General features: G+C 57.0%; 6 protein-coding genes and 1 long non-coding RNA gene across 20 annotated transcripts in view; 4 read left to right on the plus strand and 3 right to left on the minus strand.

Moving 5' to 3' along the window:
• Nucleotides 1–1,990: 1,990 nt before the first annotated feature.
• Nucleotides 1,991–13,310, plus strand: ZNF512B (zinc finger protein 512B). Of its 4 annotated transcripts, XM_039237034.1 has the most exons (18): nucleotides 1,991–2,066; nucleotides 3,965–4,090; nucleotides 4,406–4,548; nucleotides 4,912–5,040; nucleotides 5,160–5,854; nucleotides 5,937–6,163; nucleotides 6,279–6,350; nucleotides 6,448–6,594; nucleotides 6,759–6,883; nucleotides 6,956–7,048; nucleotides 7,244–7,342; nucleotides 7,461–7,631; nucleotides 7,862–8,056; nucleotides 8,305–8,406; nucleotides 8,725–8,787; nucleotides 9,370–9,468; nucleotides 9,810–10,077; nucleotides 10,469–13,310. In XM_039237034.1, the coding sequence occupies exons 2-17, from the start codon at nucleotides 3,967–3,969 to the stop codon at nucleotides 10,059–10,061; spliced, it is 2,736 nt and encodes a 911-aa protein (XP_039092965.1). In that variant the 5' UTR covers nucleotides 1,991–2,066; nucleotides 3,965–3,966; the 3' UTR covers nucleotides 10,062–10,077; nucleotides 10,469–13,310. The 4 variants fall into 4 exon arrangements, with proteins under 4 accessions (XP_039092965.1, XP_039092963.1, XP_039092966.1 ...); XM_039237032.1 differs by having other exon boundaries at nucleotides 9,810–13,310; XM_039237035.1 differs by having other exon boundaries at nucleotides 6,759–6,871; nucleotides 9,810–13,310.
• A 209-nt stretch (nucleotides 13,311–13,519) lies between these two features.
• On the plus strand, nucleotides 13,520–27,124 carry UCKL1 (uridine-cytidine kinase 1 like 1). Of its 7 annotated transcripts, none has more exons than XR_005529242.1 (15): nucleotides 13,520–13,666; nucleotides 20,587–20,777; nucleotides 20,995–21,101; nucleotides 21,217–21,387; nucleotides 21,473–21,544; nucleotides 22,618–22,807; nucleotides 22,896–22,957; nucleotides 24,934–24,953; nucleotides 25,792–25,890; nucleotides 25,961–26,054; nucleotides 26,160–26,222; nucleotides 26,316–26,438; nucleotides 26,543–26,650; nucleotides 26,770–26,874; nucleotides 26,959–27,051. XR_005529242.1 is itself a non-coding variant. In XM_039236971.1 (15 exons), exons 1-15 carry the CDS (start codon nucleotides 13,554–13,556, stop codon nucleotides 27,036–27,038), a joined length of 1,647 nt encoding a protein of 548 aa, XP_039092902.1. In that variant the 5' UTR covers nucleotides 13,520–13,553; the 3' UTR covers nucleotides 27,039–27,124. The 7 variants fall into 7 exon arrangements, 6 of the variants coding, with proteins under 6 accessions (XP_039092902.1, XP_039092901.1, XP_039092904.1 ...); XM_039236971.1 differs by lacking the exon at nucleotides 24,934–24,953 and adding an exon at nucleotides 23,710–23,726 and having other exon boundaries at nucleotides 26,718–26,874; nucleotides 26,959–27,124; XM_039236970.1 differs by having other exon boundaries at nucleotides 26,718–26,874; nucleotides 26,959–27,124.
• A 2,835-nt stretch (nucleotides 27,125–29,959) lies between these two features.
• LOC120234983 lies at nucleotides 29,960–31,012 on the plus strand. Its single transcript, XR_005529260.1, has 3 exons — nucleotides 29,960–30,047; nucleotides 30,337–30,549; nucleotides 30,830–31,012. It is a non-coding gene; the product is annotated as an uncharacterized LOC120234983 (long non-coding RNA).
• Nucleotides 31,013–32,694: 1,682 nt separating this feature from the next.
• On the minus strand, nucleotides 32,695–64,522 carry DNAJC5 (DnaJ heat shock protein family (Hsp40) member C5). 2 transcript variants are annotated; one of them, XR_005529245.1, is made up of 6 exons: nucleotides 64,262–64,522; nucleotides 39,280–39,397; nucleotides 38,299–38,512; nucleotides 37,482–37,653; nucleotides 37,325–37,398; nucleotides 36,927–37,018 (listed from the first exon to the last, which is right to left on the minus strand). XR_005529245.1 is itself a non-coding variant. In XM_039236993.1 (5 exons), the coding sequence occupies exons 2-5, from the start codon at nucleotides 39,384–39,386 to the stop codon at nucleotides 36,915–36,917; spliced, it is 597 nt and encodes a 198-aa protein (XP_039092924.1). In that variant the 5' UTR covers nucleotides 39,387–39,397; nucleotides 64,262–64,514; the 3' UTR covers nucleotides 32,695–36,914. The 2 variants fall into 2 exon arrangements, 1 of the variants encoding a protein (XP_039092924.1); XM_039236993.1 differs by lacking the exon at nucleotides 37,325–37,398 and having other exon boundaries at nucleotides 32,695–37,018; nucleotides 64,262–64,514.
• A 4,794-nt stretch (nucleotides 64,523–69,316) lies between these two features.
• TPD52L2 (TPD52 like 2) lies at nucleotides 69,317–88,489 on the minus strand. 4 transcript variants are annotated; one of them, XM_039236965.1, is made up of 9 exons: nucleotides 88,341–88,489; nucleotides 84,276–84,421; nucleotides 80,758–80,906; nucleotides 79,710–79,769; nucleotides 74,987–75,088; nucleotides 72,039–72,065; nucleotides 71,145–71,186; nucleotides 70,017–70,065; nucleotides 69,317–69,509 (listed from the first exon to the last, which is right to left on the minus strand). In XM_039236965.1, the coding sequence occupies exons 1-9, from the start codon at nucleotides 88,357–88,359 to the stop codon at nucleotides 69,414–69,416; spliced, it is 690 nt and encodes a 229-aa protein (XP_039092896.1). In that variant the 5' UTR covers nucleotides 88,360–88,489; the 3' UTR covers nucleotides 69,317–69,413. The 4 variants fall into 4 exon arrangements, with proteins under 4 accessions (XP_039092896.1, XP_039092898.1, XP_039092899.1 ...); XM_039236967.1 differs by lacking the exon at nucleotides 79,710–79,769; XM_039236968.1 differs by lacking the exons at nucleotides 71,145–71,186; nucleotides 72,039–72,065.
• Nucleotides 88,490–90,453: 1,964 nt separating this feature from the next.
• On the minus strand, nucleotides 90,454–91,860 carry ABHD16B (abhydrolase domain containing 16B). The gene has a single exon (XM_039237073.1). It carries the CDS (start codon nucleotides 91,858–91,860, stop codon nucleotides 90,454–90,456), a length of 1,407 nt encoding a protein of 468 aa, XP_039093004.1.
• Nucleotides 91,861–114,528: 22,668 nt separating this feature from the next.
• ZBTB46 (zinc finger and BTB domain containing 46) overlaps nucleotides 114,529–136,914 on the plus strand; it is a 62,771-nt gene continuing 40,385 nt past the window's right edge. Inside the window, exon 1 of the mRNA XM_039237067.1 lies at nucleotides 114,529–114,571. The gene's annotated coding sequence lies outside the window, so the exon portion shown is untranslated. The remainder of the gene's footprint in view (nucleotides 114,572–136,914) is intronic.

Consider the following 136,914-nt stretch of genomic DNA (forward strand, 5'->3'; position numbering starts at 1 on the left):
AAGCTTAACACAACAGAAACTGATTTTGTCACAGGAACGCAGGCCACCTGTCTGAAAGCCCGCAGAGCACAGGGTCAAACCCTTCCTCACCTCCCCCAGCTTCTTGTGGCTGTCCCAGGGATTCCTGGGTTCGCGGCACATCACTCCATCTCAGCCCCTGGGGTCACATCGCCTTCTGTGTCATATCTTTCTCTTACAAGGAAACCTGTCACTGGATTTAAGGCCCGCCTGGATAATCCCAGATGATCTTCTCATCTCAAGACCCTTAACTTCAGAAGACCTGCAAAGACCTTTTTTCCAAACAAGGTTCCATCCCGTGGGTTCCAGGGATTTGACAGGCAATCTGTGGAGGGGCCCCATTAAGCCCCTTGTACAGGGTAATGCCCTGACACAGGGAACACATAGGTCACAACAACACCCTGACACATGTACCCACACAGCAACCAGCCACATGGCAACACAGAGGCATAAACTGCTTATAGGAGTCCGGAGACACAGAGACACAGTGATGCTCGTTTCCAGATCCACGGTACACCGTGACGCATAGCAACCCCCTAACATACAGAGACACAGAGGGCACAGCACACACAACGCCCTGCCGTCCAGACATGCCGTAGTCTGAAGACACATCTGCTAAGATACAGATTTCCCTCCACACACACACACCTTGCAACTAGTCACCTGAATACTAACACACAGACAGGCATCCTTTTCCCCTAGTACAGGGCACATACACATACCTGAATGTCAGATGTCTACACAGGACACTGCCTGGCATATGTGGTTATGAAGGCACACACCTGTCAACAGACACTGACACGCTCCATTCGCGGACATGCAGACTTACACGGGGAAGGATGACAAACCTGGCTGCATCTCATACACTGACCCCTCCCCTAAATCCTGGATGTCCTGTCCCCAGGGTGGGCACGGTCAACAAGGGAAGGACACTTCCTCTCCCTCCGGGGGTCACATGGCCTTTCCCTGGCTCTGATTTCCAAGGGAAGTTCTTACCCAGTGAACCCTCCACAGAGGGCCCTCACCCCTCTCTCCAGGAGCACTTTGTGCCAGCCATTCAAGAAGCAGTTCTCAAGAGTCCCTATGAGAAGAGGCAGACTCCAATCTGACGATGTCTTTTGTGCTCTGCCCCAAACCTGCTGCAGGGTAGACAGGAAGGTGGACTGGGGATAGGCGTGGGGGGGGGGGAAGGCTTCAGGGACAGAGGTGCACCTTGTAACTATGTTTCCTAACTAGCACCTCTTCCCTTGCCTCATTCATCCCCAAACCCTGGTAGGGATAGTGCCCCATTACCCCCAGACCTGATACCGGTGCCCCCTGGGTTCTGGGCCACAGCAGAGCAAGGCACTGGCCCTAGCCATTGGTCTAGAAACAGACAGAGCCTGAAACAGACAGAGCCTGGTCCAATGGTCAGTAACCTCAAGAGAGTCCATGGCCTCAAACTGTCCCAGCACTGTTAGTAGCCAGGCAATCTCCTGACTGTGGCCACAGGCAGAGGTGGTCACAGGGCTGGTGGGAAAAGATCCAGATCCTGCTTTGCAGGCCCCAATCTCCCAGAGGCCAGGAGTTCAGGCTCCCAGAGGACGGTGGTCTTCATTGCTGCACCTTCCTAGGGCCAACACCTAGAGGCATCTGGTGGCTTCAATCCGCGTACACTGGGCTTGCGGCAGTTCCCAGCGCCCCTATAGTGCCTCAGTTTACCCCACTGCCTGAAAAACGCCTCTTGCCCTACGGGTGGCATAGCTGGCCACTTTGCACTGGAGCCCCAGCGGATGGAGGCGACGGATCCGAGAGCCAGCAGAGGGGGCCGGGCCGATGGGCCCCCTCCCCCCAACCCGTTCCTCCCCGTCGCGGATCGGCTGCAGGAATACCGCGAGAGTTCGCCCCCTCCCCCCCACAGTAAAACTGTCAAAGGTGGGAGGGGCGGGAGCGCGCATGTGCGCAGCGCGGCGCGCAGCCTGCGCCGCCCGGACCCCGCGCCCCGCGCCCCGCGCCCCGGCCCCGGCCCCGGCCCCCCGCCTCGGCCGCCGTCCCGCAGGGCGCCGCAGGTAAGCACCCGGGCGCGCCCTGGGCCGGACCCTGGGGCAGCCCGCGCTCGGCCGCGTCCCCGACCCTGACCCCGCACGCAGGTCGTGGGGGGGGCGGGCCCGGAGCCCCCGCCCGCCGCCCCCCGGCGCGCCCAGACACCCCCCCCCCGCCGCCCCGCGCCGCGCCCCGCGCCCCGCGCCGGCGCCGCGCTCCTGTCTCCTCCTTCTCCAGAAAAAGTCGCCATTTTGGTTCACTGCCTTCGCCCCCCCTCCCCCCCTGCGCCGGCGATCGGCCCTTTCGGGGCCGGGCCGGGGCCCCGTACCCCGGCTGCAGGTGACAGGTGGGTGGCGAGGCCAGTCTCCAGGTGTGCGCTCCCTGGCCGGGTTCATCCGCGCGCCCGGCCTGGGCCGAGGGCTCCCCGCCAGCGTTGCTTGTGGGGCCCCTTCCCCCTGCGAGGGTCCCACCTTTGCCACCCTGCTGGGTCCTCCGACAGGGTGGAATCTCTTTTCCTCGTGTCGTTCTAGTCACAGGTCCTGGATGGAAGGAGGGTGTCTGCCCCCTAGGCCAGCCCTGGCCCTAGGCCCCCCAGCTCTAAATTTTCCACTCAAGCTGGAGAGATTGCAAAGGGGGTTCTTGGTAGGCACCCCCGCCCCAGGCTGTTGGAGTCATCATGGGGTTGGGGTGACTGATGCTGGCATGTCTCCTTTGGAAGTTTTGGTGTGAGGACTTCAGAGAAGTTTGTTTAGGCCCATGTAGACCCAGACCTCCCCCCAAGCTCAGGATACAGGCACCCCCTTGGTAATGGGCGGTGACTGTCCTTATCTCTGACCTCAGTCCCTGGACCCCTTCTAGGTGCTGATCCCCTCCCCATCCCCTGTGATGTAAGTTCCTTAAGAATTGCCAGAGGAGGGGCTGCCTGCCCATACAACTGCCCCCTACCCCCTTCCTGTGGCCTTGGGTGTCCCTGTGAGAGGACCCAGTAGGGCTGAGCTCAGAGTCCCTTCCCAGAGCTCTGAGGGTCTGGAGTCCCCCAGCAGAACAGGCCCAGGGAAGTCCAGCCTCAGCAGCCGGGTAATCCCTGTGGCCGAGATGGCTGGCAGTTTCTGGGGTGGTACTGATGGGCCTATAGGTGGGGGACAGAGAGGCTTTTGAGGGTGGAGGTGGGGAGGAGGTTAGCCAGGTAGAGGGTGGCTGACGGATTCCTGCTGGAGACAAGGCTGAGAAGAGGGTCAGGTAGGGTGGTTCAGCTGGCATGGGGACTAGAACTAAGTGCTGATGGGATCCTCAGTCCCTGATCTGCCCCCGCCACCCCTTCCCCCTGGAATTTACTCAGCTGAGGAGTAGGCTAGGGGCCCTCAGTGCCCGCCTTGGCCATCTTCCATCTGTGTCCTGGAGAGAAGGATCCAGGGGTGCATGTCCCGGTAGGGCGGCACTGCCTTCAGCCTGGGTGGGGCTGTGGAGTACGGTGTCCCAAGGTGCTGGGCCAGCACAGCTTGTGAGCTAACAGCCATATTGGTGTCATCACTGACTCCCGGGAAGGGTGTTGTTGCTTTCTTTCTCCCTGAACACTACACCTCTCCAGAGGCTGCCCCCAGCCCAGTACCAGGTATGATTCTGGGCACATTTTAGGACTGTGTCTGGAAGTCTATGAGAGCTGATGAGGGTCTCAGGACAGAGTTAGGTGCTTACAAGATGATCGTGTCTCCTGGATAATCTGGGGAGACCTCAGCTGGGCAGCCCCTCTCCTAAACCAGAAGCCTTCATCACCTACTTTCCCATGCGGCCACATACACAGGTGGGCAGGCTTTCCTCCCCTGAGCCGGAGAAAGCCCTGTCTGGGGGCAGGGTTCAAGGGCAGCCCATTTCAAGTCCTAAGTCGGGCCTGGTGGGCCTGACACATCTGTCTGTTGCTCTGCAGAAATGACTGATCCCTTCTGTGTTGGAGGAGGCCGCCGGCTCCCAGGGTCCACCAAGAGTGGACCTGGGAAGGATGGAGGCCGGAACGAAGTCCGACTTCCTGTTCTGCATGACCCACCAAAACTGGGTAAGAGGGATCAGGCCGGGGTCAACTCCCGGAGACCACAGGCAGTTGCTACTGGTTGTGGGACTCCTCCTCTGCTCCCAGCTCCCAGGTGGTCTAGCTCCTGGGTGCCCAACTGGGCCACCTGGGCTCTTAAGAGCCTTCCCAGGGTGGGGCAGCCTGGGCCTCTGGATTCTTGTCGTAGTGACCAGAGTCTCCCAGTCTCCATGCTTCACTGTGGGGGAGGTGGGGCTTACTTCAGGTCTGACCAGCGCCCTGGATGGCAGGCAAGGCTGTGGGAAATGCAGCTTCCAAGCCTTCGCATATTGTGTGTTGCAGGGATGCCGGTGGTCCGGGGTGGGCAGACAGTGCCCAGCCAGGGCCCACTCTGCTTTGATCCAGGAAGTCCAGCCAGTGACAGGACAGAAGGGAAGAAAAAGGGGCGTCCGAAAGCCGAGAACCAGGCCCTCCGAGACATTCCTGTGAGCTCTCTGAAGGCTGGGGTGGGACTCATGCTGGGGTCTGCTTGCCAAGGCCACTACCCTGCCTTTGCTCGCTTCTCACACATCCAGCCCCAAGCCCTCAGCCTGCATCAGAGGTCGCTCCGTGCTTTCTGGCTTCACGGTGTGGCCTGGGACCTAGGGGACCACGTTTGTGGGGCTCTAGAACAGGTCAGGTACACCATCCCTGCTTGGGGTGGCCTGAATCTTGCTGTAGGCCTGAGGTTGAAGGACTGCCGCAGCCTGTCTGCCTTGTAGGCCTGGGGAGGGTACTGAGTCTGGGGCTTGGGTTGGCAGAGACCTGGCTGGCTGAGGGGTCAGCGGCCTCGCCTTTTCCATGCCCAGCTCTCCCTGATGAACCAGTGGAAAGATGAATTCAAGGCGCACTCAAGGGTGAAGTGTCCAAATTCAGGGTGCTGGCTGGAGTTCCCCAGCATCTACGGGCTCAAGTACCACTACCAGCGGTGCCAAGGGGTAAGGGGCTATGGGGCAGGGAAAAGGAGGCCTGGGGCCCGCCCTGCCCCACCTGTCTGTTCAGGGTGTGTCTGAGCCGAGGCCTCTGCTGCCATCCCATGCCTGCCCTCTCCACCCAGGGTGCCATCTCAGAAAGGCTGACCTTTCCCTGCCCCTTCTGTGAGGCTGCATTCACCTCCAAGACCCAGCTGGAGAAGCACCGGATTTGGAACCACATGGACCGACCCCTGCCTGCCCCCAAGCCTGGCTCAGTCAGCCGGCCCGTCACCATCAGCCGACCTGTTGGGGTCAGCAAGCCCATTGGAGTGAGCAAACCTGTCACTATTGGCAAACCTGTGGGTGTCAGCAAACCTATTGGCATCAGCAAGCCAGTGACAGTCAACAGGCCTGTACCAGTCACCAAGCCAGTGACAGTCAGCAGACCTGTTCCGGTCACCAAGGCTGTCACGGTCAGCAGGCCTGTGCCGGTCACCAAACCCATACCAGTCACCAAGTCTGTGCCGGTCACCAAACCTGTGCCAGTCACCAAGGCAGTGAGTCTCAACAAGCCAGTGTCAGTCACCAAATCCGTGCCAGTGACCAAACCAGTGACCATCAACAAACCGGTGCCGATGACAAAACTTGTGACGGTTACGAAACCCGTGCCAGTCACTAAGCCGGTGACGGTCAGCAGGCCCATTGTGGTCAGTAAGCCAGTGACGGTCAGCAGGCCCATTGCCATCAGCAGACACACACCACCTTGCAAAATGGTGCTGCTGACCAAGTCTGAGAACAAAACTCCTCGTGCCACAGGGAGGAGCAGTGGTAAGAAAAGGTACGGGGGCTCCTTCCGGGTTCGAGGTGGTAACAGGGTCAAAAGTGGGCCCTCCTGCCCCTCACCTGTCTGCTTCCTGCAGGGCTGCGGACAGCCTGGATGCATGTCCCATCCTGCCAAAGCAGGCGAGGCCGGAGAACAGGGAGTATGGGCCGTCCACCACGGGCCACACCTCGGCCTTCCAGCTGAGCACAGACCCCGGCAGCAGCCCCCTTTCTCTGGGAAGCAGGCCCTTGGGGAGCAAGGAGGCACCGAGGGCCACCGGCCCTGTGTCCCCCCCTGAGGAGGGAGCGGAGCGCACAAAGCACAGTAAGACGAGAGCGGGGGGCCAGTGGCTGGGGTGGGAGGAGGGGTCTGCTGGCCCAGGCCTCCCGATGGTTATTTGACCAGAACCTTGGGCCCTGTTTTCTCTCCCCCGAGTCAGGAAGGAAACAGAAAACACCCAAGAAGTTTACAGGGGAGCAGCCGTCCATCTCAGGGACCTTCGGACTCAAAGGTGAGGCCCTAGCCAGTATGGCATCTGGGGGTGGACATGTGCACAAGTGTGCTTGCCCCCTTGGCTCACACCTGCCCTGTGCTGTATGTACACACAGGCCTCACCAAGGCAGAGGACAAATCCCGCGTGCACCGTGCCAAGAAGCAGGAGGGGCCAGGCCCCGAGGACGTGCGGAAGAAGGTGCTGGCTCCTGCTAGCACGGTCAGCAAGGAAGTGCCGGCCCCCACGGCCCACCCAGCTCCAGGTGGGGGGGCTGCCATGAGGCAGGGCCCAGGACGGATCTCAGCTCAGGGGCAGATCCTGGACCACAGGGACTGGGGGCTGAGCGTGGACCGTGAGTCCTGTGCTTGGCGTCCAGGGTGTCCGGGAGCCCCCACCAGCCCCTGAGGCCCTGGCCCTGCCCTACAGGTGGCCCTGAGGAGCAGTGGCAGCGGGCCATCCATGAACGGGGCGAGGCTGTCTGCCCCACCTGCAGTGTGGTCACCCGAAAGACCCTCGTGGGGCTTAAGAAGCACATGGAGGTGTGTCAGAAGGTAAGGCTGCCCCGGGGTCCCAGGCGGGGAAGTGCCCAGAGTCAGCTTCTCACGACAGGGGCATGTCTGCAGCTGCAGGATGCTCTCAAGTGCCAGCACTGCCGGAAACAGTTCAAATCCAAGGCCGGCCTCAACTACCACACCATGGCTGAGCATAGCGCCAAGGTACGCTCTGACCCACCCACCAGCCGCCCCCACCCCGCCCTGCCTGCCCCGCCCTGCCCACCGGCCTCTCATCACCACGTGGCAGCAGAACTTAGTGGTTCCCATGCCTGACCTTGCACATCTGTGGCCCTGACCCCTGGGCAGGGGCAGGGGCCCTGTGGTGGTGGGGATATTAAGGCTGGGCCTGCCCCCCAGCCCTCTGACGCTGAGGCCTCGGAGGGGAGTGAGCAGGAGGAACGGGAGCGGCTGCGCAAGGTGCTGAAGCAGATGGGGCGGCTGCGGTGCCCCCAGGAGGTCAGTGAGACGGCAGCGTCCTGGGCACACAGTATGGGACGGGGCACGTGGCATGGGGCTAGATGCCTGGTGTGGGACAACAGCCCCTTGCTGGCCACTTACCCGACTCCGACCCCAGGGCTGCGGGGCCGCCTTCTCCAGCCTCATGGGCTACCAGTACCACCAGCGGCGCTGTGGGAAGCCTCCCTGTGAGGTGGACAGCCCCTCGTTTCCTTGCACCCACTGTGGAAAGACCTACCGCTCCAAGGCTGGACACGATTACCACATGCGCTCGGAGCACGCAGCCCCGGTGAGCAGCCTGCGGACTGGGTCCTGTCGCCCCTGGGGGCCAAGCATGCGTGTCACGTGCCACCTGCTGCGTGTGCTCCTCCTCCCCTCTCTCGGGGCCACGAGCGTGGGGCCTAGCGAGCCTGGGACCCCGGGGTGTCCGAATTCACTGCCTGCAGCACATGCCTCTTAACCCCTGCACCTCTGTGCCGTGTGGGTCCTGTTGCTCACCCTGGCCTCCGTGTTCTGCAGCCACCTGAGGAGGCTGAAGAGAAGCCCCCTGAAAAGGAGGACCTCTTGGGTGTCGAGCGGACCCCGAGTGGCCGCATCCGCCGCACATCAGCCCAGGTTGCCGTGTTCCACCTGCAAGAGATTGCAGAGGACGAACTGGCTCGAGATTGGACCAAGCGGCGGGTGAAGGATGACTTGGTACCGGAGACTGCCCGGGTGAGCTGCTGCTGCCTGACCCCCAGCTCCTGTCTGTGAGCAGGATATGACCTAGCTTGTGATCCCCTGCAGTGCCCCCCCCCCCCCACAGTTTGGGCCATTTGTTGGCCTTCCGGGTTCATATCTCCCATCTGTGGAAGGCACAGTTAGGTCCTTAGAGCAGGTGGAGTCAGCTCTGGTCTGGCACTCGGGAGCCCCCCGTTGTATGGGCCCCCTGGGCTCACCCTGGTTCTCACCTGGTTTTACAGCTCAATTACACTCGGCCAGGCCTCCCCACACTTAACCCCCAGTTGCTGGAGGCGTGGAAGAACGAAGTCAAGGAGAAAGGCCATGTCAACTGCCCCAATGACGTGAGTTGGAACAGGCTGGCATGTGGGTGTGGGGACACCGGGGCTCAGGGATAAAGAGCCCAGGTGTAACCCTGGGTCGGAGGCCTCCAAGGGACCAGCCTACCTGTGATCCCTCGGCCCCTGCGGGGTCCTTAGATGGAACCCAATAATCTCAGCTTTAGAGGTCTAGCTTGCCCATCTCTCAAGACTCCTGGGGTCAAGCCGCCCCCCCCCCCTTACCCCAGAGAGGCTCCATAATCCCTTGGTTAGTGGTACGTGTTTATCTGTGTGGGGACATCTGCTGGGAGGCCCTCCCCCACCGTTGTCTCCTGTCCCCAGTGCTGTGAAGCCATCTACTCCAGTGTGTCTGGCCTTAAGGCCCATCTCGCCAGCTGCAGCAAGGTCAGTCCTCAGGTCCTCTCCCATGGTGGGGTGGGTGCTCTGCACTCCCAGCTAATCCCTAGGGGCTCCTGCATGTTGAGTGTGTGACCCCACCCCAGTCATGCAGGACAGCCTTTTCCGTGAGCTCAGGGACTGGCCAGTGCCCGATGGCCAACCCAGTCCAGGACACTTCCACAGTCTCCAACCCTATCCATGAGTCAGTCAGCCCAAGTTGTTCTGCCCACAGGGCCTCCTCGTCTGTGTGGGTATAAGAGGGCACAGTAGACCTGGGCTTGGGGTGAGGAGCCTTAGGCAAAGGCTGCAGCCCTTCCCCAAAGCATCTTCTTCTTCCTGTCCTCTCCTTATGTCTTATGTCCCCTGTAGCGGGGTCAGCTCAGAGGTCCTGCCACAGAGAAGCCTTGCTGGGTCTCTGAAGCTCATTCATTGAGCACCCATCCGGATGAGCTGTGGCTGCTCCTACCCTATAGCCACGCAGCCGCAGGAAGAGGGCCGGGGTCCCCTGATTGGATCTGGTGCTTCTGGTCTCCCAAGGGTCTGGGTGGGGTCCAGTATCTGAGGGCTGGCCTGCCTTATGCCTTGCAGGGAGACCACCTGGTGGGGAAGTATTGCTGTCTGCTGTGTCCGAAGGAGTTTAGCTCTGAGAGTGGCGTCAAGTATCACATCCTCAAGACCCATGCAGAGGTGGGATGGGCCGAGACACCTGCTGAGCCTGCAGCAGATGGGCTGGCCCCAGGCAGGGGATTGGGCGGGAGTGGTAGGGTAATAACTTGTCTGGCCTTTGAGCAAGCAGCCAAGGTTGAAAAATCTGGTGGTTTCCAAAAAAAAAAAAAAAAAAGAAAAGAAATCTGGGGGGTTGTATTTTTTTTTTCAAAGTGGGTCCTGGCTCCCTAGAAGACGAGAGAAGCTTGGGTACCACACCCCCGGCACCCTGAGCAGGAGGCACCTTAGTGCAGCGGCCTGCCTGGCCCCAGTGCATAGCACTGTCCTCTCAGGGTCTGCATTGTGGTTTTTTTTCTTTCCAGAACTGGTTCCGTACTTCAGCCGACCCACTTCCCAAACAAAGGAGCCAGGACTCACTGGCACCCAAGAAGGAGGAGAAGAAGAGTCTGGCAGGTGGGAAGAAGCGAGGCCGAAAACCCAAGGAGCGGACCCCGGAGGAGCCCGCACCGAAGATGCCCCCACGTCGGGACGACTGGCCCCCAGGAGGCAGAGACAAAGGGGCCCGGGGCTCCACTGGCCGGAAAGTGGGAGCCAGCAAGGCTCCCGAGAAGTGAGCATAGTGGCTGGCAGGTGGGTGGGGCCTGGTCCCCACACTGGACACCAAGCCCACTCTGTTCAGGGTGGGGGTAGCTAGCTCCAGCACCCCCTGCCCTCCAGTTCTCCATCCCCCCCTGCCTATTCATCTGTCCAGCGGAGGCAGCCAGTCCCTCTCTCCTTCATGATGGTGGCCCTTCCCCTGTGCAGGCTGCACAGGACGCACCTGGGCTGGTTCTCTGGGGGGAGGGCCCATGGCAGCAACAGAAGTGCAATAGCTTGGAGAGACATTTATGGACCTGTCGGAGTCTGGGACCCTGGATGGGCAGGAGGAGGGTCTGTGGCTTAGGCCTCAGTGCCACGGGGCAGCGCAAGGCAGGCGGATGGCCTTCACCATGCGAGCTCCATGCCCCATCTGCTTTCTCAGGCCCAAGGCTTTGGGGTCCCCGGTGACCCATGGTTCTGGGCTGATGAGGGCACCTGAGCAGCCTCACCTTTCTACCCAACACTGGACCCCAGCACCCCCAGCTACCTCCCAGGACAGACCCCGAGTCTGACTGCTGCCACGCTGACCGGACAGCCAGCCCTGCCATGGCCTCCCTCGTCCTTCCACATCTGGCTCCTCTGCTTCTGTTCTCTACCTCTCCAGGCCCACCCTCCCCTGCCTGTGTGACACCCCCCCCCCTTGCTACACACTTGGGCCCCCTGCCCCACTGGCCCCTGTCTGTCACAGTGGGTGGAGGTGGCCCTGTTAACAGAGGGGTCTCCTGCCATCCCATCTTCACGGGTGCTCCCTGCCTGGGGCAAGGGGAGGGTTCTGCTCTCACCTGCAGGGCTGCAGGGGCGGAAGGGGGCCACATGGAGCATAGCTTTGCCTCCAATCTCCAGCTTTGCTAATACCACTCCTCTAGGTTGGGGCAGCCCAGTGGGTTAGGGATGGGCCAGTCTGGGCTCTAGGGTCAATCTGGGGCTCACGGGCATGTGGGGCACGGAACTGGGGCCCAGCTCTGGGGAGTAATCCCTGTGGGAACCAGCCTTCTGTGTGCTGGTCTGGGTTGGCCTGTGGCTAAGCTCCCATGGGAGTCTCCTTTCCCCATTTTTTACCTGCCCTTTTGTTTCTGGTTGAGTGGTCTTTTGATATGAGAGCTGAAGGCCAGGAGGGAGCTTGGCCAAGGTCATGTGTTGGTGGCGGCTCAGCACTGGCCCCCTTTGGGGCCCAGAGGATGGCTAGGTCTGCAGGTTGACCAGGCTTCAGGCTGGAGTCCAGGGCACCCAGAGGAGGTGGCCAGACTGCCTCTGGCCTCTTCCCTGGGCCCCACTTTCCAACTTCGGGAGTGTAGGGAGGAGGAGGGTACTCAGAGCCACTGGGTTTGGACAGAGGTTATTTCCCACTGGGGGGTAGGGGTGGGCTGAGGGCTCGGCCTTGCCGATCCTGGATGATGTGAATTTTGATATTTGCCCGTGTGCGTGTGTCCTGGGTGTAGTGGATGCCAGTCTTGTTGCTGTGACAAGTAACAACCTTTTTTTTAATTCTGTTTTTTATACAAAAACAACAATCTGACATTTTGGTGCTAAGGGTTTCCTGGTGCCGACGGTGGATCTAGGGGCTGAGGGGGTGTCTCTCCCCTGCTCAGGGAGGCAGTGCTGACTGGGCACCTCTGCCCCTCAGCTCCCGTCCTCATTTAGTCCCAGGAGAGGAGGGGCCCCAAGCCTGGCTCGACTCTCGTAGCCCTGAGGTAGGGAGACAGGTTCCAGGGAGGCTTTGGGGCTGGTCATGCTGCCCGTCTCCAGTTTCCTTCCTTTGGCTCGAAGGCTCTTGAGGGGTGGAGGGGGTTAGAGACCTGGACTACCCCCACTCACACACCTTGATTTGATCAAAGACTGGAGTCATGGACAGATGGATGTGATCCAGTGTCAAAAGTCAAGGGAGGGCGGCACGGGCAGAAAGATTTGTCTGTGTTCCTGGGGGTCACTATGGTAATACAGCTGGTGGAGGCAGAGGTGGGGTCAGGCAGCCACTGCGGGGGGCAGCTTTGGGTAGGGAGGGGATGCAGGTGCTGGCAGGAGCCCCAGGTGCATTTGTCCTTGTCACCAATGGCTGGAGGAGGTTGGACCTCAACACCTCTGCTGGGGACGGCCACCCGCCCCAGCCTCTCAGGTACTTGGCCCTTGGGGAGTGGGGGGCTGGGTTTTTGCTGGGGGGTGAATTTCCAGGTCACCCCCTGAAGTCCACAGATGGTCCCTGGTTTGGGAACCCCACCTAGATGTGTGGGAAGACGTGGGGTCCTGGATAACTTGATGTTTAGCACTTTAACCCCCTTCTTTGTCTTTAAAGTGGGTGTGGGGGGCTGCTGCCAAAAGTGACTGTTGGGCCGGACCCCTCTCTCCCTTCTTCCCTTCCTGCTTCCCGTGTTCTGGTGAATGGCAGTGGTGAGCGGGTGGGCAGAGCCCTCCTCCAGAGGGGGCAGAGCCCTGGGTGGCTCAGCGGGATCTGCCCACCTCCCACCCTGGTGGGAATTCAGCCAGGTTACCGCCTGGCCTTGATTGACACCTTCAGTGAGAGGGACTGGAGTGGCAGACCCCCAGGGCATGGTGGGCATGAACCCTGCCCAAGACCCAAGCCCAGGGCACAATGCCAGGTCCCTCTCTGAAGATCTACCTCTGGCCCAGCCCACCCACCTGTGCCCTGAGAACAGGAAAGGGCCGACTCAAGGGGCTGATACTTCACACAAAAATAGGATCCACTTTGTGCAAAAGCAGACGAGGGTGTATCCTGGTGTGAGGTGATCAGTGGCCCTTCCAATGGTAGCCCCCCTCCTGGCCCTCTGGTTCAAAAGGGAGAGAATGGGTGCACCGAGACCCACGGAGGGCAGGGCTGCCCCTGTGTCCGGTTCGACGGGCCCCAGGTGGCTTGCCCTGGAGGCCTGGGGTTCGTGGAGGGCCGGCCAGTACCTCTGGCCTGGCAGCCACACAACCTGTGCTTTGGGTTTCTTGGTTTGGGTTTTTTAATGCCAGTTCTCCGTACATAAGTGCATTTCGGAAGAGAGGTTCCAGCTATCACTTGTAACCGTATATATACATATATATTCTATCTACAAAGTGTTTATTTGCAAGAAGTTTTGACGGTGAGCTCGGGCCCTGCCCGCCTTGTGACCATCTGTCCCCAGTCCTCGTCCCCGGCCCCCGGCCCCAGGTGGCGCGGGGGTGGGCCATCAACTGTATGTATTAAATATGACTGTATCAAATAAATGTTTATTGATTTTTTTCCAGGGGCTTTGTGCTGCTGAATTTGTGGTAAAGCTCGGGGTGGGATCTTTCCCCGCAGATGACGCCCATCCGCCCACTCTTAGGGGATGAGGCTGGACTACGAGTCCCGGCACGCAAAGCTGCACGGCCTTGTGGGACTTGTAGTCCGCGCGGCGCTCCAGAGAGTGTGAGGCGCGAAGCCCCGAACTACGATTCCCGGCGGCCGGTGCGGCCAGCCGCGGCCCGCGGAGACGCCTCAGAGTTCCATGGCGGCGCCCCCAGCCTCTGCTGACGCGCCCCGCTTGCCTCCGCCGCCCGCCGCGGCGGGAGACGGGCCCGACCGGCCGGCGGAGAGGAGCGAGACCTCGTGCGAGGACCGGTAGGCGCAGAGCGCGGGCTGGGGGCCGCGCACGCCCCCTCGCGTCCGCCGCGTGAGCCGGCGTCTTACGGCCCGAGGTGCTGTGGGGCGCCGGCCCGCGGGCAGGGGCGACCCCGACGGGCTGGGTCTGGACACGCGGGGGGCCCCCGGACGCGGTGAGAGGTTCCCGGGGCGTGGCGGGGCCGGCGGCGCTGAGCCTGGAGGTGAGACATCCGCTCCCGGATGGCCGGCGGCACCAGGCTCGTGGGCAGGGCCTGCTGGGCGCCCAGTCCGAGGTTCTGCGGATAAAGCGGAATCTGCACCTGGCTAGCATGGACTTTGGTGTCTGTCCCGAGGGGACGGGGAGGGGCCCTGGGCTGGAGCGTCTGAGGTGGTCAGTGTGTTCTGGAATCCGCCGGGACTCAGCCCCTGCCGCACCTGAGAGGCCAGGCTTCCTGCGTCTGGGGTGGGGTGGTGCCTGGTGCCTTCGGACTGCACCACCTGTTGTGCCGCACCGCGAGGCTCTGGAGAAGCTTTGCAGGAGTTGAAGTTGGAGGCGTAGAGCGGGGGCAGGGTCATTTTGTCACCCTGACTGGGGAGACGGAAGAGGCCAGGAGGAAATGGGCTCCTACTGAGCGCTTCTGGGGCCAGGCACACCAGGGGCCGGTGGCTGAGCCGCGATCAGGAACAGGCCCCTGCACTTCTGGGTCTAAAGTGTGCCAAAGGAAGTCTCTATGAGGGCCACAGGTTGTGGGGGTCCAAGGAAACCGTGGTTCCAGCCCAGGCATCTCATCCCGGGATTGGGTGAACTCTCCAAGGCAGAAATTCCTCCAGAATGGTCTGGGTGCCAGGCAACCTCTCCTTGGTAGCAAGGGGAGTGGGCAAGGGCTGCCCTGCCATTACAGTTCCTCAGGAGCTGCCAGGTCGCAAGAGGGTACCCAGTCCCTGAGGAGCATCGTGTGTGCTTCCGGGCTCACGCCTTCCCAGCAAAAAGTGGCTAGATGCCTGGCGCAGGGGGACAGTCTTAGAGGATCTGAGTCTGTGACACCTGTTGGTTCCAAAGAATCCTTGAGGTAGCCCAAGGTCAGAGATGATAAAGCTAGGGAAGCTTTTCTTTCTTTCTTTCTTTTTTTTTTTTTAAACGTTTTTTTAAATGTTTTATTTATTTCTAGGAGAGAGAGAGAGAGAGAGACAGCGTGAGCAGGGGAGGGTCAGAGAGAGAGGGAGTCACAGACTGAAACAGGCTCCAGGCTCCGAGCTGGCAGCCAGCACAGAGCCCGACGCGGGGCTCGAACCCACGAACCGCGAGATCATGACCCAAGCGAAAGTCGGACGCCCAACTGACCAAGCCACCCAGGCGCCCCTAGGGAAGCTTTTCTTGAGAAAAGCGCTCCCTGGGGACACAGATTGGTGGGAGCTGCAGTCTGGGCCCCACCCTGTGTGCAGAATCAAGTCGTGGGCATGGGGTCCCCCCCAGGTCACCCAGAAAAGCAGAGGTCATAGGAGGAGAACCAGGACCTGGGAGCAGTAAGTGGAGACTCCGGCTCGCTTTCTCCAGAGATCCCATGGGGTCTACCCTGGCACTGCCTCTGGGCTTCACAGTTATCCCCTGATGCTGGTGTCCTGAGGGCTGTTTCTCTGTGCTGCCCCCACAGTCCCTGCACACCTCCTGAGGACCCCATAGCTGGGTCTGGTTGGCATTTAGGTGGATGTGCCAGTGCCCCTGAGCTAAGGGTCTCACTGGCCATCCTTCCAGCTTCTTCCACATCATCGTGGACACATTGGTGTGGTTTGTCCACCTTGCTATTGTTTTTTGTCTGCTTGCTCCTCTAGAAGGTTAGCACTGTGAGGACAGAGACCTCTGACTCCCTGAGCACTGGACATGCTGATGGGTAAAAGAGAATTGTGGTGACAACAGTGAACCCCTGAGGCGTCTCCTGGTGCGGTCCTGGTGGAGATGGGTTTGCAGCTGTGGGAATGGAGGGAGGTTGGCTGGCCCCGCCCAGAGCAGCAGGAACAAGGGGCTTCTGCAGGGAGGTTTCCAGGGTAGTGGGGTAAGGGGTGTGCAAGTCTCTGGAGCCTCCCCCTGCCCCCCACCCCCCGATTTTACCTGCCCTGAGAAAACTACCCTGACACCTCTGTCTCTGAGAAAGTCTGGGATCCACTGGGGTCAGGCCCCAGAGGATCAGCTCCTCCGTCCTCCATCTGGCCTCATTTGACTTATCCAGCGAACTTCCTAACCCTGGACAGGGTGTTAGGTACGAGTGAAGGCCCTGGTGCTGCATGCCCTAACTCTGCAGCCCTGTCCAGGACACCTCCAGCCTCCTAAGTGTGGGCCAGCACTTGCCCATTTGTCCAGGCCAGGGAGCGGGAGGGAGAAGCTCTTGTGCGCAAAGATGGACAGTTCAGTCCTGCCTCCAAGTGCCTCTGGACAGGGAGGCAGACACCCCCTTGTTACCTGGGCAGCCAGGAGAGGCTGCTCCTGAGGCAGCTCCCAGGAGTGGTCCCTCTTCACTGTGTGAACCCCATGTGGAATATTCTCTTCCCTGAGCCTCCATGTTAGAAGCCAAGTCAGGAGAAAAACTGAAAAGGAAGCTGGGGGCCTAGGGATGGAGACCCCTTCACACACTGCAGTAAAGATCTTTTGGCTGACCCACCCTTGCTGAGGCTGGGGCTGAACCCCTTCTTCCTGCTGCTGCCAGGCTCAGGAATGACCATGTCCTCAGCAAACATGCAGCACTGGGTGGCCTTGGGGGATGTCCTGGAGCCTCCCCTGGAGGGGGTGGGGCAGATGGGTAAAGTTTCAGGCTTGTTTATGCCTCTAGAAGGCACCTTGGGGCCAAGGGTGTGACGCTCAGTTCAGCATTGACATTCAGCAAGGCTTGGCCAGGAGAGACCTCAGATTTCCCTGTTCTGGGGGCGGGGGGAGAGGAGGAGAGGATTGGCTTTACAGTCCCAAGCAGGCCTGGGATCTGAAGTTTTTTCCATGGTGTTCTAGGAGGGGTGCACCGTGGTCCTCAGCAAGCACTGGGCCAGCAGTGTACCAGCCAGTGCACAGGAGGGGCAGTTCATACCCAGGGCCGGCCTGAGGTCTGCCAGGGCCACAGGACACTGTTCTTTTCAGCAGGGTCAATGCTATTAATATCAGGAGAGTGCACAGCCCCCAGCCGGGTGATCCTCTTAATGCCCGTAGCCTCAGCCTCTAAGGCCGGCAGTGAGTACTGTTCCTTCCACACGGGGGGCTCTCCGGACGCCACCCCAGCTCCTCATCTGCGGTGCTGCCATCCCACACATGGAGGGACGGTTCAGGTGTCTCCTGAGCTGTCCTAGGGGGCTACTGTGGGTCTAAATGGCACTGTGGAGATACTCCTGCACCCACCTGGGATCACCCTGCTGTCTGCTGTCCCCTGTGTCCCAGCCATGAGCAGCCCCCCAGCTTACCCTGACATCAGGATCTCGGGGTGCTGGGCCCTTGGAGCAGAAGGCAGGTGAGTGGCGGGCCTGTTGTCCCCTGCGGCTGTAGTGAGTAGTGCCTTTGCTGTGTCTTGGCCGCTCGTAGCCCCGTGCAGTGTGTGTCTGATCGACGTCGGGAAACAGGCTGGGTAGGTGCTCTTAAGGGGCCAGGCAGGGCTCGCCACCAGCAGGGTCTGGTTTTGCTTGGGGCTGTCTGTTACAGGTGAGTCTTTGTCCATTGTGGCTCATAATCCTTTGGTTTGAACTTACCTTTTGTCGCTGTAGTCAGAAGCACCCCGACCATCTGCTGACTGAGAAATGAGATCTTTTGTGCAATGTTCCCATTTCCAAGGTCGTGTCGCTGAGAAAATGGGTGAGACTTGCTCGGAGGTCACAGCGAGGCTTTGTCCCTGGTTCCCAGAGAGAGACGGGGCTCCGGAGAAGGCAGTGCAGCTGGGCTTGGCTGCAGACCCAGCCTGATGCTGTTCAGGGCCAACACACGCCCTAGATGGGGCGGGTTTCTGGCAAAGCTCTCTCTGCCCTACTTTCGACTCTTTCCGGCGCATGGGCACTCTTCCCTGGGATGGTGTCTGCCCAGGCTGTTGGCAGCATGAGCGTCAGAAGTTGTCAGTGGTGGTGGCCGTCATTACCTCAGTAGTACAAGGAACACTCACAAATAGAGACTCTGAGTTTTCTGGTGAAGAGGCCAGGCCACTGTGCTGGGGTGAGGAGCAGGGGACGGGAGGGATGCCAGCCCCAGGCCCGCGCTGCCCCGTGGCGGTCCTGCATGGCCCTGCTCAGCACCAGCGCACAAGAGCCTGTGGTGAGGTGGTGAGGCTCTCCTCCTCTGCAAGTCAGGTTTTCCACATTAGAGTTTTCTCGAAGAAGGCCCAGGGGGAGGGGCGGGGTTAGACTTTGTTTTCTGCCCACCATCACCTCCAGGGCCACCACAGGGCTGGCTCCACTCTCCCGTTTGGGCCGTCTGTCATTTCCAGAGTATGTGGGCCGGTCTGCTTGGGAGGGCAACGCGTTGGTGAGCCCCAGGGGCTTTGTGCTCAGTGCTGTTAGACGAACACGTCCGGGGTCAGCTCAGCCAGTGCCGCCCTCTGTCCGGGCCCTGGAGGTACTACTGCTTGCTGCGTGCTCCCCCATCGCCCACCGTGTCCACCTCTTGCTTGACTGGATGGGCGTGTGGGCAACACTGCTGGGACAGCTCCGTGCTGGACAGAGGCCCCCACATGCTTGCTGTCGGGGGGCAGTAGGGCGGCCCTCCCTGCAGATGGCTGTCTCCAGAGCCACAGAGGTGACGCTGAGCACACAGACCAGCTAATCACCTCCAGTGCTGGCTCCGTGTGCTGTCCGTCCCCGAGGTTGCTGCCACGTGTCTCCTGTCACGTGATGGGTGCTTTCTTGGTGCTGAAGCTGCTCTGTCCACACACCAGCAGGCTCCTGAGCACCACCGGTCATGCCTTTGACTTCAGCTAATTCCTTCCTTCCTACCCGCACACACGTGCACCCTGCCCTCCCAGCTCTTGGTCACAGCAGGAGCTCTAGGACCACGCAGGACGCCCAGGCTGTTCCAGAGGCAGGAAGGCACTGTCATGGGCCTGGGTGAGTTGGCCCCGCCCTCCCTGGGGCATCTGCCCTGTGGCTCAGTTCCCGGCCCCTCGCGTCCCTGCACCGCTGGTTACAGCGGTGGCAGCAGACTCCAGAGACTGTAGCTTTCTCTGTGCGCCCCATTTCGTTCACACGCACTTAAGTGAAAGTGTGTGCAGGTGAGCACTCTGCACTCGTTTTTTTTTGTTTTGTTTTTTTATTTTTTTTTTAATGTTTTTTTTTTATTTATTTCTAGGAGAGAGAGAGAGACAGCATGAGCAGGGGAGGGTCAGAGAGAGGGGGAGTCACAGACTGAAACAGGCTCCAGGCTCTGAGCTGGCAGTCAGCACAGAGCCCGACGCGGGGCTCGAACCCACGAACCGTGAGATCATGACCCAAGCGAAAGTTGGACGCTTAACCGACTAAGCCACCCAGGCGCCCCTTTTTTGTTTTGTTTTTAACGTTTTATTTCCGAGAGAAAGAGAGACAGCATGAGCAGGGGAGGGCCAGAGAGAGGGGGAGACACAGAATCTGAATCAGGCTCCAGACTCTGAGCTAGCTGTCAGCACAGAGCCCGACGCGGGGCTCGAACCCATGAGCTGTGAGATCATGACCTGAACTAGAGTCAGTCACTTAACCGACTGAGCCCCCAGGCGCCCCTCAACTTGCCCTTTTTAAGTGAGTTCACGTCTCATTGCGCTTGGCTCTCTCACTAGCCATACTTCCAGGACGTCTTCCCTGTCTGTTGTTCCCAGGCGCTGCTGCTAGTACTGTGAGCGGCACTCATCCCCGGGGTCCCGGACCAGGGGTGGACAGGCAGTGCTGCAGGCAGCGTCCCGCGGGGCCTGACTTGCCCCTTGCGTCCACTTGATTCCCTGCGCTGTCTTCCCACCCTCTGGGGGCTCTGCCTGGACAGTCAGTAGCCGTGCTGGGCCACCACCTGCCTTGAAGCCTCCAGTCTGCAAGGTGATGCTTTGGCCAGGCCTGTCTCTCTCTTATGCGGTGGCCAGAAATGCTTTCTCCCTAGGCTTGTCCTGGCCTCGCAGCCATCTTTACACTAGGCTTTTGTGTCCAAGTTTTTGAGTCTCAGCACAGCATCAAGCAGACATTACCTCCCAGCTGGGCCAATCAGCCAAATTGAGTCTCCCCGGAGCTGCCGCTGTTGGGATTTGAGGCCTTGGGCCAGCAGTCACACCGTGCCTCTTCTGAAATGATGGAGAAGTCAGCCTGTCACTTCGGCACTAGGGGTACAGCATGGGCAGGACAGAGCACAGATGCTGTCCATGCCTTCCCTGGCTTGAGTTTTCCAGCTTGTAGCCCTTGGGGGCCTCTGCTTTCCACCTGGAGTTTGCAGCGTGCTGGAGGGCAAGAAGCAAGGGCTTGCCCATTGGCTTCCCAGCCCAGGGTCTTCCTCCACACTCACCCACTCTGCCGCCCTGCCCAGCTTTCCCGTCAGCAGCCTCTGTCTCCGGAGCACCCTGTGTGGCCTGCAGAGTAGCAGGGGTCAGATCTTATAAAACAAGAGGGCTGCCCAGAGAGTGTCCTGGGAGGGAACATACTCCTTGATGGGGTCTTGACTGACGTTGGTCATCTCCTGAAAGGATGGGGCCCTGCGCAGCCAGCTGGTTGCCCAGCCTACAAAGAAAGAGAAGCCAGGCCTGAGATGGCAGTCCTCGTTGCCCTGTGGTTTGCTGTGCCTCTGAACTTGTGGGGGCAGTGACACTCCGAGGCCCGGAGCCCTGTGGATGGGCTGCAGGTGGTTTTTGTGTGCTTCCCAATTGAGTCTGCCCACCTCGGCCATGCCCGTGTGCTTGTGTGGGGGCTGCACCCCACGGGGCCGCACCAGGCCTGACACAGGATGGCAGAGGCAAGTGCGTGCCCCTTCTCTGCAGCAGCAGTGCAGAGTCCTTGGACAGGCTCCTCCCATCTGTGGGCACCAGGCGCTCACCCCGGAAGCGCACCACCAGCCAGTGCAAGTCTGAGCCGCCCCTGCTGCGTACCAGCAAGCGCACCATTTACACAGCGGGGCGGCCGCCCTGGTACAATGAACATGGCACACAGTCCAAGGAGGCCTTCGCCATCGGTGAGCAAGGGCCACGGGCGGCAGGGGCAGGTCGGGCAGGACCTGCCATTGAACACCTGCGCGGCGGCTCCGCTGACGTGAGCAGCCTTGTGCTCCTCAGGTGGTGCCAGGCCGGGGAGGGGAGGGAAGAGGGTGTCAGGCAGTGGGTATCACGGGAACCCGCCTGGGAGGCTGGCCCTGCCGCCTCTGCTCAGGGTCACCCCGCCCCGTCCCGCAGGCCTGGGAGGCGGCAGCGCCTCTGGGAAGACGACAGTGGCCAGGATGATCATCGAGGCCCTGGATGTGCCCTGGGTGGTCTTGCTGTCCATGGACTCCTTCTACAAGGTGAGGAGCCTGCCTGCACACGCGGGCCCTGGCCGCAGAGGGGCCTGGAGCCCCCGCCCCTGCCACTGGCATAGCGTGGAGGGGCGCACAGAGCCCCTGGGTCCTCCCCCTCCAGGTGCTCACCACGCAGCAACAGGAGCAGGCCGCCCGCAACAACTTCAACTTCGACCATCCAGACGCCTTTGACTTTGACCTCATCGTGTCCACCCTCAAGAAGCTGAAGCAGGGCAAGAGCGTCAAGGTTCCCGTGTACGACTTCACCACCCACAGCCGGAAGAAAGACTGGGTAGGCCCGCTGGGCTCGGCCCGTGCTTATCCTTCTGGGAGCGTGGCGGGCACAGTGGCTGAACCGCCACACGGTTCTTTTGCAGAAAACACTCTACGGTGCAAACGTCATCATCTTCGAAGGCATCATGGCCTTTGCTGACAAGACGCTGCTGGAGGTGAGGGCAGGGCTCGAGGCTGACGGTCCTGCTGGGGAGCCCCCCCCCCCCCCCACTCAGCGCCCTGCTCCTCCTGTGGTTCTAACCTCGAACCGGCCTCCACCAAGCAGGCCGAGCCACCTGCTGTGCCAGGTGCATGAGCACCTGTCCCATCCTGCGGTGCAGTTACCGGGTGTTGGGTGAGGAATGGCTACTCTCTGGGGAGCCGGTCAGGACCTTGGGTTAAGCAGACCTGCCATTCCCACAGAGAGACTGGAAGTGCCCGTGGGCAGGGAGGCGGCCTGAGAAGGGGCTCCCTTCTAGGTGGGGTTGCAAGCCCCAGGCCAGGGTCTCCACCTTGTTTTCTTTTTCTTCTGACCCTTGCTCACCCTCTTCGTGTCTGTGTTTCCTTTGCTGTTCTCTGGGGCCCATCCATCACTGAGGTCAGAGCGACCTTGGGGTGGTGGGTGCAGATTCAAGTGTGTGTGCACGTGCGTGCTCTTGCCTGGGATGGAGGCGGGCTCTCGTGCCCGTGCTGCCCGTGCGGCGTACTCCTGACCCCTGGGCGGCCCGCCGGCTGCACCCTTCCCGCCAGGCCGTGCTGCGCGGGGCCCCCCTCCCGCCCTTGCTGAGGCCCGTGAGGGACGCCTGTGCTCACAGCCGGCTGTGCTCTGGTCCCGGTTCCCAGTAGTTCTGAGGCCCGCGACTTTGGGCTTAGGCTCCAGGAACTGAGCCCAGGGGTCCCAGCCCTCCAGGGGTCCCCAGCAGCCCCTGCAGGGCCAGACCTGAACTCCCCAAGCCCAGGAACTGTGGTGGGGCATGTGGTGGGGAGGGAACAAGTCCCTGGTCCCCTGGAGCATGTGAGGGCACATAGATAGTGGACAACCCACAGGAACGGCGCCGACGCCATCCTGCCTCAGGAACGGGTATCCGTTCGGTGGCCTTTGACTGAAGTCCTTGGTGGACAGCGCCCCCCGCTCAGTGTGTACACGCCCCCACAGCCATGCACAAGGGCCTGGTTTGCTCCCCGGCCGACACGTAGGCCACAGGTGCTGGTGCCACGCCCTGCTCAGCAGCTGGCTCTCTCCATCCAGCTCCTGGACATGAAGATCTTTGTGGACACAGACTCTGACATCCGCCTCGTGCGACGGCTGCGCCGGGACATCAGTGAGCGAGGCCGAGACATCGAGGGTGTCATCAAGCAGTACAACAAGTTCGTCAAACCTGCCTTCGACCAGTACATCCAGCCCACCATGCGTGTGGCAGACATCGTGGTGCCCTGGGGTGAGCCTGCAGACCCACCTGCCCCTAGGGATGTGGGCACATGAGGCCTCGGTCACCCGTGTCCCCCTCCTGACCTGTTCTGTCCCAGGGAGCGGGAACACAGTGGCCATCGACTTGATCGTGCAGCACATGCACAGCCAGCTGGAGGAGGTGAGTCATCTGGGCCAGGTTCCCAGGTCCCTGCAGCCCGCCCAGCCCCACTCCCTGCTCCCCTGCAGCCACCAGCCACAGCCACCTGCTCTGCAGCCCCCCCCCCCCCAATGTATTTTACACTCCCCCGGCCACGTTCTGGCCCTCCAGTGTCCCAGGCCTGGCCTGCTCGGTCAGCCGTGCTGCCCGCCAGCCCCCGGCCCTTCATGCTGGCCAGAGGCGACTGGGTTCCCTGAGAAAGCATGGGGCACAGAGGTGCCTTTGGGTGATTCTGGCCTGAGCTGGGCTTCGAGTGGCAGGGTGCACTCCTGTTCCTCCTAAAGCTTCAAGGGACTGTTGGGTGTCAGTGCTGGGTGCTGCGTCCTCAACACTCTAGGAGGGATGCCCCTACCTGAAGTTACATGCCCTGGGCTGGCCACGGGCACTGTCTGCCGCTCTGGGCAGGCTCCATACTGGGGTGCTGGAAGCCTGAGGTCTGAGGAACGGAGCCCCAGGAGCCCTGGCTCTTACTGCCCAGTTCAGAAGGTGTCCAGGTCACAGGCCGCAAGAGCTGGCTCCCTCCCGTGGTTGGCAGCTGCCTGGGACGGTCCCTTGGTGGGGCTGTGGCAGGTCCGTCCTGGGTGGGGGTGGCCCGGCTGGCCAGGGTGCATGGTGGCCATGGGCTGTGCTGTCCGGTGACCGCGAGGTGAGCAGTGTTACCATCACTGACGTGCCACCCCATTCCCTTGTGTCTCCCTGTGTCGCCGCCGCAGCGTGAGCTCAGTGTCAGGTAAGACTTCCTACACCTGTCTGCACAGACGGAGGCATTTCCAACATCCACAGGCAGCTTGGAATTTGGGTTGTCACCTGGGCAGGTGGGAGGGTCCTCTCCTGTTATGCCCACCCTTGGGCAGCCCTGTCCCAGGCACAGAAGGGATGGTGTGATGGCCCCCACACTGCCTTTGCTTGTCCTTGTTGGCAGATGAGGAAACTGAGGCACAGGGATGTTAAGGAACTTGCCTAAGGTCACACAGCACCCTGACTCTGCGGGTCAGACCTCTCTGGAGGCCTCTCTCCAGCACGGGGCTGGGTACACGGGGTCTGTGTCACGGTTGTGCCGAGCCAGCACTGCTGGACCCCTCCCCCCACCAGGTCAGTAGCCACAGGCATGTCCCTCAGCAGCCAGAGAGCCTGGGTTTGTACCTCCTTTGCCTGATCTGAGGGTCCAGTCCTGACTCCCGCAGACGGCGGTGAGGTCCCAGCCCCCTGGCCCCCTGCCCATCTGACCCTGGACCCGGGGCGCAGAGGGAGAGCCAGGAGGAGCTCCGAATGCACCAGGGCCCCAAGGGAGCAGAGGGAGTACCCATCCCACACAGTGCTCAGCATGAGCGAATGAATGACCTGCCCTTAGCCCAGGCTTTCTGTGGAATCGGGAAGCACCAGGAGAGTCCCCAGTTCACGACTGGGAGCCCCAGCTGCTGCGTTGGGAATGCCTCCAGGGCCAGTTGCTGGCCCCTCCAGCGTCCCGCCCTCGCTCGAGTCACCGCTTGGGTCCCCTCCAGACCAGGGCACCTGCAGGGACTGTCCCTGTCAGGCCCTCTGGAAGACTCTTGTGAGGACACAGTTCCTGGGGTTTCAGACTTGAGAAAACACCCGAATGCTGCTGGCTGTTTCCCCTTCCCTGGCCAACCAAGGAAGTGGCGGCTGGTGGCCGCTCACCTCTGTCAGCCCCAGGAAGTGTTGCCGGTGGGCGGGCGGCGGGGACAGGCAGGCGGGCGGAGGCCGTCCCTCGGAGGGCAGAGCCTCCAGGGGTCTCCCTGTCGCCCCGCCACCTGCCTCTTCTCTTTCTCAGGCCAGCCAGCCGGTGGTGGCCGCAGGGGCTGCCCGCCCGCCCTTGCTAAATGCTCTTTTTCTCTTTGTTCTTTTCCTCTTCTTTGTAAACCCCTGGGTTTCCTGCCCTGTTCCCTCCCTGAACGTACTCTTCACCTGGCGAGCAGAGGAAGCTGCGCTGGGATATGTGAGGACAGAGTGCGCTCTGGTGCTGCTGCTGCTGTGCTTTGCGCTGGCCGAGGGGAGGGGGGCCGCTCTCCACGCCCCTGCCCCGCCCCGCCCCCCGCCCCGCCTGCCCCCCCCCAGCTCTGCCCCCCCCCGCCCCCTTCCGCCCTGCCCCTGGCCCGCCCCCCGCTCCAGTCCTGGTGCAGCAGGGGTGGCCCTGAGCTAGATTTGCCCCTGTCTTCTGAGAGGGTTGTGCATCGCCTGGAGGGAAGGGTCAGGGNCCCCGCCCCGCCCCCCGCCCCGCCTGCCCCCCCCGCTCTGCCCCTGCCCGCCCCCCCCTGCTCCTCGCCCCTGCTCCTCTCCCCGCTCCAGTCCTGGTGCAGCAGGGGTGGCCCTGAGCTAGATTTGCCCCTGTCTTCTGAGAGGGTTGTGCATCGCCTGGAGGGAAGGGTCAGGGCGAGGCTTGGCCCTGAAGCTCAGCAATGTTCCCCAGAGAGACAGGTTCTGGGGCTGGGGACCAGTTGCCCATCCTGGGGGCCGAGACCCCTTCTCCATCCCACTGCCTGGTCCCCTTTTGCTTTCTCCGAGCAAGTGCAGGCGGCGATTTGGGCTGGGAGGGGGGCCTGACACCAAAGCCCCTCGCTTTCCCACCTGATGGTCCTTGAACCTTCGCCCGGCGGGCATACCTCAGGGGGTGGGGCCCTCCCTCCAGGTCAGCCACAGGGAGGCGGCAGACCCCACTCTGCACACCCCAGTGCCCCCATCACATCTGCCCCCCCCACACAGTGTCCAGAGCGGGGGGGTGGGGCTGCAGGAGAAGACACCCCTTCTTGAGTCCCCCGATTGGTTTGTGTTCCCAGGGCCGCGCTGGCCTCGGCGCACCAGTGCCACCCTCTGCCCCAGACGCTAAGTGTCCTCAAGAGCACGCCGCAGGTGCGAGGCATGCACACGATCATCAGGTGAGGGCCCTTCTGAGGGCGAGGCGGCCCCTGGGGGCCCACTCCTTTGCCTAACTCCGCCGGCCTGCAGGGACAAGGAGACCAGCCGTGACGAATTCATCTTCTACTCTAAGAGGTTGATGCGACTGCTCATCGAGCATGCGCTCTCCTTCCTGCCCTTCCAGGTGCGGGGGCGGGCGGGTACCGGCGAGTGTCTAGGGTGGTGGGTGTGGCAGCGGTTGTGACGGTGCCCTCGTGCTCACGAGCGACCCCAGCCCCTCTGTGCGCAGGACTGCGTCGTGCAGACCCCGCAGGGGCAGGACTACGCGGGCAAGTGCTATGCGGGGAAGCAGGTACCAGCGGGGCCACAGCCCGGGGCGAGACTGGGGCAGCCCGGGAGGCGGTAGGTCCAGCCAGCTCAACGCCCCCCACCCCCGGGCCCCCAGATCACCGGCGTGTCTATCCTGCGGGCCGGTGAAACGATGGAGCCTGCGCTGCGGGCCGTGTGCAAAGACGTACGCATAGGCACCATCCTCATCCAGACCAACCAGCTCACCGGGGAGCCCGAGGTGCGGGACAGGAGCCCGGAGGGCGCCGTGGGGCGGGGGTGGGGGTGCAGGAGCCCGAAGGGCAGCCCTAGCTTTGGGCTGGCCCTGACTCTGCGTCCACACAGCTCCACTACCTGCGGCTGCCCAAGGACATTAGTGACGACCACGTCATCCTGATGGACTGCACCGTGTCCACAGGCGCTGCAGCCATGATGGCTGTGCGCGTGCTCTTGGTGAGTGGGCTGGAGGGGGCTGCGGCCTCAGGGCTGGGTTGGACTCTACTGACCCCATACCGTGCAGGACCATGACGTGCCTGAGGACAAGATCTTCCTGTTGTCGCTGCTCATGGCAGAGATGGGCGTTCACTCGGTGGCCTATGCTTTCCCGCAAGTGAGAATCATCACCACAGCTGTGGACAAGCGCGTCAACGACCTCTTCCGCATCATCCCTGGCATCGGTGAGGCCGTGCAGGGCCGGTCAGTGGCGCGCCGGGGGCTGGAGGGCCCGAACCCCCACCGCAAGGGCCTGCTTCCTTCCCCAGGGAACTTCGGTGACCGTTACTTCGGGACCGATGCCGTTCCCGACGGCAGCGATGAGGAAGAAGTGGCCTCCGCGAGTTAGCCGGAGCTCTCGCCCCCAGCCAGCCTCTTCCTGCCTCATGGCCTTGCTTACAGAGATGTCATAACTTATTTTAGTTAAAAAAAAACCCAAAACGTTACCGCTGTATCTTACTCTGTACATTTTATAAAATAAAGTTTGGGGAAATGAAGCTGTGACTGATGGGTTGGGGGCACCTGAGTGCTGTCCTGCCTGGGACTCGGGGCTTGAGGAAACGCCTCAGGGCTGGCAGCGGTCAGGCCGCCCCGGTCCCCGGGGTGCAGAGCCACCACAGAGAGGGAGGGCGTCCAGGAGCCTGGCCTTCTCCACAGCACAACAGGCTCTTCTGGTCTTGCCCTTGGCTTTCCCTGCAGTCCAGGCCCAAGGCCAGGGTTAGGAGGGGAGAGCTGGGGCCCACAGCTCCTGGCTCTGCTAGATGGGTCCCTTGGTGGCCCCCCGGCCTGGACCTAGGGCTATGGGTCCCGAGAGGCAGCCTCTGCAGCCACCTCCCACCCCCACCACGTGTTTGTTGTGTCAGGGAGCCCAGCGGAAATCCGTGTGTGCGAGGCTGTAGGAGGGAGTGACAGTGGGTCTCAGCCGCTGACAAGAGCCCCAAGTTGCAGCACAGATGGCAGGGCCTCGGGGGGCCAGCCGTGCTGTGTGCGGCCAGAACCCCACCTCTAGCCCTGCCTTCGTTGCCTCTGGGCTCGAGGCTGCGCGGGCTTCTGTCGCTCCCCTCCAGACAGACGGTCTGGGGCAGGCCTGCCTGCGCGTGGGTGTGTGTGCTGCGGGCGCGGGGCTGCGGGGGGTGGGCTGTCAGGAACCCCAGCCTTCCCCCCCCCCCCCCCCCCCCCCCCCCCCGCCTTTCTTCCAGGGCTGGCTCTTGCCTCTTTCCTGCCTTCCTGATCTCCTTGGCCCCACCCCCCCCCAAAGACCATGTCATGGAAAAGCTTGTTGTGGGGGCGTGGACAGGAAGTCACTGGGTGGGGGCCAGGCCAAGGGCAAGCAGATAAAGGCAGGAGGCTTGTCCAAGGGGTGGCCAGGCACCAGGGACAGAGAACGGACATGGGGCCCAGAGGTCAGCAGGAGGGGCTTCTTCCCAAGCTGGTGAGTGGACCCCTCTCCCATGTTCCAGGCCCCATCCACTCCTTCTGCCATTCTTATGCTGCGAGCCTGGCCTGGCCCCACTTAGGAGGGGCCCTGGGGCTGTGAGGCTGGGAACGTGCTTGGTCACAACAGGTCTTCCCACACTGTTAACAAGGGGCCGGGCAAGGGCGAGGTTATTCCAGCTAGGGGCTGACCAGCTCTCAGAGAATAAATCAAACCCACCCATGTACACGCATGTATCGACACCACACACACACACACCCCTCATGCAGCAGTGCACAGCAAATCCACAGACGCATACGCGTGCATGTGCACAATGCAGCTGGAAGGAGAGGGCCCGGCTGCCCCCGCCCGGCTCAGCCACCAGCCCCTGGGGGAGGACAAATTCCTCCCCCTTCTTGAGGGTCAGTGGGGCAGAATCAGGAGACAGGACCCGCGCCCTCAGGCTGTGGTCCCCTCATCCAAAGCAACTTGGGGAGGCTAGGCCACAGGCTAGCGGTGCTCCTGAGCCCATCTCCTGCCGGGGCGTGTGGTGGGGGTAGAAGTAGGTCACCTAGCAAACAGCGCTGGGGGAGGGTCTTCAGGCTGCCAGTGAAAGGACGGGGCAATTCCTCTAGCCCTTGGGGGCCTCCTAGTCCCAGAGATAGGACCAGAACCCAAGGTCCAAGGCTTTCCTGGGAACCACAATCAGCACAGCTTCTAGGCACATCAGAGGGGTCCAATTTGGGGAGAAGGCTTGGGTGAAGCCCTCCAGGGGCGGATGAGCCCATCCCTGGGAAACTCTAGCGGACTGACGGGAGCCAGATGGCCCTTGTGCTGCCTTTCCAGGCATCTGGGCTCCTCTGGGCCCAGCAGAAGCTCGGGGGACAGGGAGCAGGAGCCTGGGGGAGAAGTTGAGGAGAGCTGGGAAGGTGGGGCTACAGCCTGGAGATGCCCTCAGAGCCTGGTAGTGGGAAAGGTGGCTGCAGACCTGGAGCCACTCCATACTCGTCCGGAAGCTCCCAAGACACCGTGAGAGTCCGCGAGAAGCCCGCCGGCTGGAAGCGTCACCAGCTGCCCCTGGGCGGTGCCTCCAGGACTGTCCAACCTGAGAATGGTGTCTCCAGGGTCAGTCTCAGGTTCGTCAGACCGTGAGGGGCCACCCCTTTGCCAGCAGCAGCTGCCACAAGGCGACGGGATGCCCTGGCCTGGCCGGAAAGGAAGCCTGGGGTACCCCTGCCAGGGGATGGGGCCCAGACCCGGCATGAGGCACATCCGGTTTGTCACGCTGTGTGGGGCTGGTCATGCAGGTTGTCATCAGTGGGGGTTGGGGACGGTACGGGCCTGGGGAACGACTCCCCTCCTCACGGGGGCCTCAGCTGGGCCTCCGGAACCAGGAAGCACACCTGCAAGGTGCCGGGATTCCTGGCTGCGGCTGGGGTTGCTCGGGCTCAGCAGGGCGGGGCCGAGGTTTGGGTCCGAGCCAGACGGGAGGAAGCAGCAGATTCAGAGGCGCGAAGGGGCAGGGCAGGGGTTAGCGGGTGGATTTTTAGCTGGGCTTGGGTTAGAAGGGCAAGAATGGGGTAATTCGCACATGGGGTTCACGGGGACCCACCTCTTTGACCGCCACAGGATGGGGCCAGAGGAAGGGCTGAGTTGCGAGCAGTATCAACTTCAGCAGCGACGCATCCGGGGTCGGCGCACGCGCGGGTGGGCCTGGCTCCCGGCGCGGGTCCTTAGGCTCAACTATCTGGTCACTAAGAACTGGCTCGGCGTCACGTGGCTGGGGTGGAGCTAGCGGTTGCCCCGCCCCCCGAATCCTCCCCCCTCTCCCCGCGCCCCGGCGCGCCCCCCGGGTCCCAGCGCCCGGACCCGGCCCGCCAGGCACCACGCAGCCGGACGGAGCGGGGCAGGGCTGGCGGGTTGTGCGCCGTCCGCGGAGGGATGGTAGGAGCGGGGGTCCCCCACGTCCGGGGCTCGGAGCGGCCGTACGCTCGCCGCGGGGTGGGGGGGGGGCGGAGACCCCTCCAGGCCCGGACGCCCCTGTTCCGCCGAGTCCTGCCCGCGCTCCTCCGGGCGCCCGTCGTCCCCGTGGGCTCGAGCGGTCTGGCGGAGTCGCTGCCGCGGGCTTCCTGAGCGGGAGTGAGTCCCTCGGCCTCGGCGCCCTGGGTCCCCAACCCCGCCCCCGCCGCGGGAGCCATGGCCGCCCCCTCCAGGCTTCTGCTTCTGCTTCCAGCGGTGACGGTGACCGGCGCAGTGTACGGGCGTCGGGGTGGAGGGCACCTGACGCGGGACCCCCGGGCTCGCGGTTTCCGAGGGGCCCAGGCTTAGGGTCCCTGCGCGGGCGAGCCCGCCGCCCTTCCAGCCAGGCCCCTGCAGGCGATAAGTCACGACGCAGTCTCCGGAGCCCGGCGCCCCCACCCCCGGTCGGCTCACCTGCAGGCAGCCGGTACAGGGGCACACGGACCCTGCCCTCCTGGTGGTCACGCCCCGCGCGCCCCCACACCTGCCCCGCGGGGCTCGCCGTGTTCCTCACGGGTGGTGGGGTGAGGGAGGGGGACATGCACGTTAGGACCCCTGCCGGAACGTGGCGACCACGACCTCCCCCAGGAGCCCACAGTTCCAAGACTGGGCTTGGGAGCGTCAGGGGCAGGTGGACTTTGGGAAATCTCCTCCAAGTGCCATTTACCCACCCCCTGACCCCGCCTGTACCCTGTACCCCCCGCCAGAAGGTCCCGCCGCCCACAACCCTGAATGTCACCATGAAGCCTCGGTGTTAGTACACATCTCTCAGTAAGAACCCCACACAGAACATGCCTGAGCTCTGAGGAGCTGGGGAGGGGCCTTCCTGCCCGTGCACAGCAGTGACAGGAAGGCCACTCTGCGAGGCAGTCTGGGGCCACCAGTCCAGGGAGGCTTCAGGACCGGTGCCCAGCCATGGTGCCCGGTGACGATGGCTCCCTGGACGTGCGTGCACCTGCTCCCGGCGGCCCAGCTTTGGTCAACAGCGAAAAACTGAAAAGCTACATCCTCAATTAGCAAGGCCATCAACACTTGTGGTTAATTCGTAGGATGTATGCTGCACAGCAGCTACAATAAACAAACTAGACCTAAGTGTAGTCACGATTGATTTTTCAAAAAACCTACACTGAGTGAAAGTGCATGCTGGTTGATACAGCGTGCTACAACTGACGCAAAATTTTAGAGATCAATAAAATCATGAATGAGATAGGATTTATGGATGCTGACACCGGTACGGTTAAAACCACAGGCAGAAATAGACTGAAATTTGGGGGGGGGGGCACGCTGGAAGGGGGACGCGAGGCTCGGGAGGGAGGTGTAGGGCGTCACGGCCAGCTTTCCTTCTATGGAAAACCCAAATCAAACGGCTTCATATTTACGTCCAGATGGAGGGTTTGTTTCAAGGTGTTTGTTAAATTATTTTTGATGTTTCTATGCTGCTTTATTTTTTTCAAAATATTTTTGCTTTGCTCTCACACCCAGGAACAGACGACCCAGTACCCTGACCCAAGGCGGGGGCCGGGGGGGGGGGGGTCGTCACACCCATGGGCCTCCTGAGTCAGGGTGGCTTCTTCCACCTAATGCCAGGGCCTCTGGGCCACCGGCCCTACTGTGTGCAGAAGGGCACACACGGCCAGACATGACCTCCCAGGGACACACACACCCTGAGGCAGAGACGGCATCTCTTGCAAGAGTCCACGACTAGACATCTTCTCCAGGGTGAGGAGAGAGAGGCACAGAGGCCGTCTGAGTGGGGCCCGAGACCCCGTGCTGTGACCCGCAGAGCCCAGGGGTGCCTGCTGGGGCCCAGGCCATGCCCTGCTCCTCTCTCTCTGCCATCAAGCTGGTGCAGTGTGTGTGGAGTCATGGCAGCTGGAGGACCAGGCAGGGGTCAGGGTGGAGGGTGGCCCTGCTGGGGAGATGCCAAGATGCAGCCCCAGGTCACCACTGGCTCAGACACGACCAGGCGTGAGGACCCGAGCGTACTCCACACTGATGCCCTGGGCAGGCACTGGGACCTGGGATGACCCGGGACCCAGAGGGGGTGTGGCTGGACACAGCACAGGCCCAGGTGTGGTGGCCACTGCCCTAGGGGACAGTGGGGGGGTGCAGCCTGCACCACGTGCCCCTACAGTCACCCTTTGCCTACCTTGTCCTATTGGCTGAGGGTTCAGGCCCCCGCAGCCCGGACCCTGCCTGCCAGGCGGTTCTACCTCGGGACTCGGGGGCGGGGAGGGGGGTCAGCCGTCTGTGTGGGTGGCAGGACGGTTCCAGGGTGAGGCGGTAGGAGTCACCAAGTCAGCCAGGCGGGAATGAGGGGACAGCAGAAGCTGGGGCTGTCGGCCACCGGCTGGCGGGGACAGCCCAAGCCACCCTGGGCTTACAGGGCCCTTTCTTCCCTCTACTGTGGTATTTAGACAATGGAGGTGAAACAGAACCAAGGAGGGCTTCTGTCCACACTCGGGCCAGGGAGGTGGGAGTGAGGCCCCTGCCCCCCAGTGCAAGACTCCCCCAGAAAAGGGTTCTGCAGGGACCCTTCAATAAAACACATGCCTGGTTTGCGGTGAAAACATTTATTTTACAACAGTTATCTTTATTTTAAGGTCAACATTCAGACATACGAGATGGAGATCATCACGGGACCCATCCTAACCCTCCAGCCTGGCCCTCAAGGGTGCACGTGGGAGCCAGGGTCAGGGGCACCTGCCCACCTCTGTGGGTTCCAGCCACAGGACAAAACCAGCGCATGGACAGCTGTTTCCACGCATTTGTATTTAGTATTTAAAAACAGTGTATATATACATATATATTTCAGGGTAAACTGCCTCCCCTCTCTTAGCTTGAAACATTGTTCTGTTTTCTAGGGAAACAAAATCTATGAAAGGTACTGCCTCTGGGACCCTGAGCCCAGCGCCGTGTCCCGGAGGGAGGCCCTGTGTGGCCCCTGCTCCTTCCCAGTGGACCCCTCCCAAAGCAGACCTGTGGGCAGAAGACAGAATCCCCTTTAGAATACACTTCATCACAAACTGTATCTGATGTTCAGAAAACTGGTTTTAATGTTTCAAGGGAGGGAAGGATTTCCAGACACCTAGATGTCCCAAAGGGTCACTCACCTGGAGTGTCAGGTGAGCATGATGGGTGGGCCCCCAGAGATGGGCGTGGCACTAGTGACAGTCCACCTCAGTAGCCCTGGCACCCCACCTGGCCATTCACACAAATCCTAGGGACACAACAGGGCTGGTGTTCACTTCTGCGCACCCGGCAAAGGAGCCTGCCTGCCTCCAAGACCCTGTTCTTGACCCCAACTCACCAAGAAACCCAAGGCTGTTTTGGAGCCAACTTTTATTGTACTGGTTGCCGCTGGACAGCAGCAGTCACACCTGCCGCGTGATATATACATATGCACATATGTACACACACAGATACACCCACTGCCCACACCTACAGCACAGACAATGCCAACCGTGCTTGTGAGGACAGTAAAAATGTAGCTTTTGCCGATTCCACAGGAGGGTTCACAACCAAAGTAACAAAAACAAACAGGGCGGTCCTGTGTCACACGGGCTCACAGATCAGCATGTTGAGAAAGGAATGAGGGCAGTCGCTCCTTCCACACCCTCACGTCTGTCCCTCTGGTGGGATACGCCGAGCCAGGGAAGGCCGGGCAGGGCCCCTCCAGTGAGGGCCTGCGAGATGGTGCCCACCCCACGTGCTGGTGGTCTCACCCCTCCTGGGTGCCGGGAGGCCCCGCGTCTGTCTCCCGGCCAGCCGGCGGCACCAGTGGGCACCCCTCCAGCACGAGCTCACCCCAACAGCCCCCTGCAGTCGGAACTCTTGGAACAGGCCTTTCCCTGAGCAGGAGCCTCGTGGCCACCACGCCTGGTGGCCAAGGGTGTGGAAATGCCACGTGCTCTAACCTCAGCACACTCTGGCTTCTTCTCTAGTGGGTGCCCATGGTGCCAACTGACCGGGGAACTAGGAAGGCTCACACACCAAGCGGTAATATCTAAAGCAGTTTGAAAAAGAATAAAGCTAAAGGAAGACAAGAGAAAGACGAGAGAAGACCACATCACTGGGCCAGGAACAGAACATAAACACCAGCAGCCGCCGCCAGAGGCCCCAGAGCCCTGTGCGCTTCCTGCCAGCCTCGGGTGCTTGCTGCTGCCAGGCCCCAGGGCCCCAGGGCAAGCCCCGCGCTTTGTGGAACTGGGTGGGCTCCGGCCTGCACCAGCCCAGCACTCTCTGGCCACACACGACCACCCGACCACCCGTGGCTTGGAGGTGGGGGTGGGGGGGGCAGCTGGGGGGGGAGGAAGGGGGGCAGTCCTACAGCCAGCAGCCCTCACTGCTGCGCAACAGGCAGACAGTCGCCCCCAAGTGGCCAGTGAACGGCCTCCTCCAGACTCCGCAACCTCGCACTCCAGGAAAGGGGAACCACTCCCAGGGCTGACGAGCACAGCTGATTCTGGAAGGGGGCTCTGCTTCTGAACCACCAAGTGTAAACACAGCCAGGGCCAGGCGGGGGGAGTCCCGGGGACCCCCCCCCCCCCGGACAACCCCCTCCCCAGGCAATCATTCTGGTCATCACCGCCATGATTTACTTCAATCCATCGTACACATTCCTCGAGGCTGGGCTGGACAAACCTCCCTGCCCCGCCCCTCCAGCAATGGCCACCCTGGCCCCCAGGGCAGCTCCCCGTTCTGTGGCTGGAGGACACTTGGCCCACCCAGACGCGTGTGGCGGCCCTGAGGTTTTCTGAGCACAGAGTGGGGCCAATTGCAGAAGGGCAGGCTTTCTACCTTAAGTCCGAGCTTTGAACTTAGTTCTTGGCCATTCTGGGGGAAAAACAGCTCACAAAGTATTTCCAGAAACATCACAAAGGCTGACGGCAGCCTGCCTCTCAGGCTCCATCTCATTGCTGTGCTGGAACTCGCACAGAGAACGGCTCCGTGGTCTTACCTCCTCCCTTGTCCCAGGGCAGATGATGAATTTCTTAGCATTTCACGAGGTCAGATTTTAGCAAATTATTTCTAATTTACAATCACAGTGCATATTTTCACTCTTGTTGGACATCTTCATGATCGTTTTATTAATGAACAAAAAAACAACAAAAAGGGATCGAACCCCTGGCCCACGGGCCCGGGGCCCTCACACGGCCCTCCTGGCTGAGCAGGTCCACGCTGTCCTCACACTGCTATCCTTCCAGACACTTCCTGGCCAACCCGAACCTGCTCTGTGCGCGGCCTCAGGGGGCCAGGCGGGCGGGCGGGGGGAGGGAGTGGAAGCGGCGGGCAGCGGGAACAGGCGGCGGGAACGCGCTCCGGTACATCTGAGCGAGCACTGCCCTCGTCCTTCGTCCCCACTCCAGCTTCAAGAGACACTCAGCAGCAGCCATTAGGTTCGTTCTACAGAGACCAAGCCCACGTGTGCCACTGTGGTCTCCCGTGGCCAGTGCAGGCCCAGCAGGGAGCACTCCACGTCCAGGGCTGCCGGGGGTGCGGGCCGACTCTCAGGCCCGGGCCAGCACGGGCGCATCGCACCACCCACAGGTTCTGGGACACAGACAACACTGGCTTCCAAGCCCACAAAAGGTGCTGCTCAACACAGTGGGGGGAGGGGGCGGCCCAGTCTGGCTGCCGGCTCACAAGCCAAGGGCACCGGTGTGTGCCTTTGGTCTGGCTGGTGCTTCCTCTGGGAACCTGATGTCTCTAGCGCCGCCTGACCCATCGGTGGTGAAGGGAAGAGGCGAAGGCAGGTGGGCAGGAGCCCTGGGAAGCACAGAGTGGAGGGCTGCGCTCCGCACGCGTGCTTCCCGGGGCCGCTCCGCCCTGCTCCGCCAGCAACCTGGACAGTCAGCCCTTCTGACGACAAACTGGCTCACTGCCACCGCTTGTTCTTCCAGGTCCAGAAAGGCCCACCAGCAGCCGGGTGGGCCTGAAGGAATGTGCAGGGTGGCCTAAGGGGGGGGAGGTGGCTGGAATGTGGCCTGGGGCAAGAGTGGGAGTGTGGAAGAACCAGCCCCCACAGCCTGGCCCGGAAGCGGAAGCGCGCTCAAGGGACCATGCGCCAGGGAGCCCCAGGCTGCACCCAGGTAGAAAACGTGGTCTCGGGGTCAACAGAGCCTCCTACACGCTCCACAACAAACTCACCGGTGGGGAAAAACCCAGCCACAAGGCCAAGCGACCAAGGCAAACAGACCTGCACACACACACAGCACAGAAAGGTGCTGGGTGGGGGGAGGATGTGCCCAGCGCCTTCCTGGCAATGCGTCCAGGGTCTCTGGCCGTGTCCACATGGCTGGTGAGTACAGGGCAGGGAGCAGACCTCACAGCTGTCGCCGGGCAGCACTGGCCTCCGAACCTCACAAACACAGGGGAAGGAGCCACCCTTCCGGCTCCAGCCTGCCTGGCTGGGAGACCCCACATAGCGGTGGGTCAGTGCGGCCATGCGAAAGGCCCCGAGGCTGGTTCAGCATCTGGTTCACGCAGCCACGCTGCAGCACGCCCACAACACAGACAGACATGGGACGGAACCCCAGACATGCTATTAAAAAAGGAGAGAACAGAAGAGGACCGTAGCTACACTGCTTTAAATACTGCATGCGACGCACTTCACGTGTTGGGGGGCGACGGGCGGGCGGGCACAGAGGTGGGAAGGGCCCCGGCGGGCTGGCGGCTGCCCTTCCTCCATGGCCAGAGCAGCTCCCTCCCCATCTCTGCGGCTACAGTTCATGATTCTAAGGGTGAAGTGGCCGGGTGCTGAGCTATCCTCTATCACAGCGGCTCCAGAACTTAGTTGAACCCGTCGGTGTGGTAGCTGGGGTGGGAGTCAGCCGTGAGCTGGGTGGTCTCTGTGGCAGATGCTGGCTGTATGACAATCGGCGTGTCTGCAGCCTCTGAAAAGCAAGCACATGTGTGTTCATCGTGTGAGGGCGGAGCCTTGCCGTCGGGCCTCCCGGGCCTCCCGAGCACACGTGTTGCCCCTAAGGACACTGTCCTGTGTGACTACGCTCTGTCGCCTGGCCACTCCTCCGGGGTCACAGGTCAGAGGGGAGAGGCTATCTGCGCACCTCCACCCAACACAGCCTTCCTCAGTCGCCTCAGGTCACCGCCAGCCCTCGGTCCCTCCCCACCTGCTGGGTCCCGCGGAACTTCGGCCACTTCAGATCGCGGGTGGGACAGCCCTGCGCGTCTGCTTTTACCTCAAGTGTCCACGTTCACACCTCAACAGTCCCAGCGACCACCACAAACACTCCGGCACCGAGTCAGTGCCCTCCTGTTTGACAAGACAGGTCGACACGGCTCAGGGCCCAGCCCGGCCCGCCCCGCCCCGCTCAGCGGCCCTCGGCGGGCACTCACCCCGCTCGTCCGACTGCAGCTGTGCTTCCAGGTCCTCGGGGGACACGTAGAAGCCTGCGTCCTCGCCCGCGGGGGCCCGGGGCTTGCACCGCCCGCAGCAGCAGTTGAAGCAGCAGCAGAGGCAGCAGCAGCAGTAGCAGCAGGTGAGGAGCCCGCATACGACAAACAGCGCCTGCGCGGGCGGACGACAGGGCGCTGGCCATGCAGCCTCCGGGACCCCCACCCCGCGGCCGGCCCGGGCCGCTCCAAGAGCACTCTGGGGGCGTGCCAGGCCAAGATGCCCGTCACGGGCGGAGGTGCAGGGACTCCGTGAGACAGAGCTCTGTAGCTTCCAGAAAGGGAGTTTACAAAGAGTGCCGAGAGGGCTGACTGGCCAGCACTGCAGAGCCCAGTGGCCAGGGCCAGTCACGCCCTGGGGCCTTCAGGGCACATGGGTTTTGATTCAAATAATGAAAAGTACAGGTGTTCAGAAATAGAACAGACGAAATGTCAAAATTTTTCGAGTCAGATTTCAAACGACGACGACAGAAACATCCGTCCGCAACACACTGGGAAAGCTACCCTGCGAGGCCTGTCCCTGCGGGAACTTACTCGTCAGAGAACGTCAGCTCGGTGTCGGCTGGCTCTGCGCTCCTGGCCTGTTGCACACAGGCTAGCAAGGCAGCCACACCCTCCCGGGACGAGGGAAAAGACTGCCCCACACCCGGGAACTGCAGCCCCCGAGCCAGGCCCCCAGACCAAACGGCCTGGAACCCCGCAGGGCCCGGGACCCTCCTGCCGCAGCCGGGGCGCGGCGCTGGCCGCCGGCCCCACTCACCTTGGCCCACCAGCTGGAGAGCACGAAGTAGGTGTTCACGTTCTCCTCCCCAAACTGCTCGGCCACGTACAGTCCCAGCGACCCGTACTTGTCGTAGATATTTCTCTTCGTGGCGTCCGTCAGGATGGCATGGGCGTTGTTGATCTCCTTGAACTTGTCTGCGGCCTCCGGGTTATCAGGGTTTTTGTCAGGGTGATACTTCAAGGCAAGTTTCCTGCAAATCAAAACCATTTCTTTGTCCCTTATTTCACATTCATCCATTACAGGGCCCACTGGGGGAAACCTCTCTCCACCGCCATGGCGCTTTCCGCCTCTCCAGCAATCCAGACCACCAGAGTCCGCAGAGATCTCTGCGAACCACCTGGCCCTGAGCCGGCCCCAGAGAAGTGAGTCCCGGGGTGAGGGCTAACCCTGAGGAAGAGATCGCAGGGCACGGGGAGGGAGGGACGGCTCTTCCAACAGCTCCAAGGCAAACCCCACTGCCGACCTCTAGTGACCCAGCAGCCAAACTGCTCACGTGCGCGAGGAAGCGGTAATGAGCAGGGGCGCGACACGGGCCTGTTTCCCACGCGCTCATGACCCCGTGAACACAGACGACTATGTGAGTACAGACGCGTGAGGGTGTTTGCCTCTCACAACATACTCAGTGCAGCCTCCGGGGAGGAGACTATGGTCACTGCGTGGAGAGGAGCAAATCAGCATTCTAAAGCCCAGTCTGCTGAGCAGGCTCAGACCTGCTTCCCTCTGGACCCTGGCCGCCCCAGGGTAGACCATTTGTATCATTCACAAAGTGTTATTTTTTTGTTGCCAAGAAAATATCAGTTGAGAGCTGCAGGCTGAGGGGGAGCTCAGTGCGCGCAGAGGTGCAGTGGGGCCATCGCCAGGTAGACATGGGGTCAGCCAGGGACAAACACTGGTTTCGGTAAATGCGGGTCAAACCACACGAGGTACGAGGTCCTCCCAGTGTGTGTGGCCTCTTACCGATAGGACTTTTTAATGTCATCTGAGGTTGCATTCTTGTCCAGCCCCAGAACATGGTAGAGTGATTCCCCAGAGGTAGAGAGTGAGCGCTGTCTCTGGTCTGCCATGGTAGGCTAATCTACAAGAAAAACGCAAAGAAAACATCAAAAAGTATAGATTCCAAGCACAGAGCAGACGGACTTTAATCCAGATGACTGTTCCAAGCAAAACATCACAGCACTGCTAGTGGGGGCCAGAAGGTCCACAGATACAACGCCTCCAACTGACATAAAGGAGTGTGGGGAGCGGGGCCAGAGGCGAAGTCGGCGACTGTGCTTGTGAAGGGTGAGAACACAGACATACCAAGGAGACTATGCAAAATTAAGTGTGTTCATTGTAATCTCCAGAGCGACCTCTAGATAAAGAAATACAAAACATAGCTAAAAAGCTAAAAGAAAAAGGGAAATGAACTCTTTAGACTAAGAACTCCAATAAAAAGAAAAGACTGTCTCGGGGTGCCTGAGTGGCTCAGCCTGTTAAGCGTCCAACTTCGGCTCAGGTCATGACCTCGCGGTTCGTGGGTTTGAGCCCCGCGTCGGGCTCTGTGCTGACAGCTCGGAGCCTGGAACCTGCTTCGGATTCTGTGTTTCCCTCTCTCTCTGACCCTCCCCTGCTCACGCTGTCTCTCTCTGTCTCAGAAATAAATAAAACATTAAAAATTTTTTGAAATAATATTTAAAAAAAATTAAAAGTAAACACCTAACATTAGGGGCACCTGGGTGGCTCAGTGGGTTAAGCGTCCGACTTCAGCTCAGGTCATGATCTCATGGTTCATGGGTTCGAGCCCCACGTCAGGCTCTGTGCTGACGGCCAGCTCAAAGCCTGAAGCCTGTTTCAGATTCTGTGTCTCCCTCTCTCTCTCTTTCTGACCCTCTCCTGCTCCTGCGGTTTCTCTCTCTCAGGGGGGAAAAAAAAAAAGTAAATATCTAACATTTAAAAAAAAGGGGAGGGCCTTCCAATCTCCTTACTCTACCTCTTTGATGGGAGCAAGGCGGGCCTAGGCAGCGCCCAGCGCCATCAGACGCCTGTAGCTCCTGGCTTGAGGTCACCCACCTGAAAAACGAGGGATGGACATAATGTTTAAATTCAATACTGACTTAATAATTTATATGGGTGGGGCACCTGGGTGGCTCAGCTGGTTAAACGTCCAACTCTTAGTTTCAGCTCAGGTCTTGATCTCATGGTTTCATGAGTTCAAGCCCCACACTGGGCTCTGCACTGACAACGTGGAGCCTGCTTGGGATTCTCTCTTTCCCTCTCTCTGTCCTTTCCCACTTGCGCTGTCTCCCTCTAAAAATAAGTAAACAAAATAAATAAACTCACTCTCTAAAAATAAGTAAACAAAATAAACTTTCTCTCTCAAAAATAAACATTAATAGATAATAAAGAATACATAATGTAAGAGTCTGGGAAAAGTACTGCTCCTGCCTCCTAAATGAAACAACGATCTGAAGCCACGCTTCAACAGAATGAGGAACCTGGGATAGAAGAGTAGTTTCATCTGGGCCTGTGGCAGACGTGACGGCGGGAGACACAATGGTAGCTCCCACACCCCCACACTCCTGTGGGCACATAATTACCACATCTATTGCAACAGTTACTGCTCATGATAGACAGGAGAAGGGTGCAGGGGTGGATGGCCACAATGTGCCAGGTCCCTGGACTCCCTCCAGTGGCCACCTGCAGCACCCACCGGACTGGCTTCCTGGAGTGTGGCAGCCCCCGGGGGTCAGGCTTCCCCTCCCCTCCCCAGGCAGGCGCTATGGCAGTGATATCACAGATGTGGAGACAGAACTACAGATCCGTCAAGTCAGGATATGAACTCAAACCCAAGGGCGTCACCCCTTGACCTAAGGACACCAGTTAAACCACCTCTCCTCCAGGCCTAAGGGATGACGGTGTGTTGCTAAGGACGGAAAGTAAAACAAGTCTCACTGACAAGAGAGAGATCACGGGCTTTGGAATCAGGATGTAAGGGTTCTAAGCTTAGTTCTGAAAGTTTCTAGCTGTGTGACTGTAGGCAAGTCACTGCAGTGCTCTGAGTCTCCTTCTTCATCTGTAGACCTCACTAGACCAGGTTAGCAAAGAGCCAAGAGGTCTTCAGTCAGGAGCAGGCATCTTTATTGATGCTGATTAAGCAGCATGTTTTAAGCAACTAAGTACTAGCCAGTACTAAGTACCTTACCTAGCTAGCCTACAACAGAAGTACCACAGCACTGTCAAACCCAACTACTGGCCCGCTACATAATTTCTTTTATTCTCAGGTGCCCAAACCCTATTAAATAGTTGGCTTCTAAACCCCACCCATAGAAAAAATCAATAAGTAATACTTTCTGTCTACTCTTTATTTTATTTTATTTTTTGGTCTACTCTTCAGAAATAGCTCTAGGCTGAGGCGCCTGGGTGGCTCAGTCGGTGAAGCATCTGACTTCAGCTCAGGTCATGGTCTCACGGTTCATGGGTTCGAGGCCCTCGTCAGGCTCTGTGTTGACAGCTAGCTCAGAGCCTGGAACCTGCTTCAGATTCTGTGTCTCCCTCTCTCTCTGACCCTCCCCTGCTCACGCTGTTTCTCTCTCTCTCAGAAATAAATAAAACATTAAAAAGAAAAGAAATTTGATTAAAAAAAAATAGCTCTAGGCATACCCCTTCATGGTGTACTTTGTCTTAAAGCAAACTGAAGGTTTTTGGCAACCTTGTATCAAGGAAGTCTCCTTTCCCACAGCATTTGCTCATTTTGCATTTCTGTGTCACATTTACTGGTGCAATATTTCAAACTTTTTGTTATTATATTTGTTACAGTGATCTCTGATCCATGAGTCTGACTCTGATGGCTAGCAATTTTCAGCAATAAGGTATTTTAAAATTGAGGTATGTACTTTTAAAAATTTTGTTACACATAATGCTACTGCTACACACTTACCAACCAACGGCTTAGCGTAAACAGAACTTTTATATATGCTGGGAAACCAAGCAGTTCACCTGACTGGCTCTACTGTGATGTTTTATGGCTGTTTGCCTGGGACCATCCCCTCCATATGAGATACGCCTGGATGCCTACAACATCTAGAAGCAGTCAGCTACTTAATCTGATGGAAGAGATTAAATTATGATTTAAAACTCAGTATGTATGCCAGATATCACCAATACTACTGCACTGAATGTCAAAATTTCCTAGTCTTAGATAGACCCATCTTAAGAAAGATCAATAGAATAATTTAAAATTAATTTTCTTAGTTTCAGTGGATTGCCAGTAACTATATCCAAACTTGTCTTCCTTCCTCCCTCCCTCCCTCCTTTCTTTCCTTGAAGGCACAAGCATGCGTGAGCAAGCAGGGGAGGAGGGGCAGAGAAAGAGAATCCCAAGCAGGCTCTGTTCTGTCAACACTGGACTCAATCCCACAATCTGGGAGATCACGACCTGAGCCGAAATCAAGAGTCAGACACTAAACTGACTGAGCCACCCAGGGGCCCCTAAACACTAAGTTATTAAGCATCCCGAGTCATTTGTGACTGGCAGCTTTCTCCCTCATAATTGCAGTAGCACAAGTTTGTAACACACAGCATCGGAATGTTAGTGGGACAACATCTGAACAATCCTGACCCAATAATGCTAGGACCAGGCAAGCTCTCCACAGAGGCGCAGACTAATGTTCACACGGACATGACAGCTTATGGAACAAGGAGCTTCTAGAAAAAAATGACCTGTTGAAAAACCCAGCCAGTGAAAACACAAACCAATAGGCAGCAGTCAAAAATGGAAACCAGGGGTAACAGGTCTACGGACTGGTGCTGAACCCACAGAAATCCAAGAACGAGACCAAAGAGCACGGACAGCTGAGGTAACAAATCTGATGGATACAAACATCACAAAACCATGACGACACAGGAGACAGGTGGGGAGAGGGGCGCACACAGCACCGCAGACAAGGCTGGGGTCTGCCTGCACTGAGGGAGCAGCAATTTCATTACCATCACCTTGATTTTTCTGTATGTCAAATTCAAGGAAAAGTAAAACAATGCTTTTATGTAAAAGACTATGCAAATATCTTTAGAAGGTAAATGTTTTGTTGTTTATGGAAAAAACTAGGAACCAGAGGTTAACGGACATTGTCTTGGCTGTGTAACATTCATCCTTTTTTTTTTTTTATTTTAATGTTTATATATTTTAAGAGAGCGAGCACAGTGGGAGAGGAGCAGAGAGAGAATCCCAAGCAGCCTCCATGCTGTCAACGCAGAGCCCAATGCAGGGCTCAATCCCACAAACTGTGAGATCATGACCTGAGCTGAAATCAAGAGTCGGGCAGACACTCAACCAACTGAAACACCCAGGTGCCCAGCAATGATCCATTTTTTCTTTCTTTTTTTTTTTTTTTTTTTTTTAAATGTCTTTATTTTGAGAGACAGAGACAGAGAGTGGGTGGGGGAGGGACAGAGAGAGAGGGAGACACAGAATCTGAAACAGGCTCCAGGCTCTGAGCTGTCAGCACAGAGCCCGACGTGGGGCTCGAACCCAAGGACTGTGAGATCATGACCTGAGTGGAAGTCAAGCGCTTGACAGACTGAGCTAACCAGGCGCCCCAGCACTGATCCATTTCTATACCAGGACTTGCTTGTTTTGTTTTGTTTTTTTTTAATGTTTTTCTCTATGCTTTTCTGTAGTGTTTGAACTATTAATAAAGTTATGTATAACTTTTATAAAATCTACAAAGTTGTCATTCTCAGAACATCAGCTGCCATAAGAGCTCTTCTAAAAGTGCTTCCGGATACATGACCGCCCTTCTTAGAAGGTATTTTTTAATGAATCACCTACAGGACAGCTTTACTTGGCCCGTTTGGGGTGCTGGGCTGTCAGGGCTACTGAAAAGCCCAGTGTCCCCGGCCAGCGATGCCCCTGTAACCAGGGGTCTGGATTCCTCCCCAGGGGCTAACTTCCCTCTTGCAACCAGTGAGTCTCCAACACGCAGTACTGCAGAAAGAGAGAACTGTTCTTTTGTGAGCGAGTCTGTCTGTTTTGGCCACAGCCGATGGAGGGCACCCAGAAGAAGGTTCTGGTCACCCAGGGTCTAGTTGACCCCAAACTTTCACAAAAACCATGAAACATCCTAACATGGACTCATTCCCAATCCAATATCAAATCCTTTGCAGTTTTCTGGCATCACAAACAATGAGAGTTAGAAACTCACCTCCTTTACATCATAACGGAATGACCGAGAGCTCAGGCTTAATTTAACTGTATCAAAGCTGAGCACTCATCACAAAGGAGTAGGCTGGGTACCGAAAGAGTCAGCACAAAACCTACCACTTACTCCGCTGTTATTCTTTGAAGGGTTATTTACTCTAGAGCAGGCGTCAACAAGCTTTTTGTTTTAAAGGGCAAGATAGTAAACATTTCCGTCTGGTAGGCCAGTCTTTATCACTGAGCCCCCAATTTTTAGCTCTGCCTTTGAAGCAGGAAAGCACACAGTGTGTGAAAGAATGGTCACACGCTCCAATAAAACCTGATTTAATTACAGAAGCAGGTGCAGCCCCTGCCCTAGAGGTCAAATAATGGCTCTCCTGTGAATTATTTAAGGGAAATCAGGTCCTGCAGACGGTCCCTTGTGTTTATATGCCGCGGACAAGTGTAGGCTTACTTACTGTCACACTATTTTAGTCCTCAGAAGTAACCCTGCACAAATACACAACAAAGATGGAGGCACAAACTTAGGTGAGTTTAAGAAATGTTCTGAATATACATTTTCAGTCAAGATGGAAACATTCAAAGAAGTTGGTTGCAAAATGAAGCAACTAGAGGCCAGACAGTACCAAGAATACTCTCTCCTGTCCACATAAAAATGGCTGGAAAAGCCATGAGGTGAAGGCATTTTTAACAGAAACCATCCAAGAAAGATCAATGTCATCCCTTGTCCATTCATTGTTTTTACTTCAGTTAATGATTTACTTACGATTTTCTCTGGCAATGAAACTGGAAAGGTACTACACGACAAATGAGAATATTTAAACCAGAAGACAAATCCAAAAATCAGAAAATAAATGCTACTTACTGCAAAGAAATGCCGGGGCTGCTGTATCTGAGGATGCCCGGTGGGAGCACAGCGCCCTCAGTGGGGAGAGCTGTGCCCGGACACTTCACAGTCAGGCCTCCCCGGCTCCCTGACACTGCTTGGCTCGTCCAGAGCACTAGGCATCTGACTGGAGACCTTCACAGCTCAGGTGTGACCCTCCAGTCACATATCCTCAACATATTTTATGGTTTTTTTCCATCTGGAATTTTAATTAAATTATCATGTAATATGGAACATCTACCCTTATAATATCTCATACCAAAGAACACAGAAACAAGACCTCCTACTTTGCACATGTTTCTCCAATGCTGAGGAAGGTCCACTGACTGCATCAAATGTAAGTGATCTTGAAGAGGGTGCCGCCCCACCAGTCTTCCTCAGGACTACGACCGTTAGGTGTGACGGTACAAGGGCAGTGCAGCACCAGACCGGAGGGATAAAGGCCCTGGCACGTGCCCTGCTGGGCATCAATGTGTGTAACTTTGCTCGCAAGATACAGCACTCATCATTCTCCATGATCACTTGTCTGAAAAATATTTACTGAGCCCTTCCACATGCCAGGCATTGGTAATACTATGACAAACAGGAAATACAATCTGAGAGCGGGGAGTGAGTTTAGTGAAGGAGGACACTCGAAATCAGAGTGAACACAGGTCCCCAATTATACGGTTTTATGGGAACAGGTAACAGAAACAGCTTATATTTTAAGATTATTCTGGCTGCAGGGTATACAATTAATATAAAGAAAATCATGGCTAGGCAGATTATAATCAAAGCACTGCAAACCAAAGATCAAGAGAAAATCTTGTAAACAGAGAAAATGGACATATTACATAAGGAACAACCATCTGAATTATGTGCTTCTCATCAGAAATCATGGGAACCAGGGGGCAGCGGAGCACGTCTTTAAAGGGCTGAAACAGAAAACCTGTCCAACCAGAATTCCATTTGCAGCAAAAAACAACCCTCCAAAACAAAGGTGAAATAAAGACATTTTCAGAAAAACAAAGAAGGAAAGAAACCAAGAGAAAGACTTAACTAATAATAAATGCCAAAGAGTTACTTAGGCTGAAGGTAAACGATATCAGAAACTAGCACTTTCAGGAAGGAATGGAGCCTTTGGTACGTATCTAGGTAAAATATTTTTTTCCTTTTGTCTTTAAAGTTTATTTATTTTGAGGCAGAGACAGAGAGTGAAAGTGTGCACAGCAACTGGAGGGGGGCAGAGAGGGAGGGAGGGAGAGAATCCCAAGCAGGCTCCGCACTGTTAGTGCACAGCTCAATGTGGGGCTATCATGACCTGAGCTGATGTCGGATGCTTAACCGACTGAGCCACCCAGGCGCCCCTCCTTTCTGTTTTTAAAAAATATATATGAGTGGTGAAAGCAAAAAAACATCAATCCTGACTTTCACAGTTTATAAAGTCAGCTGTCACAGACAGGACCCATCAGGGAAAGGAGTACAGGGCTGCCTGATGTCAGAGCTCCTCCAGTGCCTGTGAAATGTTACAACATTAGCTCTAAGAAGAGTGAACACAAAGCAACAAAGGACTATTCTATACCTAACATGACTCATCAGTTAAAAAAAAAAAAAAAAGGTAACATAATGACACAAGCAATAGAGTAGATAAACCTTGGGGTGCTTGGGTAGCTCAGTTGGTTAAGTGTCTGACCAGCTCAGATCATGATCTCACAATTCGTGAGTTCAAGCCCCATGGCAGACTCTCTGCTGACTGTCAGCATAGAGCCTACTTCAGATCCTCTGTCTCCTCTCTCTCTGCCTCTCCCTGGCTCACACTCTCTCTCAGAAATGAATATTAGGGGAGCTTAGGGGGCTCAGTCGGTCAAGTGTCCAACTTTGGCTCAGCTCATGATCTCATGGTTCATGGGTTTGAGCCCTGCCCTGCGTTGGGCTCTGTGCTGACACCTCGGAGCCTGAAGCCTGTTTCGATTCTGTGTCTGCCTCTGCCCCGCTTACACTTTGTCTCTCTCTGTCTCACTCTCAAAAATAAATAAAGATTTAAAAAAACACTAAGAGATAAAAATTTAAAAAAATACATCTCAAACACATTATGTAAGACAAGCTAGATACAAAATATTCCATTTACAAAAAGATTAAGAATACAAAAAACAATCTATTGTGACATAAACCAGGAAAAGTAATTGTGGGCGGTGAAGGGGAACTTCCAGGATGAGAGAAATACTTTATAAATTAATTGTATGCATACACCAAACTCACTGAAATTTACTAAGATCGATGGATTTCACTGTATGTCAACTTCACCTGCGTTTAGAAAAGTAGCTGTTGTAAGGCTATTTGTTCCCAAAGCAAATTACCTAAGAAAATCAAAATGAGACATAAAACTCTCCAGTCATCTAGAACAGGCTGCCTGTCTTTTACAAACAGACTCTCACTTGGACACAGTCACACCCCCACATATCTACCATGTCTATGGCTGCTCTCAACACAGACTGTATACACACACACCCTAAAAATACTGTCTGGCCTTTAGGGAAAAAAAAAAAGTAGCTGCCATGACTATTACTCTAATTGGTATATTATATTTTGAGTCAGAAGATGAAATAGATGCTTTCCAAAGCATAAAAACTATTAAATTTAAATTTGTACACCACTTCGCACAGGTTTCCAAAGTTCACGTTCTGGTTAGAAACAAAACATTGCCAGGCAATATGTACTCTTAAAAGCTTCATGTTCAGCTGGAACAGTCTCATAACTAAAACACAAACTGTAAATGAAAGGACTCTATTTCACTTAGTGTAGGTGATATTGGGAAATGCATCAGGAAGGTATTGGCAAACAGAAAGGTCAAATAAAAGAGAACAGTTAAGGGGAAAAGGAAATAATGAAGTTTTGTGGGTTACTTTTTTAAAAGCATATTTATTTATTCTGAAAGAGAGAATCTGTGGGGAGGTGAGGCAGGAGAAAGAAGGAGAGAAAGAATCCCAAGCAGGCTCCACATCATTAGCCCAGAGCCTGACGTGGGACTTGATCTCATGAGCCATAAGTCATGAGAACATGATCTGAGTCAAAATTAAGAGTCGAATGCTTAACCAACTGAGGCATCCAGGAACTCCTCGTGGGTTTTTTTAAATCATTAAATTCTGGGGCACCTGGGTGGCTCAGTCGGTTGAGCGTCTGACTTTGGCTCAGGTCATGATCACACAGTTTGTGGGTTTGTGGGTTTGAGCCCCACGTCGGGCTCTGTGCTGACAGCTAACTCAGAGCCTGGAGCTCCTTTGGATTCTGTTTCTCCCTCTCTCTCTGACCCTCCCCTCCTCACGCTGTTTCTCTCTCTCAGAAATAAAACATTAAAAAAAAATTCAACTTTTGAACAAAGTTATTGTCTTAATACTTTATTTTCCTTATTTTCTATAAAGAGAAGGTACACGTTAATGATAAGAAGAAATAAACACTTCGAGCAGGCAGGTAGCCCCATGCTCAATGCCACGAGCGGACCCCATGGAAGAGTCATGGGGAAGCTCAGGTAGTCTCCATCACCAGCCTTGAGATCCAGGACATCTCAGGTGTGCTGACTGGGTGAACAGTCTTCAACTGCGTCCAACCCTTTCAGATGTCTATTTCCTTAGGGCGATGACATGGGAACTTACTGCTTGCTGTCTGAAAGCATCACTGCACCATCTGGTTTCCCCTAAACCTGTCCTAATTAATGTCAAGGCATTCCTGAGACGCACCCTCAAGATCGGAGAGCAGCCACGCCTACGGGAACTACACTTGCTGTAATGTATGAACTGCCACCAGAAGTCTGCTCCCAGTCTTCACTCCAGGAGGATTAAACCACATCTTTAGGCTGGATCTTTTTTAGTAACATCATGCCCTTGAAAACACACAAAGGGACATATTTTACAAATCTGTAGCTCACCCTGGTTTGTACTGCTAAAAGGGACAAAGGACTGGGCAGACAAGAAGGTACACTCACACAAACAGGAAACAATGAGCTCTAAAGTGGTCAGAGATCACCAGGCACAGAGGCAGAAATCTGGTGAAGAGGGAGGCTTTCCTGGAAGACACATGGTCTGCCTTCCCCCACTGTTGCAAGGGGGAGTCTGTGATGCACAGCTCTGTACCCCCTGACACCCCAAGGGCTCCAGCATCAAATCCCAGCTCCCTGGCCTGCCCTTCAAGTTCCTTTTGGACACAGGCCCTGCCCACTACCAACATCTTCCCACCACTGTGTCCACTGGGCCTCGAGGCTTGACTGGCAGACCCAGAGCTACTGCCGCACAACAACCACCTGGGGCTGTCATGAATGCCCTGCTCCCTTCTCTGTGGAGAGATCCTACTTGGACCCCTGAGCCCTGGGGACACATCCATTCCTGGCCACTGCTCCAAGGACACACAGCGGAGCCCGCCACGTTCTGTGGTGCTGTCCTGGGCCTTGGGCATGTGCTTGTGTTGCTCCCTTGTTCAGCTCATGTTCATGGAGCACGAGCTACATGCCGTGCTCTGTTCTCAAAGCTGGGGATTTATCAGTGAACAAAACGAAGAGACAAAAATCCCTGATCTGATGGGCCAGGTCTCTGCTCCTTAGAGACTCAACAACCTTCAGGGGAAAGAGCTGAGTGCTGGGACCTCTGCATTTCCAGATGTAGTTTCGGCACATGGCACGTGGTCTGCTGCTGAATCCAACCTACTGCTAGGGGAAACTCAGCACGTGCCAGCTCTGGGAGGGCAGATGTGAAAACATCTTCAAAGGAAAGCTATTTCTGTTCTATTTATTTTTATGTAACATTTGACAAACAGAACAGTGTGTGTGTGTGTGTGTGTGTGTGTGTGTGTGTGTGTTATAATGCACAGTGATTAACGCCACAATCCTATTCTTCAAATTAAAAATCTGAAAATTACTGGGGTGCCTGGGTGGCTCAGTTGGTTAAATGTCTGACTTTGGCTCTGGTCATGATCTCACGGTTTGTGGGTTCAAGCCCCATACTGGGCTCTGTCTTAATAGCTCAGAGTCTGAAGCCTGCTTCAGATTCTGTGTCTCCCACTCTCTCTGACCCTCCCCTGCTCATGCCCTATCAAAAATAAATAAAAACAAAAAAATTTTTTAAAAACCTCAGAGAATATTTAAAAAAGGTTGATTTTACAATGTTCATTTAAAAAATAAAAGAGAAGAAAAAATCTGGGTTTGTATTCTACGTTTTGTTTGTAATTTATTTTTCTAGTTAGTCACTTTCATTGTAGTTTACAAAAGTATCATCAGTCTTTGACAGACTGGCTGGCGATGAAAGAAAATCTGGTCCTTCACCGCAAACCGTTTAGGAAGAGCTGCTGGGCGTACACCTGGAAGGGGAACTTTCGGCTCCAGAGAACTGGCAGTCTCTTTGTCGAGGCACTACCTGCTTGCTACCACGAGATGGCAGCAATCAGCAACCCCCCCCTCCCCCGTCACCCCCTGCAACAGTGATGGGCACTGCCAAGCCTCCCAGTTTGTACCCAACTACCGGGCAGAATAGTGCTTCTCTCGGTGCAGACCACCAAGTGGGCAGTGTTTGGGGTCGGCCCGCTAGCGGGGTGGCTGCACAGTGCCCCATGGGCCACAGGAGTCATAGCCTCCAGCACACCAATCCTTTATTGGTTATAAATGCTACAAAGTCTCTTAGTTCCTAGTTCCTTTTCACTTACTACCATGTCTTTTGATGAACACAAACGCTTACATTTAAAAAAAAAAAAAAGTTTTGTTTATTTATTTCTTTTGGGAGAGAGAGAGAGAGAGAGAGAGAGAGAGAGAACAAGCAAGGGAGGGGGAGAGAGAGGGGGAGAGAATTCCAAGCAGGCAAAACCTAACATGGGACTTGAACTCATGAACCTCAAGATCATGACCTGAGCTGAAACCAAGAGCCTGACGCTTAACCAGCTGAGCCAGGTGCCCCTCTTACATTTTTCTACTGTGGTAAAAACCATGAAATTTACCATCTTACTCATTTTTCAGCCTTCAGGACTATTAACTCCTGCCCTGTTGTGCAACTGATCTCACAAGTTCTTAATTTTTATGTAACTGAACGTATCAAATCTTTGCAAAATGATGATCTATTTTTACTAATGTTCAAAAGTCCATCTCAACCCCAAGGCCAAAAGTCAAGTCTCCTATATTTTCTTCTAAAGATTTGTCACCCACAGGGGATCTGCTTATCTGGAGTTAACGTGGCCAGGCGACAAAGGCCAACTTCAAAGGTCTTGGTCACACCCAGAGTCCCAAGTCCCAGGGCCGCCCCCACCCCTCTGGACGGCCGGTCTTTCCCAGAGACCTGCAGGAGCCTCTAGCGTGTTACACAACTGTGTACGTGAGGTCTACTTGGGGGCTATTTTGTTCCGCTCTCAGCATTCTTCATTCAAAACCCTCAAGAACTATCTGAGGCAGTCTCAAACACTGTACAGAAGCTGTAAATTCTTTGGTATTCCTAGACACATCATTAGATAATGCTCCTGAAAACATCTGTTTTAATACAAGCACTGGTATGAAGACAAGGAGGGTTTTAAAGGCAATCACAACCTCGGAGCCACACCTCTGTTCGTGTCACGTGCCCACCAAGCCCACGCTTTATGCAGTGCTGGTGCGGTGTCTTTCAGCACAGACCCGAAGCAGCGTGAAGGCCACCCAAGGGCTCCATTCTCACAGTCTCTGACAGCACTGCTGCGAGACATGCATCACTCTCCAGCCTCCCTACACACTCTGGGTCAGAGAGGAAATGCGGCTTGACAGGCAGCCTTGAGAGCCACTGTCTGGCCCAGGGCAGGAGGACAAAGTGCGCATACACCATATGAAGGGAATCTGAAAATACAGAAGCCAAGAAAAATGTAAATAGTGAGGGGGGTGGGGGAAGCCCGTTTGCAACCCTGAGAGGAGAGGGATCCTGCTCTAGAAAGAAAACGTAATCAGAGAACAGGACCCTGGCTCTAAAATAAACATTGTTTTCATAGATGGAAATATAACCATTCCATGGATTTCAACGATAAACTTACAGACAAGAAACTTTGGTTACAAAACACAATGTAAGTTTCTCTGCCTTGACAGCAGAAGGTAAACTGAGGACAAAGGTTGGAGGAAAATGAGAAGGGAAAGGAAGGAAGAAACGCTGACAGCCTCAAGTTAAGGAGAGGTCGCTGATGGAGCAGAACAAAGACACAGAAATAAGTGCACAGGGATTACTGAGTGACAGATACACTGGGACAGTGGACAGAGCTGCTGCTGCATGGAGTCAAGACCAAAGTACAGGCACTTTGGTCATTAAGTGATGAGCTGGGAAACAAGGGCAGAATACCCGGCACAGCAGGAGAGCGATGAGCCAGGCAGTCACACTTCTCTGGGGAGGAAGAGGGCGCGGTCTGGGAGGGGCACTGCCGCCCTGCCCCATGGGCTCTGCACCTAACCCCACAGAAGGAAACACTGCTAAAAATAAAAATACCAAAAAATGAAATACAATTCGTGTCCCAAAGACCAGGAATTTTCATCTAAGATCTGTGATGAACCTGGTAATAATCTAGTACCAAAGAACATTCAAGAAGCAGGAGGATCTAAAGCACCTGCCTCGGCGTTGGGAGTGGGGGCGGGTGGGCAGCATTACCAGTGCTGGGACAGACTCAGGACACAGGGGAGAGGCTCAGAAGGCTGATGATCTTCAGATCTAACTCTGAATCTGTTATCTATTCTGAAAGAAAAAAAAAAAATCAATACACTACAAAAGGAATAAACACACCAATTAACTCCACTTATATATTTGAAGAAATTCTAAGCAAGAGTCAACAAATGTGGAAAATACACAAAAAAAATGATGCCAAATGTTACGGTCTTCTATTTATTCCTAACTAAAATGAATTTCAAATGGGGGCACCTGGCTGGCTCAGTCGTAGAGTGAGCAACTCCTGAACTCAGGGTCATGAGTTTGAGCCCCATGTTGGGCATTGAGCCTACTAAAAAAATAAAAATATGAAAAATAAATTTTTTTCATTAAAAATTTTTTTAAACGTTTGTTTATTTTTGACAGAGCGAGACCGAGTGCAAGCAGGAGAGGGGCAGAGAGCGAAGGAGACACAGAATCCGAAGCAGCCTCCAGGCTCTGAGCAAGGTATCCGCGCAGAGCCTGACATGGAGCTTGAACCCATGAACTGTGAGATCATGACCTGAGCCGAAGTCAAACACTCAACCGACTGAGCCACCCAGGTGCCCCCGAAAATAAATTTTCAAATGTATAGAATTCCTGAAATCACTGGAAATATTGGAACTCCACAGAAGAGTTGAAGAATACAAAGCAACAATGATGCTGAGCCTTAAAACAAAGGAAACAAAAACAGTACAATGAGTCACTTCTTTAAGGATGACCTCCCCATCAATCATCAGAGCATAAGAGAAGCAATGGGCCCTAATCTGAGGCATGGGAAGAATAGCACTTTCCACGTAACGGGCACTATCCTTGGTCACAGAGACAGTGTCCATGAACTCCTGTACTGAAGAGAGTGGGCCTTCTGCTCTCCCGATTTACAACACAGGAGGGAAGACCGGCGGCTGCAGACTGCAGCAAATACCTGAGGAAGAACAGAAACGACTCAACCTAGGGCCACAGCCTTGCACAGAATCTTGGGTTTCCCAAAGTGTAAAACTATTCCTGTAAGAAGAAGGTGTGACGGCCGCCAGAACACAAGAACAAACCCAGCACCCTGAAGCCCTTCTAAGCTATAAACTGAGCAACTGCTCCAGGTCCAGGCAGAACATTCAGTAAATGTTTGTTGATATAATTTTATCAGCAGTGACTATGTCCAGAAACCAAGTTAAGGATTTTCTTAGTTAAGTGATGCTTAGGATAGAAGTTAGAAGGAAAAGGAGAGATCAGAAGTTGAGCAGAATCACAAAAAATATGTTTAACTATGAGGACACTAAAATGAATGAATGCATGAATGAATTAAAAACCTGAACATTCTCAAAACTTTATTCATCAGAAAGGAGGATACCTGTGAATCAATCTGGGAATGTGCCCTCTAACCAATGCCTACCATGCCCCTTCCAGGTGCCCACCACTTTGACCTTGCCCTCCCATCCTGCCCTCCCATCCTCTGATGTGCAAACAGCAGGGAAATGAATCTGGGCGACACAAAATAAGGCCCAGGAATATGACACCAGCACGACACTAACAGTTTCTAATTCCTCTGTATAAAGGGAGCCTAAGGCAAGCTAGAACCCCTGCACCCAGAACACGAGCAGCAAGTACAAGTGACATTTCCGTTCTCAGCACTGGGGCCAACTGCGCACCGTGCCGGAGGAAGACCAGGGCAGAACCATTACCAGGACCAAACATTCCACAAAACCTTAATATATTCCCAAATCTAAACATAAAGCTAGACAGTGGAAGACAAAATATTTCTCATGAAGTAATAAGCATTAGGGATTTTTGGTAGTTGGTGTTTCAGCCTCACAACACCTAAAATCTCAGGGTATTAAAGTCAGAGGTACTTTTCAACCTAGGTAGGCACCAGCCTCTCTGCAGATGGGGCCGGAGGGTCAGCAGGCAGAGCAGGAGAACAGGGAGCTACACTGTATCATGGCAGAAAGAGACTCTCCTGAATGTCTACCAGGAAGAGTTTTCTAAAGCCCAGTGGTAAGAGTTCAGAAAACGTGACAGACAAGGCTGAGTATCTTCTGTGTCTCCAAGAGGAACACAGCCCCAGATGCACCTGCTGGAAATGGCATGACTCCCCTGCACGGAGGTGCCTACTGCCCAATGTGAAGTCCCCTGCAGAGATGGCCAGCCTCCGATGAAGACGGACGTGGCTTCAGAGTGACCCCTTCCTGCAGCCATGATCAGAATCAAACTATCCCATCGACTCTAGAATGAAAACAAGCACACACTGCTGATAAGTCAACTGTAAGAGATGCCTGATGTCAGAGGCAGCATCACCTCCAAAAAGAAGGTGGGTACAACTGTGACAGAACTCGGGATCACGGGATCACAGCCGTAGGTGGACCAGCGTGGCAGCTACAATTTAGGGAGGACTTACCACTGCAGGCACTGACGGGCACACGTGCCCTCGACACCACCGGATGCTTCTAAGAAGTCTGTTTGACAGGCACCTGGTCCACTGGGTGGTGTGAGGGCAGCTCTGAAGTCACAGTCACCTGCCTGGGCTGAAGCCTGGCTCAGCTACTCACAAGCTCAGTAACCCAGGCAACTTCTTAAACATCCCCACGTCACCTCTGTCCAATGGGAATGGAAACAGTCTAGTGTCGTATGTCTGTGTGCCAGCTTGGGTGCTTACCACAGTTCCTGGTACACAATAAATACCAGTTACTACTATTATGATCTCCAATCTACAGATGAGAAGACTGAGGCTCAGAAGCAACAAGTCATCCACTCAGGTCACTCTACCAGAGGCCAGTGTGGTTGTCATCCAAATGCAAGTCTGACTCCCAATTCTCAGTAACTTTTTAAAAAAATTTTTGAAAAAGTGTATTTATTTTCAGAGAATGAGCACAAGCAGGGGAGGGGCAGAGAGAGAGGAGAGACTCCCAAGCAGGCCCACACTATCAGCACAGAGCCTATGTAGGGCTCGAGCCCACGAATCATGAGATTATGACCTGAACTGAAGGCAGATGCTTAACTGACTGAGCCCCAGGCGCCTCGATTCTCAGTAACTGTTCCATGAATGGGAGGAATCTGTTCCTATCCTAAGCACAAGTAATTTGTTTTATACATTAAGCCTCATCTGAATAAGGTTCTACATTAAAACCCTTGACGGTATTCAAGAATAAACCCAAACATACACTGACGAAGTTCACAACGCTGGTGAGAGCCATGCTGCTTATAGTGTTCCCAACTCTGAGCTCGCACACTGACATGAGCTATTGTTGCATACGTTTTAATGTTTTTTTTATTTATTTCTAGGAGAGAGACAGCGTGAGCAGGGGAGGGTCAGAGAGAGAGGGAGTCACAGACTGAAACAGGCTCCAGGCTCCGAGCTGGCAGTCAGCACAGAGCCCGACGCAGGGCCCGAACCCACGAACCGCGAGATCATGACCTAAGCGAAAGTCGGACGCTTAACCGACTAAGCCACCCAGGCGCCCCAATTGTTGCATACGTTTTAGAGGTAAAAGGGTTGTTGTTTTTTTACATCTTAAACTTTAAAAAAAAATCCACACGTTATTAATTTGCCTTGTGATTTGCCTTTTAAAAATTCAGCATCTAATTTGTATACAACTGTCTGCTTTTCATGGAAACACATTCTGCACCTGACCACCATTGACAGGGTGAGCTGTCCATCAGCTAGATGGTCATTCTAGGGTTAGTGAGGCCAGGACAAAGCCCACAGGCCCATTCCCGGGGGCAGCACGTAGGTCTGAGGAATGGGCAGGCTTACCCATATCTGCCTCACAACATGCTGTGACTCCGTGACCGGTTTAAAAAATATGCCACAGGGGCGCCTGGGGGGCTCAGTCTATTGGGTGTCTGACTCTTGATTTCAGCTCAGGTCATAATCTCACAGTTCGTGAGACTGAGCCCCTGCGCTGAGGGCACGGAGCCTGCTTGGGATTCTCTCCCTCCCTCTCTGCCCCTCCCCCATGCACAGGTGCTCGTTCGCGTGCGCACGCTCTCTCTCTCTTTCTCGCTCTCGCTCTCAAAAGTAAATAAACTTTAAAAAAAAAAAGCGAAGGGCACCAGGGTGGCTCAGTTAGTTAAGCATCTGACTTCGGCTCAGGTCACGATCTTGTGGTTCGTGGGTTGGAGCCCTGCATGGGGCTCTGTGCTGACAGCTCAGAGCCTGGAGCTGCTTCAGATTCTGTGTCTCCCTCTCTCTGCCCCTCCTCCCTCATGTGCAGCCTCTCTCTCTCTCTCAAAAATAAATACTAAAATAAATAAATAAATTTTAAAACTGAAAGAGAAAATGACCTTTAAAAAATAACAAATACATAAATATGCCTCAAGGAAAAGGTACAAATCATAGACACTACAACATGGTCAAGAGTAAGCCCATGCCATCAATACTTGTTTGCACTGCAATCCACTGACCTCAGTGAGGACAAGATGATGTTGGTAGCTGGCTGGACCGACTGACCTACCTGGCTGTCAAGGTAGGGCCCTCAGAGGATGTTACAGTTACCCTTCCCATGGATACATTTTTACGAAAGAAGCAGAGAGGCAGAGACTCCAGGGTGGGAATACACATACCAGGAGGACCATCACCCAAACAGGCGACGTGATGCAACAGGGAACAGCACCAACAGAAACCGTGTTTAACACGGGCAATTCTGTGTGTTGTCATTCTAACGTGATGGTGTTATTCGTTCTCATTCTTTTCAATACCACACCTTTATACTAGAGAAAGTATGTAACTGTCAATTTCCTCATCTATAAAATTGGATAATAGCTATGATGCAAGGCTGTCTTGGGAATTACGGCTGATGCACATTATGTAAACTGGCCTCTTCCCAGAAGCAGTTAGAACCGTTTGAGAGAGTTTGCTACTGGAGGGGGGGTGGGAAGAGGAGGGATCCTCTAAGTGCCTTCCATGAGAAAACATACTGTTTTAAACAGGGGGCGACTCTGCTTGGACAAGTTAAGAAATACTTCATAGACAACTGTCATTCTTAAACTGTAGACTTCCTAGTTTCATCTCAAAACAAAACTGGACCACTGGATCACACTTAAAAATTCTGAACTTTGGATTCAGGTGTCAGGAGCCTCATTATTCAAAGTTTAAGATAAATCCATCAGGCAAAAATCTTCACCTAGAACACAACTTATTTTTAACTTAAAAAACAGATGTGGATTGGTTTTCATGTACTTTTAAAGTTTTTACTGTTTTATTTATTTAATTTTGAGAGAGACAGAACCCGAGGGGCTTGAAACCACGAACTGTGAGATCATGACCTGAGCCACAGTCAGACGCTTAACTGACTGAGCCACCCGGGTGCCCCTTAAAGTTCTGGTATAACTAAAGTCATTTTATTTATAACTAAATTCTTTTTTAAAATATATTTATTTATTTTAAAAGAAAAAGAACATGAGCAGAGGAGGGGCAGAGAAAGAGGGAGAGAAAGAATTCCAAAAAGGCCCCGCACTGTCCTTGCAAGAGCCCTACATGGGGGCTGATCTCACAAACCATGAGATCATGACTTAAGCCGAAATCAAGAGTCGGGTGTTTAACCAACTGAGCCACCCAGGCGCCCCCAGAGCTAAATTCTTAACACAGCAAAATATATTGCAACTGGCCAAAAAACAAAAATAAAAACACCAAAATACTGATTTTTCTTGTCAAACCCTATAGCAGTAGCTAAATGAGCACCAAAATACAAAATGTTAAAATCCCATGTGAGTGAAGACAACAGACACACATTGCCACAGAGAATATGAACTTTGTAATCTACCGCAAAAGTTACAAAGTCTGTACTGTCCGACATAGAAATATTTCATTATTTATCTTAGAGAAACCCTCTCACAAAAGGCCCTCCTAGTTAATAAGAAAAACGGAATGGGAGGGCCTAGGTAGGAACCACACATTTGCTACGCTGCTAATCCCTTCCAATCATAAAAGGGGGAAGAGCAGCGAGACAGTGACGCGAGCTCGTTCTGCAGAACCCAGCCCCTCCTGCCCAGTGCCCTCGTCTCCGCTCTACTGGGGCTTCTGACGGAGACCCATGGTCCGGGGGCCCCAACCCTTGAACCGACCCAAGGTTACAAGACAACAGGAGACCTGGGTCCGGTTGGTTTCACTGCACCACACGCCTACTCCACCCAGTGACAACAACAGAAGGACAGGGCAGAGCGCTCTCTAAGAAAGGGGCTGGCCATCCCAGAGACGGCGAGGGGGGGCACAGCTGACGAGGGGGGGGGGCAGGTCAGCATTCCAATCATCTGACTCCTAGGACTGCAATTTTATAACCAACTGGCACAGAATTCCTCAGAACACAGCAATGGAGACAGCAAATGACTGTACATTTCCTCTTGTAAACCACTGTATTTGCTGCTGATACACGTTCAGTGTAGAAAATTAAAAGGATAATAAAATTACAAATAGCCCATGAAGACAAACAAGGTTCACTCACACTCACATATTAAAGGAATATTGACTGATCAGTCACATCACAGAATTTAAAAATATTAGTTGGGTTTCTGCCACAGAACTAAGTTTGTTTTTTTAAAGTTTTATTTATTTATTTATTTATTTATTTATTTATTTTTAGAGAACAAGAGGGTTGGAGAGGGGCAGAGAATGAGGCAGAGAGGGACTATCTCAAGCAGCCTCTGCACTGTCAGCATAGAGCCTGAAGTGGGACTCAACCCATGAACCATAAGATCATTACTGGAGCTGAGATCAAGAGTTGGACGCTTAACCAACTGAGCTATCTAGGTGCCCCCAGAACTAAGTTTTTAAAACTATTTTTAGGGGCACCTGGGTGGCACAACTGGTTAAGTGTCCAACTCTTGATCTCGGCCCAGGTCATGATCTTGCAGTTTGTGAGTTCAAGCCCTGCAATCAGGCTCTGTGCTGAAGGTGCTGAGCCTGCTTAGGATTCTGTCTCTCCTCTCCGTCCCTCCCCCGGTTGTGCATGCTCCCTCTCTCTCAAAATAAACAAACAAACTTAAAAAAATTTTTTTTTTGGTAGGGGCACTTGGGTGGCTCAGACCACTGAGCTTCTGACTCTCAGTTTCAGCTCAGGTCACGGTCTCATGGTTCATGGGTTCAAGCCCTGCCTCAAGTGTTTGAGCCCTGCCTCATGGAGCCTGCTTGGGATTCTGTGTCTCCCTCTCTCCGCCCCTTCCATGCTCGAGCACACGTATTCTCTCTCAAAAATAAATAAACATTTAAAACAAAAAAATTATAAAACCCATTTATGTAGATACACGAACACAGAATAATTTTAGAATGAAGTGAACTTTTAGTGCATACGGATCATTCCATAAAAAGAAAACCAATTGAGGGGCGCCTGGGTGGCTTAGTCGGTTAAGCGTCCAACTTTCGCTTAGGTCATGATCTCGCGGTTCGTGGGTTCGAGCCCCGCATCGGGCTCTGTGCTGACTTCCAGCTCAGAGCCTGGAGCCTGTTTCAGAATATGAAACACACTCTCTCTCTGACCCTCCCCTGCTCACGCTGTCTCTCTCTCTCTCTCTCCTAGAAATAAATAAAAAATATTAAAAAAAAAAAAAGGTTTAAAAAAAAAAAAGAAAAAGAAAACCAATTGAGATGGCATTTTCAGGGACATCACACATCTGGTGCCCTCAGGCACGTCCCTGTTTAGAGAGTGAGGTGCTGGACTCCATCTCTGCAGTCTCAGCTCCAAGGAGGCTCACAAGCATAGAAGGCACTCAACAAGACTACTGCAAACAGTGAGGAACAACAGAATCTAAACTACAGGTTGTTTGGTAATCTAATCCTTAAATCTTCCCAAGCTACTGATGACAGACTAGCTGCTAATCCCCTTCAGGGATGTCATTATTTGAGGGCTGGCCCTGGTATCACGATGGTACAGGTGCAGTAGCTCCCTGTCTTAAATTAGGGGTAGCGTTTTCATAAAATAGTACTATGACCATTTTTCAGCATCTTTGTCACTTATATTTAGGATACAGCTTGATGAGACACCTTTTATTTATCATCCTCCATACTCTCCAAACAGGCAGGCAGGGCAGGTACCATGGCCCCCACTTTAGGGAAGAGCCCTGTCTTGTCCTTTTCAGGAAGAAAGTCTAGCGCAGATTCTGCTGACCCACAGGAGGGATGTCTGCAGCCCAAGAATGCTGAGATCTAACTACCCAATCAGAACGGAAGAGTAAGCCTCTACAGGAACACCGTAGTTTCAACCACTATTCACAGAGGACCTAGACACTCACGAGGGCACCACCAAGAGCAAAAAGCCTCCTCTCCGCTTGTGCAAAGGCCTAGTCACCAAGCTGGATGCCAATCCCCAGAAGACACGGGGGGGGGGGGGGGCCGTCTCTTTACTGGAAAACAGGCTGCCAACATTGACTGAGACACTGTTTGCCGACAGCATTCCATACTCCAAATCTCGCACAGAGTGCTTCGTAGGAAGCGAAGGGATGTTTCGAGGGTGATTTCATTGGGTTTATCATGCTCATTTTATTCCCTTGGAAGCAAACTCCCATCTTAGATAAAACTCTATCTTATCACAACTGCCTAGCTCCATTGCAATTCAGTCATTTATTTAACAAACACCTGGTGAGAATCCACTACCCCCCAGGACCAATGTGTCACCTCACATTCAAGCTCTAAACATGCACCATCCAGCAGCCTGTTAGGGGATTCTGCGCGGTGGCGTCAGGCAGGTGGTTGCTACAGGAACCGGGACAAAAGGCCTAAATTCAAGTTCTGAGAATGAGCAAGGACTGCGGGGTGGCTCGCAAGTGAGTGCAGTGCCACCTCTGCAGAAGAACTCAAGGACAAAATGGCCAAAACGTAGACCACCTTAATTAACAGAACCAACCTTTAAAATGCACAGAAAATGCACTTATTCCGAATTAACAGGGGCCTGAGGTGAAGGGCTCCAGAGCCATTTAGGCACAGAGCAGGACTCAGCCTGCTTCTGTCACAGCATGCCAGCAATGAGACTCAGGCTGAGGCCTTCAGCTCACTTCATGTAGTTCTTCTAACGATTACTACCTCTCAATCCAATTAACCAACAAATGTCATCAAGTATTAAGACCAGCATGTGCGGGTTTTGGGGGAGGGGGAGGAGTAACCAAAGACAGAATTTCTAGAAACATTATTATCAGTTACAGGTCGTCTGACTTTAAATACTTCTCATTTTGAAATAACTTAAACTAGAAGTTGCAGAAAGGTTCTCAGGGCGGTCTCAAGCACTGGCTGTCCTTTCCCAAAGGGCAGGTGGCTGGCCAGAGGACCTCTATGTGCTCAGTCCTCGCCCACGATGACTTCCAGGCAACAGTCACTGTACTGCACAGGAACTGTTAAGCTCATCACTATCATTCATTCAACAAGCATTTCCTGGGGACATAGTATGTGCAGGCAACAGTTCTTTACACAAAACAGCCTCCCTGTGGATCTCCTCTCATAGTAAATTACTGAATATAATAAATACATTACACAAGTGCTGGAGAAAACTAAGGAAAGAGGGGAGGCAGGAAACAAGGTGGCGAGGTGAAGTTCTACGCAGGGTAGTCAGGGAGGGTCTGGCCTCGCCAAGGCATGAGGGTGAGGAAGTGAGTGTTCTGGGCAGACCGGAGGACACAGCAGATGACTTACCTAAGAGACTGGCAAGAAGGCCGCTGTGGCAGGGGACCAGAGGTAGGGGACTGGTCACAGAGGCGTGGGAGAGGCCCAGCAAGGGTTCCCTTGCAGAGGCCACACTGGCTCCACAGCCAAGGAGCCGGTCCCCCATTGAGGCCGTCTCCACCACACGCCCGAATGTCTGCTCACCACACAACCCCTAGGTGCTCTGCTTAGATCAGGACCAAGGGGGCCGGGCTCCGGGGGTCGCGCAATACACATCTCCCTCAGAGTCCTACACGGGTCGACAATGAGGAAGCACGTCGAGTGGTGGGGGCAAGGCCATCTGTACCACACACACAGGTCAGCCACACAGTCGGCCAGCCAGAACCAGCTCCTATAGCTCTTGGTTTGGCCACGTGCCACCCGGAGCTGCCCTGAGTCCCAGAACCCTGACACAGGGGAAAGGAGAATTGTGCACACTCAATTACAAAGTTTCCCGAAGCCCTTAAATCCTGGCTTCTAATTTCATTTCCATCCTGAAACTTAGCATGACATTTAACAAGAAAGAAGCAAATAAATGAACATAAAGTCTTAGACACGCTGGCTAGAGTTTTGCCTTTAGTCAACTATGTCAACAGCTGGGGCAATGTGGCTGTTTTTGTCATTAAGATTTTTTTTTAGACAGACAACTAAGTAAGGACATTCAAACATAGCATCTTTAGACCAAGACCAGCAAGTTAAAATGTCCCCTATCAGATCTAAAGCTGAAAAAAAAATAAAATTGAAACTTTTGCTTCCTTTTCCTGTATGACACAACCGAATGAACTGTGAGAAACAGTCTCTTGGGCACAGGAAAGAGCTCTTATCCAGTGCTCAAAACAGACAAGTTAGAACCTGAATGGATGAGTCCCTAATACTGTCTCCTCAAGAGTACAATACGAAGCACCTCGTAAAATAATGTCTTTGTAAAAGTGATTTAAAAAAACATGTTTTTTAACAAACCAAAAGATTTCAACCTAAAAGATTAACTTAGAGCACCTCAGGAACACCTTTCAATTCCCGGAGCTGTAGATATGATGCCCCGGGGACCGTCGTTAGCATCCTCCACCCCCCCCCCCCCCGGGAAGGAAAAGACCCTCAGGTCAGGTCAGTCATGGGGACAGTGGGGGCGGAGAATGGCCGCGCGCTGCCCGCGATCCGGCAGGAGGAGACGGACTGACGAAGCGCCGCGCAACCCAGGAGCCCCCACGGGACTGCGGCCCCACCTACCCACCCACATCTGAGCGCCGGCTGCCCCGAGAGACGCTGCGCGGTCGTCCCCGACGCCACCGCGGACCTGCGGCGGTACCCTGGCGCCGCTCGGCGGGCACAGACCCCTCGCGTGGCCCCCGGCGAGGGCGCGCGCGGGGCCGGGGCCGCTTGGTGGGCGCACCTTTCCGCCGGCTCCTCTTCCCAGGCCGCAGCGCCCACCCGCCCCGCCGCCAAGGCGAGCGCTCCAGGGAAGCTCCCCCCCGCTGCCGGCCCCCGCCCCGCGTCCCCGGCCTGGAGGGAGGGTCGCCGCCGCTTCCGGCTGCGGGCGCGCCGCCCCTCGCCCCGCGCAGACCCCCGCGGCCCGCGCCGCCTGCCCCGGCCTGACGGGAGGCCTGTCGGGCCCGCCGCGAGCTCACCTGTCCGCCCGCCCGCCCGCCCGCCGGTTCCGCGACTCCGCTCCTCAGCTCCGCGGCGCTGCTGGGCAGCCGGCCGACGCGCTCTTCCTCAGCCGCGGCTGAGTCTCGGGGACCCCGAGGGTCGTGGGGGGGGGGGGGGAAAGCGGCGGTGGCGGCGGCGGCAGCAGGGGCAGCGGTGGCAGAGGGCGCGGGAGCAGCACCGGCACAGGCGGCGGGGGCGCGCACGCTCACGCACGCTCACGCACGCACCCGCACCGGCGCGCGCGCCCCCGGAAGAACGTGGGCTCCGCGGGTCGAAGCCGCGGGCGGGGCAGGCGGCGCACGCGCCCAGAGCGCTAAGCGGAGGCTCCGCCCATGAGGGGCGGAGCCGCAAGGTGACAGCTACTGCTCCGGAACGCTGAGTGCGGGCCGAGCCTCGAGCGACAGCCCAGGGGCGGAGCCCAAGTGACAGCCCAGGAACGGAAGCTCCGGGAGCTGTGGGCGGAGCCTGCACTGCAGAGCCGGAAGCGCCGGCCACCGGGCAGGGGCGGGGCAGAGCCTGCGGGCGGAGCCTCTCGCCAGCGCCGTGGTGCTCAGGGGCGCGGGTAGGTGATGCGGTGAGACCCGCGGAAGGAGAGGTGTGCGGCCTTGTCTCGGCGCTGAGTATGCTCTTCCAAGAACGGGAGAGGGAGCTGGTAGATGACCCGGAGGCCGACGCCCCCCTTCCTCCGGCCACTGTTAGGGACTGACCTTTGCTCATCCCTGGAGCACCGAGATGGGGACTTCCTTCCTTCCTGCCCAACCAATGAGGTGCCGCCACCACTGTCGAGCCAACCCCCTAGAATCACCTTCAACCAGCGGCGTGGAAAAGCAGAAGCAGCGTTCACACACTTCCCTCCCCATCCAGGTAGGGCTCCTGCTCATTCTACTGACCACCTGGGAGGGGCGGCCTGCCTGTCACCTTTCCCTATCTTTCCCTGTGACCGTAAACAGTTCTACCATTTATTCAGTGCCTGCTCTGTGTCTGGTACACTGGCATGTGGCAGTTTTCATTCTAGAAGCCACCCAGACCTTTTCTGGTCTCTGCTTCTGCCTCCTCACTTCCACTCTTGCCCATGGGCCATTTTCCACTCAGCGGAGTTGTCTTTTATAAACGAGAAACTTGATGACATCCCAGGCTTCCTATGACCCTGAGTAAAATCCAGGCTCTTTGCCAACAAGCTCTGACCCCTCTCTACCTCTGCCCTCTTCTTACCCCTCTCTGCCGTCATGCTAGCTGTGGCAGAGAGCTCAGGAAGCCTCAATTGTACAACGTCAAGCAGGCAGTAAGAAAAGGCCTATGAAAACCAAGAAGCAGAAAAGCCAGATTAATACTCTCTATTGATTCAAGAGGATGAAAGATTCTGGGATAGAATCATAAGAGGAAGGAGGCAATAAAATGGACAAGTAGTGTTCAGCCTGTGCTGGAAGCTGCAAGAATGAATGAACCAGGCCTTAGTGAGTCCCTCTTTGATACAGTAGTTCCACGTTAGGGTTATTCTTCCTAAGAAAATGTTCTCAAATACAGAAAAAGGTGATGCTCTTAATGTTGTTACTTACAGTCGTGAACATGGAAAGTAAGCACACTCAGTGGAGCAATACAGCTGTTAAAAATGTACACAAAGGCTACGAAACAGCACAGAAAATTCTTGTGATAGTTCCTGAAAGTAAATGAGCAAGATGCGTGATCTAAAAAGTACATCACTATGAAGATGTCTGTAAATAAGCAGCCCAACCTGTTCAGAGAAATGACAGAAGATGCCTGTCGAATGCCGACAGTGGCTATGGTCAGGCCCTGTGCTTTCCAAGCCCTTGAATCTTGGCAGGCGGACCTCATTATCCTCACCCTGAGAGGGAACTGAGGCTTCAGAGAAGCAGGTGCTGTTGCTGCTCCCCAGCACCAGCCCTTCCCAAGCGTGTCCATGGCTCTACCCACCCCCCATTTGCTCTAGTCCTCCGAGCTCTCCAAGCTCATCTCACATGAGTCTGTTATTTAGGGGAATACCTTGTCTTTCCCTACAAACGGGATCGCAAAGCTCTTGAGGGCTGGGACCACAACAGATTCACTCTATCCCACGAAGCCTAACAGACCCTTACCCGCAAAACACTTAAATATTTAATCAGCGAAGACTACATGGAACCCACTTTCTTTCTTTTTTTTTTTTCAACGTTTATTCATTTTTGAAAGAGAGAGAGAGAGCATGAGCAAGGAAGGGGCAGAGAGGGAGACACTGAATCCGAAGCAGGCTCCAGGCTCTGAGCTGTCAGCACAGAGCCAGACGTGGGGCTCGAACTCACAAACTGTAAGATGATGACCTGAGCCGAAGCTGGAAGCCCAACTGACTGAGCCACTCGGGCGCCCCAGGGAACCCATTTTCAAAGTAAATGAAGATAAATGTTGACTGCAGGTAGCAGTGGTGCTTTTCCACCTTTCTATTGGCTCGCTGTCATACTGAGGTCCCGTGTGGGGGCTAGATCTCCTGCAACTTGGGAGTTACTCGCTTTCCCCACTATCACATCTGGAGCAAGCCTGCTCTCTGATCCCAAAGGGAAGTCCGAAACTCCCAGTAAAGGCACTTACCACTGGAAGCGCCCAGGACAGCTGGGGTAGACGCATCTGTCGCACCCGGGCAGAGCCTGAAGGAAGAGCGGGGCACAGAACATCGGGTACCATCTCTGAGTAAGGGAAAGAAACGAGAATACACTCACACCTGCTTGCCTTTTCGCGGAGACACGCAGGAGGAAAGTGGTGGGAAGGGCACCGGTGCAGAACTGGACCGTCTGACTTCTGAGTCTTGCAGATTTGCCTTGAAACGACGAACTCCTAACAAAGCAGTCCTCAAACTGCCCGAGGGTCACCTCACCAGAATCCCTGTGTGCACCCTGGGGCCTTCTGTGGCAGCTGACGCCTGCCAGCTCTGCTGTGAGGGCCCGTCACCCTGCCTCCTCTGTGCCGCCTCAATTCAAGGGAGCTTCCTTGGCAGTTGCTTTATTTGCTCAAGGCTGTCGCTTCCCTGTGTCTGTCTGCACAGTCCCACCTGTGGAGGGGGTCGTGAGGATGGGACAGCCATACCTGATGAGCAGGACTCTGATGACACCCACAGCCGCCTCAGTGACCTTCGTCTGCCTCAGGAGACTCAGGAAGAGCCCTGCACCTGACCAAGGGACACACGCAGCCCCCCCGCACCTCAGCAGCTCACACACCAGGCCCAGGCCCTTCCGTGGGGCAAATCCTCTCTAGTGCCTGGTCTGCAGCACTCTTGCTGCTCAGCCCTGACCCAACCTATAACCTGGCTGGCTCCTCTCAGCCTCCACACTCCCTCTCCTCAGACACCCCACAGGTTTGTCACCACAGTGTCTCTCATAGCACGTCCTGTTTTAATTCACAGGACTGAGGATTTGGGGTTTGTGTTTGAGCTAGGTCTGCTTCCCGCCAGCCCTCCCTAGGGTGTGGGCCCAGGACAACAGGGATCTCCTCTGTGGGTTTATCTGCCACTCTTTCCTCGTCTTCACGAATGAAGGAAGACTACCACACAAGTTGGCATGGGTTCTTCCCCAAAGGAATGCTTTATTGACAAATTACCCATTATTTACTTTAAAGATAAATGTTTCTACGCTTGCATCCTGCCTTCTTACCACATCCCATCTGAGATTCTAGCCCTGGAGGAAACCGCCCCCCAACGGTGTTCTTCCCATGGCACAAGCATGGACTGTACCCCGCCCCCCCCGCCCCCCCCCCCCCCCCCCCCCCGTGCTCACCCTGTGATTTCCGATGCTCGGTGCCTCCTTCAAGTGGAACAGCACTGTGTGTGCCTTTTTGTGACCGGCTTATCNCCCCCCCCCCCCCCCAGGGTGTCTGAAGTGAGCAGCAGACACTCGGGTTACCAGAGAGCACAGCACGGTCCACCAGCGCAGACCCCAAGTGCACACGGATGCCTGCACAGGAGAGGTCTCTGCCTGCTGAGAGCCAGTAAGGCACGGAGCTGCCCCTCCACAAACACCCCACAAATGGGGCTCTGAGAGGCTGCCGGGGTGCGGCAGCTTCAGAACGGGAATGAGATCTTTGTAGCTCCTGAGAAAAGGCGACAGCAGAGTTCCTGCTGACCTCCACGCAGGCCCCTCGGCTCCTCACTCGGCCCCAGCGTACAGCAGACAGGCAGTTGGAGCCCATGACCAGTAACACATCAGCCACCTGTGTGGGGCGTGCTGGCTTCTCTCTCTCCTGCCCCCCCTCCTGACCAAGGGAGGCCCAGGAGCCCTCTGGCCAGCAGGAGCTGCCCCAGTCCTTGAGAGGAGAGAGAAGCAAGCTTCATACACTGGGGTGAAGCGCATCAGCAAAATAAAACACACCAGTGATCCAGGCATGCTGCTCTGCGGGCTAGATGCAGAAGTCTACACAGTGCTCAGAACCCACTAAAGAACCCTTATTTTTATATATATAAAAACAGTATAAACAATCAAAGCATAAGGCGATGTAAGGCTTGTATTTCAGCTTGAGTCCAAAGAAATAATGTTTTCTAACTATGAGACTAAAGCTGCTTTGCTTAGCTTTAAATTTTTGAAAAACTCACTGCATTTAAAAAATAAAGAATTTGCTTTTGTTAAAGCTAGATCATTAGTGTAACAATTAGGCAGTTGCTGATAACCAGTTTCTTTTCTGGAAGGTTTCAGAAAATGGACAGTTTCCTGTTTAGCATTTGAAATAAAAACTGAAGATCAGGCAGGGCTCTCTGGATGAATCTTCCTTCTGTACATTCCTTCTCTAAGTTAGGGAAGGAGAGGTTTTAGGAAACACCACGTGTTTTATGCGCATCACTCTCCTGTCCTTCCACGTTCTCATAAACCAACCAGATTCCCTAAGGGCCCACTGTCCCGTCCACCCCGCAGCCCAGGACAGACGGCACAGTGGTCCTGCATCTACCCACTTCAGTGTAAAGCATCTGCGTACAAAACTGTGTTCTCTAACTCATGCGAGCGCAGCAGCCACGTCCACGTGTGAGCGGCACGACTGTCCTCAAAACCTGCTCCGCGCACTTGCCCGCGGCCTGGCCAGCTGCTCCGCTGCAGGGGTGCGGTTGTGGCGATGACGGGTGGGCTTGCACGTGCTCCGAGGCCGGGCAAAGCTGCGACGGACTTAGAAGGGCGTGTGGTCTGGCAGGTGCTTGTCGCCACTCCCCGTTGGGGAGGGAAGGTGGTCACTGCCATTCTCTCTGCCACCTACAACCTTAGACTACAGATGGGGAGAGACCAAGAGAGAAAGACCTGAAACAGAGCACACAAAGCCAGGCAGGTCCCAGGCCTGTTCAGTTCTCTCTACTGAGTCTACAATGTGATACTGATTAGCAGTAACAAGGAACAAACCGCTGACACAGGCGAAGGGATTTATGCCGCAGAAAAGGAGCCAATCTTCAGAGGCTCCATGCTGTATGGTTCCAATCATGGGAATGGAGAGCAGATTACTGGTTGTGGGGATGGGGCAGGAAGAAGGGGAGCACCGGGAAGGATCGCTGTGGGGACCAAACTGTTCTCCGCCTTAGCTGTTATCACTGTATCAGTGTCATATCCTGGTCATGACATTTCAAGATGTGATCACTGGGGGAAACCATGTAAAGGTACAAGGGCCCCTCTGCATTAGCTCTTGTAACTGCACGTGAATCCATGACGATTATGTAAGTTTATGTGAGTGACGGGTCACGCCCCAACAAGGGAATCGAACAAAGTGTCTGAATACAGTTACCTTTATGGTCCCAACTCGATCTTCAAACGACTTGAAGGTTGCAGAATTCCTTTAAGAGAGAGAGAGAGAGAGATGTCGGTGTGGGGAGCAAACAGCTGTGGTGCCCCCTTAGTGTGAAGGGCCTCAGAGTTAGGGTCAACCTGCAGAAAGATCCCTGACGGGACCCTGAGACCTCACTGTAAAAATGTGACAAGCCAAACTGGAGAGGGGGCACACCCCCAGAAGACAGCCCAGGCAAGGGTCATTCTGGAGGTTTCCAGGTCGGACCAGGTCAGCCACATCCGCCAACTTCAAGAACAGAAGACCTGCATGCCACCAGCAGGTGCAACCCAGATTTCACACGGGCAAAGTGCAGACCCCTCAAGTGGGCAGTGGGTGGGACGTGAGGCGCGTGTCTGCTGCACCCTACATACACGCATACTCGGGTTATGGGAGGCCCCAGGTATTCCTGACACAAATCTCTCACAGAAGTAAAGGAAAACCAAGGACAATTCTAGAACAAGTGAGTGAGGAGGAGGCAGAGGAGCAGACAGCAGGCCAGCCCCAGCCCCAGCCCCAGCCCCACCCAGCACCCTCTTACACAACCAGTTCCCTCCCTGCCCTCAGGCCTCTAGAAGCAGCCCATCAGGGACCCCCAGACGTGTGGCAGGGTGTGGCAGCTCCGGAGCAACGACAGGGGCTCTGCTGCGGCACCACAGTGCAGAAAACAGCACCAGGGGCTTCGGGGAACAGGCCATAGGTCTGGGTGTTAGAAGACCGGGACCCCCTCCAGGGGCAGATAAAACAGTTTCTGTAACAGGCTTGGAGGCACCGGAAGTCTTGTAGGTGCCAGGTGTGTGTATGAACCTCCCTGCCCCACCCCCCTGGGCAGCCCTGGAAGGTTCCAGATGGAGCCCTGTTTGATACACTGGTCTCCTTTTCTGAGCCTCACCCCCACTACCTCTTTAGCCTAGAAGGGATCTTGCCAATCCTTGGCCAAGAGGAGCCTGTCAGGGGGAAGATGGCCCTTGGCTCAGGGCCACATGGGAAGTGTGAGGCCGACGAGCCGGAGCCACCCCTCCTCACCCTGCCCGCTCCCTCTCCCTTTCCCCTAGGCTCTGGGAGCTTCTGGGCACAAGTGCACATTACCTCATGGCCGGCATACTTATCGAGTGGCGGATTGAAGAGCTGCTGCTTGGAAGCATGGTGGAAGCAGAGAAGGAAGCAGGAATTAGCAGGGGGCCGAGCCTGGCATCCACCTCACCCATCGGCTCATCCACACAGAGACCGGCTCTGCAGGGCGGGTGAGCCTGGCAGCCACACATAGAAGGGCCCCTGGCCCCAGGAAGAAAAGGACCCCAGGTTCCTCTCACTGGCCTCCAAAGTCGCCCCAGAAATGGGACAGTGCTGAGGGAGAGCTTTAAAATAGGAAACTAAGAAGACCTTGGCCTGGGGCTTTAAAGTACTTTTGGTACAAATATCTGTCAGATGTCCTCACTCGACTTCACAGCAAGTGACTTGTTGGCAAAAGAGAAACAACCAGGTCAAGTAAGTAAAAATATTTCAAGTCACACTTTGTTCTAGATTTGGTTCCAGGCCAAGCTGGAAGCGTGTGTGACGGGGCAGCACTGGTGCCGGGCCAGACAAGCACGACTGGGTCAGCGCGGCGTGAGGACCACCCAGGAGGACGCCCAACAGGCGCCCAGCTGCTCATGGCTCTCACGTGATCAACGAAACGCCTTGCAGGGCAAGATGTGGATGAAGAGGCATCAAACCCCGGAATGGAGAGTCAGCGAGACCCTCCCACGTGAACACGTCTCTTCTCAGGAAGGGCGAGCTCTCAGGCACGGCTGGGGATGAGCCCCGTGGTCACAGCCCCAGGAGCCGCGAGCTCCCCAGCAGGCTGCGACTCCTGGTTGCCTGGTGGGCCTGGCTGTGCCAGCAGCGGGCCACGGCACACAGCCTCCGACAGGCCAGCCGGAGTCCACCGTGCCCTGCATCAGGGGAAGAGCCCTCCACGGGCACACCCCGCGCCAGCCTTACCTAAACGACTGTGAGAACGGACGGGCCCTGAAAGGCAGCAGCAGGAGGAGAAGAAACGCAGTGTTAGGAAAGGGAAGCCAGTGCCCACCCCAGCCCCTCACTCAAGCTCCAGAAGGCCACACAGGGACCCCCGTGACCACCCCCGGGCCTCACACCACCAAGGGGGAACAGGACATGCACCCCAGTCTCTGCTCTCCCTGAGCCAAAACTCTGTGAGAGGCTGCTGCTCCCTCACGCACATGTCTGGCACCTCCGCGATCCCACTGGGGTCACATACGAGGCATCTGTGCGTCTATGACCCTGTGTGGAGTTAGAGGACAGAAGTCCCCGGGGAGGAGCAGCGTGAAGGCATGAGGTGTGCGAAGGCAGGCTGCAGGACCGTCACGGTCCGCGTGTGCCGGCACCCGGAAGCCAGGTCGGCCCGGCCCGGCCTTGTGTCAAGAGAGCAGGCTGCACTCTCCACAGGGCTTCGGCCGGGCCGGGGCGCACACGCATGCTGCAACAGGCCTGGGACACCCTCAGGCTCAGCGCCCTGTGCTCCGGCTCCACACTACAGCAGGCAGAGTCCAACCTAGAAACGTGTGTGTCCAGGGACAATGCAGCCACATCCTCCACTAGCCAGCCAGGCCTCTAGAGGCTACGCCCAACATGGAGGCTGTTTTAGAAGCAACACAGGCTCAATTACGTGGTCTCTTGAGTGGGCAGCAGGCCCTGCCACCCTTGTGGGGAGGAGAAAGCAGGTGCCTCGTCAAGGGTCACCATGCTAGACAGAGACCCCTGCTTTAACCCAGACTTTGACCCACATCCAATTCCCTCTCCCGGCCTGCCACCTCATGCCCCAGGGCATGCGATCGGCTTCCCAGGCCGGGGCTGCTCTTGGACAGCCCTCTGGAGCACAGTGATGCAGGGCAAACATCTCAGTATACATAAACCTCCCTGGACCTCATTTTCATTCTCAAGAAGTTGTGAATTCTCAACCTCAGATCAATCTGAGATCACAGGGTGAGGCAACAGTGGACACATCACGGACCCGAAGATGTCGGAGTTCATCGCACCCTTGAAAACATAGCAGAGCGAAACCAAAGAGCCCCATGGTCAGGCGCACCAGCAAACAGGCCAGTCCGTCTGGGCACCTCGACTCCGTATGACCTGGTTCTTGTCCCTGGAAGCATGGGTGCAAATGTGACACATGGCAGGCACAGTGAGGCCGGGCACCTGACCTGAGGCTCCTCGCCACAGGTCAGCAGCACGCCCCAGTTCCTGGAGCAGAGAGTGAGAATGAAGGAGCAGACTGAGAAACGCACCATCAAAATGGCCCGTGGGAGCTCAACACTGCCGTTCCCGTCGGTGCCAACGCTCTGCACACGCTCAAGGGGGAGGGAGAATACCTGAAGTGAGCGAATAATGCCACAAGTGACAGGGGACGTTCCTAGCGAGAATGGAATTGAGGCACAGCAGACATTTATTGCATCCTTCAAATGCTCTGTTATCAGACCAGCACTTTGAGGAAAGAACAGCCACAACCCCACACACACAGCTGACCCCCCAGCACTGGGACGGCCCGCCTCGCCCTCTGTGGCAACCCCTGGGAGCAAGGCGAGGACACCAGTGGCGTGTGATCAGTCTGTCGCCAGGCTTACCACAGCACGGCTTAGGTGGCCAAAGCAGCGTCCCACAGTGCAGCAGCGATGGCGTCCCATCTAATTTCAAATGAACACACCCTCAAAGTCAAGTATTAGCAGATGACCGTGTGGCTGGGAGGAACTGCTGCAGACCCTCCTATCACTCAGAGCCACATATACAGGGTCCAATTGTAGCCACTGTGGACAAAGCCTACGTTACAAAGTGACCCAAAAGGACCCTCCAGCCATAGCTGCTCAGGACCAGGACCATGACTAGATCTCCAGCTGGGAGGATCCATACTCTTTAGGGCAGATGAAACACACAGACCACGCCCTGACGGTTCAGCCTCTCTGAAAATATGTAATTTTTCTAAATAAAAACTGGAGGGGACTAATTACATCAAACAAACAAGGTGAGCACGGCCCTGGGCATAAGCCATGGGGTATGAGTGTCTGTATCTTCACCTCTGGCTACATAGCCAGGGCAGAGCCCCTGAAATCCCTAAGTGAAGGGGTTGGTCCTGAGTGTGGGTCAGGGGCCAGGGCAGGGTGGGACAGCGACACCTTGGGGAGGAGGGGCAGCCAGGATATACGCCACACTGCTGCTCAACAGTGCATGCTTGGTCCTAACCACCTGAGAGGGGCACCTTGCCAAGGGCACAGCTCGGGGGTAGCCGAGCCAGGATTCACACCATGAATACACTCCAGGGGCCAGTGCCCTTGGCTCAGCGCTGTGTAGCGAGGGAGGCCCGGCAGGTGCGGCTTCTGCGGCTTCAGCTGGCTTTGTGTGCTCCACCCAACATCCAAGCCGTCCCCAGTCCCCACACTCCCTGGCCCCAGGCCCTGCTTGAAGCACTTCTGATGGCCACAAAGGTCTCAGAAGGTCTCATAGGCTCTGGGAGAGAACAGCTGGGGCCCTTGGCACGCAGCCACACACACGCTGAGATCTGAGCCAGGCAAACAACATACTTGTCCCGGCTGCCGGCTTGCCCACAGGGACACCCCACCCTGACACCGACCTGCGGGTGGAGTCATCTTCCTTCCATGGAACTTCCATGGGAAGCACCCACACTTCCAGACTCCAACCATTAAGTTACGCAAAGGAAACAATAACTCCTCCCCCAAGAAGCACAGAAATGGCAGAAGAAGCAGTCCACAAACAAGGGACCGTGAATCGACTGCTCCAGGGCTGGTGTGCCCACACCTGTGGCTGCCAAAGGGCGCCCGAGGGTTATGAATCTGAGCCCTGGGCCCCCACAGAGCCTCTAGTAGATCCAAAACCCCCAAACCCTCACCTGATTGACCCACCCAACTAGGACATCTCACCTCATATCTCCAAGCTTTCTGCTGATGGCAGAGCCCACGGTGGACAGGGCAGCTGACGTCTTCTGTCCCGCCTGAGAGAAAGTTTCCTGAGTCTTCTTGTAGCTGCGAAGAAAACACCAATTGAAGCAGCCCAACAGGAGCAGCCACCACCCATGAGTCGAGGATGCCACATGCCCAGAGAAAACCCCCGAGGCAGAGGAGTGGCTGGTGAGCACATTTCTGGCCACCAGGGAGGCGACCTAGAGCAGGGACAAAAGCAGCACGGCCAGCTCACAAACTCTGAGCTCTGTAACGACACTGTTTCCTGACCTTATTCCACCCCATTGAACACTGAGGTAACCCACCTGCTACAGAGCAGACAGACCCACAGAGGCCCTGGGTCTGGGACAGAAGCCAAAAAACCTCCTTGTTCTGTTACTGTATTCAATTCAGAGAGCTTCTCATGTAAGAGCTCCGCCACGGCCCCGGGAGGGCGCCCGACAGTGTGGACGTGCAGCCTGCGGCAGGCTGGCCTCTTAGGCTCTTGGAAGCCCCTCTGTCCCCCGGCCCTCCCGTTGTGGTCTTATAAACCCTTTTCAGAACAGAGGAAACTTCATCTCATGCCATCGTTCCTAGCGCAAAGGGTGGCCCTGGGTCACAGACAGCAAAGACCACCCTTTCCACGCCCTCCTTCCCCAACCATCCACACGGGGTTGCATCACGCAAGACACGGATCCACGACCTCAACACCTGTGAGAAGAGCAGAGGCAGGGTGCCTTGGCCACAGGGACAGCAAGGATACCCTTGGGCTCGCCTTGAGAGCTAATACCTGGAGTGCCAGACCTTGCCCAGCCGCCACCATAAACAAGACACCACAGCCTGAACCCAAGGGCTCACCTGTGGCCAAGCTGACCTGCTGACCTAAGGAAACAGCTTGAGACGGCAGCCTTCCCTCTGAAATTACTTTCTCACGCCTCACCAGGGTTGCCAGGGCACAGGCAGCGCCGGCACTGGGTCTTCGGAGTCCTTCCCTCCCGTCCGTTCCCCCAGGGCCATCCGCAGGCAGGAGGCCCCCCTGTGAGCGCTTGCTGCCCTGCTCCCTCACCCCCCTCCCGAGCACTCCAGACACCCGCCCACCGCCTCGTGCGCTCCTGGCAGGGCCTTCCTCTAAGCGGGCAGCCAGGCTCAGAGCACAGCAGGGCCTCAGGTTTCCTTGGTGCCCAGCAGGGCCCAGGACTTAAAACGCGTGCTTTCCAGAAAGTGAATTTAAAAACACGTTGAGGGGCGCCTGGGTGGCTTAGTCGGTTAAGCGTCCGACTTTCGCTTAGGTCATGATCTCGCGGTTCGTGGGTTTGAGCCCCGCGTCGGGCTCTGTGCTGGCTGCCAGCTCAGAGCCTGGAGCCTGTTTCAGTCTGTGACTCCCTCTCTCTCTGACCCTCCCCTGCTCACACTGTCTCTCTCTCTCCTAGAAATGAATAAAACATTAAAAAAAAAAATTTTAAAAACACGTTGAAGTCACTACAACAGTGAGTTTATCTTTGTTGCCGGGAGGTCAATGAATCCTGGAACACTTTAACGATGTAGAGAAAATAATCTAAAATCTTTACCATAAAATTTGCTTCTGGATTTCCTGAAGTCGGTAACTAAAAAGGTCTAATTCTAAATCCAACCTTCAGACAAATCTGACCACCAAACACCCCTTCCCCTGTGATGGTCAGAAGCTGTCACAGAACAGACAGGAATGGAAACGAAACCCAACCGCCTGCTCAGCCGCAACCCAGAGAGCAGCCCAGAGAGCTGCGTGGCTGGGACGAGGACGGGATGGTTCTCAGAGACCAAAGTGCACACGCTCCTTTTGGGAGGGTTTCCACAGACTCAGCTGTCACCCTCCGAGGCACCTTCCAACCCGGTGGAGCCTCTGCCAGGCAGAGGCTGGCACGTGCACATGGTCGGTCTTGGGGTCGGCAAAGCTGGTAGGGAAAGGACAGGGAGACCTACTGCGTGTCCTCCGCCACACAGCCTGTTGAAGGAAAGACTCCAGAACCTTCTCTGGAGCCCCTAATATGCAGTATCTATTAGGGACCCCACCTGCACCCCACCCCTCTGCCCCGGTGAACTGCTTTCATTCCAAAGGGAGTTAAAACAGATTACCTGTGAGAAACAGACTTGGAGTGTGATCATTATTTATAAAACACAAGTACAAGACAACTGATGACGTGAGGTATTTGGTTTCAGATACACAGACTCAGGAAACGTCTTCAAGCTGCTTCTCACAAAATAACAAACTTGTAAGATCACATTAACATTCTGTTGGTTGAAGTGAAAAGTCTGAAGCAGAGGATTTAAGGCAAAGTCTGCACAGAATTTCTGTCTGCGCCCACAGGGAATGCACTCGGAGAGGCCACAGCCCGTGCCGGGAATCCGTGGTGAGGAGGAAGAGTACCCTTGGGGTGACTCGGAGGGGAGCCAGCAGCTGGGTGACTGACAGGAGAGACACTTGCTAGTGGGCCATCCCAAAGGGCAGCGCCTCGGAGGGAGACGAGCGGGATGCAGTCTCCCCCACTCCACCACCCTCAGCGTTTCTGGTGTGTGGAAATGAGGTGTCACAAGGGACTCCTTCCAAAACGGGAACCTCCAAACCAGGGCAGATGCAGTGCAGGGGCTGAGGGGCTGTCATCAACCCAGCAGAGAGGCCAGCTTCAGGACGCTGACGGAGCTGGGAGCCGAGCCACCTTGCCCAGCACCCCTCTGGGTATCACCCCCTCCCCTTTTAGGAAGACAAAGGTGTAGAACGCCGCTAGCCCCAGCCGCCCCACCCCCCACCATCAGCAAACTCTGCAGTCAGCGCGGGGCATGGGCATTCTCCGGCACCTTCCCTCGGTGGCCGCTCCCACCCCAGCTCTGGGTGGGCACGTGATCCCAGTCCGGCCAGCCAGATAAGCTTCCACTCCCTGACCACAGGGGGCCACCTTGCTGTTGCACCACAATACTAGAAAGACTCAAACCTGCCCCGCCAGGCACCCCCTCGCACCGTCCAGGAGAAGCCAGCCTGAGGGCATAGCCAGTGTGAGGGGGGCCCTGGTCAGGTGAGCCTGGAGCAGGGGCTTCTCACCAGCCAAGGCCCCTCCCTCCTTCTCAGGCTGACACTCGCTCTACTGTGCTTTCTGTCCCTTACGATGAAAGGACTCAGTATCCCAACCAGAGACTATATCTGGTGCCACCTCAGTATGCCTGTAGCTACGATCTACCGTCGGAAAGAACCCAGCTAAGCGATCATTTCACGACTGCCAGAACACCCTTGCTGCCATGGACAGCCTTCTGAATCAGACACCGTGGTCAGCGGAGAAGCTGCCGGTGCCCAGCACCGCCCACGATGGTCAGCACCACAGGCGGAGATGTCTGTGCTTCCCGGCTCTCCCGAATTCTGTCACCTTGCAGCACGCTGCTGGCTGGAAGAGACGCCAGGAGAGTGGCCACCACCTGGTGAAGCACTTAAAAGGGCCATCCCACTGGCCGCTTCCATGCCCAGAGCCACAGGTCTCTTCTAGACTCAGAACTGTCTTTCTCTGAAATAGTAACCCAGCAGCTCTACATCAATTAGTTTTAGAAACAGCACTCAAGTCTCTTAAGGCTCTTTCCGGGGTAAGTCCACACTGTGAGCCTGCCAGGCGTCCGAACTGCACAAATGACAGCCACTGTCCCAACCTACAGAGCATCTGCACCTTGGTGAAGGACCGTCCGATGCAGCCCTGAGGACATGACACACTGGGGCTCCCAGAGCACACGTGACAGCGATGGCTGTCACACCTAGAGACACAGACAGCGTGACCCACCGGAGCCTGCTGGTGCCCTTTGTGACACCAGGCTGCAATGACTCCACAGGCGGAGCCAGGCGACCTGGGGTCCCGGGAACCTTGAAGACAAGCTCAGTAACAACCACTTCCTTTCAGTCAGACATAGGACTTTCTACCCATGTTCTCTGGTATCCATGACAGCAATTCCTCCTAAATTAGAGATTAAAAAATTCCAGAAAATGACTATTTTAAAATATTACCCCATGCCATTCAAAGGAATTCTAATTAGATTAGAGTGCAGGTGAATGAAGTGTTATTACCTCAAATAATACGTCAAGAGTTGTTCTGAACCACAGCTTTGACAGACCTGAAAACTATCTACGTGCGTTTCCTACTCTGCTCATGTTCCGCATGGCTGACAGCTCGGCGGCCGCCAGACCAAAGAGGCTCCGTCAAGATCCCACCAGCAGGGTCCAGGCAGCACCCACAGCTCAAGAACCATCCCTAAGGATGAGTGAAGCTCTAAAAGGCCCCTCAGCTGTAGCTAGGTCTGCAGGAAAGGAAGACCAAAACAAAGACCCCAAAACACCATCCACATTGGCCTGGACGGTCCTCGGCCGCTTTGCCTGCTGAGAAGGCTGAGGAGTGCCTACCAGCCAGACATGCTGCCTGAGGCCAGCCAGGCCTCTCACCTAAGGGCCACGTCTGCGTCAGACAGAGGGAGCGTGTCAGTGTGGCCTGGTGGCCAAGGGAATTTCCTTCAGTGAGTGTACCCATTTCACGGAAGGTAGAGTATCATTTGCGTTTAAGAAAGCAATTATAGTAACAATAAAATGGGCAAAACACACCCAAACCAGGTTTGTGCCAGGTGCACGCAGCCTCCCTGTCCCTAAAAGAAGTGTCAGGAGCAGGGGGAGGAAGAGGGAGGTGCTGACGGCAAAGGCACTCACAGGTCTGACTGGGTCACTTTCTCATTCCACTCTCCAAGTGTCTCAGAGGCTTTCACATAGCTAAAAACAGAAAGTCCGTGGTAAATTATTTAGAACAATTATTTCAACTTAGATTTCAAAGCACGGGTGAAATTCCAGGGAAGACAAGGACTGGAGAGCAGGAATAGGCCTCTCCAGCCTGCGTGAGACCAGGTCTGCTGGGGCTCGGCCCCTGGTGTGCAGGCCTGGGGGGCCGGGGGGGGGGGGGGGGGGGGGCGCCGCTGGCAGAACATGCCAAGGGAGTGTCTGGTCATCCCATGTGAGACGGCCCGTGCTCGCTTCGGCAGCACATATACCATGTGAGACGGCCCTTCGAGAACAGTTCTGCTGTGAGGAGCGAGGAAGGCACAGCTCTGTCCCCAAAACACTTCTCTGGCAGTCACCCTTTGGGATTCAAAACCTGTGACTCCCTAGGACAGAGAAATGGGCTTTCGTGGGGAGTTTTATAAAATGCGATCAATCTTTCTGCAGGAAGGTGGCTTCCTAGACAGTGGAAACATTTCCACCTCTCCCCACCAGTCCTGGAGGATACATTTCAGAGGAGCCACGCAGCTGCACTCCCCAAATTCAGAGAGCGGAGTCACATGTGGGTTGGAAGCCCTAGAGCTGTGACCACAACGTGCTCGTGGGAAGGACGCACGTCCACCTCAGCAGACACTGAACCCTCAGGACCACAGGAAAATCAGTCTCATTAAGGACCTAATTAGTGTTCTCTCAAGATTTATGCCCTGAAATACGTCTTGTTGATTTCTGCTGGGACAACTAGCTAGTGCATCCATCCACTTTTTAAAAATATATGTAGACTCTAAGCTCTTGGAAGACCTGCCAGTGGCTAGGCCAAGGGCTCAGGGCCTCTGGCTGAATGCCTGCAGACGGGGATACTTGATCCTCCCTTCTGTGAGGCACCTTGTCCCCAGGCAGGTAACATCCCGCTGACGAGGCAGGGGCACTGGCCTGGTGAAGACCCTCTGATCTTCAGGGGCACCTCTGCCGCAGGGCAGGTACCTACGCGGTGGAGACCTGCACATCACGCCAGCTCCTGGACAGGTTCTGCTTCAGGCCTTCCAAGGCAGAGAGGCCCAACTTCCTTTTCAGCTCTCCACAGTGCCTCTCCTTGGCTGCCAGGACCTGGCGCAGAGTGACAATTTCCTCTTCCACCTGCAAAGGCACAGTTGACTTGATTGCAAGAAGTGACTAACATCCTCACACACACAAGAGGTTTCCTGGAATTGCGAAAGGACTTCCCGCTTAGGGCACATAACTTGTCTTAAGAACAGAGTCTACGGCACATTTGCTCTTATCTGGTACCAGCACCCCAGCTTCTTCAGGAGAACGGTCTCTTCCCTCCAAGCCAAGTGGTTCTGGTGGGGTCACCCACGGGTGGCCAAGCAAGGCCTGTCAGAGCCTGCTCTGGGCCTGCGCACAGGTGTCAGGGGAGACAAGCCGCTCCCCCTCCAGGCTCTGAGTCTGGGCTCAGAAGCTCAACTGCTGGGAGCCAGGCCCCACCTGCATGGAGGAGAAATTCCACACGCACTGGGAAGGAAGCAGAGCTGACGGCTCTGATGGACGGCCAGAGACCCAAGTGACAGAGCAACAGCCTTTATGACCACATGTATGATTCCAAGGTCAGCTCTAGGCCTCAGCAAAGGCAGTTACCCAAGCCAAAAGTAAATTCTCTTCTGTACTTAAGGCAGTTTGAATTGGGGATGGGGAATAGAAAGAATCCTGAAAATAAAGACCTAAACCTTCTCAGGCCCTAAAATTAAAAAAAAGGAAAAGAAAAAGAAAAAGAAAAAGAAATAGAAAAAGAAAAAGAAAAAGAAAAAGAAAAAGAAAAAAAAAAAGGATGCAACTTGAGAAAGAAGAACTCCTGGAGCCTGAAGCCCCACTACTCTAAGGTCTTGGTGTTTAGCTCCTGCGTCAATAGCTACTCTAAAAAAAAGTCTTCCTCTTGAGGCGCCTGAGTGGCTCAATCAGTGAAGTGTCCGACTCTTGATTTTGGCTCAGGTCATGATTTCTCAGTTTTGAGAGTTTGAGCCCGTTGGGCTCTGCACTGAGCATGGAGCCTGCTTGGGATTCTCTCCCTCTCTGCCCCTCCCCACAAATGCCATCTCTGTCTCTCTCAAAATAAATAAACTTTAAACAACAACAACAACAACAACAACAAAAAATCCTTCTATTAAAGAAGCAATTATTTGGAGTAATCAATAAAAAGTAGCTCAGAGCCCTTATATCATTTGTTTTTCTAGCCCAAAATAGTTGAAACAAGAAATAATTTAGGGGCGCCTGGGTGGCTCAGTTGGTTAAGCGTCCGACTTTGGCTCTCAGGTCATGATCTCACGGTTCATGGGTCCAAGCCCCGCATCAAGCTCGGTGCTGACAGCTCAGAGCCTGAAGCCTGCTTCGGATTCTGTGTCTCCCTCTCTCTCTGACCCTCCCCTGCTCACACACTCTCTCTCAGAAATAAATAATAACATTAAGAAAAAAAATTTTAGGGGCGCCTGGGTGGCTTAGTCGGTTAAGCGTCTGACTTTCGCTTAGGTCATGATCTCGCGGTTCGTGGGTTCGAGCCCCGCGTCGGGCTCNATGGACCACAGGCTAGCTGCTTAGCTCCTTCCTTCCGGCTGGTATCCTCAGAGAAAAGGCATGACTACAGGAACAGAGCATACAGGGGAGATGGAAGGAAATGTTTTGGAGAGAGAGGTCAAATAAGTAATGAAGAGGGTGGAGTACCGGTGTTTTCATTTTTATGAAAGCTGAGGTCAGGGAAAATTAGGACGGAAGTAGGAATAAAGTTACAGACAACCTACCCGGAGTCTTTTATTAAGGAGGGAGAAAGACTAGCAGGTTGGAAGATGGCAAAATTAAGAAGGCATAAGGATGCTGTACTTGAATGATATCAGCTACGGAGGAGGAGAGATTTTTGATGGGGGGAGAAGAAAAATTTGTTTAACAGTGGTTGTGTCAGAATAAAACATATGCATACTCTATCTCCTGTCTTCAGAACGATTAGATGTCAGAGAGAAACAGGCGAGCAATTAAGTCTTCTTTTAAGAGGGCTAGAGGAAAAATGGTGTCCTCGGGGATTTAATCTAAGGTGAAGAAGGGGCGCCTGGGTGGCTTAGTCGGTTAAGCGTCTGACTTTCGCTTAGGTCATGATCTCGCGGTTCGTGGGTTCGAGCCCCGCGTCGGGCTCTGTGCTGACTACCGGCTCGAAGCCTGGAGCCTGTTTCGGTCTGTGACTCCATCTCTCTCTGACCCTCCCCTGCTCATGCTGTCTCTCTCTCTCTCTCTCTCTCTCCTAGAAATAAATAAAACATTAAAAAAAAAAAAATTTAACTTCCTCCCAAGGAAGCTAACGGAAGATGATGCGGCAGAAGGGGAAAAATAGTTGGGGAGAGGGAGGGAGGCAAACTATGAGAGACTCTTGAATGCTGAGAACAAACTGAGGGCTGATGGGGGAGGGGAGAGGGGAAGGGGTGATGGGCATGGAGGAGGGCACTTGTTGGGATGAGCACTGGGTGTTATGTGTAAACCAACTTGACAATAAACTAAGAAAAAGAAGAAAAAAAATTTTTTAATTAAAAAAAAAAAAGGAACAATTTAGAAACACAGGATCACCTAAGGTCAAATTGTTACCAGTTACTCCAACAACAAAGACCAATGAGTAGAACATTCCACTTGTGGTGTGATAATCAACATGGCTTGAGGCTGTGCAGTCCAGCTGCCTTGGGGACATGCTTGTTGAAAACTTGAAGTGACACGGAGCTTCTGCAGCTCGACTCTGAATTGGCGGGAGTGCAGCACATAAGCCTCACTGCACTGTCTGCCGCCACCACAACCTTCACTCAGCTCAGACCCTGCTGTGTGCTTTCCCCAGGTCTGAGGCCTGGCCGTGGGGCTGAGGGGCTCTGCACAGCTAGCTCTTTTTAGACTCAGGGTGTATCAACACGGGGCTTGTCTCTGAAGACTGAGCAGAGGCCCGTCACAGGCCTCTTCCGGATCAGATGCTACACTCAGATATTGGCAAATTCATTCCCCAAATTTTGAATCCTAAGTGAGTTACCGTTAGCCTCTGCATCACACAATAAAGAGAAACACTCCCAGTAGTTGGTCTGAATAAAAATTATAGTTGCAGGTTTGGGTTAATTACCATTTCCTCCTAAAGGACTCTCACTTTAAACATCACATGAAGCACTTTTTACAAAAAGAAGGAATTTTTAAAGGAAAAATGAAGATCCAGAGGCAGACAGGCTTGTGGGGTCTGGAAATCGTCCAGTGCTCATCCCAACAGAGACCCTCCCAGTAGACGGTGTGCTCAGAGCAGCGGGCCCCGCGTGGATATCCTCCTCACGGAACACACGGCACCAGGCACGCAGAACGCAGCCGCAAAGAGCAATTTCTGTGGGATTCTGGGAATGACTCTCAGGGTAATTTCTGCAGAGCACAGACAGTGCTCTGGCCCCTCATTAGCTAGAGGGGCCTGAACTCATGGTTACCCCAGGACAGACGGCTGAGACACAGCACCTTTGCGAGCTCGGCCCTAAGCTCCTCCTCCTCAGCCTCTGTCAGACCCTCAACAGCAGGAGTCTGGGCGGCCACCGCCGTGTCAACCGGGACATCTGTCATGGAGTCGGACAGCAGACCTTTGTTAGGGGAATTCAGGTTGATATCTGCCAGAGAAAAACAATGTCAGAAATCGTCAGTTACGGGGAAGTAAACAGGTCTCCACCAAGGAAAAAACAAGGGTGAGGACGGGTTACAGGGGAGTGGAGGGGGCCGTGGAGGGCACTCTTCTCCGACGGGTTCTGTCGGGATGGTTTGGGCATTAGGGTAAGAGCATCTCAAGCCACCCAAGGTGCTGCTTCAGGATGCTAGAAAGGCTGGCACAAGGCAGCCAGACCAGAACTCCGCTTCCCCCAGGAGAGTACACTCTCCTGAGACAGGAAGCCTCTGCTACAAACGAAGCAGCCGAACCTGACAGATCCTCTAACTTTTGAGGCAAAGAATCAATACGGCCATACACACAAGCACCACTTTCAATCAACCGATGTGCAGAGCACGTGCTCCCATTACACACAAAGCGCATGTGCCCCAGCAGGGAGCCAGCAAAACACGATTCCCCTGTAGTCTGTTCTAGACCCTCGTTCCACAGCAACACGCAGGGAGGTGCAGAGATCACCATTTCCACACCTCCGCCGCACCCAGATCAGGTTCCAATTCCTGCAGTCACTATGTTCTCTTCGAGTTAAATGCATCTTCTTGCCTGCACTAAAAGTGGACGAGATCCCACACAAAGAAACAGGGGTCTACTTTAGTTCTTTTCTACTCCAAACACACGACCATCCTTCAGTAGCACACAGTCAGCACATGCCACAGAAATAGGCTGTGCACGGTGTCTGGTGCTCTAGAAGTAAAGACACAGGGGCCACATCAATGCCTCGGTCGGAGCAGCATGCAACTCCTCATCTCCAGGTTGTGAGTTCAAGCTCCATGTTGGGTGTAGCGATTACTTAAGTTAACAAACAACAAACAAACAAAAAAGAGGGGCTCCTGGGGGGCTCAGACATGGACTTCGGCCCAGGTCATAATCTCCAGGTTCGTGGGTTTGAGCCCTACGTCAGGCTCTGTGCTGACAGCTCAGAGCCTAAAACCTGCTTCAGATTCTGTGTCTCCCTCTCTTTCTGCCTCTCTCCTGCTCATGCTGTCTCTCAAAAGTAAAAAAACATTTTAAAAAATTAATAAAAATAGTAATAAATTAGGGGCGCCTGGGTGGCTCAGTCAGTTGAGTCCCCGACTTAGCTCAGGTCATGATCTTGCGGTCCATGGGTTTGATCCCTGCTGGGCCTGCTATGGATTCGGTGTCTCCCTCTCTCTGCCCCTTCCCTGCTTGTGCTCTGTCTCTCTCGCTCTCAAAAATAAATAAATGTACACAAAATTTTTTTAAATAATAAAATAAATAAATAATAAATCCACAAAGTCAGAAAAAAAACTGTCATTACAGATATGTTTCTCTACTGTGGAAATCCTAGAATCTGCTAAAAATAGACTGCATTGGGGTGCCTGGGTGGCTCAGTTGGTCGAGCGTCCCACTTTTTTTTTTAAAAATTTTTTAATGTTTTATTTATTTCTGAGAGAGAAAGAGAGACAGCGTGAGCAGGGGAGGGTCATAGAGAGAGGGAGATACAGAATCTGAAACAGTCAGCACAGAGCCCAACAAACCGTGAGACCATGACCTGAGCTGAAGTCGGACGCTTAACCGACTGAGCCACCCAGGCACCCCAAGGGTCCCACTCTTGATTTTGGCTCAGGTCATGATCCAAGGGTTGTGGGATTGAGCCCCATGTCAGGCTCTGCGCTGTGCTAAGGGTGGAGCCTGTTTAGGATTCTCTCTTTCTTCCTCTGCCCCCGCCCACCCCCCCACATTCTCTCTCTAAAATAACAACAAATAAACCTTACAAAGATGCTCTATTTAGCTTCCTCCCTCACATGTCCCACACATCTGGAGACCAGCACTTCCTTGGCACTCGATACATGTTTACGAGATAAATTGTTTTTATCAACTGACCATTGTTTTTATCAACTGATTTGGATCTTTAAAAATGTTTATTTTGTGTTCAGGTGGGGGGGGCACAGAGAGGGAGAGACAGAATCCCAAGCGGGCTCTGATATACCTGCATAGAGCCTGACTCAGGGCTCGATCCCACAAATCATGAGATCATAACCTGAACTGAAATCAAGAGCCAGAGGTTAACCACGTCACCCAGGTGCCCCGATCAACTGATTCTGATTTTTAACTGAAGTCGACCTACGTGACTTTACTTCATTTGCTTGCTATGTTGAATCTACTCAAATTCACTAAATGCCTTAAAATCTCCACCATGTTGCTCTTCTATTTTTAAAATTTTTATTTCAGAGGGAGAGGAGTGCAAAGAAGGGAGAGGGGCAGAAAGAGAGGGGGAAAGAGAGAGAGAAAATCTTAAGCAGTCTCCACACAGTGTACGGCTCAGTCCCACGACCCTTGGGATTGTGACCAGAGCTGAAAACAAGGGTTAGATGCTCGATCAACTGACTTCAGCTCAGGTCATGATCTTGCAGTACCTGAGTTCAAGCCCCACACAGGCTCTCTACTGTCAGCACTGAGCCTGTTTTTGATCGTCTGTCCCTCTCTCTGCCCCTCCCCTGCTCTCTCTCTCAAAAATAAACGTTTCATAATAAATAAAGGAAGGTAAGTAGGTCGGCCCTTGGTGAGTTTCTGCCCATGAAACTAAATGCAAATCCCACAATCACCTCCAGATAGAAACCGATCACTCACCAAACATGCCAAAGCACCACACAATCATTCTGCGTGATACCAACCTCACCACAGCCCTGTAGGTAGATGCCACTCACACTCTGGTTCAGAGGAGACTGAGGCAAGAAAGTGTCACCAAAAGACCTACAGACTGTGGGGCTGGTGCTATAGGGGAAGCTTGGGGGCTGGAGTCCCTCCTGGGTGAGTCTCAGGATCTCTAGAACTGTATAATCTGCATGGTGACAATACAAGGAATAATCTCAAGAGGTTATTCTGAAAACGGAAAAAGGTTATTTGAGAAACACGTTTGGTATGGTATCTGGCATACCAGTAAGTGCTCAGTGAGTGGTTTCTATCAGTCTTACGGTGAGTATCCAATGCTTATGATGCTTACCTAAATTAAACACACACGTCAAACAATGAAAAATCTCACCTTAACACAACTGGTGGCTTTTGATGTTCAATTGTTTTGTAAGTAGACTGCAGAGGCAGAAAAATCTACACAGTGTATCAGAACTTAGGACTTCTGTTTAATTAATATGCTGATACAAGTCAAATGGTAGGGGGGAAAATCCTAAAATCATCCAGGGTAGTTACGTCAACATAAGAATTTAGTATCTCTTTTGTACAGCCCCAGAATGGAAGATCGGCTTGAATCACCTTCTCAAGATTTTAATCTCCTGGGCCCACTCCACACCCCCGGCAGCCATCTCAAACCGGTCAAGGGTGTCTGTTCTGGAAACCGGCCCAGTATGCTGGGTGTGTGCCCTGACTCACTGCACCCTTCCCCCCTTGAGACAACCCCTAAGCAGCCTGGGCTCCGAGCAGCGTTGCCACCCAAGGGGCGCTGCACTGAACGCGAAGAGGGTTCCATCTCCTCTCCCTCCCTCTTCCCTCCCCGGGAAAAGCGCACAACACAGTGCCGGACTCCAGGGCCGGGTGGAATGTCCTTGAGGGCCCTGCGTAGGAACGGAGGGCGGTCGACTAGGCAAGCGTCGGGAGGGGGCATGATGACAGCTGCCCGGAGAGAGAAAACCCAAAACTCTGGGAACGAGGGGAGGGGTGCCGGGGAACCGGTCCTCGGAGCGGCCCCAGGATAGGGCTGTGAGTGGTCCAAGCGTGGGGCGGAAAGACGCACGCCCCCGGCCATCGGGAGCTTCGAGGCCCGGCGCATAGGAGCTGAAAAGGAGCCACGGGGCGGATGGAGGCAGAGGGGATCGAGAGTCCAAGACGCGCCGCCAGAGAGGGGAAGAGCACGGGCGGGGCTCAAGTGGGGAAGGCGCCAAGCCCGCGGGTACCTTGGCCTGCGGAGTCCATGTTCAGGAGACGGCCGAGCCGCGGCTGGGGCCGGGGCCGGGGCCGGGGTCTCGGGTGCCGTAGGGGCCGAACTGGCCGCACCAGGACTCGCTCGCCGCGTACACAGCAGCCAGCGGAACCGCCTCAGCCACCGCGGCATTACGTCAGGGGCGCGACGACCCACTTCCGCTTTGACGCTTGCTCCGCCTTCATCCCACCCCCCGCTAACGGTGCCCAATGAGGACTTTGTTCGGCGCAAGCCTTATTACCTGCTCCAACTTGATTGGCCGAGGCTGCGGATGAAGCCGGAAAGGAAGGGCGGGTTCTTAAGGAATCCCTCCCGCGTCGGCTCCACCAGCGAGACACACAGGTAGAACGGTGCGAAGGATTTCGGGGAAGGTGGGAAGTGGGAGGACCGTCCAACATGGCGTTATGAAAGCGCAGGGTTTGGGATTTTGGATGTCTCGAGGGTGTTTGCCGCTGCCTAGGAGAGCCATGACTCACGCACCGCACAGACCGTTTGAGGCCCGACCCTGACTTTGGAGTTAGCTTCTCCCTCCAGTTGTTTTTTTTTTAAGTTCTTCCTCTTTATGGGGATTTTTTTTTTTTTTTTTTAATTGTATGGGAGTCAAGCAGAAAAAGGCGTGTCTGCGATTCTTCCTCTAGCCCTGCTGGCGCCGCTGCCCTCACTTGGCCGGAGGCGTCGGCGTCCGCGCGCGCCTGCCTCCGGTCCGGTGCACGCACAGCTGAAACGGCACGGACTGGCCTGCAGGGAAGCCTTCGCGCTGCTGTGCCGGGTGCCCCCGGGTGTTCTTTCACTTCGTTTTCGTGGCAACCCGGTGAGCCAGGTGGAGCTCTACCCACTTTAACAGATGAGGAAACTGAGGTTAAAGTAATTTGTCCAGGATCACTCAGCTAGTTGTAAAGCTTCCAGCAAATGCTGGAACAAGAGTTTGCCGGACTTTCTCAAAGGAGAGGTGTGTAACCACTAGATAACCCGGTTTCGTTAAAGCAAGTCCCAAAATTTCACTTCTTTGGCACCTAATAGCCACTGGAAGCAAAGTCTTAAATGATATTCAAACCCTTCAGGATCTGACCCTTTTGGACTGCACTCCCCATTTCCAGCCAAGCCACTCTACACGTACTGATCCCTTTGTGGAAGCCCCTTCCCTTAATCTGGTGAATTCCTCTCCCCGTATCAGCTTAAAGTGCATCTCACCACAGGTGTCTCCCTGGCACCTAAGCGTCACCTCTGGCTTGCCCTGGCCTAGGTGCGTCATGGCCATGTCTTGCTCTGATGCTGTCAATTATATGCCTGCCCCACTTGCCTTCTTTCAGTTTTTCCATAGTCTCCTGCACTGCCCACACTGGCTAGCCCCAGACCCCAGGTGCTGGGGAAGGCCAGGAGTACCCCCCTTCATGCAGTTCATGGCAGATGGTAAAGAAGCGACTGCATTACAAATGGTGGCAAGCAGAAGGCTTGTTTCTCATTCGGTGTTACATCCTTGAGCCCAGGAACAATGCCCAGCCCAGGCTTGGATCAAAGGGATGCCTGGCAAATGAATGGTCAGTGCAGGTGTATCTATAGCCCATATGGGCATGCCGGTGTGAGTGCCTGTTACTCTGAGTCTGGCGTCCTCTCCTGTACAAGCCAGGGGCATGGAGGTGGGGAGGAGACTCCTGGTTAGGTCTAGCTGCTAAGACCTGCTTGATAGTCTTCCAATGCCAATGTCCTCTCATGGCTAGGAGTGACTTATACAAACCCTTCCACGCTTCTCTTTCCCAGAGCCATCGTGTACCCTGATCCAGGTTAAGGGCCCCTCCTGGAGTCCCACAGCCCGTGCTCCCACCATCCTTTCGAGGAGATCAAGGCACCTGTCCACACAGTGTTGCCCTAAACTGGGGCAGGTTAATCTCTACATTACCTTTAGGAGCTGGGCGCAGACTGGGATGTCCGCAAGTGTCCGAGGGAGAAGCGGAAAGAGGGGAGAGGGGAACACCCCGGGGAGGGAGAGCACCTGTTCCCTACGTTCCATCTTACCCTCCCCAGACACCGGGTAGGGATCCCCAGGCAGGGCCAGCTTTACTGGTTTCACATGTGGGGAGGGGCGAGGACTACAGCCTCCAGGGCAACTGGAAGTCCTCCGGTTCCAGCGGACTGCAGTGAGCGGCCTCCACGTTCCTGAGGTGTCTGCGTGCCAGGAACAGCGCGAGCTGCCGGCGCCGCCGCGGACTCAGGCCCTGGCCCACCAGCCAGGGGAAGGGGAGCCCGTGAGGCCCCCCGGCCTCCTTGTCCCGCTCGTCCTCACGGCGCGCTCGGTAGGAGCGCAGCAGTGCCAGGCACCACTCGTCATCCACGCGGTGGCGCGCGTAGAAGGCGGCCTCCTGTGCCAGGCTGCCGACGCGCAGCCAGCGCGTCACGAGCGCGAGGCCTTCGCGCGCCATCACTGCCGGGTAGCGGTGCTGCAACAGACGCAGCAGCAACTCGTTGCCGCGGTTGCCCTCCACGCCGCCGGACGGCAGGGGGCGCTCGTGCGCCGAGGTGCCGACTACGTCGTCCTGCGTGCGCCGCAGCAGCAGGACCGGACCCGGGTAGCGGCACAGCTGCTCCGCCACGTTGAGGCTGGAGTGCTCGCGCACGGCGCGCAGCACCAGTCCCTTCCAGCTGTGGGGCATGACCTTCAAGGCCAGGGGCACGAGGTCGTCGAAGGTGGCGTCGAGCACCAGCGCGCCCAGCTCCGGGTAGGTCATGGTGGCCCAGGTGGCCGTGAGGCCACCGATGGACCAGCCGTACACCACCACGTGCGCCGGCGGGAAGCGCAGGCGGTGCAGCGCGTACTTGACCACCACGTCCACGGCGCTGGCGTCGTGCTGAGGGAATGGCGCCCCCGAGCCGCCCCCGAAGCCCGGGTGGTTCCAGCCCAGCACCGAGTAGCCGGCCTCCAGGGGCGCCGACAGGCAGCCCATCTCGTAGAAGCCAGCGTTGCCTTCGCAGCAGATGACGAGGCGCAGGCCGCGGCCGTGGCTGCCTGGGTGCTGGCGGCGATCCACGAACACGGTGTCAATCTCGTTGCCGTCGCGGGCCTCCAGCTTGGCGCGCCGCCCGCGGTAGCGCTCCGCGAGGCGCTCCTGGCCGCGCTGCAGCAGAGGCGGGAGCGCGCGCGTCATCAGGGACACGGAGCCGGCGGACACGAGCCAGCGGCCCAGCGAGTGCGCCAGCGCGTAGCTGGCGAGCTGGCCGGGCAGCTCGCGGACCTGCCGCCGGAGGCACTGCGCCGGGCCGCGCGCCCCGCGCGTCGGCCGTCCCGGCGCGTCCGCGCCCAGCGCCGCGCCCCGCAGCAGCCACACGCCCGCCGCGGCCGCGACGCACGTCAGCGCGCGGTGACCGCCGCCCCCGCCGGCGGCGCGCACGTCATCCCAGCGGAAGGCGGCGGGCCGGCTGCGGAAGCTGTACGTGTAGTTGGCGGTCAGGTAGATCTTGAACACGTGCACCAGCGCCTTCACGAAGCAGACGACACACATGGGCGTCGAGGCTACCGGGCGCACCGCGTGAGCCTTAACGCCCGCTCGCCAGGCCCGGGGCGCGGCGGGAGGCGCAGGCCTGGCTTGGCGCGGGGCTGCAGCCTTGGGACATGCCTTCCTCAGGGCTTGGCCCTAATGGCCTTTATGACCTGGGCCTTTCTGGGCGAGAGGAGGCGGCCTGTGCCCGGCGCGGACCAGCTTTGTGAGTCATTGTTGCTGGGCAAAGAGGCGACACCCTGTGATGGGCGCACAAAGGGCTCCCAGGCCGCTTGAGTTCTGCCCCGCCTCCAGGATTCCAGACCTGAGCCCTGCGGCGGCCACATCCTCTCCGGGCCGAGTTCACCCTCCTTTCCTCACACCTGGAGAGGCATCCGCCCGCCTCCTTAACTGAAGGCCACAGACAGGCTGGAGATCGACAGCTTTAACCTGGTCCTGGTCAGAAGCGGGCGACAGGAGGTGGAGGGGTCTCACTGGGGCAAACAGCACATGGCTTCCCAGGGCCCTGATCTAAGCTGGCTGTGGCTCCCTCTCCCACTTCGTGAGGTACCCACGTTGGTGGGAAGGGGAGCCAGGGGCCAGAAGAAGCAGGTCTGGTGATCGTGCTGTGTGACAGTTTGCAAAGACAAGGGAGTCTCCTGAAGAAGTCTGGGGGTGGCAGTTCCCTGCCCAGGCAAGCGCTGGGTAGCTGCGGGCCAGACCTCCCCGTGCACAGTGGGGCAGCCCAGGAAATCCAGCATCTATATCAACCCGGGGTGGGCGGGCAAGAGTCTGCCCCTGGGGCTGCTGCTGGAGCAGCCAGACGGTGCGTGCTCATGGCCTTGTCCTCCCCTCCACAGGAAAGGGGCTGAGCTCAGGCTGGAAACCCCCCAACCTGTTCTGGATCCTGTTTCCACTGGTGCCAGCAGAGGCAGTGGCCTCCAGGTAGCTACTGCCTGGCCAGTGTTCCTCATTTTCAGGCCCTGGCCAGCCCTTCTTCCCACTCCTCGCTCAAACCACCCCGCAAGCTGTGCCTTCCTCTTTGCGGGAGGACTCTAGTGGGTTCCCTGTTTCCTCGTGCCCTGGAGAGGGGAAGCCCACCTGAGGGCAGAGGGGGCAGGGTTAGAGCCGAGCTCTGAGGGTGCACTCAACAGTGGCCTGGTTCTAGAGCAGGGGATTTGGCAAACGCAGCCCGGGAGCCAGACCTGCCTCACAGACCCCAGCATTCTGGGAAGAGGGCCCCAGGCTCTGACAAGCGTTCTCTGCTCTCCCGCTCTGTGTATCTGGGTCCACGGCCAGCCCAGTCAGCCCCCACCAGGTTAGGGAAGCAGAGCTGAAGACTGTTAGGGTCCTTGGGGGTTGGGAAGCAAACTGAGTGAGTGAAATGGGAGGGCTAAATTGGGAGTTTCCAGGTAAAATACAGAATGTCTAGTTAAATTTGAATTTCAGATAAACAATAAATATTTTTTGAGTATAAGTTTGTGCTAGATATTGCATGTGACATACTTCTATTAAAAACTTGTTTCTCAGAAATTCAACTCTAACTGGATATCCTGTTTTTAGGTTTGTTTGTTATTTTTTGCTAAACCTGGCAATTCCACCCCTGGTGTCCCTCCCCCCAACCAGCTGAGATCCCGTTTCCTGATTATCCAGCTCATACCCCAGGTTGGGCTGCTCTGCTCATTCATCAGGGCCTGAGGGCCAGGAGGGTGTCTCAGGGTACGCTGGTGCACCCCTCTTGCTCCCTCTACTCTGCAAGCACCCCACCTCCACCCTGGGTCCCGGCTGGCAGCAGCAGGGGCAGCTGGGAGACTGCCCCAGGAGGGACCCCACAGGGTACTGCACCGGGGCTCAAGGGGTGGGTATAGCTGTTGCCCATGTAGATTGGTGGGCCTGGTCCTGAAATGTCCACCCTGGCCCTTTGGTTAGGAGTGGTGGTGGAGAATTTGGGGGAGAGTGAGTGGGGGCATTTACCTGCCCAGCAACCTCATTCATAAACTCGGAAGCTGGGGGGGGTGGGGGACCCAGAGGCTCCAGGCTCATTTTGTGAGGCCACAGGAGTGACCCTCAGCAGCAGAGTAGGTGGCCTCGTTGTGTCCTCAGCCTGGATCCAGGCAGACACCGCTGTGCATGAGTCCCCCAGAGGACCGTCCTCCGAGTACGGGAGACATGCCCACCGTTGGCTGTGATTGCCCAGGGAAACACCGGGCACGGAGGAGCCACAGCATCTCAGCTTGGTGAGTTCTGAGATTTGTACTGGGAAACACGGACCTTGCTTCGTCCAGGCCCACCTGCCCTTGGCTCCTCCTAGAAGAGCGGGAAGCCAGTAGGGGGAGGTGGCTGTGGGGGGGGGGGGCAAAGGTTAGCCGGCTGGAGCTCCTGGCCCCTTAGAGCCCTTACACTGTGCCTGGCCTGGCCCCTGACCCCACCAGCCCTGCCCCCCAGCCCCTGGGAGCCCCAGAACCACCAGCTCTGTTGAGACAGGAAAGCATGTGACGGGAAGGGAGACCTCCTCCTGCTGTCCCCTCTCCAAAAGAACCCCCCCCACACTGGACCAGCTGCAGCAGCAATGGCCTCTTGTGCCCCATCCCATCTACTCAGGAAAGGGGGGGCTGTGACCCCAAGGATCAGTTCTCAGTTCCAGGAGGCACCCCTCCCACCCCCAGGGTCTGCCAGGCAGACATCTGAGCATCCACCCCGCCCCCACCGAGCCCGCCCCGGCTCCTTGACCTCTGGCCTTCACCCCACAGAGCTTTCCACCCTCCCCCACTGAGGCAGTGCTCCCTCCCGGACAGTTCTGCTCAGCCTCCCTGGAGGCCCTGATTTATGCTGCAGGAGCAGACAGAGCCAACCTTGGAGAAAGAATGGAGGGAGAGAGAAAAAAACAGTCCCAGAGGCTGCAGGGGTGGGGGCTGGGATCAGAGCCCCTGGCAGAGGGTGTCCAGCCAGTCGGCAGCCGTGAGCTGACCACAGCAGCCCAGGGCTCCGGGAGCAGAGCCCGGGCCTTGGGAAAACTGAAGCCACCCTGGCGGGATAGGGAGCTGAGTCTGCACAAACGCCTCTGCTCAGGAAATGGGGTGCAGGGAAGGTGGGGGGTGGTTCAGAGCCTGAGGACAGGAGGGGACGCTTCCTGGCGGATGCAGGGTCAAAGAAGGGGCGGAAATGGCCAAGACAGCTGCTGAACATCTGGAATCACAGAGAATTACCCAGAGCCCTCAAGGGTGGTGGGGTTGATGGGGAGCAGTGCACACCCACGCCCTCTCCTTCCTGCCTCCCTGCAGGGCCAGTCTCTCAGTCTCCTCCCCAAACACACACTGTACCCCCCACTGTCAGGGTAAAGTCTGGGTTGGGGTCAAGAGCCCAGCAGGTCTGATGGGCCAAGTTCCCTGGAGCTCAGCCCCCTGGGAGTTGCACAGCCTGCCGCATTTCCACAGATTGCAGCGCGTGGACAGTGCCTCCTGGCTTGTGCCGGCCGTGGCCCTGCTCCTGGGTTGGTCTCTGGGGCCCCATACATGAACTTGAAAGGGTCACTGTATGCTTGGGGCCTCGTGTCACTCCTGGCTGGGAGTCCCTCAGAGCAGGGCCTCATCCTTTCCACCAGTGTGATGCCCGCACCAGCCACCACTTGCGTCCAAATGTAAAACAGGCTCCCTGCAACCTGTGAGACAGGACGGAAAAGAGTTAACTGTCCCTTCTCTGCACCTTCTTGCCATCCAGAGGGTGCTGACCTGGGTGTGTCTTGCACATCTTTCTCTATTTGTGCACAAACACATGCAACACATGGTCAAGACTCGGGTGGAAATAGTATCATTTGCTTTTAGAGAAATGAATGTGGTACACGAATTGCGGGGCAGCTCGCCTCTCCCCTGAGCATCACCGCATGCCAGTAGCTGGTCGGGGGCACGCTCCTGCGGGTGGCCTGACACCAGTGTCCCAGGGTGTCCCCTCAGCTGGTGGATGTGTGGGTTTCCAGGTCTTTCTGCTCTGCAGCAGTGGCCACCATAGCACGTTTGTCAAAGGATCCTTGCCTCCAGATGCTTTCCCTGCACCGTGATTCCTAAGATGCCTGCCTGAATGGAAGGGAGAGGCGGTCAGATTGTTCTGAAAGCTTGTACAAGCCTGTGAGTCTTGTGAGCGAGTTTGTCTCCACAGCAATCCGGGTCAGCTTTGTGCTCTCGGTATTTCTCGTCCCACGTGTATAAAACTCATGAATGTTGGTCGATCGGGACCTGCCGACCAGACGGGCACCAGAAGCCAGCCTGCACCTCTGGAGACCCCGGGGTGCCCATAGCCTCCCAAGTGGCCAGATAGAAACTACGGCCTGGATCTCACACAGCCAGCCCTGGAGATGAAGCGGGATGGGGGTGAATAGAAAAGATGGGGGACCCTCTGCCTGAGTTGAGTCTCGGGCTTCCAGTCACATTTTGCCTCGCCAGCATGCGACCCTGAAAACCGCAGTGGGGCAGGAAAAGGGCACAGCCCAGAGGGTCGGAGAGGGTCACCCGCTCCGCTCCCCCCTCGCCGCTGAATCAGAGCCCGCGTCTCCTAGTACGAGCCTCTGTGGCCACTCTGACCCCACCAGGGACCCAGTCCCCACAGGACACCGAGGGTGCTCTTCCTGCCTCCTCCAGGTCATGGCACCGTCGACATTGCTCACAAGGCAGTAAGGCCGCGCGGAAGGTGGGCTGTGTCGCCGAAGGGGCAGTGCGCACAGCGGCCCTTGGAGAGGAGGAATGACCGGGTGTCCAGCCCCAGAGCTCTGTCACCCTCCTCCCATTGCGCCCAGGGTCCCCAGGCTCCGAGGGGGCTGCAGAGAGTCCTTGCATCAGTGCACAGCTCTTCCCCAAACCCTAGGCTGCCGTGGTCACCCCCACACAGGACAAAGCAGGCCTGGGGGCTGGGGCGTGGGGCCTCCTCACACCCCTGGCGGAGACGGCCTGAGGCGGGAGCAGAAAGGGTCCGTGAGGCTGCTGGCAGCTGAGAGTCATGGTCCCTAGTGAGGAGCCCGGGAACCCGAGGGCACTGCCCGGGGGCCCCGCGGTCTGCCTTCTAGGGGCGCAGGTCTCCCATTTGCCCCGGATGGGCAGGCCGAAAGCTGCCTTCTGCTTAGGACTCAGGCTGTGAGTGGGACATTTTCATGACCCTAGATCGGAGAGGTCACGCACCCACCCCCATCCCTACCTCTCCCCGCCCCCTCCCCCATCCTTCCCGCACCCCCTCCTCCTCCCCCAACCCCACTCCCCCACCCTGGGGCCTCGCTCTGGTCCCTTGGAGACCTTGGCACCCCAGTGGAAGAGGGGTGGAGCTGTCTGGAGGCGGGGTGTGAGGGGAAGCCAGCCCAGAGGGGTGCAGGACCCTGCAACACCACCATGAGTCCCCCTCTGCCTTGTGGCACTTGGCTGGGGGGCCCGGGGGGAGGGGCCGCTCTTGGGCCTCACTGGCAGCACCTCCGGAGCTTGCCTGAGCGGATCTAGGTTACAGCCCTCTCGGCTCCTTCTAAGTCTCTTGCGCAGATTAAAAACGGCAACTGTCCCGGAGCTGACCCCAGGGGACCCTGAAAGTTTCCTCTCCCCTCCCACCCCCTTTGCTCAAGGCACTCTCTGTTCTCAGCGTCTGCTGAACTCTGGGCGGTTGCTCTGAGGCTGCCACTCGCCCACCCCTCTTGCCCTGCTGTCCCCTGGGGAGCTGGCACAGCGTCAAGCCCACCTCTGTGCTGGGCTAGGCCAGCAGGCAGTCCTGTGTGCCTCTGTCCCCTCCCCTCCACGCTGTCCCTGCTTCAGGCAGAAAAGTGGGGAGAGAAGGGATGACATCAAGGGGGAACATAGGAAAGCCTTCTGGCCGCTGCCTCGCCCAGCCAGGTGCCCCCCACCTTGGTTTCTGTGGTTTCTCTAGTGGGGTCTGCACTCCGGAGTGACCCCACCTGGACGCCACACACATTATACAGACTTGAAGGCATCACGGCCCCTAGGCGGCCCCTGCTCTGGGACAGGGCCCACCCAGGAAGGCAGTGGGGTGGGAAGGATGAAGAAGCAGAGAAAGCCCCGTTATCCCCCTTTCCTGTCCCCCCCGCCCCCCCCCCGGGGAGCAGCCCTAACCACAGGGCTGCCCACCCCAGCTGCTTTGAAGCTGCCGAGAGCAGGACCCAGCCACCAGGGTTCGTGTGCCGGCCCGCCCCTCCGGCTGCGTGGGAGCCAGGGAGTGACCACAGGGCCGCCAGCGGCCTTTGAAGTGATGAGGCCCGGCCCCAGGAAGTGGGCAGTAGCCCACCCAAGGCCCTGGGCCAACCCCGCCCAAGGGCTCGAGCCCCTGCCCACTGGGCTGGGAGCCCTGGCTGGGAGCCCAGCCTGGGAACTCAGGCCTCAGCCGTCTGCAGGAGCGAGGCACCTTGGTTGCCCAGGTGCAAGCCAGCCTTCGGGACTTAATGGGGGGGGGGGGGGGCAAGGAAGGAAGAGGCTGCCTCCCTGGCCTCTGGGGCCCAACCCCAGCCCCAGTTTCACCCGGGCTCCCGTGGGGGGGAAGCCAGTGGGGCCAGGAATTGGTCCCTCTCCCTCAGCTAAAAATAGCGGGCCTCAGGCTTTGTGGAAAGCCCCTGGGGCGGGGGAGGAAGGAGCAGGGCTGCTGGGCTGGGCCCTGGGGAGCCAGGCTAGGCAGGAAATGCCCTGGTGCACTGCCCCCCCACCCCCCACGCAAAGGCTCCTGTCAGCAAGCACAGACCCCTGGAAAGTCCCAAGTGGTGCTTTCACACCTACGTGGGTCAGGAATCTTCTGGGTCCCTCAGGCGAGGCTCACATACTAGGGTGGGCTCCCCTTACCCCAGCTGAAGATGTCCCCTTGCGGCCTGGGCTGGTCCCCTGCCCGAGGCACCAGGAGGCCGGATGAAGGCTCTTCTTCCTCCGGGTCGGTCTCTGCACCCCATCCGGGCCCGAAGCACCCCATCTTCTAATCCCTCCCCATCACACTCCCAGTAACTCATTCTGTAGCTATTCCTTGAAGACCCGCGGATGGGGCTGAGCATGGCGCTTGGTGCATCCCTGCCCCCAGGGTGCTTGCTGGGCACAAGTAAGGGTTTAACCGAAAGGAGTGCTGCTCAAGGAGCAAACATCCCGTGGCCGTCAACCCGGAAGGGGGAGATCAGGACAGGTCAGGAGCTGAGACCAGGAAGATGGGTAGCCATTAGCTCTTGAAGTAGAGTGTTGTTCCGTAGGGGCCTGACCCTGGGAGAGACCCTAGGGCGGAGGGAGTTTGGCCCCTAGAGAAGACAAGACCACTATGGCTGAGACCCGGAATAGGAATGAGGCTGGGGCTGGGAGCAGGTCAGGTATAGTTTTGCAGACTGGGGCAAAGGATTTGAAAGGAAGCCACTTCTCAGGTGCCACTGAAGGATTCTCAGCAAGAAAGTTCCAGAAATGACCTCACTTTGCATTTCAGAGAGGTCACTGCTTTGTGGAGGAAGGGCTGGGGAAGGGGTGGTGGTAATGACGGAAGGCAGAGCCTGTGAGGACCAGTGCACACGTCTGTAGTTTCTGAGGCGTGGAACCAGGCAGTGCGGAATGGCCCCTGGAGGGACACGGTGGGACTAGAAGCATCGAGTGTCCACCCAGGTCGAGCTTCCCGGTGGCACCTGTCTCCAGGGGAGGGGGGGGGGGGACTGTCCCAGCAATGAGCATCACCTGACAAGGAGAAAAAGTAGGTCGTTGGGGTTCTTCCAGATGATGCCAGAAGAGTGTAGAAATGTGAATACCTCCAGTATTTTCTAGAGAAAATACAAAATCTAAACTTGGTAAGAAGGAAGCCAAAGGGAGGGGTAGGCTGAGTCTTCAGGAGAAAGGAAGGCTGTTCTTGGAGTGAGGGACTTTGTGAGCTGTCGCAACTGTGTGGCAAGCTAGGGATGTGGCCGCAGGGGAAGAAGGGTAGAAACAGCCATTTCAGAGTGGGTGTGGGCTTCCGTGACCCCTTGTCCCAGGTGTGACTCTGGGAGTGTCTGGCTGGAGATCCTTGGAGGTGAGGAGGTAGAGGAGGGATTTGAAGAGAGACCTCCCCCCCAGGAAATCTCCCCAGGTGAGTTTAGAATGTGGGTCCCCGACTTCTCTGAAGAGGGACAGAGGAGGTGTTTCTAGGCGTCACCAGCGCAGGGGCCCCTTCCATCATCGCCGCCCACACCATCACCGCCTCTGTGGCCTCTGGCTCCGTTAGCGCTTCTCCGACATCGTCAGCCGAACCCCCATCGTAGGTGCCACCAGCACTCACTCAGCACACAAATATCTGTGAAGAATGTGCTCTTCGTAAGGACTTGTGCTGGGCTCTGGTCACGTCAATGACCAACATAGGTGAGGTCTCCACCCCTTCGGGGAGCTTACAGTCTGTGGGGCACACTGAAACCAAACACATAAAAAGATTTAGGAAATGAGAAGTGGAATGACCCAGCAACCCCACTCTTAGGTGTTTACCGAAAAGAAATGAAACATGCTCACACAAACGGTTGTGCTCACGTATGCATAGCAGCACTATTCATAATGTCCCCAAACCAGAAAAACCCAAATGTCCGTCAGCTGGAGAATGGGTAAGCAAGCCATGGTCCATCTATACAACGTAAGAAAAGGAGTGAACTGCTGACTCTCACAGAATGGACCTCAAAAGCATCATGCTGAGTGAAAGAAGCCACACACGGAAGATCACGTACTGTATGATTTGGCTTTACATGAAATCCTAGAAAAGACAGAACTATAGTGGCAGGAAGCAGATCGCTGGCTGGCTGGGCCAGAGGGTTGGGAATGGATTCTGGAAGGTAGAGGGGACTTTTTCGGGTGATGGGAACGTTCCACATCAGGACAGCGGGGGTAGGTACATGACTACGCATCTGTCAAAGCTCATGCAATTGCACTCTTGAACTTGCTGAATATCAGAGTGTGTAAATTATACCTCAATAAAGCTTAATTTTTGAAAAGATGTAAAGACTGAGTGTAAGCATGAAATCGTAAGGAAGGTGGTGACAGAGGAGATGGGGCTGGGAGGTGGCGGCTGCTGGTTTTGGAGGCCTTGTTTCTCTGGGCTGGGCACTTGCGAGTGGAAGGGGGGGCGTGTGGTAACTCTATGCTTAACATTCCGTTGGGTGATTTTAACTCTTAAGTAAACAGAGGCAAACCTAGATGCAAGCTGTGTGTTGAGATAACTCACTTTTATAGGCTGTTTTTAGAGGAGACATCATTTCCTGCTCAGGTAACCAGAAGAGCCTGGCTGAAGCTGTGTGGAATGGCCAGCAGTCACTTGTATTGGGCAAGAGGCTGAAGCAGGAGACTGGTGTGTGTGTGTGTGTGGGGGGGACTTTCCAGGCCTCCCCCAACAGGTGGGGGTGTCCAGGTCCGGGTTCATCACTGGACCAGACTCAGAGCCCAGGGCGCCTCCCGGGAGAATAGCCTGCCTCACGGTCCTGGCAGCCTGGATGTGGTAACGGCAGGAAGTCCTCTGATCTACTGCCCTCAAGCACCTCCAGGGACCCTCATCTCCCAGACCAGTGAGCAAACCGTTAGCCAATGTCAGCCCTGGGTGTCCACTCAAAGACCGGACTCTGTTGCTGCCCCCAGAGGATGGGGTATGCGAGAGCAAGAGGTCTCCATGGCGTCACCCTGGCTAGACTGTCCCTGGGGTTCCTGTCCTGGCAAGGAAGGGCCAGGGCCAGGCTGAGGCCTCTGCTCTCGGGCTGCGGGCCCCAGGGGGAGCAGGCTCCTGAGAAGGAAGTGAAGGCACACCTACAAACGTGGAGGTCCCCCGCCTTGCAGGGGACAGGCACCAGCCGGGGCTGCTGGGCTCCTGCATACTCCGCGGAGCCCCCTGAGGATGGACCCGAAGGCTGGTGCCACCCTGGGCGGGCACGTGGGCCATTTTGCCTCCTGGCTGGCCACGCTGAGGCCTGTGGCCTGTGCAGGGGGACAGGGGTGTTCCATTGGTACAAGCTCTGCTGTTCTTCTCGGCGTCACTGTTTGAAGTAACTTGGACTGGCTATCAGGACACTGGCCAGTCTCGGAACTGGTGAGCCCCAGGACCCAGTGACCTTTTCCCCCTGTGGCCTTGACTGGGGCTGGGAACCTCCGGCCTGGCGTCCTGTGTCCTGCCAAGAGGATGTCCTGTCCTCAGGCCAACTCCCCGCCCTCCCCCATCCCTCTGGGGCCTCTAGGGGTGGAGGTGGGGGTGTGGGTGGAAGGCAGTTGGAAGTCAGCCGGCTGCCCCCCACCGCTGGGTCCTGAGCCCAGTCTCTCCCAGCTCCCTCTTCCCCCTGGACTCAGTCACAGGGAAGGAGGCCCTCAGCTCAGCACCTGGGGTTTTCCCAGGACCTGACTCTGGTTCCCCCAGCCGGGGCGGGGGTGGGGGGGCGGGGGGGGTAGCTCCTCTATGGAACAAAGGCTGAGAGGAAGTAGGGGGCAGGGAAAAGGAAGGGGAGGGGGCTGAGCACACCCCGAGGCCACCTCTCCAGGAGCTGGCTCCCCATCCCTCTCTCCGGTTTCCTGCCCTGAGCGTGTGCTCATGGGAGGATGTGAGGGAAGAAGGGCATGAACCAGCTCAGCTCCAGCTACGGCCCCAGCCTGCCTCACCACGAAGAGAGTGAGGCCGAGGGTGGGGAGCCTCAAGGTGCCACAGGCTCCTGGAGCTCAGCCCCATGGGGCTGCAGGCTGACCAAGGGGCTGGGCTGGTACGAGGGGAGCAGAGGAAAGAGCAGGCTGAGCACCCCCACCTGCGGGCACCTCCTGGACATGGATCCTATGGATGTGACCCCAGGGTCCTCCCTGCACCCCGGCTGGTGGCCTCTGGGCATCTGTGCTTGTACCCCTCACGTGTGTCCACCCTAGCGCCTGCGCGTGTGCACACATCTACAGGTGCACGCGTGGGTGCATGCGCTCGTGCGTGGGTGTGCACGAGCACGTGCGTGCGTGCGCGTGCAAACATCTGTATTTGCGTGTGCGCGTACGTGCCTGTGTCTCCAGGTAGGTTACGTTTGTGGGGAGAGTCAAGTGGATGTACATGTGTGTTTGCGTTTGCGCCCTGAGCCCCTGTGCGCCTGGTATGTTTCTGAGCAGGCCGCTGGGCACTGCATGTGTGCACACGTATGCACTCATGTGTTGGAGTCCTGGGCATGTGTCTGACTGTAGGGGTGTCTGTGTGGCCTCCATGGACCTCTTGTTTGTGGGGTGGAATGCTGTTTTCCCTCTAAGGTCTAGAATGACCTGTCCCCCGCTGAAAGCCTGGTCCCGGGGAGGGGCGGGAGCAGGAAGGCAGCTGTTAGGCTCTCTCTGCTGTCCCCCCGCCCCTGCCCCCAGCCCCTACTGCCCTGACCCGGGGCTCTGTCCACCTTCAGCACAAGCAGCTCAGCCGAGTTAAAAATAGCCCCAGGGCCTCTGGAAGCGGAAGGGGTAGAGGCACCGCTGCTGTAGGAGGGAGGAGGCCTGGGGGCACCCCTGGCCCAGCAGGCAGCCGGCGGGCGAGGCCACCCCAGCATTCCAAGGCCAGCTGGTCGGGCTCCAGCAGGGTGGGCCCCACATCCGCCTGGCCCCACCTGTGAGGCTACAGGACCCCCACCCTGCGTGGTTACTCTGGGCCCCGTTCTTGAGAAAGGCAGGGCCTGGCCCGGGCCCAGCTCTGAGCCTCGTCCCCGGGGGGGGGGGGGGGGTGTGCCCCCAGTGATGCCCCAGGGGCTGCCCTCACCTGCCTTCTCTGCTGCCTCCTTGGAGGGTCCCAGCGAGCGCACCGTCCTCAGGGAGGGCTCCATGGGGACATTTGGGAGTTGTTTTGTATAACTTAAAAATTTTTTTTAATGTTTATTTATTTTTGAGAGAGAGAGAGAGGGAGGGAGAGAGACAGAGTGTGGGAGGGGCAGAGAGAGAGAGAGGAAGACACAGGATCCGAAGCAGCTCCAGGCTCCCAGCTGTCAGCACAGAGCCCGATGAGGGGCTCAAACTCTCGAACCGTGAGATCATGACCTGAGCTGAAGTCAGAAGCTTAACCGACTCGCCTCTGTTTTGTATAACGTTTTCCTGAAATACCGCACGCATACAGCACGGCGCACATGCTGTGAGTGAGCAGGTAAGCCGAATAAATTTTCATAAACTGGATGCATCTTGTCACCAGCACCCAAGTCAAGAAAACAGGACATTGCCAGCCCCAAGGGGGGCCTCCTGGGCCCATACCCCAAAGGCCGTCCTATGTGACCCACTTGGGCAGCACTGGTCCCCAGTGTCACAGAAACCCCTCTGCTCCACTCTCGATGACGCCGGTGTGGTGTCTGCAGAGGGGCCTGCAGTGGGACGGGCTGTAGTTTATTTACCTGCTCTACTGCTGAGCCACATTTGGGCTTTTCCAGTTTGGCGTGTAACAATAGGGTGGCTTTGAACATTCCGGTACGTGGTTTATGGTGGACCTGACATACAGATCCGACCCGGCCCCCAGGAATGGGATTGTAGTTTGAACCTGGCACAGACCCCTCTGAGGATCTGACGGGTGTGCTGTGGACACTCCCAGAAACGCTACTAGCATTTGCTTAGGATTTCAGGGAGTCCCGCTCCCCGCCCCACCCCTGGGTTCCAGAAACTCGACCCGGCTTCTCCAGCCTCAGGGTCTGTTTGTCCTTGGCCAGCCTAGGTCTAGGCTAGGGCCCCCCAGGAGAGATGGGCAGCCCCGTGCGCCCTCCAGCAGCCAGGCACGCCCAGAGGAGGCGCTCCATCCTGGAGGCCCACCCTTCCTTCCTCAGGAAAACCTGTGGTCTGATAAGGCCTCCAGGCTCTGGTTTTCAAAACCACCCCGGCACTCGGATCCCCCAGGGGAGGAGGGAGCAGAGCCCCATGCAGCCTGTGGCAGCGGGGCGGGGACCTGGTTCTGGGCGCTCCACAGCCACTCCTGCACGACAGGGCCTCCCCTCACGGCTGCCAGGTCCGGGGGGGGGGGGGGGGGCCGTGTGGCAGGGGTGGCTGGCCAGGTAGGGCATAGCAGCTGCTCTCAGCAGCTCCACCCCCACCCCCGGGGCAGGGTGGTCCTTCCCTCGAGGCCTTGGCCAAGCTCCCAACCCCCCTGCAGCGCCTCAATCCAGGCTTCTCCTCTGACCCTAGCTGAGCCTGCCCGAGGGTGGGCAGGGGGCCCAGACGATGAGTGCCCGCGCCCCGGACTCCCTCACTGCCCCGCAATGGCCCAAGCAAACCCCTTTCCTCCAGCGTGGCCTCTTCCCGGGGTCTGTCAGCCCTGGGGCTTCCGCTGGCATCCCAGGGTCCCTCCCAGGACATCCTAGACTCAAAACTGCAGCCACCAGCCTCAGAGCCCAGCTCAGCTCCCCCCACCTGGGCCCTTCCTTGCATCCACCTCACGCTGGTGTTTGTTAAACTCCTGTATAACGATGCTGTCAAGCAAGACCGCATCTTCTGGGGCCGCGTCTGGGGCCCCCGTCCTGTCTCGCTCGGCCTGCTCAACCCTGGCCGGTCGGTTCTTCAGGCGCAAATTGGTGCTCAGAGGAGTAAGTCACTTACCCCAAATCACACAGCTGTGGTGACGCCACTCCTGGCCTGGCTGGCCCCAGAGCCCTTAGGCTCTAGGACATAAAAGGAAATCCACATGGCCCTGACCTCATGGAGCACGGGGAGGGGTGAAGGACAGACAGAAAGTGCAGCCATTAGGCCAGAGGCAGGGCCCTGTGTGGGTGGAGAGGGAAGGGTTTGGAGCGGGTCCTCAGGGCTGGCCGGGAACTGCTGGGGGGAAGGGGCAGGTCTGGGTTGAGGGCAGAGCAGGTGCAATAGCCCTGGGGTGGGCACGTGCAGGCTGGGCAGCTGGTGTGTGGAGCTGGTGGGGGGCAGAGGCGGGGAGCGGGTGTGGGGGCCGGCTCAATTAGCAATCTCTCATCCAAAGCAGGGTGTGTGGGCACGGGACTCACGTGTCATGAGAGCAGCTGCAGGTAGAGCTGAATGGCGAGTGTCGAGGGAGGTGGGTTGAGGCTGTGCGAGCAGGCTGGCAGGCAGGGGTGAAGGGTGCCTGAGTCACAGGTGATGGTGAGAGGAGCAGTATTCCATCTCAGGTGTTCTCTCCTTTCAGGCTGTGTTGACCTGAAGGGACACGGGAGGCGGACCTATGTGGCACTTCTGCAAGAGGGGGCATCCCCAGATAGGGGTGGGGGTGGCTTCACCCTGGAGTGTCCACTGGGGACTGGTCCCACCTGAGCAGGACTGGAGGTAACCTTGCCACATCGTAATGGGGACCCCGAGGCCCAGAGAACAGATCCGGTACCCCAGCCCCCGCCCTTGGCTCTCTGTCCTCCAGGCAAGGCTCGCTGGAGTCATCCAGGGCCAGGCATCCTGGGGAAGGGGCTCTGCCCTGGCGGCTGCCCAAGAGACACCTGAAACCCCCAGTGAGCAAGAGGGAGGAGTGTGCTGAGGTCACCCCGCTGCTGAACGACCTCTCCTGACCCCAACCGTGCAGGTCGGGGGGTGGGGGGAGGCTGTGTGTCCCGGTGGTTGCCGGGAAGGGATTTCCCCTTTATCAGAGGACCCACGCCAGCTCCACTCCTTTCGCAGGCTCCCCTCCCCCATGTCGAACCCATAGCCCTGGCCTCTACCCGGGCACCTGGGCCGGCAGCAGTGCTTCCCACACCCATGCCCCCTCTGGCGTCCTGCCCCACCCTGCTGCCAAGTGGAGGGACATCTTCTACACCTGCTCCATCCAAGCTACGTCAGCTCTATATCCTAAAAATCTCTCTGAGTCATTATTAGATCAAGTCTGTCTCCTGTTCAAAAGTCTCCAATGGCACCCTGTAGCTTGTGGAAAAACCTAGAAGCCCCAGCCTGGTGGATGTTGGAGCCCGACTCATTCCACCGCCGGGCCGCAGGCAGGCCTTTGATGGCTCCTTCCCCTCAGGGGCGCCCTCTGGGCTCGGCTCGCTGCGGATCACCTGCTGCCTGCCCTTGTCCACCCCCACAGCCACCGCCAGCCCATCCCCCCCACCGACGCCCTCATTCCCGAGGCCCGGGCAGGACCGTCTCCTGCTCAGTGTCCAGAACGGGGCCTGACTCACACGCGTGGGTTTGTTCCGCTGGGAGAGAGGAAAGTGCACAAAACATGCAGAGCACACACTCACACTCCTGCACACTCTCCACACAAATGGCCACTTGGGAACAAGCAACACACAGATTTCCGCCCCAGGCACACACGGGCACCATTCATGGACATACAGCTAGATGCACGTGGACAGACACCCAGGAACACACAGACACGCCTGAGAAGCACACATGCAAGAGCACAGATTCGTGTGCAAAGACAAAGGCTCAGACAATTGTCCACAAGAAATAACCCTGGGCGCTCACGAGCGGCACAGTCGAAAGTCGTTCAGACTGCGGAACCGGGGGGACACGTACACACCGGCACGGCACCCGCGGACACCCAAACGTCGAGACTTTGAAAGGCGGACAGCCGAGAAGGCGGCCGTGGTGTGGACAAGCACCGACGCGGTGACGGAGGAGATGCCCAGCGTCTGGTTGCGTGCAGGGGCTGGGGCACCGGAGGGCGCGGCCGGGCCAGGCCGGGTCAAGACCCTCGGCACAGGGTTGGGGCCAGTGCTTCGTGTGAGTCCCTGCTTTATGGGGCACAGGCTTCTCCGTCGGCCGGGGGTCTGAGGGCAGGCAGAGCCAGGGGCGTCCCGAGTCCTAATGCAGAGGCCAAGCATCTGGGCCCAGACGGCCCTGCACACGCTACGCGGCTTCCGGTCTCGGCCTGAAGGAGGAGGCTTGGTTCAATTGACTGGGTACGTTCTGAAGCTTTTGCTTTTTAAAAACAAGCTTTTTAGGGGCGCCTGGGTGGCTCAGTCGGTTAAGCGTCCGACTTTCGCTTAGGTCATGATCTCGCGGTTCGTGGGTTCGAGCCCCGCGTCGGGCCCTGTGCTGACAGCTCAGAGCCTGGAGCTGCTTCGGATCCTGTGTCTCCCTCTCTCTCTGACCCTGCCCCGCTTGTGGTCTCTCTCTCTGTCTCTCAAAAAACAAGTGAACATTAAAAAAATAAAAACAAGGTTTTTACTTTGGGATAGTTTTAGATGTACAGAAAACTTGCCACACTGTGAAGGGCGGAGAGCTCCTGGACACCCTCCCGCCACCTCCCGCCTCGTGGCGCCTCACGCCGCTGAGCCGTGCTTGTCAACACCAGGAGCCACACTGGTGCCTTTCTCTCAACTGCCGTCCAAACTCTCCCGAGGGTTTGCCATTTTCCCCACATGTGTCCTCCCGTCCCAAGTCCCCGTCCAGGATGCCGCACACGTAGCGTCGTCACGTCTCCCACTGGGTTGTGGCGCTTCCTCACACTGCGCCTGCCCCGCGCGGCTTGGACGCTTCCGAGGAGTACCGGTCGGGGGTTTGTAGAACGCCCTTCAATCTGGGCTTGTCTGAGGTATTTTCTCATGACGACGCCAGGTTACGAGCTCTGGGGAAGAATGTGACAGAGGTGAGGCGCCCTTCTCACCGTGCCGTGCCGGGCGGGCCTGACGCCTCGTCACACCCCTGCTGGTGTTCGCCCTGGTCCCCTGGTGAAGGCGCTGCCTGCCAGGTCTCTCCACGGTAAAGTCCCTCGCTGCCCCTTTCTCCATTCTCTCGTTCAGAAGGGATTCTCTGGGCCCAGTCTACACTCACGGCCTGTGTGTGGTTCGTCCCCCTCCTGGAGGGGAATCCACACAACCACTCGGGGTCCAGAAGGGAGATGTGTCTCCCACACGTGGCTCTTCACTGTCGGGCATCTGTGCCAGTATGCGCTCGGGGGCCGGCTTCATACTTCGTGTTGCAACCCAGCTCTGGGTTAGCTGGATGCTTGGTGGGACCTGGCTTTGGCTGTCCCTTGTCACCCCCACGTCCCTCTGTTGTGGCCCGTCGGCTTGATTCCTGAGCCTTCTGTCCAACAAGCCCTGCCACGTGCACGCATAGCCTGCATTTTCCACCCTGGCCCTGGCATCGGCCATTTCTCCAAGCCGCCCTCTCCCCAGGTCCGCTCTGTCACCAGACATGCTCTTGTGGATCCCTCTCTCTCCTAGAAGTTTTATTTTACTTATTTTGAGAGCAAGCGAGGGAGGAACAGAGAAAGAGGGAGAGAGAGAATCTGAAGCAGGCTCCACGCTGTCAGCACAGAGCCCGATGAGGGGCCTGGACTCACGAACGACGAGATCATGACCCAAGCCGACATCAAGAGTTAACCGTGAGCCCCCGGGCGCCCCGTTCCTGTTCATCTCTTGACTGACCTGCTATCACTCCGCTCCCTCCCAGAACCCAGGGATTTGTCTTGCCCCCAGATGAGAGCACCGCAGGCAGGCCCCAGGCCCCGTATGCTCCATGAGCGCTGCCCAACAACGGAATGAGGGAAAGGGGGGTTGGGGCTGCCGTTGTGCGGAGCTGGGGCGTCCCCTGCCCAGCAAGGGGGCTCCAGGAGACACTCCTCCAGCAGGCGTGGGGAGGCATGTACCTGGGCCAGGGAGGGACCTTCATCCAGCAGGCTCTGCGGGCCACAGCCACCCGTTTCCTCCTCCTCCCGCTGCCGGCCCGGGGGGCCAGGTGACCCTGGGCAAGCACTCCCTCGCTGCTCCCCACGCGGCACAGAGTAGGTGCTCAGGAAGGGAGCCCTTGTCTCCGCCTTTCCACCTAGGACAGAACTCGGCCAGGCTGCGGCTGACACGGCTCCCCAGTACCTCCCCCACCGTGTCCTGGCCTTGCAGCTCCTGGATGGGACACTGGGGAGAGCCAGGTGTCCCTTTCACCTGCCGGGACTATCTGCGGCAATCGCCAGCCTTTGCAACGTGAGCCTCAGTGGCTGTGGCCCTAGGGAGCAGCTGTGCTCCTCCGGTGGAGACGGAGGCCCCCGGCCCCCTTGCCCTGCTCCAGAGCTGAGTGCCTGGCTCCCCGAGGCTGGGTTTCCAGAGCCCGCCCGAGATGGAATTACAGCCCCGAGCCCGCGCCCGCGGCGGGTAGTGCTGCCTCCCGGCTCAGCCAGGCAGGGACCGGCTCAGAGACGGATTTTGCCATGTGCCCCCGGAGAGCAAGGGCTGCAGAACCCCCACGTGGGGTGGGTGGGAATCAGGGAAGCATCCCTGGAGGCCAGGACGCCACCACAGGGGTGGCGGGAGGGACAGGGGATGGGAGGTAAACGGAGGAGGAAGACAAGGATGAAGGAGTGGACCCACAGAGGCGGCCAGGGGGCCGGACGCCGGCGCAGGGCGCTGCGGGGGTAACGCAGGAAGGAGCGCGGCGCCACCCCTCCCAGCTCGGGCTGGCTTTGGATAGCCGGGACCCCGGCGCTAGGCCCACCTGGGCCTGTGGAAGGCTGGCGGCCCCCGCAGACGGGCCTGGCGGGGGAGAGAGGCAAAGTGCCCCCTGACCGCCGGCCGCCAGGCCAGGGCAAAGCCGGTGGTCAGGCTGAGCCGCCCCCAGACCCTCAGGGGCCGGGCCCCAGCACTGCCCACCTCCCCTGGGGCTGCCCGGCCACGCCCTGGCTTCCGTCCCGCCCCTGCGCTGGCCTGGCCACGCAGCTGGCACTCAGGGTGGTGGCTCTGCTCTGTCTCCTCGCTCGCTTCTGCTCCATTCTCTTCCCGCCCTTTCCCCCCCCCGTCTGCCAGGCCCTCGGCCCCCAGACGCCTCTCCAGCTCTGCCTCTGTTCGCTGACACCCGCTCCCTCCGGGGACGCAGCAGGTGCGGGCCGACCTCGCTCCTGGAGGGCAGGTCTCGAAGCACAGCCCCTGTGCTGGGGCCCGAGGGTGCTGGTGGGAGCTGGGGCTCAGGACGGAAGGGTGCCGGCAGTTGGCAGCGGCGCTTTGGAAGGACGGGTGGGGGTGGGCGCTTGGAACGGAGACGGGGCGGCAGTTGGCGGTGGCAGCTGGACGGGCAGTTGGGGCTTGGCAGGGGCGCCGGCCCGGAGGACAGCTGGGGCGGGGCAGCCGTGGGGTTGGCAGGTAGCCCCTGGCCCCGAGCGACTCTGGAGGGTGGGCTTGGGGAGGCCCGGCGGGGGAGCAGGGCCAGCTGGCCGCAGCGGCTGAGCCCGCAGCAGGGCTGGGTGGCGCTCCCGCAGGGCAGGCCCCGGCGACGGCGACGACGTGCGGGGGGCGGGGCCTCAGGCCCGCCCTGCCCTCGGCCTCGCTCCCTCCTGGTCAGGTCCGGCTCCCAGCAGGGGCCTGGAGAGGGCAGGGGCAGGCTCTGGGCAGGCCCCTGGGAGGGGGCAGGACGCCCAGGGCTGTTGCCATGGGGACGGCGGAGCAACACCGCTGGCTGGAGAATAAACAGACAAGTTCTCTGACGAGCGACTGCTATGAAGTCAGCTCAGAAAACGCAGCTGGGGGAGGACGGGGTGCGGGTGCTGCTGAAGGCCCGGGCAGGGGCTGCACAGGGCACTGGGGAGGGGGTGCCAAGGGACATTTGCGGCCCCTCCTGTCCCCCCCCCAAAGCTCCTGCTAGGCTCTGCCTCAGAGCAAACCTGCAGGGAGCGGACCCTGCCAGCCTCTCTGCCCTCCTGAGGCCACACAGTGGGGGCGGAGGACAGGGAGGGGCAGGCTAGCCCCTGGTGCAGGGGGCAGCGCCAGGGCCTCGGGGGGACTCTGCCAGCCACACGGCTCATCGAGCTGAGGCTGTCCTTCAAAGGTCTGGGGGAAGGGGCAGCATGTTTTGGGGGCTGCTGTCAGCAAGCACGTCGTGGCCCTCGAGCCTCCTGGCCCCCCGGACTGTCACAAACCTTGACGTGTCTCTTGGGCAGCCTCCTGACAAGCTCGCACATGCGGCCAGGGGTGAATTTCCACAATGACCAGCTTGCAATGACCAGTGAGTGCAGAGCCTCAGCCACCCATTTCCTTTTTTTTTAAAGTTTATCTATTTATTTTTTGAAAGGATGGAGCAGAGACAGGAGAATCCCAAGCAGGTCCTGAGCTGTCAGCACAGAGCCTGATGTGGGGCTGGAACCCACAAACTGTGGGATAGTGACCTGAGCCCAAACCGAGTTGGACGCTTAACTGACTGACCCGCCCCGGCACCCCTCGACCATCTATTTCCTCATCTGTCTTGCCTACCACTTAGCTAGGGCAGGGGCCACGTTCGGCTCGCCACGGTATTCTCAGGCACCGTGGCCCCTGTGCCCTCTCAGACACCCGTCTGCGAGACACTGACCCCGGACACTTGGTCCCTGGTCAAGAAGTGCTGCTGAGGTCACACCCTGGTCCTCACCTGTTCCCAGAGCTGCTTCCAGGGTGAAGCTGCCCTCAGAGAGGCCACCTCTTCACAGACGGTGAGAGGCCGGCTGACTAGCAGGTAGTAGGCTCCTCCCAGAGTCTGTGCCAAGCCTCAGCGCTGGGGGCAGGGCACATTATCTGCATGAATGTCCAGGGATCCAAGCAAGAGAGGAGGCTTTGCAACCCAGCCTGGCATCTGCCTTCTGCGAATCCAATCCTGGTAGCAGCTTAGCCAGTGCTGGGCATTGATGAATGTGGGGTTCCTGGGGCCATGCTCCCCATCAAAGCAGATGCATCAATGTGGCTCTGGGGAGTCCAGCTACATGATCCCCCTTTCTCTCCCAGCTCTGCTGAGAGGCCACAGCTGCTGCTGTTGGGTCTTTTCTTTGTTTCTTTTTTTGTAAATACTAAAGGAGTTATTAGCTCACAGAATGATAACCATCTGGAGGTAGTTGAGCTTCAGGTATGGCTTGATCAAGCATCTCTGGGACTGTTCTCTGTTCTGCTTTTTTTGGTGTTATCAGTTTCCTCTTCAGGCTTCTTGCCCTTCTGTTGGTTCTTGGAGCAGAAAAGATGGGACTCTCAGTCCCCAGTCCCTGGCAGGAATGCAGGAGGCAGGTAACCTTGATGTAGGGTAGGGGAACGGTGTGGGGGGGGGAGTCAGTCCTAGGGCCCCCAGGGACTTATTCCAGAACTCAGCAAGGCTGTTCTCTTTGGAGAGTGTCTGGGGGACTGAGACATCTTGGGCGAGACAGGGGTCTTTCAGGGGTCTTTTCCACCCTTTTCCACCGTGGGCTACACGGGTGTTCTGGGCAGGCAGGTGGGGGCGCTGCCGCAGGGAGGAGGCAGGTGACCCGCCCGACTCCCCTGGGTGCCTAGAGACGGCCTCTTCCCAGGGCAGCTGTGTCCAACCCTCACTTCCTGGCCGAGGGAAAAGTGCCTGTAGCTCCAGAGCGGGGGGGGGGAATGTGGCTGCGAGGGGGCTCCAAGGGCCGGGTAGGGAGCGGGCTCCGGAGCCGGGCGGCGGTGCCAGGCCCGCGCGGGGGTGTCTGCGCAGCCATCTCCGGGCGCCGGCCAGAGGCGAGGGAGTGTCCGGGCCTTTCTTCGCTGGCGGCCAGACCGCGGCTCGCCCCCGTTCACTCGCGGAGACTCCCCGCCGCAGCGCAGTGAATGCCGCTCACTCATCCCGAGAAAGCGTCCGTGACGGCCGCCGCCCCCCGCCGCCCGCGGAATTCCGCGGGGCCCGGCCCGCAGGGAGGCGGGGCGCGCACGGCCCGGCCGTGCTCGGCTCCCCCGCGCGGCGGGCCGGCCCCGGGCTCGCCTCCCGCCACCGCCGCGCGCGCGAGGGGAAGCGGGGCGGCCTCTGCCCCGCACGCGCCGGCCGGGAGTGCGGGGCCACGCTTCCGCCGCGGCCCGCCCAAAGGCTGCGCGACTGCGGGGGCGCGAAGGGAGGCGCGGGCCGGTCTCGGGCCGCACGGCTCCAGGGCGTGGGGGGGGGGGGCGTGGGGGGGCCGGGGCCGAGGCAGCTTGTCTCCCGCCCCTGCGCCGGGGGCCGCACACGCACGGGACTCACGACGCGGCGGAAGGACCCTCGCGCGCAGCCGCCGGGGTCCCAAGTTGGCCAAACGCAAGCCCCGGGGGCAGGCGCCGTCGCGTGGCCCGCGCCCCAAGGCGGCCCCCTCCCGGGGCGTGCGGGGGTCCCCCGACGGCGCGAGCGCGCGCCGCCCGGGCCGTCTCCAGCCGCGCGCCCCGGCGCCGCCCCGCGCGAGGGCCGCCCCGCCGCCGAGCCGGCGGGGAAGTCGCGAAGTTTGCGAGACGCGCGCGGCGAGACCGCGCATCGGGTCGTGGGGACCGCCTGTGGCCCGGGGACCCGCGCGTCCCCGAGGAAGAGGGAGCGCCGGGCAGGAAGCGGCGGGGGCACCTTCGCCCCCGAACCTCGCCTCCCTCAGCGGTGCTGGGCCCGCCGCTCAGCCTCCGCGGGCACCCGCACCGACGCTCCGAGACCCCCACGCCGCGCCGCCCCCGCCCCCCGCCAACCCAGGGGAGGGGGCTTCCCACAATGCCCAGCGAGCTCCAGCCTGCACTTCCGCTGTCCGGCCGCCCACGGGGCGGGCGGGGTGGGGGCCGGAGGAACCGACCCCCGCCGCGGCCCCCTCCCGCCCCGCGGCGCCCGAGCCCCGGGCCCAGCGAGGGGCGGGGCCGGCGGCCGGGCCGGCGGGGGCGGGGCCCGGGGCGGTGGCCGCGGCCCGGGCGCCGCGCGGGCCAATCAGCAGCGGCCGGGCGCGCGCCGGGGGGCGGGGTCAGGGTCCGCGGGCGGGGCGCGCGCGCGGGCGGCGGGGGCCGCGGGGTTGGAGCGGGCGCGGGGGCGCGCGCCGGCCTGACGGACGGACGGACGGACAGACGGACGGAGCAGCCGAGGCGAGCGCGCAGCTCGGACCCGCCCGGACGCAGCGCTCGCCCGGCGGCGGCGGCGATCACCGGCGCCGGTCCGGCGGCCGCGGCGCCCGCCCTCGCCCGCGCCCCATGGGGTCACAGGTAAGCGGCGCCGGCTCATTGTCCGCGCGGCCGGGCCAGCGCATCACGGCCGGGCCCGGCCGGGGCCGCTGCGAGGCCAGGCAGCTCGGAGCCGGGGCGCGCCCCCGCCGCCTGCTGCCCCGCGCCCCACTGCGCCCCGCCCCGCGGGGGCGCCCTCCTGGCGGCGATCGGCGCGCCCCGGCTGCGGCTTCGGGGGCGGCGGCGGCGACCCAGCCCGGCCCCCGCCGATCCTGAAGCTCGGGTGGCTCGGGGCGGGGCGGGCGGGGGCGGTGCGGGGTCCCCGCGGGGCTGCGCGCGGAGGCGGCGGCGGCGGCGGGGCTGCCCGGCGCCCCTAGCCCTCCGCGTCTCCTGCCGCTGCCGCCGCGATCCCTCCCCCGTCACCTCCAAAAGGGGAATTTTCCAGCTGGTAATTTCTGCTGCGTCAACGCCCGGCCCCAGGAGGCAGTCCAGGGGCGTCCTGGCGCCCCCCGCCCGCGCCGTCCCGCGCGCCCCCCGCCCGCGCCTCCGAGCCGCACCCGGACCCGCCCGCGCCGAGTTTGCCAAGAGTCGGAACTGCGGGAGGTGGGGGCAGGCGGGTCCCTGCGCCCCAGCAGGCCCGGGGGTCATTGTCTCCCCCTGACGCCGGGCACTGGCCTTGTCTCCATTTTAATTGCTGGATGAACCAGGGCGCAGGGGCCTCCGGGCCGGGCGGCCGGAGGAGCGCGGGGGAGCCGGGGCGCGCGGAGGGAGCGGGTCCGCCGCGAGCCGTGTCTTTGTTTCTCCGTAAATAGACATGTCAGTTTCACGGGGTAGCGCGAGTCCCTGGCTGACAACTCAGTCCGGTGGCAAGTGGGGAATTTGCTGCGCCCGGAGGGGGGCGGTGGCCAGTTGGGGCTCCCCTGGCCCCGGTAACAAATTAGTGATTTGTAGGTGTAGCGGACCACGCACAATAGGGTCGGGCCAGGAGCCTGGGCACCAGCCGAAAGGGGTGGAGAACATGTTTTCTAACACCGAGGAAATATAAACAAAAGAAAGTTTGACGGAGATTCACAGCGAATTTCCCCGGGCTGTCGTGCTGCGGTCTCGGCGACGCGTCCGCAGAGGGTTTCCGCGGCACGGTTGTCACCAGCATTGTTTAAAGAAATGCTAATTAGGCGACGCGCGTTGCCGACCGCTGGGCCAGGGCACCTGTGCACGGAGTGCTCGCGGGCAGCTCAGTCGGGTCAGTTGTAGAATTTTTCCTGTCGGATTTATTACCAAAGCTAACTTTCCGTGTGGGTAACAGACTTGTGGATTCAGTGTGTGGCCGGCCGCTCGCTGCCTCTGCACGGCAATATTTCCGCGCTGCGAGAATGGAAAATAGCTTGTTCTTCAAAAGAAATTTAGAGGAGGGCTTTTCACGTGAATAATGAAGTAAACAGTAGTATTTTAACCTGCTAGAACCCTTCCATTGGGTTTATTTTGTGACGGTTTTAGATATTTTGCACTGAAAACTTTGGGGTGCCTTGTTATTCCAGAAAGGATTAAGTGAGTGATAGGCGTGTGTAGGCAGAAGTCACTGAGATTTAAGCCCTGTGTCCTCTCTGGAGTTAGCCAGCATCGTCATATCCTTTACTGAAGGAAGGACCGGGGTAGTTGTGGGTGTTCTTTACTCACTTGGGGCCTTTCCTGGAGGCCAGCCTCAGGGGACAGCATTTTATTAAGCCTCTTGACATCATCCTGGATATAAGAATTTTTGTTTCGATGAGATCATTTCTGATCAGGTTTACCTGTTTCCGCTTCGAAAATGCCTTGTTCCTGTGCTCAGACCCCAGAGTACGTCCACTTTCTGATGCTCAGGCTGATGGCTGCCTACAGGGGTACCCACCCTCTTTGATGGTGTGTGTCCCCCCTCAGTGATCCCGGCCCGGTGACACCCGTGCTCCTCCAGTGCGCGTTAGCACGGAACGGGTAAAGCCAAACCCTGGAAAGGGCAAGCTCACTCCTGGCTTAGAGGAACTACTTAGGCCTGACACCCTTTCACTGTCAGACGGGGTGTTATTTACAAACACATTACACAAAATTAAGTTTTATCAAGTGAACTTTCCAACGTTGTCCGTATGTGGGGCTTTTCAAATTAAGAGAAATTGGGCCACTCTGTCCCTGTGGTATGTGTTTCTGGGACAGCGTGTGGCCCTCTTGCTTTGTTCTCCACCAGAGGTCTCGAACCAGCCTCCGTGCTGAGACCCACTTAGTGCGCGGTGTTTAGGAGAGCACCACAGCCTGGGAGCCTGAGCTACTTCCTTACTTTGCTGACGCGTCCTGTGCCCAGGCGCCTTCTTGGCTGCTGTGTGAAGGTGAGGGGAGGGTTCTAGAAGCCACTATTCCTCCCGGCCTCCCTCACGTCTTCTATCACAGCACCTGCCACGGCAGTCCCGTTCTGGGAGCTTTGTATCCTTCCTCACCCGTGTTCTCATAAAAATATGGGCTTTTGGGGCACTGGGGTGGCTCAGCCTGTTCAGCGTCCGACTTCGGCTCAGGTCATGATCTCACGGTGAATGGGTCCGAGCCCCGCGTCGGGCTCTGTGCTGACAGCTCGGAGCCTGGAGCTGCTTCTGATTCTGTGTCTCCCTCGCTCTCTGCCCCTCCCCCACTCATGCTCCGTCTCTCCTCTCTCGCTCTCTCTCAAATAAATAAACATTAAAAAAATATATAGGCTTTTTATTTCCTCTGACCTAACATATTTCACCTTAAAGTCTGTTGAGCGATGGCACATTGTCGAGAATTCCCCTGTGTATCGGCCCCCTCCCCTGAAAAAAGAATCTTGTTGCTACAGGTTTGCTTTAATGGGCTGACTGCTAAGAATAAGCGGATGATTAAAAATCTCTATTGAGGCCGCAGGACTGATTTAAGTGTTTGAAATACTGTGTCATCCTGATTGTGGTTCTGATGTCCTCTGCCCCCAGCTCGGGCTGTACACGGCCTGCGCGGCTGGGGCCTCACACCACGAGCTCAGGGAAGGTTCCCCTCTTTTCTCCATTCCAGCCAAACACCTGGCATCTTACATACGCAGGCCCAGGCTTTCTGTTCTGGTTTGCTGGTGAGGGCAGAATGTGGCCTCTGATGTGATTTGTAGATGAAAAAGTCATGGAAAACAGAAATAACCTTTCCTAACAAACTAGAAAGTTGTTCTGTTAAAGGGCAAAGAGAAGCCAGGCCAGTTAAATTTGATCCTAGTATGATTTATGCAAAGTTTTCTGTTAAATTTGTTATCAACAATGCTATTTAAGTAGTATTCAGATTTAAAAATTACTGAGTATTTCTAAACATCATTATTTGGACTTAATCGCTAAGCTAGATATTTTAGACTAGAAAATGAGAAATAACATTCGCATGGTTTTGAACAGCACTTACAGAGCCTGGTGTGTTGACAGGTGTGCTTTTGAGTCACGTTAGAGAGACACTCCAAAGTTTCTTCTTTTTCTAATGTTTGCTTATTGATTGACTGAGAGAGAGAGAGACGGAGGGGGGGGGGTGGGAGGGCAGAGAGAGAGGGAGACAGAATCCCAAGCAGGCTCCAGACTCCGAGCTGTCAGCACACAGCCCGACGCGGGGCTCGAATTCACAAATCTGTGAGATCAAGACCCGAGCCGAAGCCAGGAATCTGGCGCTGGACTGACTGAGCCTCCCCGGCGCCCCTCCCCCAGGGTTTCCTACTCGTGACAGCTCCCGGGGGCTCCCAAGGGCCGGCTCACTTCTGCAGAGAGTGGGCCATCTGTTGGGACGAGCCAGGCGTTCCTCAGACAGAAGAACCGGTAATGGTGTAGGTGACAGAGGGCAGTGAGAGCCCCAGAGGCCTGAGGGAGGACAGAGTGCAGGCCACTTGGTGGGAAAGGGGGCATCTGAATCCCTAAAGGCGGCTGGAGGAGGGAAAGGCGTCCACGTGGACCCCTACCCCATTGGGTGCTGGGCCCCTGGGCCCAGTACTCTTGGAGACAATTCTTGTGTGACTTTGCAGAGAGGGGTCTCTGGTGAGAGAGCAGGACCGGGCGGCTCTGGGGGTGACTGGCAGCAGAGGCGGCCCCAGACCCCCCTTCCACGGCGGCGCGTAGGCCGCTCTGTCTTTTGGAAGCGCTACGTGAAGCGGTCCCTTGCCCCCGTCGCCGCTCGCTCAAGCGACCAGGTGCCCGTCTGCCTCTGTCTCTCAGCGGAGAGGCGTTTCGTTTGCCCACAAAACTAGGAAGATCCACATGTGTGTGGGAATAATTGCTTTTTAAATTTTTAAAATATTTTTATTTATCTGTGTGTGTGTGAGAGAGAGAGAGAGAGAGAGAGACAGTGTGAGCAGGGGAGGGGCAGAGAGAGAGAGAGGGAGACACAGAATCTGAAACAGGCTCTGAGCTGTCAGCACAGAGCCCGACGTGGGGCTCAAATCCATGAACTGTGAGATCATGACCTGAGCCGAAGTCGGACGCTTAACCGACTGAGCGCCCCCCGCTGTGCCCCAATAATTGCTTTTTTAAATGGCCTTATTTATAAAGAATTTGGACAGCAGCGCTACTCATGTGGGTCCCGGCCGTCTCTAATCTGAGGCTGTGCCTCAGAAAGAGAGGTGTTGTGCCCGTCGCGGAGGCCTCACCCGTCGCTGGCTGGCACAGGTGTGTGCAAGGTCCCATGTCACCTTCTTCTTTCTCTGCAGCAAGGGGGAGGCACCTGTGTCTTGGGCCATGTACGGAGCTGCCTCCATGAAAGATGGACACACCTGGGCCCCCGGCTAATGGGACTTTGGGCAAGTCACCTCCTTAGTCCACGTGGGCCACCTGGTAGGTGGAGGGCCTGACCTGTGCTCTTCCGTCCGCCCCGCTGGGAACGTTCGGTCATGCCGAGGTGCCTGGGGTGTGGAGGGCGGAATGATTGCCGACCCTCAGTTGGGCAGGAGAGCACGAAGTCGGCCACATTGACCCGCCCGCCCTGCTTGGCCCTGGCTTCTGGGGCGTGGAGAGGCAGATGCAGGCAGATAGGCTTTCTAGAGACACACGCGCACAGTCCACTAACCAGCCTGCCTGGCAGAGAGACAGCTGTGAAGGGAGCAGAGCGCTCTCATGGCACCCAGAGCTGTTCGTGCAGAGGGAGGAAGCCACCGGGGGGCGGGGTGTGGGGGCACCGCTGTGAGGGTGACCCAGAGCAACCAGGGGGGAGCGGGGAGAGCGCCTCTGGGCACGTGTGCTGTGACCCCTGAACCCTCCTCTGTGGTCTTCTCGTCTTGGTATGGCCCTAATTGAATCTTTTTATTATTATTATTATTATTTTAAAAGTTTACTTATTTATTTTGAGAGAGAGAGAGAGAGAGGGAGCGCGAGCCAGGGGAGGGACAGAGAGAATCCCAAGCAGACTCTGCACTGTCAGCACAGAGCCCGATGCGGGGCTCGAACCCAAGAACTGTGAGATCACGATCTGAGCTGGAATCAAATGTTGGACGCTCAACTGACTGAGCCACCCAGGCGCCCCTGGCCCTATTTGTTTTTTTTTTTTGTTTGTTTTGTTTTTTTAAATATTTTTTTATTTATTTCTAGGAGAGAGAGACAGCGTGAGCAGGGGAGGGTCAGAGAGAGAGAGAGAGACACAGACTGTGAAACAGGCTCCAGGCTCTGAGCTGGCAGTCAGCACAGAGCCCGACGCGGGGCTCGAACCCACACACCGCGAGATCATGACCCAAGCGAAAGTCGGACGCTTAACCGACTAAGCCACCCAGGCGCCCCTGGCCCTATTTGAATCTTAAAAACATTTATTTTCTTTTCTCATCCCATCCCGTTTAAAGTTGTAAAACTTATTTCTTTTTTTTCTTTAATATTTATTTTTGAGAGAGAGAGGGAGACAGTGTGAGCAGGGGAGGGGCAGAGAGAGGGAGACACAGAATCTGAAGCAGCTCCAGGCTCTGAGCTGCCAGCACAGAGCCTGACATGGGGCTCAAACCCGCATACTGTGACCTGAGCTTACGTCGGACGCTTAACCGACTGAGCCCCCAGGCGCCCCAAAGTAGTAAAGCTTCTGAGCGGCATTCTCCTTTTATTGCAGAAGCTCTAAGTCAGCTTAGGAAATTTTGAGAGAAGCAGAAATTATTCAGCTTCGTTTAGAGACGGAGAACACGCCGGTGCAGAAGAGGCGGCTGGCCCGGGGTCACCCGCAGTGTCCCAGGGCACACAGGCCCTCCCCACACGGCCCACCCGCAGCAGGCCTGGCTGTTCGGCCCGTGCCCCGCAAGGAGGCCGCCCACACCTTGTCGGATCGGATGCTCCCCTTCCCAGCGGGTCTGATGCTCAGACCCACCCCGCGTGCCCTCGTGGCCCAGGGAGGGGTCTGGCGCTGTGCCCCCCAGGCCCTGGGGGTTGGGTGTCTCTGGCCTTCGTGTTTCTCCACGTGTGTGCAGGGAGGTTGGCACCGCCCCGCGTTTCCCAGACCGCACGTTTGGGTCCAGGCCTGGGGCCTCGAGGCCGTGGGTCCGGGGAGCCGGCACCCGTGTTGCTGTCCGGCCGGCGGAGTCCCGGTGTAGAGGCTGTGCGTTCCCGTCTGGCAGCCTGAGCTCCTCGGCCCCGTGGGTCACCTTCTGCCGCCTCTGCGCAGGCGAGGCCCCTCCGCAGACCGCGGGGTATTTGCAGGGCGTCGGGACCCCGAGGAGTTGGCCGGGCGCCCCCTTCCCTCCCACGGCCCTGCCCTCCGGGCCAGGGGCTGGTGTGAGCACTTTGCTTTCCCTGTGTGGCTGAGACATTAGAGGTGGCACTTTTCCTGTGCGACCTTCTTAGATGAGAGAGTTGGGGAGCGAGTGCGTGCGGCCGGCTGCCGAGTTTTCTGTCACAGCGGAGAGGTGCCCGTCCTGAGATGGAAGCGACCACCATCTGGGACTCTTCTCTGTGAAGGGAGCCTGAGGAGTGAGACCCGTAAGGGCACGCGGGCGGCGCTGGACAAGGCCCTCGTCTGCAGCGAGGGGAACACGTCTGAGCCACTCAGTTCACTCTCGCAGCTCGGTGATTCCGCTCAGCGTTGCGTTATTAGAGCGCTCTCGCGGGTCACAGATCGCCTTCCTGGTTCTGCTCTGGTCATACCTGAGTGACTCCAGAAGTGGAAGTTTCCAGGCCTTTCTACGGGCATGTGGTGGTTTTCCGTCGCCTGTGGTGATATACAAACACGTTTCTATATCATTTCATTGCTTTTATTTCATTTTGTGTGAAGACTTTTTTTCCTCCAACTTCAGAGTCGTTTGAGAACCTCTCAGAGCTCCTTAGCAGACGCTCTGTGCCCTGGGGCAGCAACCGCATCTGTGACTGGCTGAGCTGGGAGGCTGAACAAAGTGGTTTTTAACACTGGGTGCGCTTGACTTTCTCATTTTTTTCTCCTGTTGGCAGAATGAGACGAGAACGAGGAGTGGAAAGGTGACACTGTCTTTGGACGTCCCTTTGAGTTAAAGTTGGTGTAACAGGGCACCTGGCTGGCTCTGTTGGAAAAGCATTTGACTCTTTACCGTGGGGTCGTGAGTTCGAGCCCCATGTTGGGTGTAGAGACTACTTAAATGAATAAATAAACCTAAAACAAAAAAAGAGAAAAGTTGGTGTAACACTTGCCCATTGAACTTGGTTGGACAATGTAGTGAATATTTGAGGAGCGACACGTGGTCTTCTGAACTTGCTGGAGTCTCCCCTCTGCTCTGGCTTCTGGACTGCTCTTGCTACTTTGCTTTCTTCAGTGTGGCGGAGACCCGAGCGGCCTTGCTGGATGGAGCACGGGGCGGCTGGCCAGGTTGTCCGCAGTACTGTGGAGTTTTCCCAGCGGAGAGCCATGAGCGTCTCCAAGGTGTGCGTGTGCACTCGGGCCCGAGGAGCAGGGTGGAAAGGTCAGCACCGAGAAGCGCGCCTTCACTGTGTCAAGCACAGAGGTCGGGTGCTCGGTCAAAGGCCACATGTGTTTCTCTCTCTTCTCCGAGGTGACCTGTAGGCATCCGTCCTTGCGAAGGCAGAGAGGACAGCACCGTCACGGCGGCATCCTGGTGCACTGCCAGATGTGCTCAAGATCATTCACGGTCATCTTACTTTTCACTTAAGCTGATCTTTGTCTTGTCTTAAGCAAGAATATCCATGACGTCATGTTTGATGTCTTGGTTACCCTTCTTGGGCGCATGCTGACATGAGCCTGTGTCTCTCAGCGCAGACGAGACTCGCCCGGGAGCTGCCTCGGCGCTGCTGTGCTGTGCGGACCGCCCCCGGGGGTCCACCCTTCCCTGCACAGCTGCCTCCTGCGCGGCCCAGGTACCACACGTCGCTTGTCACTCAGAGGGGCGCGTACTGTGCTCTCCCCTGTCTCCGCCCACAGCCCACGGGAAAGTCCAGCACTCCCACCTGGGCGCAGAGACAAGGGCCGCCGAGCTGTCGCATGGCCACCCCTGCCTGGGTGCTGGATCCTGAACACCAGCACCTTCGCCCCATGGCTTTTCGTGAAGGGTGAACTGTATCAGTGGTTCTGACTCTGGAGCCCCAGGACAGCCTCAGAAACATGCGTCTCCCAGTCCGCTGTGCCCTGCTGCTTGGTGGGGGGGCCGGTGCGCAGGGCTGACCGGAGGTGCAGATCCACCCACGCCCATCCCCCGCGGCCCCCGTGGTCCTCTGGGGAGCAGGCGTGTGCATTAGGGAGCTCTGGGAGGAGCTCCCGGGGGCCGTCGTGACAAAGCCCGTGGGCCTGGCGTCTGAATGATGGCGCCCGACATCATGTGCTCAGGGCTGTGCTCTCGGCAGAGGCTGCGGGGAGGGTCCGGCTGCTGGCGCCTGTCGCAGCCCTGGGTGCCCCCGGCCCCCGGTGCGCACCTGCAGCCTCTTCTGCGTGTTCTCGTGCCCTCCTCCCGTGTGTCGAGATCTCCTTTTGTTTTGTTTTACTTATTTTCTGTTAAAATTTTTGTAATGTTTATTTATTTTTGAGGCACAGAGAGAATAAGCTGGGGAGGGGCAGGGAGAGGGGGACAGAGGATCCGGAGCAGGTTCTGAGCTGTCAGCACAGAGCCTGACGTGGGGATGGAACTCACAAATGGTGAGATCATGACCTGAGCCAAAGTCAAATGCTTAACTGACTGAGTCCCTTAAAATTTTTTTTTAATTTAAGTAATCTGTACACCCAGCGTGAGACTTGAACTCAGGACCCCGAGACCCAGAGTCGGACGGCCCTCCAACTGAGCCAGCTGGCTGCCCCTAGATTTCTTTATTCTTTTTTAAAAATTTTAATGTTTTTTTTTAATTAAAAAAAATGGCTTATTTATTTTCGAGAGAGAGAGTGTGTGTGGGGAGGGGGAGAGTCAGAGAGAGGAGACACAGAATCCGAAGCAGCTCCAGACTCCGAGCTGTCAGCACAGAGCCGGACGCAGGGATTGGACCCACAAACTGTGAGATCATGACCTGAGCCGAAGTCAGACACTTAACCAACTGGGCCCCCAGACGCCCTGGGATTTCCTTGTTCTTAAAAGGACACCAGTTATGTTGAATCAGGGTTTGCTGTGATGCCCTCACTTAACTAGATTACATCTGCAAAGACCCTGTTTCCAAACGAGGTCATGATCACAGGACTGGGGTTGGACCTATCGTGCGGGACGTGATTTACTGTTTTCTTTGCCTTCAGTCCGGCATTACTGAGGGTTCTCCCATCGCCAGGCATCGCTTCTCCCAGCTGCTGGTCCCTGGGTGGCACAGCAGAGGTGGCCCGTGCGGCGCACCTGCGCTCAGCCCTGTGCCTGCGGCGTGCAGGGCTGCCGGGAGCCAGCAAGGCCCTTGCTTTGCTGACGTGTGTGTCCTGCAGGGGAAGTGACAAAGCACAGATGGATGGGCCCCTGGGACGCAGATGGCGACCCCTTCCTGGAGAGGTGCCGCAGGGCCGGGGGAGGCTCCCGGGACCAGGCGTGGGTGGTGGTGAGTAGGCCGGGGCGAGGGGTTCTCAGCCGGGGCAGTGGGCGTGGTCGCTGTTGCCGCTGCAGAGAAGATGCCGGATGCACGCGTGCCCAGCTGTCCCACCAGGTCGGAGCCAGGCAGCAGGTGAGGCTGGGGGCGCTGTGTCAGGACGCGTTTGGCCCTTCCCGTAAGAGGCACCGGAAGGTGCAGGAGCAGCTGTTGAAATGCCGTCTTTGAAACTGAGGAAACTCTCTTGTGCTGAAGGAGACGTGGAGCTGAGCGCATCGGCGAATCCAAGGCGCGGGCCTGCGGCGCTCACTGTGAAGTAGCCGTGAGAGCAGGCGTGTTCTGGGGACGCGGATGAGGCTGTGTGGTTTTCTGTCCGCACTCACAAAGGTGTGGTCCCTGGGCCGCTGACCGTCGGTTAGGTCACCTAACCAGCCAGTTGGGCCACTGGGGGAGGTCGCTGCTGGCACTTCCGTCCACACTCACGGTCCCCCGTGAGTAACCACCCGGAGCCCCGGCCTGCGGGCCCCACCCCAGACTGGCGTCTCTCCGCGCCTGCGTCGTGGGATCACTTATTCTCCCGAAACTACGAGCTGAGCCGTCCTGCCACAGCCTGATTCTTACTGACCTGGGACGTTCGCGAACACGCACAGAAATGGCGAAAGCGTCCCCGTCGCGCAGCTACACTGGTTCCGAACCCCCCCCCCGCCCCGTTTCACTGGCTTCCCTCAGTCTCCTGCTCTGGGCCGCAGGCCGGGCAGAGCCTGCGGACTCTGTTTCCTTGTACGAGCTCTGCTGTGCAGCCACTGGGCCGGCCTGGGCTCCGTGTCCCCCTCGGGCCGTCGTGTTCTCACCGTCAGGTTTGATTGCACTTGTGGTGGTGCCTCGGAGGTCTCCTTACATTTACCTTATACTGTTTAGTTGTTGAAAATTGGAGCTGTTGGTGCCGTGTGCTGTGGCTGCTTGCACCCTGTGACCTTAAGGAGCCCTGCGCTGGCCCCCGGGGGTCTGAGACCAGGCAGGAGGGGCTGTGTGTGTGGTGCGGAGCGTCTGCAGGAATGACGTCCACATCAGAGGGCTCAACTTGTCGTTTTTTATTTTATTATTTTTTAATTTTTTAATGTTTTATTTATTTCTGAGAGAGAGAGACGGTGTGAGCAGGGCAGGGTCAGAGAGAGAGGGAGTCACAGAATCTGAAGCAGCTCCAGGCTCCGAGCTGTCAGCACAGAGCCCGACGTGGGGCTCGAACCCACGAACCACAAGATCATGACCTGAGTCGAAGCTGGATGCTCAACCGACTGAGCCACCCGGGTACCCCTGGTGTCTGCTTTTAAAGATATGTGTGCTTTTGGGACACCTAAATTTGGAATTTTCCTGTTAGTGAGAAAGTTCCTTGCCAAGGCCGTGTCAGTGGGTCGGTACCAGAGCCTCAGTTTGTTATTTGCAGGCCTTTCCTTTTGAATGTTTTAACGTGTGCTCCCAGTTTGTTTGGAGCCATGCACTGTTTTTGCCTTAGTTTTCTTCCCAGATAAATGGTGTCCCTGCAGCCACCACTGGATGTGATGAGTAGGAGCTGGACCTGCAGAGCAGCGGGGGCAGCCAAGGCCCCGGGCGGGCTTGGTCCTCGAACTCGGGTCTCATGAAGAGAACACGGGGACTTGGGCGAAGCCGGGAGCACACGGGGCATGTTCATCCATCACTGCTCCAGCGCTGCTTCCTGAGTCCTGTGAAGACGGGAAGGCCACAGCTCGGGTCCGGTGTCCTCTGTCCTGTGACACCACCAGGCCCGGAGTCTGACAGGGCCTGGGGACAGCAGCCGGCTCGCCCCTCGTGCCCGCAGGCCAGCGTCTGTGTCTGGTCACCCTTGTCATCCTGCTCAAGGTCGTGGTGACAGAAGTCACTTAGCCGCTGCCCTCTGTCCTGGACCAACAGCCGGTGAAAGGTGTCCCCGCGTGTAAGGGAACCGGCGAGGTGGTGGCACGCGCCATCCCCTCTGTGCGGGCGCAGAGGGAAGCCCTAGTGGGGAAGGTGACTGGCCCGCTGCCCACTGAGGGATTTCCTTTTGTTTCTGTGAAGTCAGGCTCGAGGTCCCAGGACTTTGGCAGCCACTCTGCGCCAGGCGGTCAGGGGCCGACGGTGGGAGGGAGAAGTGTGTGTTCGCCTCTGGGGGGGCGGGGGACCCTGTTCCGTGGCACTTGGAAGGCCCTAGAGGAGCCCGTGGGTCACATCGGCTCTGGGAGCCACGGAGGCTGCCCTCCTCAGTCCTGGTGGAAGGGTGGGAGTCCAGCCTGGGCCCCGGCTTGGCGCTCCCAGCCCGCAGCGGGGGCGGGGGGGGGCAGACGGAAGCAAGCATTTCTCTTGTATTTATGCTCCGTTGCCCCCACGACGCTGATTGGGAATGGTGTCATCCTGCCCCATGGACGCGTCCGGGCTTCGAGTTTTATAAATAAGCACCTTGCTGCGGAGGGAGAGAGGGGGTCTGAGCAAGTGTCTTATGTCCACGTTCCCAGCTGTCACTTCTTCCCATTAATTTATTTGTTGTAAACTTGCGAGCACCAATATAAACAACATTTTATTGTTCCTCTGAGTTGGGTCTTGTTCAGATTTTTTTTTCTTTTTTTTTTTAAATATTTTTATTTATTTTTAGGAGAGAGAGAGGGACAGCGTGAGCAGGGGAGGGTCAGAGAGAGAGGGAGTCACAGACACTGAAACAGGCCCCAGGCTCCGAGCTGGCAGTCAGCACAGAGCCCGACGTGGGGCTCGAACCCACGAACCGCGAGATCATGACCCAAGCGAAAGTCGGACGCTTAACCGACTAAGCCACCCAGGCGCCCCTGGTCTTGTTCAGATTTAATGTCATATTTTCCTCGGCTGTTTGCTGGTTGTTGGGCTATTATAATAGCGCTAGCAACATCTTTGAGTGAATAGCATTTGGGGTCATTTCTTTGGGGTAGAATTTCCCACAAGTAGAATTACTGGCCAAAGACATGTGTTTCGTCGCCATGCACCACATGCTGTGTTCCGGAAGGACCCATGGCCCACTGTTCTCTGGTTCACGTGACCACCGTTGGGTTTTTATGACTTCATGTTAATTTTTTCAGCTTCATTCATGCAGATTTTTTCTTTGAAATCTTTTCTCAGAGTCTAGTACTTTTCACTCGGTTTCTTCTAGGCTTTGCCCAGACACGTTTACGGTTTTTTTGTTTTTTTTTTTTTTAATTTTTTTTTAATGTTTTTATTTATTTCTAGGAGAGAGAGAGAGACAGCGTGAGCAGGGGAGGGTCAGAGAGAGAGGGAGTCACAGACTGAAACAGGCTCCAGGCTCTGAGCTGGCAGTCAGCACAGAGCCCGACGCGGGGCTCGAACCCACGAACCGCGAGATCATGACCCAAGCGAAAGTCGGACGCTAAACCGACTAAGCCACCCAGGCGCCCCAAACGTTTACGGTTTTAACGTTAAGTCACAGGACGAACTTTGAGGCTGGCTGTGGGGCTCGGCCGGCACCCCGGCCGAGACCTTCCTTCCCGTGGTCATCGGGCCTGGGGACAGGAACCTGGGCCAGATTTGGTGATGAAGGTAGATGACGGCCTGTGTGGCACAGACCCTCGTTCCCGAGGGCTTTGTCATACAGGGGTGCCCAGCACCCCAGCAAGCGTGCACCGGCCCCCCTGACCCCGTGCTGGTGTAGTTCCTGCTATGAGCGCAGGACCCCTCCCTGCCGGCTGCCCAGACAGACAACACCAGACAGACCACAGTGCGCCGTGGTCACCGCCAGCAGGGCAGGCCTGGAGAACCCCTTGTGTCCCCGCCGCTTCCCCCAGAGCACCAAGTGGCCCCCGGTTAGTTCCCCTCGAGACCCAGGTCTTTCCTTGCGAATCGGGAGTTTCATTTCTTAAAGTGCCTTGGGGCTGGTCCCAGCCCAGCACTTTACAGAGGGGCTTTCCCTGGGAGAGGCCCTGCCTCCCTTACGTGCAGAGAGCGGGGACAGGGTGCCCAGAGCCTGCCTGGGGAAGAGGAACCAGCCCTCCCGCAGGGCTGCCTGCCCAGCCGGCAGCTGGCCCTGGCTCCTGGTGGGTCCAGGCGGCCCCGTGCTGGTGCCCACTGCTGGCAGGGGCTGCACTCAGGTGGGCTCCGCTGGCCGCTGCGGGGGTGCCGGGGACCTGTGTGGTCCCTGTTGCCGCCTCCGGAACGGGCTGTGTGGCTGGCATCCCCGTGAGTTGGGGCAGCTGAGTGATCCCGGGGCAGAGGGCAGGCAGTGGCGGTTGGGGTGTCTCGGGCCCCAGCTGCAGCTGCTCACCTGGCCTGCTTCCTGCTCTGGCGATGACTCTTCACCCAGCAGCTGTCTGTTTGTCCTTCAGTCCGTCATTTATTCAGCATGGAATGAGCGCTTACCTGGGTTCTGTGCTGGCTGCAGAAGCGAGTGCGGTACCGGACACGTGTCAGGTTAGCGCCGCGGTTTTGTTGGACACGAGGCGGCGCGGGGTCTAGGTCCTGTGGGGGCCGTGCCGTCCGCTACCAGCCGCAGAAGTTAACGGGCACGCGGTGGCGAAGGGTGCTTCTGTCTTGCTCTGGTGACCCCGGCCCAGCGGTTCATAAGCTGGACGGGAGTTGCATGCAGCACCTTTTTATTAAGTCTGTTGATTTATTTTGAGAGAGAGAGAGAGAGAGAGAGAGAGAGAGAGAGAGAAAGCGTATGGGGGAGGGGCAGAGAGAGAGGGAGAGAGAATCCCAAACAGGCTCCACGCTGTCCGCACAGAGCCTGACTCGGGGGCTCGAACTCAGGAACCGTACGACCATGACCTGAGCTGAAATTAAGAGCCGGGCGGTCCCCTGCCAGAGCCGCCAGGCGCCCCGCACGCGGCGCCTTCTGTGGACAAGAGGCGGCTCCTCTTGTTTTAAAGTCCTACCACTGGTACGAGACCCGCTGTGTGAAGATGCGGCCTCCTACTTGGTGTGAACAAACGTTGCAAAATGTTTTTAAATGTTTAAAACTGATGTATCTGGTTCAGGGGTAGGTGGGCGTTGTCCGAATGTTTCTTACAACTCTTCCGTAAGTTGGAAAGTGTTTCAAAATAAAAAGTTGAAAGCCTCCAAACGAATGGTTTCATCCTGGTGCAGGAGGTCATTACGTCATTTCTTGTCTGGAGTCCCCGATGGCTGGGCGTGCAGGTAACATTTCAAGTCACCGCGCGTCTTGGGTTTAAAATTCACAGAAGTAGGGGCGCCTGGGTGGCTTAGTCGGTTAAGCGTCCGACTTTCGCTTGGGTCATGATCTCGCGGTTCGTGGGTTCGAGCCCCACGTCGGGCTCTGTGCTGACAGCTCAGAGCCTGGGGCCTGTTTCAGAGTCTGTGACTCCCTCTCTCTCTGACCCTCCCCTGCTCACGCTGTCTCTCTCTCTCTCCTAGAAATAAATAAAAATATTTAAAAAAAAAAGTTTTAAAATTCACAGAAGTAGTCTTCCCGCCTTGTTTGGCTTTCTTTTTAAGAACAAAAGTTTAGGGGTGTGTAGGGGGCTCAGTAGGTTGGCCCTTGGTTTTGGCTCAGGTCATGATCTCAGGGTTTGTGGGATGGAACTCCGAGTCAGGCTCTGTGCTGACAGTGCGGGATTCTCTGTCTCTCCCTGTCTCTCTGCCCCTCCCCTGCTCATGCTGTCACTCTCTCTCCAAAAAAAAAAAAAAAAAAAAGTTGATGTGTGGCTATTCCTAGGACTTTTGTAACAAAGAATCACAAACTGGGGGCTTAAAACAACAGGAAAGTGTCCTCCACCCGCAGCGGGGCCAGCGCTGCCCTCAGGTGTCTCTGAGGCTCCACGGGAGGGTCCGTCTTCCCCTGCGGCTCTCAGGGCTGCAGGCCCTGCATGGGCCGTGGCCCCATGGCTCTGTCTCTGCCTTCAAACGGTCTTCTCTGTGTCTGTGTCTAGATTGTCCTTTTTATAATGATACCATTGGGTTATGACCTCATCTTAGTTAAATCTGCAAAGACCCTATTTCCAAATAAGGTCACATTCACAGGTACTGGGGTTGGGGCTTCAACATGGCTTTTTTTGGGACACGACTCACCCACACGGTGCGTGGCTGCGTCCACCGCCTGGTTTTGCTGTGAGCTGTGATTGATGGGGAACATCAGAGCCCAGCCCCGTCACACACATGCTGTCACGTCTGGAGCCACGTCTCCTGGGCACCGGTGGCTTGGAGCTGGGGTGCCGTGGGGTGTCATGGGGTGTGTGGCTGGTTGGCAGCGGCCCCGCCATCCACCTTCCCGTCCGCTACCCCCGGATCCGGGGTTTGCTGTCTCCTACTTCTGCCAGCACTTAACAGGGGACATTTACAAAACATTTCTTGAGTTTGATGTGTAAGATTTCAGTCCTCAGATTTAATGTGAGGAAAGTGCCCTCGTTGTGTTGACCCAAGAGTGTGCTCAGAGGCTCGTGCCCCATCGGAGGAGGGGCACCCGGAAGCTTCCTGGAGGGGGGGGCAGTGGCTGGCAGCCGGAGGGATTTGCCGTCCCTCTCCTGTCCACGCAGAATTTGCCTTTGTAGATGAGACCCGTTAAAATAGCCCGTTTGTGCTGCCCAGGGGCTCACGTGTTACCCAGAGGAGCTTGGCTGCCCACAGGACCCACGGTGCGTCCGGAACAGGGCTCAGGTCTAGCAGGAGGTGTTTGGGAGGGTGAGCGTAAAGAGCTGACCTCTTCCCCTTTCTTACCCCCAGCCCACAAAACAAACCCCCAGGCCAGCTTCCCAGCAGAGGAAGCAGAGAAACTGGAAGTCGGAGCTGCCGCGGCGGCTCAGCCCTCGGGTGGGCACGGCAGGCGTGGGCCTTGCTGGTTCTGCGCTGGCCTTCATCCGAGTTCTCGCTCGCTCTCTCTTGAGACTCCTGACCCTGCCCAGGCATCTCTGTCCCCCCCACACCCCCGGGGCCACTCCTGTGCACCCGACCCCAGTCAGGACATCTGGGGCACCTGCTGAGCCTCCCCTCCGCTCCCCTCGAAGTGCTCGTTGCTGGGTCCCTGTCTTGGTGGCTGGTGTCCCCGACACCCCAGGGCAGAACCCTCTACTGGCCGGGCAGGTGGCTCTCGGCTGGCTCCGGCCTGTCGCTGGCCCTACCTTGACTCTCACGGGGACTCCAGAGGGGGTGCTGTCACCACCTCTGTTTTGGGTCTTGCCTGCACTTTGAACCATCCAGAAACACAGAGGTCAGTGTCTCTCAAGGTTCTGTGGCCCACTGGCTGCTTCTGCACACGTGATGTCAGGTGGGCCTGCGGCTCCCTGGGTGCTGGGCTGGAAAGGCTGGGCAGGTGGCTCAGCAGTCAGGTCAGGGCTCTGCTGGGATGCTGGAGTGGCCTCTCTCCACGTCATCGTAGCTCAGCTCCTGTAGCTGGGTAGCTGGGTGCAGAAGTGGACGCTGTCAGCTCCTTGAGGTTCAGGCCAGGTCAGAGAGGGACAGGCCCCTGAAGGCCCTGAACTCTGGGGAGGTGGTTCCCAGGGGAATTTTTCAGAGGCCAGTGTGGCCCCCTGAATGTGTGCTGCTCCCTAAGGCCCCCGTGACTGGTTTGTGTTTCACTCTGGGAAGCTGCCCCTGCCTGGCCCCTCCCCGTGGCTGCACTGCACCTTCGTACTGATCTGGAATCATCCTTGCTGTGACTCTTGTCTTGGTGGTGGTGATGGGGGGTTGTCTTTAGACTTGGATCAGCTCTGTCACACTGGTAATTCAGTGACAGCATGGAATTCTGCTCCCATGGTTAGAAATTTGTTCAGAGGGGCGCCTGGGTCGCCTGGGTCAGTCTGTTGAGTGTCCGACTTCGGCTCAGGTCATGATCTCACGGTTCGTGGGTTCGAGCCCCGCGTCGGGCTCTGTGCTGACAGCTCAGAGCCTAGAGGCTGCTTCAGATTCTTTGTGTGTGTCTCTCTCTGACCCTCCCTGCTCACGCTGTCTCTCTCTCTCTCAGAAATAAGTAAAACATTAAAAAAAAAAAAAAAAGAAATTTGCTCAGAGGGTCTTCAGTGTGCGGGGGAGGTGTTTGGAAAGGGGGGCACCTGAGCACAGGGGCAGGGAGTCAGGGTGGGGGTGTGCCCCAGAGGGGAAGTGACTCCAAGGCAGGTAAGGAGGCTGCGGGCGGGGGGGCGGGGGGAGAAGGAACCGAAAGTGGCCGAGGAGGGCCGGAAGCGGGGGTGTGCCCACAGGCCCGCAGCGGGGGACGGCCGCGTTTGCTTGTTTAGGCGGTGGCGGCCGCAGCGTAGAAACCGTGAGGTGCTCCCGCGGCTCCGCCCGCGGCCCATGTGTTCTCATCAAAGAAAATTCAGGTGGTACCACTTCCCGAGTTGCCAGCCTTGGATGGTAATTCGACGACGTGTAAGACTCTCATTTGTGAAACGATTGCTCATCGTGGGCATCTTCACCTCGAGTTGTTCAGAACATAGTAAGCCATCCAGACACTTCCCAGGGTGGGAAATATCCTCCGCGTGGGGAGGACGGAGCCGGATCCCAGGGCCGCATGGTGTCCGGACGCCAGTCCCCACGCGGGGGGCTGGGCGGGAGGATGTGCCCAGGCCTCCCTCCGGCCACAGCCTTCCCCGCGGGGCCCGTCTGTCCCTCTATCTCCGTCCTGCACGGATGCCGTCGTCCCATTGGGCTGGGGCCACCTGTTGACCTCATGGGAGCAGCTGCGTCTGCAACGACCTGCCCGGAGTAAGGCCACGTTCTGAGCTCGGAGGGTTAGGAATTTAAGGAAGGAATCGGGGACAAAACCCACCCACCACACATGGTGAGAAAGCTCAGGTTTGTGGTTCACAGAAGCAGATTTCTGATGGACTTTGCAGAGGCATAATTTGCATCCAGCAAACTGCTCTCACTTAGAGAGTGTCTGTCTGTGGGTCTGCACGCACTTGGGTGCCAGGGACGCCTCTCAGAGGACACATCCCTCAGCACAAGGTCCCCTGAGCCCTGAGGACTCCGTCCCTGCACCGACTGCAGCCACTGCCCTGCCTCGCCCTGTGGATCAGTCTGCACATTCTAGAACGCAGTAGAAGGTGGCTCACGCGTGCTGCTCTGTGTGGCTTGTTTCACTCAGCATGATCACTGTGAGATCCATGCGTGTCCAGACATTTGGGGCCGGAGGCACTCAGATGTCTTCCTGCCGAGTGCGTCCCTGTGTGGGACAAGCCCACTGACCCACTGGGTCCCCTGTCACACGCACATGGGCTGTTTCTAGGTTTTGACTGTTATGAGTGTCTGTGCATGAGCCCTCGTGTGGGCTGTGTCCTCACTGCGTCGGAGTGGTGGGCTCGCCCGGTGTTTGTTCAGCTTTTGAGGAGCATTTCCCAAAGTGGCTGCACCCCTTACATTGCCAGCAGCCGAGTGAGGTCCCCACTTGTCCCACACCCTCGCTGGCGTTGCTGTGGCCCCTCTGCAGTGGTCGCTGTTTTGATGGGTGTGCGGGGCACAGGTGTGCGGGACACAGGGGAGCCAGTTTTGTGATGTGTCTGTTCAGAATATGGCCCATTGAAGATATCACCAAAGTAACTGCAAGAGTGGATTTTAGAGTCGTCAAGTTGGCGCAGATGTCTGCGTGGCACCATCTCCTCTGGCGAGTTTCTGGGCCTTCGGGCAGCATGCGGCCCATAGAACCAGTGGTCTGGTTCTAGCACGAATGGTATTTTCCTTACACTTTAAAACAATATTTGTTTGTTAGATTACTTTTTGTTTTTAAGCAGTCTTCACGCCCAGTGTGCAGCCTAATGCAGGGCTCGAACTCAGCACCCTGAGATCAAGACCTGAGCTGAGATCAAGAGTCGGACACTTAACCAACTGACCGCTCAGGGGCCCCTAAGGAGAAGTTTAAATTGAGCTTAGCAGACACGCCCAAGCCACAGGTGAGAAGGTGAGGTGGCGTCTGGGGTAAAACAGATTTGCACGTGTGGTTGTGATGGATGCTCGTGTCTTGAGTTGTTCCTGATTAGATGTGGGCTTTTCTTGAGTGGGGCTCAGGGACCAGCCCCAGGGGGGGTCAGAGGGCCCTGCGCAGACTGGCTGTTTTATGTTTCTGTGGGAGCCTGTGGTCTCCCTGGTGGAGCTCCTCACGGGTGAGGGTCCCTGGACCTTAGACACACGATGCAGCCAGTGAATCGTGGTGGCCTCAGATTTCATGAGACACGGTGATGCATTTGGATGTGGCCCATGAAGCACTAGTAGTCGTGTGACAGGTGAGTGAATGACAGGTGAACCTCTTCAACAGGATAGCATCTGCTGATAACTTGTAAGGATGTCTTTCTGGTTGAGACGCCCTTACCTTCAGATACAGGTAGGAGAAGGTTCTGGAGTGTACTCTGTAACTCCCAAGTGACAGGGGATTGGGTGCTCTGTAGGGACCGGGGAGGGAGCTGTGCTGCCCACAGCACCCTCGACGCCCAGATTGCGGAGCCGGCAGGATCCGGCTGCGTTACGGAGAGGAGGTTGGTGGGAGCCGGTGCAGGTGCTCAGGCTGCAGCGTGGCTTACTTTGTGCTGGAGCTGTTGGTGCCGCACCCCTGTCCCGAGGCCACCATGCTGAGCAGTCATTGGTGCCAGCACAGGGTGTGCGGGAGTGCTGGGCATGGTGCCACACGCAGGCACCTCCATTGGCCACAGGACCTTGGCATCTTTGAGCTTCGGTTCTTGCATCTTGGGGACGCCCTCCACCCTTCCCTGGTGGCTGTGGGATTGCAGGTGGCACCTGAGTGTCATCGCGCCCGCCGCCCGCCCAGAAAGGACCCCCCCCCTTGTTAGGAGTCTTGCCAGTGCGTGCATTGTCCCAGTGTCCCTGGCTATCCCTGAGGGGGCCTCGCCAGTCCCCACGGAGCCCCCAGCGCTGGTCAGGCAACACGACCTTTGAAGCCTGGTCTGGAACGAGGATTCAAGTTGCTTTGGTACCAAAGTGTTAGGTTCTGTGAGTGATTCTGTGAAAAGCAAGTATCTGCAGGTCAGGAGGCTGTAAATAGGTGTAGGGGGATCCACAGGAGATCAGAATGGAAGTTTGGAGAAAGCGGCAGGGGAGGGTGTATCTTTGGGGGTTACCTGTGGCACCTTTGTGCCATCTCGGGTGCTAGTCCTGTGGTCTCCCCCAGCCTCACACTCCAGCCTCACAATGAGACGGCATCTGTGTTTCCTCATCGATGGCAGGCCCCTTCCTCACACGGTGCCCCACGTGGACCCCTGACTTCGTGAGTGCGCCGTGTGCTCCGTGCGGCTGCATAGGTGATTCAGCGGTGACGGTCAGGTTACCTGTCTACAGGTGTGCGTCTGTGGCCAGGTGTGCGTCTGTGGCCAGGTGTGCGTCCTGTGGCCAGGTGTGCGTCTGTGGCCAGGTGTGCGTCCTGTGAACAGGCGTGCGTCTGTGGCCAGGTGTGCGTCCTGTGAACAGGTGTGCGTCTGTGGCCAGGTGTGTGTCCTGTGAACAGGTGTGCGTCTGTGGCCAGGTGTGCGTCTGTGACCAGGCATGTCTCCATTAGGTGGAGTACTTGGCCTGGGCAGGCAGGTGCGCCACCATCCCTGCCCTCAAAGGGAAGCCATGTGGGCACATGCTCTCATCTTGAGGCTGCGTCCTGTCCGGTCCCATGCGACATGACTGGCTGTGCTGCCCAGGATGCCTCCGGTCTTAGGGCTGCAGCAGTTGAGCAGGGGACAGACACTCTCCTGCTGTGGTCTGGTGGGTGGGACCCCCACGGGCATCTCACCGATGCCTAGAGGTTATCAATTTCGTAACAAGCATTCAGCTATTCTCCTGAATTTTCTCCGGGCCTGGTTAGATCCCAGGTACTCCTAATACTGTCATAATACTTCATGTACTTGTAGGTACTCCTAATACTGTCATAATACTTCATGTACCTTCAATGTAATATTTCATTTCATTTCATAGCTCGTTCACCTGTTTTAGATTCCACTTCTTTTTACTGTTCGTTTTTCCCTGATGAAAATTGCCCGGTTTTCCTACCGCGTCACACTGCCCCTGAAGTACACAGCTGATATTTAAGCTGCCCTGATTGAATAGTAATTGACTCCACAATTTTCATACAAGTTGAAGTTATTATTATTATTGTTATTTTTAAGTGTTTTATTTATTTCTGAGAGAGAGAGAGACAGCATGAGCAGGGGAGGGTCAGAGAGAGAGGGAGTCACAGAATCTGAAGCAGCTCCAGGCTCCGAGCTGTCAGCACAGAGCCCGACGTGGGGCTCGAACCCACGAACCGTGAGATCATGACCTGAGCCGAAGTCGGACGTTTACCCGACTGAGCCACTGGGCGCCCCAAGTTGAAATTATTTTAGCAACACAGACCCTGTGTGGTGGTCGTTGCCTCTGTGAAGTGGAGTTTTCTGTTCCTTCTGTTGCTCTTCCTGATTCTTACTGGGTCTGTTTTGCTGGTGAGTAAAGAGACTTACTGTTCACACAGGAAAGCAGGGGTGAAGCAGACAGTTTCCCGATTGGCAC

This window comes from Hyaena hyaena, unplaced genomic scaffold (assembly GCF_003009895.1).
Source record: "Hyaena hyaena isolate Hyena2069 unplaced genomic scaffold, ASM300989v1 scaffold_118, whole genome shotgun sequence".
Taxonomy (NCBI): Eukaryota; Metazoa; Chordata; class Mammalia; order Carnivora; family Hyaenidae; genus Hyaena; species Hyaena hyaena.

Excerpts from the sequence above, each read along its gene's own strand:
- ZNF512B (XM_039237032.1), top strand. The coding sequence starts at position 3,967 with ATGACTGATCCCTTCTGTGTTGGAGGAGGCCGCCGGCTCCCAGGGTCC. Across the intron at positions 6,595-6,758 it reads CACGGCCCACCCAGCTCCAG|GTGGCCCTGAGGAGCAGTGG; the intron begins GTGGGGGGGCTG and ends CCTGCCCTACAG. Across the intron at positions 7,632-7,861 it reads GCTCGGAGCACGCAGCCCCG|CCACCTGAGGAGGCTGAAGA; the intron begins GTGAGCAGCCTG and ends CGTGTTCTGCAG.
- UCKL1 (XM_039236970.1), top strand. The coding sequence starts at position 13,554 with ATGGCGGCGCCCCCAGCCTCTGCTGACGCGCCCCGCTTGCCTCCGCCG. Across the intron at positions 25,891-25,960 it reads GGCATGCACACGATCATCAG|GGACAAGGAGACCAGCCGTG; the intron begins GTGAGGGCCCTT and ends GCCGGCCTGCAG. Across the intron at positions 26,223-26,315 it reads AGTGCTATGCGGGGAAGCAG|ATCACCGGCGTGTCTATCCT; the intron begins GTACCAGCGGGG and ends CCGGGCCCCCAG.
- DNAJC5 (XM_039236993.1), bottom strand. The coding sequence starts at position 39,386 with ATGGCAGACCAGAGACAGCGCTCACTCTCTACCTCTGGGGAATCACTC. Across the intron at positions 38,513-39,279 it reads GACATTAAAAAGTCCTATCG|GAAACTTGCCTTGAAGTATC; the intron begins GTAAGAGGCCAC and ends TTTGATTTGCAG. Across the intron at positions 37,654-38,298 it reads TCTCCAGCTGGTGGGCCAAG|GCGCTGTTTGTCGTATGCGG; the intron begins GTGAGTGGGGCC and ends CCGCCCGCGCAG.
- TPD52L2 (XM_039236965.1), bottom strand. Across the intron at positions 72,066-74,986 it reads AGAAAGCTTGGAGATATGAG|GGCCCGTCCGTTCTCACAGT; the intron begins GTGAGATGTCCT and ends GCTGCCTTTCAG. Across the intron at positions 69,510-70,016 it reads ATCGAGTTGGGACCATAAAG|TCTAAGGTTGTAGGTGGCAG; the intron begins GTAACTGTATTC and ends CCCCATCTGTAG.
- ABHD16B (XM_039237073.1), bottom strand. The coding sequence starts at position 91,860 with ATGTGTGTCGTCTGCTTCGTGAAGGCGCTGGTGCACGTGTTCAAGATC.